The 144,179-nt window shown below is 38.2% G+C and overlaps 1 protein-coding gene across 1 annotated transcript; it reads left to right on the plus strand.

Moving 5' to 3' along the window:
* The first annotated feature begins 48,328 nt into the window (after nt 1-48,328).
* AHR (aryl hydrocarbon receptor) lies at nt 48,329-110,341 on the plus strand. The gene is made up of 11 exons (XM_088533496.1): nt 48,329-48,387; nt 55,355-55,542; nt 88,085-88,200; nt 91,372-91,461; nt 93,463-93,586; nt 96,666-96,796; nt 97,618-97,820; nt 99,460-99,569; nt 101,059-101,200; nt 102,037-103,309; nt 107,226-110,341. Exons 1-11 carry the CDS (start codon nt 48,332-48,334, stop codon nt 107,379-107,381), a joined length of 2,589 nt encoding a protein of 862 aa, XP_088389622.1. The 5' UTR covers nt 48,329-48,331; the 3' UTR covers nt 107,382-110,341.
* The last annotated feature ends 33,838 nt before the right edge of the window (nt 110,342-144,179 follow it).

Here is a 144,179-nt window from a genome sequence, read left to right on the forward strand (position 1 = left end):
TCAAAGGAAATGCTTAATTTCCACTGCAAAGAAGGAAATTGTTTCTTTGAAAATGAGTTTTCACATGAATGTTCATATACACACAATGGCTCTATAGACTTCTGCAGGGGAATGCAAACATCTCAGCCTTGCTGCTCTAGTGATCAAACCTTCTGCTCTAATACAAAAAAAAATTAAATCTGTCTTCTGATTCAAGGATTGATAGAAGTCTTCATCCTACTCATGGGAGCCACTGCCTCCTTTCTCCCATAAAGTATCATTTCTCCAATTTTTGTGTTTTGCCATACATAACACAGCACCTCAAAGACAGCTGAGCTCCCAGTGCTATCAAGGATGACAATATTCTTTGCCTCAGTGTAGGCAGTGTATATAATATAATTCAGGGAAACACTTAGCATAAAGAGTGGGTAATAAGCTTATTGAAACTGTATCAGGATAAAATCCTTTATTCTATAAAGACGTATGTCGGTATTGATATATTATGATGACATTTGAGAGTGTAAGTATTACCCATATTCTCTGATGTAAATGATATATGTATTGCCTAATACATTTTTTAAGATAATACACTATATATTGTGCATGTCTCGAGAATTATACTCATTTGTATTAGCAGAGACTAAAACAGAAACTGTTCCACTGTATTTTACAAATGCTATAATTTTTCTCTGTCTGATCCAGAATTATTAAGCATTAAAGGTATTAATTCAGCTACCTAAAATCAATTAACAGCATTAATAAATAATTGATTGATTCCTAGTATCTTAAAGCTGTTGGTGAACCTAATTCAGGGAAACAAACCCGAAAACAGATTTTAGAAACCAAACTTCTTTTGTTTTTGTCTTACACTGAGGCAGACTGATCAAATTCAAACCAAATCTGTTTTTTTCTTCCCTCAGCATCTGCTCTCAGTTTGCATGTCATACATGAATTTGAAATCAGTGGAATTACGTATGTGTAACTGAGAACAGAATTTGGACCTTCAGCTGTCTCTGCACCTCTCCTTTCTCATAAAATTTTATTTTTCTTAGCAAATGATTTAAATATGTTCAGTTATGTCCTTGTCCAACATAGATATCTGCTCATTAGGCATCTGCATTGTGGAGTTAGCTGTGGATCAGCAGTTAAACATGAGAGTTTAAACAGATCCCTGTAAACCACAGTTTGTTTTAAGTCCAGCACAGATGTAGAGCTGTTCATCTTCATTTAATAGCTAGTATATCCCTGAGGTTTTGGTATTTAAATGGCATCATTTTCCCTTCTATGCCTCATAATCTTCATCTTGCACCTCTTCATTAAATATTACTTCCAGGCCATGATACTCAGCTTACTGTTATTTAATTTTCCTTAAATATTTTCCCACTACAGAGCTCTCTTTGGAGCCAAAGTTGGAGTGTTCTTACAGGCTGAAATCTTGGTAAAACTCCCACTGAAACTTATGCAGCCAGAATTTGGCTCTCTGCTGTCGCTCAGACAAACTCCCCTTCGTGGTGGCTGGCGCACATTTAGGAAAGCTCAGTGCACGTTTGGACCCTGTGTTAGTCCAACTGATTAAGACTAAGAGAGAAACCCACACCATAGCCCTGTGTAAGCATTTGGAAATTAATCTTTTTGCTAAGTCCATTGCTCCTCATGAAAATCCTTCTGCAAATGTTACACTTGTTAGCGCTACATTCCGTATTGGTTCAGATCTGAAGGCTGTGTTGCTTTTCAAAGAACCTTGAGTACAATGTAAACATTGTTTACATCACATATTCATAAAACAAGAAAAAATTTCCACAGCATTTATGCACACTTATGGTCTAGCTTGTGTAAATTACACATTCCTTGAGCACCAAGCATGAACCTTGCTATGTTAGTAAAAATGGATCCAGCAGTTAAAAGGAAATAGTACTTATCCCAATGCAGTGCAAACATATAAGAAATCAAAATTAACAATAATGTTTAGATTCTGGGGATTTGGTAGTGGGAAAAAAAACAAAGATAAATATGAAAAAAAGAACAAGTTAACCTTAAATTCCCTGCTGGCATCCTGAGTTTGCACATGTGTTTGGCAAATATGCAATACTTGGAACATGAGACCTGGCAGTCATGGTGCCAGACATAGTGTGCATTAAAAATATTCTTCCAAATTATTAAAAGGTGCTCTGAAAATGCTGTAAAAACAAAGAGTTCCTAATGCCAAAATATCCCCTTTAGACTGACAGTATGCCTGTATTATTTTCTATTAACATTAAATGGAATTGAGATACATTTATGCACTCAGGAGAGAGTTGCAACTATGGATGTCTTCCAGGTTGCAAAATCACTGGCAATGTGACTTTAGAGAGCTTCTGATTCCCCCCACCACACCATCCTATAGACAACTGCTATAGGCTGTGGTGGCCAGCAAAGCCTTTCCGTCTTTGCACAAGTCCTCTGTTCTTCCTCTTGCCAGAATTTATTTTACATTGATCATAAGAAAGAAGTGAGTGGGGTCAGTGTTCATTCAATTTCTGTAATTGTATCAGGTTCCAAATTGGACTGATAAATAAGGTACATGTTTGATGTGATTAAAGTACTGTAATTCTTTTAACTTTATTTCAAGTGCAGTTGATGTCAGTTCATCTAGAATAAGCGTCTCCATCCAGAACGCAGTGATTGCATGAAATGCTGAAGGTCACTTAGAGGTAAACCTTCCTTTCTTTGTGCAGGACATAGACATTCCCATTTGACTTTTACTAGCATAGTATGGTTTAAGGGGAATAGATACTGAAGAAAAATCAACAGTCTGGAAAAGCGTCCTGATTTCAATGATTAATCTATGACCCAAGTCATGTATTTTGAATATGTCAAAAAAGCTTTTTTTTCCCTCACAATATTGGAAAGGATTTCTTTGACTATCTCTTAATGAAATGATACCTATTTTCCATTAAGACCTTTTTAACTTAAAAAAAATCAACCTTTTTAATATTGAAAATGGAAAAAAAAATAAACCATCCAAAACCGGAACCCTGCTTTATTTTTTTTTAAATAAATTATTTTAATTCTTTTTTTGCCATGGGCCATTTCGACACTTTGTTATGCACCTTTTTAGAAAGGAAAACAAATGAAATAGGCAAGCTGGTTCCCATCCAACTCAATTAAAATGCAAATAAATTTAGGTAAGCTAGGTGACTGCCTAGACTTTTCCTGTTGTTCTTCATGAATCCAAGGAATTTTACAGCTATAAACAGGTGTAAAGCATAAGAGATCCATCGCACACACATGGCACAAGACCCCTGGCATGTTCTACAAGAAGTTACTAACAATAACACCAAAATAACAAAAAGCTGTGTTAGACTAAACTAAACTAAACCGACCTAGTTTCAGCTGTTACAAGATTTACTGCAGTAAGAAATGCCATGAGTTTCTGTTATAAAGGCTGTTCAACGCAAAGTGGAGATATATTTATTTGGGGCTTCCCATAGCTGTAACCTGGTCCTCCTTTGGTGCATCCACTTTGCTTAGTCTGTGCTATTAATCCTCTCACGAGTTGAGCTCACAGACTTTCTCAGTTTGGTCATCTTCTGACAAATGACTGCAGTTGTCAGTCAGTTTGAGAGGCTGTCGACTGCGCTATTTAAAGTCACTGCAATGTGTATAGCTGCGCTTGCATAAATGTACAACGACACTGAAGTTTTGTATATTAGACTCTGAGCGTCCCTTGGAGATATAAGGATATAGAGAATAAATAAGTAAAACTTTACTTACTGAGGCCAATAGAGCAATAGAATTTAGTGAGTTTTATCTTACACTTAGAGTGCTGCAGGCATTTGGCCACAAGTCCAAACTGGGTGATTTTCTTGTACCTAGATATATGTGCTATATTCTGAAATTGCATTATTCTGCTTGTCTGTACAAGTTCCTTTAATGTTCCTATATAAAGGCAATATACAAATTTCTGAAAATATCTGCTTGTGCTTACAAGACATTTGGGCCTTCGGTTACCTTTAAATTTGCAAAAACAGGCTGAAGGGATACTCAATGCTTAAAGGTTTAAAACATCTTTTTAAAATATATTTTCAACAGAAGATGAGGGCCAAGAGCTATAGAAACTCATCATTTGTCTGGTATCCCTAAAGGAAAATAAACATACTCAAGAGAACAACAAAATTCTCTGTTTCAGTAACTGCCCTGGATGTAACCCAGCAAATTCTTCACTGCTTATAATTCTGCTTTCCTTTTACCAATAGCAAACATGGCAGAATGGCAGAATAATTTACCAGCCAAGATTGTATTTCTTACCTCATCTTAACTATAGATTAATAAGGGTCACCCATATCTGGATGCTGATTTTGGTCATTCTTCTTTTTCTCCTTCTTCTCTTCTTCCCTAGCTATTTCATGTTTAAAAGATCAGGTTGAGCTAGGCAGAGCAGGAGAAACTAGCACAGGCCGTGTAGGGTGGTGTACATGGAAAATTAAACATTGAGTTTAGTGATATAAATCTTTGGAGGATAGAGAAGAATGTAGCAGAGTGTGAAGCTTTAGATATCAAGAACTTTCTGGAAAGAGGGAGGCAGACTCGAGCCCCATTAACCTTATGCTATATCAATATTGCAGAGGTGTCGGTCCATTAATACACCCACACTCCTCACATAAACTTACTTGGCTTACCCACTTCTGTATACTCTTGCAGCTGTGGGAACCAGTGATAGATGTGGTCACTAATTGCCAGAACCAAGTATGGCCCAATTCTTACATATCTGTTAAGAAGAACTAGACTTCAAGACTTGTATGTGACAGGGAGATAGACTACTGTCAAACAGGATACAGGTTAAGGGAAGAGAAACAGTATCCATCACCACTGTATTTGTGCATTTAAGGTCAACAATCAGCAATTCTATTGAATTCTATTGAACGATTAACTGTAAAGAAAGAGCATCTATGAAGTCTATAAAAAGACATACAGAATAGTATCTGAAATGTGCTGTATTGAATGTTTTGCATTTGTAAATCTAAGACTGTTAAGTATCTGTTTTGTGAGTATCTAAAATGCCATTAATTTAACTGTCAAGGAGCCAGAACATAATCTGTGTAAAAGTAGTTGCTGGTCTCCTCAATTTACACTTTTTTTCACCTTCCCGGTAGTAGTTCTACCTGCTAGCCCTTTTTCATCTGCTCCCTCAGTGTTAGCTTTACCAGTCAAAACTTCCATTGAATCAGTCAGATTTACAGTGACTTGGCATAATGCATATGGTGAGAGGAAGGTATCATACTCTTTTAGGCTTACCTACGAACTTGTTTTAAGGGCAGGTCCTCAACGAAATGGTCATGAGATACGTATACTGCTTCCTCTTAACTCAGTGAAAGACTCTCAGGCTCTGTCGAAACTGTTAGCTTTTAAAGACCAATCTGCCTTTAATTATGCCAATAAACTCTGTACGTCTATCTGTCTATTAGGGAGGACATTGTTGGCATTGTTTTTAATACAATGTTTTTAATTTACTCTAAAGGATAGGAAAATAGAGTTAAAGGCATTGTCCTCCAAGCAGGGCTTACAGGAGGATGAAAGAGTGCAGTGTGTGCCAGTGGCTAAGAATGGATTTTCAGCAGCCTGACACAAAACTTTCCTTCTTTTCCTGCCAAAATAATGCAATGAAAAGTAGAAACATAAATGAAACACATGCTAAAAGTAACAGGTCATGGGACACATCCTAGAGTTACTATTAGTACCCAATAACGTCTTAAAACTGGGAACTTCTCTTGGGAAGAAACTAGCTGCAACCTACAAGAAGTTGCATGCAAGAGTTTGGTCTCTGGCGTGGGGAAAACAAGGACAAGGGGCCTAGTCACAAGGAGACAATAATCCAGGTCCCTTAAAGAAGGCAGGAAGAGTTTCTAGAGAGAAATGTGTCATGTTCATCCTTATTTTTAGTCACTTTTGGTCATTTATGTCCCATATTCTGAGTTTTTTCAGGGGATGACTTTGAGGGCTGGCTTGAGGTATTTGCAGTGTGTGTGTGTGCGTTGCAGCAAGGAGAGGAGGACAGGGCACTTGCCCTTCTCCAGGGTCCACTTTGCTACCCCGTGGATGGGGGGCACCCCATGCACAGTGCTTCTCTGCACTCTGTGCCTGGACCAACCACTTCTGATGCCCAACCTGGTGTAGGGCTGGGCTGGATCCTCAAGAAACAGGCATTTGTCTCCCAGGTCAGAGAGGTCTGTAAGCTGCCATGGCGAGGTGATCTCTAGCTGCTTGCAAGGTAGGATGGATAGAAGCTGTGTCTTCTGAGTGCTCGAGACCCAGGCCAGTTCAGGTGCAGTCTAGACTGGCTGTTTTTTCTTGCTCTTCAATTCACTATTTCTTTTTTTCATTATTCCAGTAAGCTATGACTATTCCTTGCTCTTCTTACGTTTCTGATTTAGTTACGACACTATAAATCTGCTACTTCATGACAGTTTCAGGATTTTGTCTGCTCAAAGCCGAGTTTATCATTCAGTAGTTAATTCTCAACAGTTTATAAATTTGTTGTAGCAGGCAGATAGTGTGCTGTATTAATCGGAAAAGGCATGGTTACTTAAAGGAGCTCCTTGAAAATTGAGTCTCTTGGAAACTTATTCTAACACTAATAAAATGCAAAAGTCCCAGTTAAAATAAAATGACAGCTGTTTATATAAGCAGATCCTAGTTACTTTAATTATTGCTTTTGGCAGGATCTTAGAAGTTTAATCTTTGCTAAATCCCACAGTAATGTCTGCTGGCTAAAGGGTTTAGTTACCACGAGAAGTCTTCAGTCAATACCTAAGCTAAATGCAACTATACACTGGGGCAGCCTTACCCCAGATAGTTTCACTTGGACGAAGAAGATGGTTGTTCTCATTTACTAACTCAATTAGAAGCCTGAGGAACATGAGATACATATAAATCTAATTTCTTCTGCAGTGTAATTTAAAGAGACTTTAGGTCTTTGAAGTTAAAAATGGTCATATTTACATTTCCCAATGTAAATCAGTTGTTGAAACACAAATTGCTCAGCCACCTTTTTTTGAGAAGCCAGTTTTATAACAAAACGGAATGTATTTATACTATGGTTAAAGTAATGAGAATGCTCTATTAGCTGGGCAGGGGCTACCCCTGTATGCGTCAATGGGGATTTTATTACATCTGTGATTCCATTCCAGCAACATGTTCTTGGGAACATGTTGGGAAACACCAGGCAGCTGCAAAGGGCCATGCTTCATGGAGTGAATTGAGTTGCTCAGGAGGTAGGGTCCGTCCCAACCTCCTCTGAAGTCAAAAAGTCTGCTTTAGTGGGTTTTCTTTAAAACTCTGTGAGATATCACCTTGAAAATTTATTTCAGCTATAGACTTAGGTGAAGTACCCAAATTGTTGACATTTCTTGTACTAGGGGTGATTTAGAGTGGTCACAGTTTCAGAGTACCCAACTCTAGATTAGCAATTACATATGGCCAACCCACATTCATGTGATTATTCAGTTACCAATGAGAGCACCTGGTCTGTAACCATGTCCATATACGGTATCAGAAATGGTGTCAGAGACAGTGCAGACAGCCTTTTGGTAACATAAGAAAGGAGGAGAATGGGTATGGAGATAAAATGCGAAAAATAAAATGGACTAAGATATTTCTTTCACTTTCAAAATTGAATCTAACTCTCCTGTAAATGCCTTTTGGGCTATTGGATATAGATCTCCCGACAGCTGCAGACATAGTCATAGCAGTATTAGAAAAACACACTTTTCTTTTTCCTAAGTTCAAGACCTGAGCACTGCCTAAAAAGGGAGACATGCCTTCAAGCCCTGAACTTTTGATCTTCTTCTGACTTTAATGCATACCAACACTTGGAGTTCAAAGCATGGATTTAGTAACCCAAGGAAAAAAAAAGAAAAAAAACCCATGAATTTCAACCACGGTTACATAACAATGTACAATACAATATAACTTCTAAACTTCTAGTTGAGAAACTTTGAGAATGCCTGACTCTCTTGTTTTTCTTTCTCTTTTGGGGTGAGAGCAGAGAAGAGGGCATTATGTATGGTTCTCTGAAATATTTCAAAGTGAGCAAACATTTCTGATATGTGTAAAAGTAGAGATTTGTAGCAGGTAGTAAAGTGAACGCCTTCAACAGCTGCAGTATGTGCTCCTGTGTTGCAATGCAAAGCTACCCATCCACACAGAGCCGTCAGATAGAATCCCGTCCACTTCTTTTGGGCCACGACAGTAGTGCTCTTAGCAAGGTTGCAGTCAGGGCGTATTGCCTGGGGCTGGTTGGGCAGAAGGCTGGTGGTCAGGCTATATTAGAAAATATTTGAAATGGCCCTAAATTGCAGCCAGCACCAACTGTTCTGATACTGCTTTGTAGAGCTACTTCAGCCACCAAGAATGCAGATTGGTGGGTCTGGTTTCTTTTTGCTTTCCCCAGGTCACTTTTCATGCAAAGCAGTCTAATGGACATTTTAAAATTCTCTGCACAGCCTGCTCACCAATGTTAGGCCTAGAAAAGTATACCACAAGCTAATGAGATGGCATCTTAATGCAAAATGTATATTTACACTCTCTTAAGAATATGAGTGACTTACAGTGTTGTGACAAATGTCACATCATTAATGTTGTCTGTAACCTGTTCTTAACACAGGCTAGAATTATGCAACAAGAAAAACATTTCTCTTGTATAAGTTGGGCTTATCATGCATGAAGCTTGGAAGGTGAAAAAAAACATAAGATATTCTTTCTAGCAGTAAATGAAAAAAAAAAAAAACTTCAAAAGAGGGATGTGCTATTCAGCTGTCCTTCTGGACAGGATGATTTTATAGAGAAGATTTGATAGAGGAATACCAGAGGAATACTGAATTGCAGACCCGATATTGTCCTTATTATACATATCCTTTCCTTGGGATGAAAACGATGAAAATAAATGATCAAGAGAGATCAAATACTAGTGTAAGAAATGTTCTCAAGCAGTGTTATCACCAAGCTGTGGTCTCACTGAACCCCTAAAAGTAGAAGCTTTATTGTTGATTTCAAATGAACTATTTAAAATATAAAATTAAAAAAAAAATCTGAAACTTAAAATTGTGTTAAGAGACCATACCACCTAAAATATGCTTAACATTTGATACAGTGGAGCTTCAAGGGAACTTGAAAATGAAGTAAACCGAGCGCAGCTTCCAGCTGCACCACGGACCCTGCTGGCCACATTTGCAGTTATAATTAGGTTTCTTTTGCTCGTTTGGCAATGAAATGGCTCTTTGAAGTCTATATTTGCTCCCCGCATTGCTCTCCAAGTCACTGAAGGCTCAGGGCTCTGCTCCAACCTCGCCTTCGGGCCCATGCTGCAAGGATGTCGCGGTGTGGGGCATCCTCCTTCCCAGCCTCCTAGCAGAGCCGCCAGGTCCCTGCACCCAAAAGGCCTCTGCCCTTTACATTGCCTCCTCTAAACCTACCTTGAGGGTGGGCAAGTACTCTGTCCTCTGCCTCGATTTCCTTGTGAGTTGTGGAGCATAGAAAGTGAAGCTTTAGGGAGCAAAATGTTCTTCAGCCAGTAGCCCTTCTGTAGCCAACTATGCAGTGCCATGGAAAAGGCAGTAAGAAAAACAAAAACAAAAACCCTATCTGATCTCAATAAGAGACCATATTATGCCCTGAAGAAAATAGTCTGCTGTGCATACAACTTTTTATCACACTGGAGAATGTAACTGCAAGTGCTAAGTGTAAAAGAAAAAAAATCCTATTTATTGCTTTTATCTCAAGCAGATTTACATTCCCGAAAGGGCTGGAGATTCAAATCAATAGGCATGGAAAGCTCATGCTGAGCTCTCTCACTACATATTTATGTGTACATGTCGATATATGATTGCAGGTATACATGTATAAAATTACAGTAAATTTTTATTCACACCTTTATGGGAAGACAGGAATAAATATCTTTGATTTTCAATTGGCAGTCATTTTTGAGCACTTAAAGGTAAAATGTGCACTACTTGTTATTCAAAACCATTTTTAAAAAAATTCCTGTATGTGGTATGTATGTTTACTTGTGTATATTGCATAGAGATATTATATAACATGACTTTTTAAAAGTACATGCACATCATGGGGTGATACTGCATCTCCATGCTTCTTGTGCTACAGAATTATTCTCTCCACAGTTAGCAGACTTTGATAGTAATTTAGGGACCTTTTAAGTCTTTACTTCTTGAGGAAAGAGATACAAAATAAACAGCAAGTTCCAAAAAATATTTTCCCAGTCATTTTCTAATTGTTTCTGATGAATTAAACCAAAACAGTGTAACCTTCATGAATTCCTGGAACATGTTACTCATGGTTGTTTTGAACCATAGCAGGTTGTTTGTCTCTGAACTTTTTCTTATTAGGTTCCCAGATAAATAAAAGAAAACCATGGTAAATAGGAAAGGGTTAGAGCAATTTATTACACGACTGATGTTAAGGGACACACAATACAATTTCAAGTAATTGGAAAAATGAGATCTATTTCTTTTTTTCTTAGAGCTAGGAATATAAGTGCTTTTCTGTATCAAAGCCACCATGTTCCACCATGCCACCATGCACTAAATCTGGCTTGCCAACATTTTTTTTTCTTCCTTTTTTCTTTCACTATGCAACTTAGTTGAATACAAAAAGTATTGATTTGTCAAAGAAAGAAAAAAAAAAGGTTGGGAATGAGTGGAATTTCTAGTGAAAGAATGACACAGAGTGGAGATTATCCTGGAGAATGAGGTTTAAATTATGTTTCTGATGGTCTTCAGACAAAGATTTTTGCCTCAGTTTACTCTCAGCTGGAAAAGGTATGGACTCTGAGCGTGGACATTCCAATGTCCTGGTTTGGAGTAAGTACCTTTCCCATCAGAATGTCAAGCTTTCTGACACTGCTCTCTCTTTCTTGTTTTTCTTGATTTCATTCAACATGAAACAAGAAGGATTTTTGAGACTCATTTTTTTGTGTGTGTATATAACATGGTATTGCTAAAATTTCTCCTAAAGCAGAACTAACCAGCAATTTGCAAAATCTCAGATCCCTGTGAGAACAGTAGCTCTGACAAAGTGAACCGCACAAGCAACCTCACAAAACTATGGCGCAGTGAATGCTTAAAATATTATGGTATGCAAAATAAACTTATTGTATTGGTTTATTAAGCAGCAGTTCTTCCACAAACTTTCTTTCCTTTTTACAGTGAAAGACCTGTCTGAATAAAGCAAAAGGGAATCACTAAGTGATTCAATAGGTCAGTCTAGGGTGTATGTGGGATTTTCTAATGAATTTTGAAATCATTGCACCTTATCAAAAAGCAAGGATAGGTCAGTCTGAAATAACTTTGTTAGAAGCAGACAGAAAATCTTAAGCAAGATACTTTCCTTGGAAATCAGCTTTCTGAGCCTAAAAAACTTCAATAAAAATACAGAGTGCCTCTTCAGACACACCTGGTGATGAGAAAGTCAGTGTCACTAACAGTGAATAAGAGAAGATTACAATTCACTGAAAATGTTCAAGAAGATTGATATAATCTAGCTTGGATGTAAACCGCATTAAAAATACAAAACCAAAAAAAACCCAAAGCAAACCAGAAAACCACTTTCCAACTATCTCCACTCATAGCCTATTTCTTGCTGAAATGGTTTCAGCGGCAAGAAAACAGCTCAAACCTGTCAAATCCCTTACACAATTCAAGATTCAGGGTGTACTATAGTTCAAATCGCTTAGTGGAACCTAGTGGAACCACCACGATCTTAACTTTTTAAAGAAGGTAGCTTGCAAGCTGCAGTTCATCTGGTTGTTTGACAGTGTGATTTCTAGATGGATGGATTCCATTCCATCCGAAATCATGGAATGTAATGATGATATGAAGAAAAGCAGTTTTATACAGCTATTTTGTACAAGAAGTTGGCATTTAGCAGCCATAAGCAGCAGCAAAGTGACTATATTGTGGCTTGACTGTTTTTGTTGCCGCGATGATGTGGTAGGAAGTGGGTGTCAAGTTCCTTTGGCAGCAAATGGAGAATAAATGACACACTCTGAATCACCAATGAATCATTAGGAGAGTTCTGCTTCTGATTTTTGGCTTTTATTTCTGGATTCTAAAATTACAATGGTTTTAATAAGATGAATGCAGGTAATCATTTCACAGCATTCCTGAGAATGTAGTAGTGTTGACAATGCTATTAGTTCTCCAAATGCTATTAAACTAGGAAGCTTTAAGAATGAATATTTACTATTTCTTTCAGCTTATGTCAGTTAGAGTTCAATAGTCTCTAGGTACTTTATAGGACAACACATAGCAGCAGCCAACAGCAGAACCATTGAGTTCACCCTAGTGCAGGGAGCTCTGGATTTTGCTCACAAGAACTCACACCCCACAAGCATGTGAAGTACTACATACTATGCAGGCGAGTGACTTGCAGTGTCTTTTACTGAGAATAAATGCATGGATTTTGGTAATCCAAACATTACAAGATAAAATACGCTAATTTGAACTACGGGGAGCCTTCTCAAGTTTGAGACATGATGACACAATCGAAGGTAAGAAATAGCAGTCTGTTAAAGGGAACAATAAGGTTATCTGCGTACAATAGTTAGGTGTATATATATATACACACACATATATACACACTTATATGCTCATTATGTGCGTGTATAGTTAGTTATCATCAATGGTGACTGTGTTAAAACAATTTTGTCAATAAGTTACAAAAGCAATATCACAGTTTGGGCTGACACTTTTTGATGTGTTGCATATATTAACTATTTACTCTAAAGCATTACATAAAGTTTATTCTGCACTGATTTCAGTGGAGCACTGGTTCTTAATTCCTGTTGATGTTCATTCAATTGTCCTGGACCAACTGAAGGTCTCGACTCTGTTGCTTTGACACTCAGGTTGCAATTAGATTGTGAATATTTACAGCCATTCTGGGATATTTATTGCAAAAATCTGTTTTGGCTTTTGTTCTGTTTTCTGTTATTAACTGATTGCATTGAATTAGCAATATAGTAGTAATAGTAACAAGCTAGCAACTAGTAATATATCCAGCCCTCTGTGAGGTGGTCATGTGCATTCTGCAACACTCCAGAACTTACAGAAAAATTGAGCTAAACTGAACAAAGTGATGCTGATTGTTAGAAAAATGTTTAAGGATTTTGCAGCATTATAACACAGAGACAATGTAATGAAAATAAAGTGTGCCTTTAGAGTCATAGCATTATACGCTCCATGTTAATAATTTCTACCAACAGAAGCTTCCACAGAAGAGAAGCACCATGGTACATGTAGGACTGATTTATCTTTTATCTTCTAAGCCTTCTAAACTCTAGTAACTCCTTTGTGAAATGTTTAACTCTGGTTAAAAGAACATTAATGAAGACAAAACTGGTTCTGGCTACCATCCCAGGGCACAATAAAGAGTAGGTTTTAATTAGTGTGTCGGCTATTATCTTGGGAACAACAACAATGCTGCTTCTCTTGACTTTTGACTTTTTTGGTGCATGTTTTAAATTATAGAAACACATTCAGCTGAGATAGATGTTACTGGGTTCTCCCATGCTCTTTCTTTCTGAGTTGAATTCAATCACAAAAGTTTGCTTCCAGCAAAAAAATACATATACATATTTCAAAGCAAGGACACATTGTTCTTAACTAATACTCTCTTTCTGTCTTATAAAATCATACATATATTCTGCCAACTTGGAACTCAAAGCTTCTAAGGAAAACAGAGATTATTGGTGTCCTTACTTGAGTTGAGTAGCTTCTTATTCCATAACTGTTACACTGAACAGTGGTGAATGTGTCTCACTGCAGATCCAGAGGTGAAAATTGAAGCCAAGAATTTCCTAAAGTTTCTCCCATTACACAAACTCTAAATGCATACTTGAATGTTGAAGTTATGCAGTCAAAAGTATAATGTAATCCACATCGTGTTTGTTTGTACTGTATTAGCAGAAGTTAGTGAATCTCAGATAGTGACCCAAAGAGATTAAGCCTGACTCTGACCTCAATTTGTTATAAGGCACTTGTTCACTCTGCTTAGTTTAGTATCAAACTTCAGAACAAAGCTTCCATAGCCATAAGGAAAATTTAAGTCCATAATACTCCACTGACCAAGCTCCAGACATTTCTGTGCTTGAAATTAGTGGCATAGATGGCCACTAGGTTGTGTTGACCTAAGGGCTGGGCAAGGAAGTCTATGTTTGGTGTTATATTTGCTTACTTCCATAAGTACCAGTGGCCTAGGTGCCAATTTTCCAAATATATTTAAGGGCCAAGAACAATTTCACAATGGCTGAATCACATTAGAAAAAAAGATTTAATCTTGTCTACATTTAATAAATATAATAAAATCCAATTAAGTCCCAGAGAGTAATTACATTCACCTAATTCCAAAGACTGTTTAATTTCTAATTCTTTATTGCTTAAATTCTCCTGGATGTAAAACTCTTGCTTTCCATGTATGTATCTCTTCTCAGGATCTCAAGAGACAGACACTGACTTCCCTGGACCTCAGCGTGATCTGGCATTGGATGAATGGATAGCTGAATCCTAATCCCGTCTATCAGATATGCCTGGAAAAGGAAATGTATCCAAACCACAGCTAATATTGTGCTTTGGACACCTGTGCTGCGGTTTACATAATAATCTAGTGATTGTCGCACTCCCCAAGAAGTGGCAGGGCCTTTATTTTTGCCTGAGATGGACTGAGCCTCTAAAGACTTAAAGACTATCAGACCCAAGGACAACTTCATCTCTCCAGTTTTTCCTTTGAAGTTGAGTCAGTCTAGCCAGAAGTGCTAGTGAGAAGTCATGGGAAACCAATTGATCAAGGCTTTCATCTAGGGGAAAGGCCAGGGAAAGATACTGGGATTTAGAAACTCTGATTCTGTTCCTCACTTTTCAAAGTATTATATTGGCCTAATTTAAAATGTATTGGAAAGAGCTAATTTAGGAGATCCAGTTCTGTCCTCCCCTTTTCCCCCTTCAGTGCAGGGTTTCTAATCCATGGGTGAGCTTCCCATCTATTATATCACCAGTAGGCAATCTCACAGTGCTTGCTTCAGACACTCGTCCTCTGGAGAAAACTAAGTGGGCTGGTCCATGAGTAGACCAATGTATCTAACATTTCTTATTAGTTCCTTGTACCCTCAGAGTAGCTAGATATCTGTATAAAACCAACTGGAGAAGTTAACTTTTAAATTGCCTGTGCATTAATTTTTAAATTACCTCTGCATCCAACAGAAGTGAAAAACACCTATTGTTAGATGTTCTGGATCTATCTGTCTGGGTCTCCAGAGATTCCCTTCAGAGTATCCTTCTTTCATTGATGTATAGGGAATGTGATGGGCCTGTGATGGTGCACTCCCCCTTCTTGGGGCAAGGTAATGAAAACGATGGCAAATCAGCCAGACCCTGAGTTAGACCCTGAGTTAGACCCTGAGTTAGATGACTAGTTTCACCCTGAAGATTTTTGCTGAAGCTACGCAAAAGGAAGTGCTGCCAGCATCTATCTCACTGCACAGGTAGCTCAGTTTTGTGTTAAACTGGGGAGCATGGGCTCGCCCCAAACTGGTTCAAAGTACAGTTTCATTAACATTTTCACTAACTCTGGATCAGTGGTAAGGAAAATTCCATATTTTTTTGTGTGTGTGAAAAAACCCTACTATATGTATTCAGCATTTACATGTTTTTAAATATAGTGAGTGCTTATACTGACATTTACATTTCACAATTGCAAAGTTTCTGCTTTTATAGACTAATCTTATCCATCTCTAAAGCCATGCTCTTTCCTTTGTGATATTGTGCAATATCTTGTCTCATTATTTTGCTTCAACTTCCTTAGTTAAGGAGCAAAATAAAATAATGATACCTTGGGAGTTTAGGAAGTTATTAAGAAAAGAAACTTGTGTGGAAAAGGAACTTCTTTTATTTTTTTTTTCCCTCTCATAGATGCTGAACTGAGACAGAATACTTTTTTTTTCCCCAAAAAATCAAACATAGCAGCACACTCTGGTTATTTGATTCATTATTTACCTCCACAGAAATTGTAACTGAAGGTTGTCCTTTTGTTCATTGTCTGCAAACAAAGTCCCATATCTGAATCTACAGCTATTTTTCAGGCAGGTGTTTTTATTTTACAGTTGCAGCCTCTACAGTTCCACCTGGCCAGCCTCAACCCAGTATTTCATCAGTGTCACGGGTGGAGATCATTTGCCATGACTTCAAGGTTATTATTCCTTCTCTTTGCAGATGAGAGATAACAGATAAGCTATTACAGTCCCTGAAGGGAAATTATTTTCTCTTGTACTAGCAGTGAGTCAGCAACATGTTATGATGTATGCGATCATTTCACTGCAGGAATTTTCATACAAATATACACAGGGTGTTAGCTTGTTTACTGTACAATGCCTATTTCCTTTTCAAATGTTCTTGCATTCAGGGAATCCTTCTGGATTGAGAAAATAATGCAAATAGTATGATGAAACAAAAGTAATGTTATTTAAACACACCTAGAAATAAGTGTAATTCATTTTGCCCAGACTCCGTCATATTTTTTCCTTCTATGTTTATTTGTTTGTAGAAGCGGAACACATCTGCTGTGCCTTACATGTCGCTACTTTGCTCTGCTCCTGATTCCCAGAGCTGTCTGTAGTGAGTAGGCTCCCACAGAGGCAAGTGCAGGGAATTGCCCACTAGCACCAGAGAGCAACTCCGTGCACATGAGGCTCCCTCCTGCTCAGGAGTCGCGTAGATCTAGGAGGTGCCTCTCCCTCCTCTGCCCAGCTCTCAAGGATGAGGATGAAATCAGGTATTTTCAGCCATTCTTAGGATTTCCCCGGATTTGACTATATTTACTCTGTCCCATGATGACTGGTTCTTCAGCATCCTGTTAGTTTTTTCTTCACCTTTATTTTACACTTCCTCCCTTACCCTTCCACATCCTGACATACTCCTTTAATTTAGTTTAGTGCTTTCTAGTTACTAACATGCAAATGCTTCACACAGTTCATATACAGCACTATTATACCATTTCCTTACCTGGAGTCTTTCCTCTCTGTTGGGGTGATAAGCTTTACAGGAAATCTCTTTCTTGGTGTTTGCATGGCAGTGAATACAGCAGGTCTTCAGTCTGCTGGCTCGCGGGCAGCATCTACAGTCAAATAAGAGCTGTGCTTTGGTGACTGAGAAACTCGCCTGCATGATGAGTTTCTTCTTTCTTTCTAGATCAACATGCAAGCTTTTAGACCGAGTTTCTCCCTCTGAAACCATGGAGTTGCATGGTTAAGAGAAGGCCTTTTTTCTAAGCCCTCACTTTGGGGCTGTTACATTTTGTCTGATTAATCACCAAAGGGGAGAGTCAGGCGGGCAGCATAACTACCCTCGCTTGTCAATGATGTGCTGCATGGCAACAGAAGCAAAGTGAGTCCTCACCAGAATGCTTTTAGCCTAGGACATACAACAGGGAAAACAGCTGGGTATAATTTTGCCAATTTTATTTTGGTACTTACTCCTGTCTTTTAAATGCTTGATGCTAGCAGATTCAAAAGACATTCTCAGATTTTTTGGGGGAAGGGTGTTTTAGATCATTCAGTTAATAAAACCAACCAGGTTTCCTCTGCCTTATATTCATTTTTTAGCCTTTTTTGTTGAAGAAAGAAGGCATATACTTTTGGCCAACACTTCCTGGAGCATGTTTATGCTTTGAAAAGTCAGGTTGTAATAAATCAACTCAGATGTCTGAGACAAGTGTATTTCACATACCTGCCATGGGACTTAATGGGAAAGCAGTGAACAAAGCTGAATTTCGTGTAGTGAAGGTAGCCCTTGATCTGTGTACCCTTACTACAGTACCATACTTTAAAGAATATAGGGCAGGTTGGCAGCAGTGGGAGGAAGGGGTTTGCAGAGAGGCTGGAAAAGGCATTGGGTTCCAGGATGGATGGGAGAAAATCTGTGAGATGTAACCTATGAGTCATGCTGCACTACTGCATATTGCCTGGTGTACTAAAGTTAAAAGTATTTACAGAAAACAGCAACAAAAAAGGAGGAGTGGCATTTTCTTTAAATAATGTGAAAGAGGGCAGGTACAGTTATTTAGGCCATGTCTGAATGTGAGTTATTTCAATGTGAATTGAAATAACTCCATTGACTAATTATGTCTGGAGTGAAAGAGTAGGAGGGCAAAGAAAAAGAGCAGCTGTGTCCCTAGCTGTTCACAGGAAGGGCCTCTGCTTTGTTAGGAGATTCATTCAGACTCTCGCACTGCTTTGCTGAGTGCAATGGTGACCTTTAAGTGCCTCAAATTTTCTCTTTACCTACCTGCTGAGTTGTACTCCAGGTATATTTGAGATGTGAAAGAAAAGGGAGCAAGTGGAAAGGTTTTTAAGTCAGGTTTGGGTGTTTTATTTATGTGGGAGAAAAGTATTTGTGGGTGTGGGGGATTTGGGGGTTCTTTTTGTTGAGTTTTTATTTTTCTAGTTAAGCAATGTCACTTCTTACTGAGAAAATGCCATGGGTGACAATTTAAAATGATCTGGAAACAATTTACTTTTCTTTTAATTTATTTTTCCCCTGGAGCACTGCTTCGTGCGTCTCTTGGGTACATTTGTAAAGCTTGTTGTTTTTTGTTATCAGTTCTCATTCTTTATATTTCCCCTTCAGGGAAGAAAACTTTTCTTCAAGGCAAGAGTCTGTCTTAAAATAACAGAAATGAGAAGGCGGTGGACTACTTATTCTAGATAAAAGCATATAGCCTTGAAAGTAACCTGCTTTGTCTGTTTCTGTTACTCATGTCAGACTTATTTACCTCACCTGCAGGAGTAATCTGATTTCAATTATTTCCACACTTTGGGCTGAAATTGTATCAGAAGACAAAAGCGCAGATGTGTCTACTACAGCTTGTACCTCAAGCTCTCTGAGGGGCTCACTAAAGCAGTGTTTGGACAGGTTCAGCATCCTGAAAGTAAAGACTTACCACTTTGAGGACAAACAAGTCAAATAGCAACAACTTTAGTAGAAGATAGTCATAAAATAAGTGATTAAAACAAAATATATGCACAAAAAAATATCTTAAGGATGCAGATTGTGTATTTCTATTCTATTAATTCAGGTAGTAATGACGTAGTTTTAATTTTGGGGTTATTTTTCCCAAGCAAATAAAAACATTTTCCTTTTTCTTTTTTTTACTTCCATTAGAGACTTTTTCCCTTAATGTAAAATATCAAGTTACTTTCTCATCACAATACCTTAAATATAAGATGTCCTGATCAATGAATTGCTCTAAATAGTATTCGGGCCATTTAGACACATTCCCCTTAGATGTCTTCTGTTGTACTACGTGCACCAAACTTTGCACTTGAATTATTTGCACTAAAAAAAATATTCCATAATGTTCTAAATGACTATATGGATGTCTCCCACTTCTTGCAGTTCTAGAGACTGCAGACAAATTACCAACCTTTCATCTTTCTGCTGGAGGGGGAAAAATTGCCGTAGGGAAGAAAAAAAATTAGTAAAAATATTTGAGTAATACAGCTGGAATGTGAGACAAAGAAGTTAACAATTTCAGAGAAAAAAAAAAGACAAAAGAATAAAAAGGAAAGATGAGAAGACAAGTTGCATCTTCACTTTACCTTTAAAATTTCTCTTACACTTTTAAAGTTCTATACTTTTTACTTTAATAGCATGTATTATTTATTTAAATACTTTTTACTTTGAAAAAGATGCTTCTGTTGGATGAGAAAAAATTAGGGAAGGTTTTAATTTGGCTCTTGCAGACAGAAGGGAACATGCTAATCTATTTTTCCTTTCTTTTGAAGCAGTGTTAGGAAGTAATGCTCAAATAAATTAGGGAAGTGTGAAAATATCACATAGGACCTACTTCCTCTTCCTTGAAACAAACAGGATTAACCTTATTAGACATGATTATAAAAGGAATTTTTTTAATAAAGTGGAGCAAAATCTGCCTGGATTTAGGAACTTTATTTCATCCATTTCAATGATTGCTGTATATTAAATACGACCTTCTTAACCCAAATGCTTAATGATACTTAACTCAGTTATCCACATTCAGGTTGCTAGTGCCTGTCCTGCTGATCCAGCATTTAGCAGGATTCATGTGAAGGTGAAAGCTGCTTCATCCAAGTCTTGCAAAACTCTCAAGAAATTAGGGACACGGTTAAATGATAGTGGCTGATACCACCCTGGGAAGCAGGTAATACTGGTCTTTTACCTCAAATCAAATTAATATTGTTGAACCCAAGATCTAATATATGGGTCCTAATTACAAGGCTTTGTAATAGTCTAAGACCACACTCCGTTGCTTGAAGTTGATTCTTCTGTGCTGCAGGAAAGCGAGAGTCATGGTACTAAAAGGAAAGCAGGTAGAGCACCCCGCTCAGGGACCCAGTGGAGGATCCCAATCCAGGAATTTGCATTAGATCAATCTATCTTGAATAAAATCAGAAATACACCTGAAAGTAAGAGCTACAATGCCACTGTTTTGTAACAGCTAAATCTAAAATAAGCATTTGAATCAATCAGATACAAAAGCCCTCAATACTGTCATTTTCTTAATGACTGTGTTATTGGAAACTTCCAAAAGTTTCCAACAGTTATAATATGTGTGCATGTACCTAGTCAAAATCTTATAAATAGTGTTATCCTTTTGAGCTTGAAATTCCTGTGACTCATCCAAAGTCTATTTTTGATGAAATGCTTACCAGATACCCCCTAGTTTGCTTATATCTTCGAACTACAGCACTAGTTAGATATATTTCACTGTGCTTCATTTTGCCTGTGAGTTACCAGATTCCATCCCTTCTATGACTCATTTTTATAGAAGAAATCACAAACCACCGAAATGTTACTTAAACTCATTTACCTAAAACATCAAAAAATCCAAATCTACAGTATTACAGAACTTCCCAAATTCTCTTTCTTCAAATACTGTGTCCTGAAGTTCCTTTAATGCTGTTCCCAGAAAGTGACTCACAACTCTTTATAAATTATGAAAGATGTTAGCTTAATGACTGCACTAAAAATGTGTTTTCCTCTTCCCTCCGTAGCTTGAAGGAAATAAGACTGCCAAGGCACTATCTTTAACACTAATCTAGTACTAGTAGTGTACTTGTAACCTTTTCATGAATGATTCTTTAAAGCTTGGCCAAATGGGGTTTTTACATGTTAATGCAGATCTAATTTCATTTTCAACAGTCTGCAACTTTAATTGGATGAATTGCACATACTTAAGGTTAAATATTAATTTCATTAAAATGAGGACAAAACTCTTTCTAGCTGTTGGATGGCCATGTTTTGCTCTACCGGTGCAGTGTTCTTGCTAATATTGCACACATTATTATTATTCTCTTTTTGTGCTATAATCATCAGAATGATACTAAACTGCAAGTAGCTGCCTTTGATCAGCTTGATGGATAAGTCATCCCAGCGCTGGGAGGTGATTTGGAATATTCTAGTGCTTGTTTCAAATATATCCTGCTGGTATCACCAAGGGTATGTCTGAAGAGAATTTTTCTGTTTGTGTAGTGCCGGTAAGTGGAGCAGTTCATACTCTGAGTTATGTTGTGCCCCGTGGCAAGCCTGCCAGCGGAGCGCTCGGCTTGTTCTGCGCGCAGAGCCTCCTCCACATTCCAGCTTGAGCATCTCTATTGTTTTCAGACACAAACAGATGTGTTCCTTACCTAAGGGAAGCTCTCAGAAATATGGAAGTAAAACAGAAGAAACTGATGTGAAACCACAACAGTATTTGACCTGTCTGTATGCATCACTAATCCCAACTTTAGCTCAAGGCAGAGGTCTGTTGCATTCAGTTTTATTTATTTGCTTGGGTTTTGCCCTGCAGTATTTCAGAGCAATAAATGGTACACATTTTAGCTTCATATTTTTACATTTAAATTAGGATTCATATTAAACGTGCATGTTTATTAACTCATTCCTAGTTGTTACTTGCGGAATAGTTCAGATTTGTTGAACAAGAGCTGGTGAAAGGAAGTTAAACATATATATTCTTTTTTTCTTTCTGCCAAGCCACCTTGTGTTTCACATGCCAGAATCTTGTAATGAAAACAAACTACAAACTCAGGGCAGAGCTTTTCCTAGGCTATGAGTGGCTTCAGTGCATCTTTGTTTGGATGCATCTTTGCTGAATGCTAACAAAAAAAAAATGTCTTCATCAACATTTGGTTTTATTTCTGTACCTTTTTCTTCTTGCACCGTGCTGATCTGTCTCATACTTTTAAATCAATGTTTGGAGAAGAAGGCAGAGCAGATGTCCATGTAGCTGCTGGCTTTGCACCTTCGCCGAGTGAGTGCTTTGTGTTTGTGTGTGTGTCTGCGTGTCTCCTCTTTCTCTTCACCCATCTGTACCACACTTCCAACACAGTTTGTCTGATGAAATCGTGAAATAGCAGCAATCATCAGAGAAGTGTTGAGTATTGGAGAAGGACAATGGGACAAGGACTCTGAGAGAGCTGAGTGCAGTGAGAGTGCACAGGAAGGGGGAAAAGATGGAGCGCACTGGAGCTCTGCTGGAGCTCCATGTGCTGGAGCAAACTCGAGGTGAACTAGTAAAGCAGCACAGCACTGGCAGACCAGCAGCTCTGCTCTACATCCTCGTGCCATGCTGGCCTCAACACTGCCTTTGGGGTCCGTGTTGTGCTGAGGGGCCTGAATTAGAAGTGTCCCTCCCTGCAAGGCTACATCCCTCCCCCAGACATTTGCAGAATTAGCAGCTTGGAAGTAACAAATTTCATCTAAAAGCAAAGCTGTCTTGGGTATAACAGAACTTCAAATTCTTGCAAATACAAACTTCTAAAGTGAAAGTTTTAACTTTAAGTTAATGTGCAAGTTAAACAGATGGCTACCAACAAAACCTGTTAGTGCTCAAAACTGATCAGCTGAGTATTGATCTTTAATAGAAAATAGTTATGAAGTTCTTTAATTCTAAAATTTATTTTTAAAAGTTGAATTACCTAAAGAAAAGACCTTGTGAACAGAAAAAAATCCCAGAAGAACAGCTTAAAGTAGCTATTGGCTTGATGTCTCCAGCGTTGTGGGCCTAGTTTTTAAAACTAGATTATCCTACGCATTTTCTGTGTGGTGATCAACTTTCTTGTTGTTATTAATGTGCTCTTGGGTTTATTTTCCTTCCTTGCTTGTAGCTAAACCCAGACCTACCAGTGCATGACAGGAAGGGACTCCACATTGGACCCCGATCTCTGGATGGTCCCTGCTTAAAATGAATAACGTAGGAAGGGGAAATGAGGAGCATCTGGCACATGAGGTTTAGCTTGAGAAGCCACCTCAGTGAGACTTCAAAATGAAAAAGGAATAACACTGTGTTAATGCTTTCTACTTGTGTTTTCCAAGTGACCCTGAGGAATACTTGTGTTGTGGCTCATACTATACTACACATCTTTGTTAAGATGACAGTTAACGCTAGTGTGAGGGAGCTCCCAAAATTCTCCATGCTACTTATGATGGACAAATATTGGCTAAAGAAAACATATTTAAAGAAGAATGCTGTCCTTTAAATATTTGCCTTCATGACAAAGACTCAGTCATAAGTCCTGTGCATAAATTACAGATATAAGACCATGTAGAACTTCAGAATTTTACTTTTTTTTTACTCTACAGACACAAAACCCTCATAATAGCAGCTTGTTTTTGACTCCTCAGTCTGGGAATAATGAAATCAGTGCTACAAGAAAAAAGACATGAAGCTAGAACATGGCACAGCAAAAGGTGTTGGAAGGATTCAAATGAATATATAATTAGAATGTAAATTAACATTGCTTATAAATCTTGTAAATTCCAAATAATGCATTTAAAAAAAAATAAATATGGTAAGTTCTCAGGGCCATAAAAGTCAAAGGGATATAGTGAGATTAACTATGGATTAGAACACCTGCAAATAAAATAATTAGAAATTCAAAGAGATGGAAAAATTGAATGTCTCATTCATAAATAAACTGCCAAGTTTTATTTGTTCATAGAGTAGCCAAGATTTCCTGTAGAAATTCTCAAGAATTAGTTATCATGATAGGTTGCTATCTTTGTTCTGTATTTGTTATTTCTGAATGTGCCTCATATTAAAACCTTGGTTTCCATGCTACTGCAGTGTGATTCATATCTTGTGGTTAAAAAGACTGGCTTTTGTTTCCAAAGTTTCTGCTGTGAGAAAACATCTGCTGAAATGCAGATAGTTTGTGGTGTGTGGATGAAATATGTATTCTTTAAAACATCCTCCAGTCATAACAGAGTCATCACAAAACATGTGACAACACTATTCACATAATTGCCATAGAGCTGGTACATGACTCACTGATTGTATGATCACAGACACCTTTTTTTTTCTATTTAGAAAGAAAGCACTCGTGATATTTGCATGTGCATATAGTTGGTGTAATTTCCAGATTATAGATGGATACATTATTCTTGTTGCAAGACAGACTATTTCTGTCACTTAAAAATATTTAATCATTTTTTCTGTTCCATAAAATAATTATTTCTATTACGTGGATAAGGTTTCTTACCTTAGTAGTAAGAAGTACTGTTATTCAAGTGAAAATTCAGCTTTAAGTCATTAAAAGCAGGGTGTTTTTCATATTTGGATGCAGTTTATTGGGCTTGAATAGGAACAGTCTAACAAGATTTAGTGGGAGCTACCTATTGCTGGTGGCATCTCCCACATATGCAAATTGTGTGCAAATATGCACACTATCTAAATGAGAAAACCAGTCTTTTACTTCCCATATGCTTCCCTATCCCTTTTCTCAACTGTGATAACTCCCAGAAAGAGCAGAAGCAGAAGGTCCCATACACTTCACAGTATCTATCAAGTCACCACCATACCCTCCTCAGTCCTTTATGGCTTTATGGCTTGGGGAATTTTGCTGAATACAACAAAGTGGACCTCCATGTCATATTTCTAACCTCAAAATTGCCCAGCCTTGCTCCAATGTCCCGGGTGAGAAGTGCAAGAATCCCCTGCAGATTTCCTGGAAGCGCACCCATGTTGAACGGAGAGGACCCAGGACTCTGTACAAATCTAAAATGGAATTGTTTCATTTGCTATTGGTAAAATAGCTACCCTGGTTCAGGACTACCTTTCTGGAGGAGTGCTGTTACTGTTTGTACTATTGAGAGGCGGATGCAGCTGGGCTTCCTGGAGTCTCTCTGTGGCTGATGATTGCAAGAATTGTGTTTTTGAGTGTGTGGATTTTCATGGGCAAAAATGAAAGTGTTGAGATGTTTTGACAGATAAACTTCTAATTTGCCATGATTTTCAAATCCAAACCGCCTTGGGCAGATCACTGTGTACTTAAAATATGCAGAAACTTCAAAATGTTTGTATTTAATGGAAACGTACCTTAAGCAGGTATTGATACACTGTTTTCTACCATTTTTATTGTTTATATAAGGAAGAATTCAAGTCAAATCTTGCATTTTTCTCATAGTAGTTCATCTCCACAAACAACTGCTGTTACTTGCTTAGTTAAGGGCTTTGTCAGGCTTTTAAATGAATCAGAACTACCTTCAAAATGTTCTTATTTTGCTTCAGACCTGATTTCTAGTTACCAGAAAAAATTGACCTGGTAATTGCTATCATACGAGAAATAGGTTATAGTCTACTCTTGTTTCCAGTCAGTAAGTGAGGCAGTGAACTGCTGATAAAATTAGTGATAAAAATATTCCTGCAATGGTTTTCTTAGCTGTCATATCAGCAGGCAAATGTGGAAGGGCGGGGAAGAAGGAGCTATATTTTCATCTACTAAATGTGCAAGCAGATGGCTCTGCAGGAGCTTGCATGGCTACTCTCTGCGTAACACCTGTTTTGCAGAAAAAGATAAGGCTCCAGTTTTCATCATTGCCAAGGCAGCACTGCTGGAGAATACTACAGTGCACTCAGATGCTCTTATAAAACACTGTTTGCAGTGGTGGGCCGAAGAGAGTTGTCAATCTTGGTAATGAACAAAATTAGCAACTTGTTATAGATTTAATCAATGTGAACATAATCCTTCATAACAAAAGGTTTCTTCTACGCACATATATGCATATATGGGGAAACACATTGTTTTTCTCTAAATTATTTGAAACTTCATTTTAATGGCATAAAGATGACATGAATTGGTTGTCTGGCTGTCATGTGGGAGAGTAGAGAGTGTAATGAATTGGTGTGAGATTGCCATTTGTTCCAGTGAAACTGGAGCGCTGTGGCTGTGACGACGAGTTTAACTGCAGTGGGGAAAGCACCGGGGACCCACGCTGGTAATGAAGAGAGGGGGGAGGTTTGCTTCACTGAAGCGGTTAAAGCCTGTGAAAATCTGACTCAGTTTTCTGGTACTATATACTTGCACTGCTTTTAGCTATGAAGCTGTATGGTCTATTTAGATTTTTTTTTTAATAAAAAGACATGTAACGAACATTAGTGTGCTTCTTTCATAGTGAAAGTGAAAAGAAAGCAGGGAGAAGAGGGAACAAAAAATTATGTTTAGAGACTATTATCTTCCTGCTGCAAATCCTTCATTAGAAAACCAGCTGACAGGTGCTTAACCATTTCCTAACCATTTCTAAAAGTTAAATATATCGTCTCTAGACCCTTGAGCAAAGATAATGACGACATGAGCTATTTACAGGAGACTCTGGTAATCCCAGAGAGTAGCAATAGCGGCTGTTTAAATCTATCCTGCTTCAGTGTCTAGGCATTTTCTAACTCTAAACAACACAAGGCAAGTCTCTATGCAATCCATCTTTATGTTTCAGATAGTCCACTTGAAAGTCTTTGTATCATCTAGCCTGAGTAAATTCTTATCTTAAAATACATTACTACTGCAACAGTTAGAATTTTCTCTGATTTTGAGTATTTCTACTCAAAAAGTATTTAAGTATTTCTGCTAGAATAGCTATTCTGTGAGGGGCCCAAGCAACAGTTTAAGTACTAATTCAGCTACTTTTTTTCCTGTTTCTTCACAAAGCCTCACGCCTTTAACAGAAAGGTCATGGGCCTTCTTTGCAAAATTATATATTTTTAATATATATTTATATATAAAATAAATATAAATAAATAAATATAAATATACTTATAAATAAAATCATTGGATGAACATACTCAGGCTGCTAAACATAATATGTAAAAATGCATTTGTAAGGTATAAATGTGCAAAAGAAATGTTGCCAAAAAAAGATAAAGTTTTGCAACAGATGATAAGAAAAAAAATCATTTCTTTCACAATAAAAAGATAAACAAATGACAGAAGAGAGATGGAAATGGCATTTTATTTACATGTAAATGTCTTTTTAATGCATAGTATACACAAAGACAACACATAGTGTGCAAGTTTGTCCACAGGAAAGCTCCATTTCATTTCTTAGTTCTTGAAAAATAACTGCAAACTGCATTCTAGACTTAGAAGAATATGGAAAACATAACGTATGCTGACACAGCCTGACCGGCTTTTTAAAATACTGATGTGAACAAGTAGTCCCACAGCTAAGTAGTTTATGTCTACATATGTCTTTAGTTCTTCTAGACTGATATTTTGTTTGGCTACTTCGTATCACTAAAAACGAAAAATGTGTATTCTGTTTGTTAAGCAACATAATATTTAAAGACTGAATAAGCCTCTGAGTATTTCATCATTGCTTTCAGCTTTCATCATTGCCCTCTGTCATGTTTTTCTATGCTTTCTTTGGACTTCTGTTTTTCTTTGCAATTTGAAATGGAGCTGAATTTCAGACAGTTTGCAGGACTCTCATACAGGTTTTCTTGACATTAGCTAAAGCAAGTTTTGATCTGAGAAGCATGAAAAAGGAGATGTTTCCCTATCCTCTAACATTTCAATGGGCTGAGCTAAACTTTACAATTGTATACACCTATTATCTCTCTGGGAATGCTCTTGTATGGAAGCGATCAGATGCTTTTAAGCGGGAACCTCCCTTGGAAGGGGAACCGGTGTTCTGATCAGTATAACATACATCGCCTCTATAGACAGCTGTGACCTCATTCAAAACCCTTTATGGAACTTATGACACTGGTGACATTTTGAAAAGTCATATTTCCTTGATTGTCTCTTTTATTCATTACGCACATGACTGCTAGCACTCTTTAGTTATTCAGTTTTCAAAGACTTTTATTTTTAATCTTGGTAGACACGGGGGAAGTCGCGGAGGAAAATGATTCATTTAGTTGCTCTGTGTGGGTGTGTGAGCCTATGGATTTAAAAAGCCGCAAGAGTACAGAGAGATATAGTGGGAGGAGAAATTGCACTGAACGTTTTGTCATCTTCAGAAGCAATGGGTGTAGTTTCACATCTATATTTCTCTATTTAGTTGTAGCAGTGGGAACGAAAACATGATTTTTTTATAGTCTTGGTTGGATTTCCGTTGTTTTATCTGATTAACAAGTATAGTAATATCTTGTCTATAAAGTCTTTGAAGACCTCTGTGGTATGAATGCCAAGAAAGAGCAGAAATTTCAGTTTTCACTTCTGAGCTGATTTGTCTGAATATTCACTCTGCCAAAAATGGTAAATATACCGTCTGTGTCTTAAACAGAGAGCTGAACAGATCAAGAGAGTAAGCCTTAAACCACTAGTAGGTTGTTTTGGCTTGAAATACATCCAGACAAATGCACACTGTGCAGCGGCAATGGTTGTGCAAAAATGCACATGCCATGGGGTAACAGTCACCACTCTAGAGCCAGCCTTCCCTTTTCCACGATACTTCATGTAAGACACATTTAAAGCCTCAGCATCTGGGTGGAGAATGGGCGGGATTAAGTGCAAGTCAAATACTTGGGTAAAACTTGCAGCTGGGATAAAACCAATAGTTGTGAGACAACCCTGGGAAGAACCCTCTGAGCTGTTGCAGAAAGATGAACATGCAGTGGCCAAGCAGGAGAAGGATGAGAACGAGAGTGGGACTTGAGGGCTTGCCTATGGACCAGCATCTGGAGGGGTGAGGCTGTAGAAACAGGAGGTAGATGGGGAGGCTGAAATATGGGAGCTAGTAGCATTTGAGCTCATTAGTTTTCTTACTAGTGGAAAGGTTTCAGGAAGGATAGGACTATAGATCTGGCACTGTTGGACCCAGACCTAATGGGAGGTCTGAGCAGGCATTCTGGAATATCTTCCATCCACAAACCTGACTGAATGCCAGAAAGAGCTCCTGGTGCAGATCCAGCTGGCAGGTAAAAACCTCAGCTGAAGTTTCTGGGAGCTTCAAGTGAGAAGGGAAATGGCCAACTTATGAGGCTGTGTTGCATCACGAGAGGACAGGCACTCAGGAAAGGCTCTCCAGAGCTCCCAGGGAGGAAGCTCTTTCTTCATCAATTCACAAGGGAGATTCTGTCCCCTTTTCTTTTAAACAGCCTACAGAGGATGCCAAAACACCAAAATGAGTAACATGCTCTGCTGAAGGTCAGCAGGACAGCACTGGCTCCAAATCAGCCTGGAAAGATCCATTTTTTTCAGCTCAGCGTACCAGTTGTATACATCTTCAACTAATAATAACTACTGTGCTTCCTCACCCACCCTCCCCGCAACAACAAAAAGCCTTGCAGCACATATTTTTTAAACAGAGCTTTAAAGAAGTACATTTTGGAGACAAATTTCTGTTGTTCCATGCCAAGCCTGGATAAATAGGAAGTTTTATTGGGGCTATTCTTAATCCCTGCCTCTACCAAGCGATGAGATAAGAAACCCCACAAGGGAAGACTAGCATACGGTTCTGGCTTACGCAACTTCTCTAAAGTTGTAAGACCCGGGAGCCTAAACTTCTCCCAGGCGAAGCATGAGGTTCCCAGCAGAAGGAGCCTGCCTGGGTGACAGGGGTGGCACTGTGAAGGATTCTGCCTGCAAGAAGCATCTCGCAAATGTTCTTTCTCTTAGGCAAGAACAGCCTCTTAACTTGCCCCCAGAGACCACAGTGTCTTTTGGCACAAACTAAATCTGAGAATCTGAAAGTAGCATAACACTTTCTGCGAGCCTCACACTGTGGTGTCCCAAGGAAAAATTCAATATCAGTATGTGCTCAGATGGTCATCAAAAGCTTACAGTGTTGAGGGTGGCTTGGGGTATCTTCACATCACAGAGATGTTGTGGATTAAAGACTGGCTGAAGCAGACTGTCTCAATACAGGTGCCTTTTGTGACAGTGTTGATGTTTCTGGTATATATGAAGCCACTTAGTCTGACAAAATAAAAACATTGCCTTATCCTTTTGGCCAGCAGGATAGACCTTTGAGAGGAACAACCAGCTGAGACCTATTTAGTATCCATCCACGTGCATGGGAACACCGGTGTGCTAACGAGCGGTGCCTGCTCATGAATGAACTAGAAGTTTCTACAAGAACTTTGTGAATTAAAGTAATCAGAGTGGTTTTTTGCTTAAAATTCAGCTAGAATCTGTGGCTAAACTGAAGGAAAAAATGGGAAGGCAAGATGGAAGAGACGTTGTCCTTGCCAAAGGCCAAATGAGCCTCACAGACTCATTTGGTGGGCCTTAGCTGCATATATATCACCCAGTAATGCATTTTTGGGGGAAAGAAATGCAACAACAGGATTTAGAAAAAGGAAATTGTGGACCTAATCTAGTCTACAGGGTCAAAGGTTCCCTAACACAGTTTTAGGAGCTCAAAATTAATAGCAGGTCAGGCTCTCTTAGTTTTCAGTGCCTGCAATTAAGGAAAACATAAGGTCATGTTTTCAATTTACAATTTGGTCCTTGCAGTTTGGCATTGCTGATGATCCTTAAGTAATTGTTCTTAGAATAATTTACTCATCATGCTCGGATTTGGCTCAAGACTTCCTCCGTATTTGTATACATTCAGAGTCGCCCATGTTTAGGGTTTGTTAATTAGATCTTTTGAATCTCTTTGCAGAGATCCTTTTATTTAAAATAATAGTAGGAACATAATAAACAAAGAGAGGAAAATAATCAAACTCAATTGCCTTTAATCCATATCATATTATGTTTTATGCCTCATCAAAATAAAAAATGGTTAGAAAAAGTGATGCTTTTATGGTAGTTAAAATCAAGTACATTCAACTTCTTATCAGGAAGATTAATCAAATTGCACCATGTTGCTGCCTTAATCCCATTACAATTTAAAGAACGTTAGTTTATTCACAGCCTTCTTTCATCTAACACTAGACAAAGTGGTATATTACAGGCTGCATTTAGAATCTCTTTTACCATGTAAATTCCAATTCCATGGTTCTCACCTGCAATATAAATTACTTATTTTAAGAATACTCTAGTTAACATATTCATATTTGTGACAAATTAATTTTTTCATACTTTTCATTTAGTTAAATCCTGAATTAATAATCTTTGTTGTTGCCTTTTCTAACTGAGATACTATTTTTTAGCTTATTTTCACAGTATGGTTTTGGAAGAAGATACTTAATTCTACTTTGTCATATTTCTAATGACTCCTCTTTTAAGAAGTCTCATATTTTAGCTTTTCCATATTGTTAGCAACCCAGGATTTTTTTCAGTCCCCAGAAGACCATTGGTTTCCAGTTTGCTTCAAATTTTTAGCCATAATTTCTTTGCATAAAGAGAAACTATTTGCCCAATGCACAAAATATTATTCACTTGGCTTCCTTCCTCAATATTATTAATTTCTATGGTAAATTTATTCCTAATTTTTGGACTGATAGCTGCTGATTGTAGTGTTTCCTCAGTGCAGTTGTTACTGGAAATAGTCCCAGAAGTCAGTGATCAGTGTCGCAAAACTTTTGAAAAAGAGTCTATTTCTCATCTATTTTTCTTGGAACTTTTATGGGGTAATCATGGGGTAATCGGACGAACCTTGGCATAAACAGGTAATTGTGTAACTCACAGTTTGCTGCAGAGCTGAAGTGTCACCTTCATAATCTGTTAGAGCTATATCTTAACAGCTGCCTTTACACTTTAAATAATGTTCTTCTAGCATTGTTTTAGTAGACATTATTTATGTGTGTATGACTGTATATATATTCTTTGGGAATTCATTTTGCTTATGTAATCTATTTAGGCCTTTTCTTTCTCTCTCCTTAGAAGAAGGTGAAAATACGCATGAAACTAGATCACAGTTGCAGAGTTGCTCCATAGGTGAAGTGTATTACAGCTGACAGCTTGAGGGCTATATCAAATTTTATGAGCTCCAGAAGATGGGACTGCTTATTGTAAAATGCTATACACTATCCAGTCTACAGTCAAGTTTTACAGTGAAGGTAAACTTCTGTTTATAGTTTACAGGAAAGATACCAGTGGTTTTATGCCCCATTGGTATATACTTATTATACAATACTGTATTTAATCACCTGATTATGTGTGGTCTTATTCCATAGCATACTAATTTATTCCTAACTCTCAAGAATTATATAAGAAGACAGATTTCTAAGACTATAGTATATCCTACAGTTTTGATGCCAGTAAGTTAATTTTATTATATTTTTGTATGCAGATCAGTGGTAGATCAGTGGGAGAGTTTACAGAAATACCTTTGGATGTTAATACTGATTATTCTTTTTTTTTTTTTTTTCCCCTAAGATTCCTCTTCTCTTCTATGCTTATTCAGGCCTATCAAAAGCCTCTTTTTCTAACTACCTCACATTCTACAACAGATGTTTTGCTGATCCTTTTCTCAGGGAAAGAAGAGAGTGCGCAAGCAACTGCTCCCCAGGAGCACAATCCTGATCCCTTTAAGGGCTTACTTTAAGCCTCCCATCTGAAGGATTTTATGGGAAAGCACCTGAATGGAGAAAACGCACCTGACTTGCAGGAAGCCCCTTTCTCTGGAGAAGCGATAACTGCAGGAATGCAGGTCAGCCCTCAAGCCTGTGTAACCCAAATTTGTCTGTCATCCCTCTCTATCCCTATAACAACACCACCACATAAGCACAGTTTATCAAATAAAAACATTGAGTACTTCCCTTTCTGTATTTTAAGTTATTTTTAAATAGATTATTAGCATATTTAAATATTGTACATATAGCCTAGACTATCTTAGATATCTTATCTGATACAACATCTGCCTGACGATGGTACCACATACTAGCATATGATTGGATTCTCTAATCCAGAATCATCTGTTTCTGTTTCTAAATACTATCATCAAATTCAGATCCTTTAATTTGTGTTGGCTACTCTGCTTAAGGGCCTAACTTTTTAGACATTAATGGCAATGTTACAAGTGCTTAGTCTTCTCATTCCTAGCCCTATGATATTAACTACAATCTGTCGTGGACATGCATGATGAGGAAGAGAGTTTAGTTTCCTCTTTTTTTTTTTCTTACCCAAAGACAGAAGATAATTTTGTATGCTGGGTAAAGAAATGATGCTTTTTTGCTTGGCCCATTTTCTGGCAAGATGGACGAGATTAATCAAGACACTGGATTCACTGATGAACCACCTGTGATTCTTCTGAAATCCATCCCTGTTTAGCAGAGTATGGGGCTGAACGTAAGATTTTTGAAAGTAAATGATCAGCCTTTCTGAGTGGAGTTGTGCTCCTGATCCAGAGCTTTAGAAGAGTCTCCTTCTAGTAATGTTATAGATTCTTGATAGTAATAACGTTATTAAATACATACAGGCCAGATGAGTATTTGTTTACAAAGCAGGCTTAGTAGAAATACAGAGATCTTCATATCTGGATTTGAATATGCACAGATACTGAGTATGTTTAACTAGTAAATTTGGATCTTATCCTTTTATCTTTCTCCTCTTTCTAAATAGTTTTCTGTTTCATATTTCTGCACACACACTAAAAAGCATTTTTGAACTAGTGGATTCTGAGTGAAAAAAAGTACAAAAATTCTGATAATAAAGAAGAAGAATCCAGGAAACAGTTTACTTCACTCTTTTTTTCTTTTCTTTTATCTTTCATTGTTTCCCTTGTTTCTGTAAAAAATGAGCAAACATATCAAGCTGAATGAAGGAGTGACTCACCAATAAAGATTCATATATCTGTATTTTTTTCACTCTCAATTACTAAGTAAAACATTAGGTAAATGCATTTGATGCAATAGGTGTTAATTTGACATTATAGGCTCTATCAGTGAAAAACAGAAGTTTTATGATAGATGCTGAGGTGAGACGGCAAAACCTGTCATTTTGAAGCAAAAGTCATTCTCCAACATGATGGAAGCCCTTGTTTCCCTTTGCTTTAAGCCTCAAGAGCTGACAGCCTTACACATTGCATTACACTTGTACCCTCACAGTAGCCGTCACACTGCACTGCTTCATGCATGCATTGAATATCTTTCCATCTGTCTTACACAAAGAAGTATGCATCTCTCTGCTCATCTATTTGGAACAAACTTTTAGCTCAATATTTCCCCTATATGTTGGATTTAGTATCCAGTTGCTACAAGGGCCGTAAGCACGGAGCTGGCCGGTGCCTCGGCTGGAGCTACACGACCTAGTCAACTCGCAAGGTCTTCTGCTTGTTAGGCTCAACATTCTTTCCTCCAAATAGGTGAGACTATGAGTCAAACATCTTCTTCGAATGTTACTTTATCATGTTGTGTAACCATAAACAGAGAGGATATTTGAAAATTATTAATCCAGTACCATACAAATATAAGGTTCCAGTACCATATAAATATAAGGTTCCTGTACCATATAAATATAGTTTTGTCTTTCTGCAGAGTAACTGTCTAACAAAAAAAGCTATACAATTGCATGAAGACAAAAAAAAAAGAAAGAAATGTTCAGTTCTATTCACAACTCTAATATTTTCTGTTGTGCATGATTTAAACAAAAAATCTTTAAGTAATCAAATACAGCAAAAGGTACCCTGAAATACAAAATATACCTTCTTTCTAACAATCCAAAGTACTCTGGCTAGCATAGAAAGCACATTTTATGATTAGCCTTTAGAATAGTTCTACTGTAACACACTGTCTTATAATTGAAGAAGAGACATGTCACACTCTCAGTTTAATTAAGTTTAGTAAAAAAAATTTAAGAAAAAATAAAGATTTTGAATATATATCTTAATGGAGTGACAGCACTTACACTCCAAAAATGCTAACATATAATTTAAATGTATAGTAATAGTGTAAATATTGATCATTAGGATTCTACCAGGATTTAAAAATACACACTTACAATCTTTCTATCTTATAAATAGAAGTTTGGGTGCTTATTCATAGTAGATTTGTCAACACATTTAGAAGTTACCATAGGTAAAAAAAAAGAAAGCTAAACAGACCTGCTGATTTCATCTTTTTATTTACTGCATAACAGTTACAAACATTGCCTTGGGCATAATAACCAAAATTATCTATGAGCTATCTTTTTTTTTTTTTTCCTTCAGAAAGCACTACAACTTTTACTGCCTATAAGCAATTTTTATAGATGGGAAGAATTTAAGAAAGGTTTTCTTATTTACAAGTCATTGATATGTAATTTTAATTGATATATTTTTGAACTGCCTCTGTGTTTTAAAGTCAGCATATATATAGTGTAGTACATACCGTGCTCTGCTGTAAACTTTCGCAAAGGGAAATATGTTTTGTAACCATGTTTTTAGTGCCTGGAAGCTCTCCTGGAAAAACAGTGGTTGTGTCATGCTGTATGCTGACTCCCTTGAAATCTACCTAAAATATAGATTTTTTAGTAGTTTTTTTGTAGATTGGGTAGTTTGCGCGTCATGTTTTGTATGATGATGATGACTTGCTCTTTACACAAACATGACTACGCACAGTTCTTAAGTTTAGCACTACTATATAAAGCATTAAGCTCATTATGCCCTAAAGAATTATACTATGCTGGGACAATTTGATTAGTTGTCTCCTAAGGAAGACAAAATTGTAATGAGCTAAAAGCTTGACTAATACAGCACAATAAAGAAAAATATTTGCTTAAGTAAGTATTTTCATTAAATCTGTTTTATTATTGGTTTGGCCCATTTGCTGCTCTCATACAGTGTTGTTTGAATCCTAGATGATTCAAAGCATGAAAGGTGATGAAGCTTTCTGACCTTAATTCACATTGTTTATACACACTATATAATGCCTCACCTGGTGTTCACATACTCTTTCAGAAAATCAGAATTCGTTGGTTTTCTTACAAAACGATAGGTTAAATTATAGGCATCTTAACTTCCTTTCTTTTTGTTGGAACATTCATGTCTACATCTGAATTATGATATGGAAAATAAATAGCATCTACTCATTTCAGCCTGACACAGAAGGTAGTTAATATTTAAAGCATTATTTTTACTCGGAGCAAATGGAAAGCCTAAGTGCCTCCTGGTGGTCTGCTAAATGCTGAAAATGAGTAACTTACTGAACCACTAAGCCAACATGGGGAAAATCAATAGATTCATGCAGAATTTGATTAATAAAAATCAACACTTAGTTTCCCAAAACAGAGGCAGTGATATCTCATGGGCAAACTTCACAGCACAGCTGTTTTCAGCACACTAAAGAAAAAGAAAGATTTGATAAGCATTTTCATTTCTACTCAATTTAGCCTACTTATTTTATCCTAAGTTTTAATACCTCCTAAGAGGAATGATCCTATGAGCATAAAGGCTCATAAAGGATTGCTGCATGATCAGATTAACCTCTCTTCTTTTCTACTCCATTGCCTCCAATCCTTGAATCAGTTCTGCTTAATTTTCAGAACACAGTTTCTAGGCTACATTTTCTTCTTTATTGTCATGATATTATACAAATTTATTTTTTATTTATTTATATTACTATTATTGGACCATTTGTACCCTATAGCCTGTGGACATTATGTATCTGTTCCATATGTCAGGAGATTTATTTCCTTTTTTTTTTTTTTTTTTTTTTTGTAGCAGTCCAGTTGCATAGTTCATAGACAGGGTTCTAATGATATTAATAATAATCTCCTTCCTTCTGTACAAACTGAGATCAGCAACCACCTGTTAATAATAGTGCTGTCTGCAGTATTTATATTAAAATCTCGAAGCCACCTAAATTTCACCTTAAGCTTAATGTCAGATGGATTATTGAATCTTAGCACACTGTTATAAAAGTTTTGAAATGTCTGCTATGTGAATGGTGAGAAAGATGTCTGAATTCTTTGTTTTATCTTGTTGCTTGTTTTTCCCATGACTTTGAAATATCTATAATTGTGTGTTTTCATGAATGTGTCTTTGTGCAGTAAACAGCTGCAGAAGAAACAAAACTCATTGTGATGAAAGGCTAAGTGCTTTCAATGACTGTTGTGTTTAGCTTTACGTTGTTGCCCGTCTGTCCAAAAGCAAGGACTTAGGGAAAAGAAAGCAAGAAAGGAAGAGTTAAAGAAGTGAAAATGAACCATAGCATAATGGTACTGGCAAGACAACCACTTTTAAGGCTGTAAAGAAAATTGTTTGTACACTGGCTTCATTGGGATAGTAATGCATGGGAAGACTACAATGAGTAAGTTACCATGTTGGGAGATGAAAGGAAACTTAAGATCTCACGAACCCTTAAAATAGAAGGAAAATTGGCCAAACAAAGGAAAAGCTTTCAAAAAAGCTTCACTGACATATGTTCATAGCACAAGGTGATTGCTTTTGCCTAGACAGTAATTTGCCTAGGATTTGCAGGTAGAGGGGAAGTTTGAACGTATGTAGTACAGGACTTTTTTTCCCCTAAAGGCAATTTACCTTGAAAAAAAAGAAAAAGATATTTATCACCTTATTTGTATGTCCTCCAGCAGGGCAAACCTGCCATAGCAAGTTCACAGAGGGAAAATCCTGTAGGATCCAAAGCACAGTGAAATTTCAGTGTGAGCCATGCTTAATATTTGCAACGAGTACCTGATTGCTGGTCTGCACGGCTGAATTGCAGAATGCTAACTCAGAAGATACATAGGCCTGAGGATACCTACAGGCAGCTGGTAGGACCAAACCAATATGCATTTTTCCACCTGAATCCTACCATTCAGTACTCAAAAATGTATGAGGAAATCACTGAAGTACTTGTTAACTGGTTAGCTTCTGCTAGCCTTGTATTCAATAATACCTCTTCCTTGATTGCATTTAGGCTATGGAACGGCAATACTCTGTAATTAATCCTGCTTTTCAGCTACCCGGCTGCACAGTGCATATTGCTTTCCTTCCTAGAAGAGAATTTGCTTTTTCTTCCAGTGGAAGCTTGAGTGTTGGGAGTAGGGGAAAGAGAAAAAGATGCTAAATTGCAGCTCATCTCATCCCGCTGCACAATACAGCCAGCAAGTGCACCCAGCCTTGGGAACTAACAGCTCCAGCAGTTTGGATGGACCATTAACTTCACCAGGATCCCTTGGAAAGCAGCATCCTGCTCACAGGTAATGAGGGCAGTCACTTCTAGTCTTAAATAGAAGTGATTCCTGGGAATGTGGTAGGCTGGAAATTTGGGAAGGTGAATGAAAACCATAGTTTTCTAGAAATGGATATGCCTTTTCTTTCCCCTATATCCCCTCTGCAATAGTTTCAGTCACAAGAGAAAACAGGAAGAGAAACACCAGCTTGGTGTCCTGATTATAATTTTCTTAAACAACAAGCTCAAAAGGGACTGATTTGTTTCCATCTGTGTGCCTCTGTACATCTGTTAAGCTAAACAGATTGAAAGGGTTGGGAAACACTACCAGACTAAACTTAAGTGAATTCTGAGCTGTTTATAGAGGGATATAACCTATCTACTCAAAAATAATGTTTTATTTCATAAAGGAGACAAAGAAGAGTTACAATAAGGAGTGCTTTTATCAAGTAGTTCTGAAAATATGGAATATGTGCATCTCTGCAGTTCTGATATGTGCAAATACACGGACTTTGTGAAAATGGTTCAATTTAAGGAGTACAATATATCAAATATTATTAATATTAGATGTTCTTTCAGCATATGAATGCCCCCCAAAATCCCTTAAATGCCTAGTGTTAGTAATAATTCAATAGAAATTAGTATGTTATATATATTTTTTTTTCTTCCTCAAAACTTTGTGGAATAAAGTAGAATAGAAGAAGTAGAATAGAAGTAGAAAGTTTGTGGAATAGAAGTACTTGCTCATTTGTGGAAAATGCTGCTGTGAGTCTGGATACAGTCTGTTGTTAGGTATTTTTTTTCTGAAACTGTTAGCATATAAAAATCTTTGTAGAATGGTTTGTTGCATCTATGTGATGTAGCTTACACTAATTATGGACAGCAGTTTTAATAAACACATTGAGGATCAGAATAGGTTTTCCTAGCTACCACCCTAAGCAATCTATAGGATCATCATCAAGATTAATGTCATTAATCATGTCTGTGTGAAATTGTTACTATAGCAACTATTCATGTTCTTATTGCTCAACTGTGCTTGGATGCTGAAGGAACAAACCCAGGAACCCACAGACAAACAAAGTAAGCATCAGTAACAGTGCCAGGAACACAATGGGGCAGACTCGCCTGAAATTCTTGGACTTAATATTATTCTTATCTAATAAAATCCACAGCCGTGATTTTAATGTAATGAATTTTCCAACCATCAGGAATAAGAACATTTTAGGATACAAGTCATGTAGTGACAGTTTTCTTTATTCTGCCCCATTTACAGTAGACAAGTTTGAGAATTACACACAGAGCTCAGCTACAAAGTATAACTACAATAGCTTCTGTCTATGTAGCTACAAAGAGAAGGAAAGTAAGGGTGAAGCACACACAAGGCAACCACCAAGCCAACTGCCTTATTGTATCCCTTATAAACGTTGTGAGGACCTTATGGCAAGTCTGGCCTTAAAAAATGGAGCCCATGAAACACGTGCTACCTCAGTCATATATACATTGAGTTTCCAGGTCTTGAGTTTTCTCTGCTAGTACTTAGCTACTAGACTAGGTGCAAAATGTAGACTAAGTACACAGGTACTAAATGCAAATGTAAAAATGCTTAAAGAATATTCTGAATTGGAAATGAACACTCTAGATACATTGCTCTACTTTTTTTGTCCATGTCTACAAATATTTACAAGATAGCTTTTGCATGGTTAAGAAAATCTTCCTTTTCAGGTAGTTCCTGAGACTGTGTGTTGAAACTGAAGCTACATAACTAGTGGTGAAAAGTAACAAGGAAATCACGGTAATCAAGGAGATTAATTGTTTTTATTTTATTTTATTTTATTTTATTTTATTTTATTTTATTTTATTTTATTTTATTTTGTTTTTTTTTGCATATAGAGCACATCATTGATTAGGTTTCCAGAGCAGTATTTACTAGTAAGTGTTAAATGCTGCAAGCTACTCCGTGGGCTAGACTGAATTCAGAGAACTGGAGATAAAGGAACTATAAAGATGATATGTAGTTAGCAACAGTTGTAGCTTGCTTAGGAATGCATGTAAACATAGTGTAGTTAGGATACTTAACAGGATAAACGTGAGGAAAAGACAACGGATAAAGCAAACAATATATCAAATGGCTTGTGGGCAGTTTTCTGTATATGCACGTTCTGCAGTGCTGAGGAGAAGGAAAAACACGTCCTGGCTGCTGTCTGTAGAGAGAGCAAAGATGGCTGCTCCTGTTACCCTTTTCCCGGTGTTCTTCTTGCTATAGAGCTATGTGGTAGCTCTCTGGATTCATCATGGTATTTTCTCTACATTCCTGCCCTAACAGAGAAAATGTCCTCTGCCATCATGTTTTTCTCTTGACTTGCTCAGTCACAGCTGAAATCAAAGAAAATTTGCTATAGGAGTAACCGAAAATCAGTGTTCTCTTGGACAACAAAGGATGTTATAGGTCTATACAAAAACAAAAAATCCCCACAATTTTTCATAGGAGGCACCTTCCGACAGTAAGCGCTGGAGCAGGCTCCCCAGGGAGGCCAAGGAAGCTCCATCTCAGAGGGCTTTTAGGGACAGGCTGGGCAATTAGCTCTCAGGTATGACACAGATAGAGCTCCTTATGCTTTTGAGAAACAGAGATTCAATGAACAACTGGTTTCCTATTGTGCCAGAAAAAAAATAGTTTGAAAGGAACTAACAAATACCATGTTTTTACTCTCAAGCAGGCTATTAAAATCACTACCTTTTAGCTTTCTTGTTCTTGTTCTCTTTTATAATTCATTACTCAGTATGTGCATGGAAATCTCTCTATGTGATTATAGAGAGAGCATATTGTTTTTAGCATTAGCCTTTGGCATTCAGACATCTGTGTATCTACTTTGATTTTTTTCCCCATATTCTTCTATACATAAGCCTATTAGATTTGATAGGAAGTCTCAGGAACAAGGGAAAGAATACAACAGCATTAATAGCTTGTATACAGCTGTCACAGCTGTGACTTGTGTTACTCTGTGTGATAGAAATGTTTTATAAAACTAAACTAAAATTCAGGACAACTAACTATATTTATTAATATTAGCTCAGGCAGGTTTGTTGGTACAGAAATTAAGCTCTGGCATGGCAACTGTATTGTCACTTCTAATTTAGATTGGTTTTTTTACCCATTAGTCTTACTTTGTGTATACTCTTTCCTCTTAATGAGAGCAGAAAGAGAATTTACAGCCTACTGAGTTAGACATCATAATCATAAGCTTGCTTCAGGCCTTCTCAGATCACAGGTTTTGTTAATATTATAAGCCAATTTAGCAACAAAGCCCTATTAATAAATATAGTTCAGCAGTCTTTTAAGGCATAAGTAAAAAGACTCTGTATAAAGGCATAAGTAAAAAGCTCTGTATATATCTGTTCTGTACAGTAGAGCTCTTGGTACAGCAATGTCTGGACCATCTGCTGCCCATATTTGCTGATTGTTATGGTGATTTGCTGCTGTGACAAAAACATTCCTGCTTCTGCATACTAATAATTGTAGGCTATTTGTTTCATTTATGGCCAAAACATTGGAAATAAACTCTAAGGTTGTATCTATACTGGTAAAGTTACCAGTGCCTGGGAACTTCCTAGACATGAAAACTCAATCACCTGTAGTGTTAAATTGTTAGAATGGTCTGTTACAGAGTTTTGGCACATTCCCACGTAACTCCCAGGCATAGGTCAGGGATCGCCACAGATCAGTGACCATCTGCAATTTGTACTTTGCATGTAACCACCTCAGTTTGGAAATTAAGAAAATACGATAGTATGAGTGTGATTCGTGGTGTGCCACTTAGCCCCAGTGACAAGCAACTACTCTGTGAACATAAGGCAAGCATAATCTTTCTGTATTCGTTGATCCCAACAGTGCTTGACTGTGACACAGATGAACACTGAACGTTTGCTGAAACAGTATTTTTTAGTGGGTTTGTAGTCATAGACACAACTCTCTGTATACTGGTGTAACAAATAGAAACTCCCCATGGAGCAAGAATTTATTTAAACAAGAAAATCAGGGAAAATTCTTTGCCACAACAGGTTCAGATTCTTGTACAGGCTTCTGTCTATTTTAGTATCTGCACAGTTTATTAAATGCCATGATTAATGCCTAATATATTGCAGGCTTTTCACTCAGATGAAAACTCTGTAAGAATTTTCTAATGTTGTTGTTAAATACCCTGCAGTACATTGGCAAAAACAACGCTGTATGAATATGCCTTGCATGTAAGATGTGAGAAGGTGACACTCATGATGGCTCAGATACTGTGTCACAGAACCCTTTCCTCCGCTCCTGAAAGGATTTAGTGGCAGATCCGTTGCTACAGCAGGCGTCATGCTTTGACATTTGTGCTTTGAGAAGACCTTCCTGTAGTTCAAGACAGTAACTGAAAACTATAATTTGAAGGTTAAAAAATGAAATGGGCATTTAAAAGAATTTTTGAGTGTTTTGAGAGAAAAGTAGAAGACTGAGGAGAGAAGGAGAAAGTAGCAATCAGGCAGGTACACGACTTGGATGTCTTAGTTAAGGGACTGAGCTCTATTAAGTGAATTGTCTTTTGGGAGAGATGAGCTGTTATCACTGATCATTATCTGGTCCCCTGTACTTGACTGGGAGTGAACAGAGCAGACTGAAATAATAAGGGGTAGCTGTTTACTTTTCAGGAAAAAAAAACATGGGATTCACTGGGTATGATATGAATATAAAAGCTCTTTTAGACAGGTAAAATTTATTTGTAGTGTTTGTGGAGAGAAAGAGCTGATGACTATTGTAGGCAGGCGAGTTTAAGTTGCTTGCTACTGCATAGCTCTTCAGGGTTTTTCCTTTTCTTTTTATGTATTAAAGAATATTTTCTTGAACTGAGCATGAACTGAGCGTCTATTTCTACATGCATTTGTTATAGCCTGTTCTCTTCTGTATCTGAAAAAAAAAGAGAGAACAATAAACAATGTACTATTTTTTACACTTCATATGCAGTGATAGGGTTTACAAGATTTATTTTACCCTTGACTTACAGGTGAAACCTGTAGGTTCTTATTTTATATTTTTTAGAAACTCAACGGAACTCTGATCCTGTCTTGCAGACGATGCTTATTCATTTTTTCAAATCTTCTTGAAGTGGAAAAGTTTTGAAGACTGTCCCCAAATGTGTTTTTCATCTACTCAGGATTTTTCTGGCCTCTATCTTAGCAGACACTTAGCAGACATTAAACAGAGATTTTAAATTTCATTGGATTAGGACTAGTTCAATGAAATTAAAATAATCAGAATACCTTAAGATTTTCAAGCATTAACTATGTTTCAAGTCTACTTTCCCAAACCTTAATTATGTTTCATCACTTGGATGCTTTATGCTACATGCTCCCTAACCTAAACACTAGATGGAAAGCTGGGTGTTATTTTAAGCACTGACATATCAGAAATTCCCACAGGGTAAGTGGGAATGGGAGCCTGGGAGGGAGAAGAATAAGAGAAAAAAAGAATGAGCTGTTTCTGCCCTATATTGATGACAATAAAAATAGCAGAAAAAAAGTTCATTGACAATCTAATTCATTTTAAAATCATACATAGTTCAACTAATAAATGCAAATAAGGCTTCTGTACTTCTGGTTATGACTAAGTAGTCATAAAGCAACATGTGATTAGTCCCATCTGGGAGCTTCTTTTTTTTTCTAGATAAAATAGTTTTCAAGTGCTTGTAAAAAAAGATGATGCATATTTTTCCTTCCATATTCAAAGATTTTTCAATGTGCTTATGTTTCTAGTTATTACGTCTTTTACTATATTTACTCATATTTGTGACTATAAATCATCTGGGACTATAGAATTGCTATATATTTATGGCTGTAGTCACTACAGGCACTAATTCACAGGCTATTCATTGGCAATCTTCCAATTTTCCTAGATGTTTAGCTCACTGAATTGAGTTTGAAGAGAGTCGTTTGAGTTGAGACATTTGTCTAGCAGGACAAAGATGCCATGTAAAAAAAAAAAAAAAAAAAAAAAGACCTAAGTCACTGGTAGTTCAGTATATTCCCCAAAATTGAGAAGAACAAATCACATTTTTAATTCACAATTGTCCTTCCTCGTCTCTGGGGAGACAGAAAAGAAACCACAGATAACCAAACCACATTTCTTCTGTGATCTTTGCATTGCAAACAGCCAGAATAAGTCAGCACAGAGGATTAATCTAAGAAAAGTAAAGTTTTGGCCCTAGACATAAAAAGGAGGATAAAGGATAGAAATGAGTCAGAGATGACCCTAAGATAACAAGCAATGTTTATAATTCTTATAAATTCCTCCCAAATGACAAGATTTTTGTTGGTCTCGTGGTGACCCTGTGAAATTCCAGCCCACTCAAGAGTTTCTGTCTGTCTCATAAACACCCCTCCTCCAAATCATTGCCCACCTTTTGAAGGCGGTGAGGGTGCAGGAGGCAGAACGGAGGGAGGACTGTCAGGGCAGAGAGCTGCTCCTGAGCACGAAAGTGGCGTCACTCCGGAGTCAGCGCCGCAGGTTTGGCCGCGGATGAACAGAAGCTCTGCAAGCTTCAGGGGATCGCAAGAGGCTGAGCATAAGGAAAAGCAGGATTCGCAGGATGGACAAATATACACATTGCAATTTCTCTAAACAGATCTCATTACTGGATGAACGCTAGGGGAAAAAAAAACAAAACCCAAAAATCCTAAATAACAACAAAAGAATAAATATGCAAAATGCTAATGGAAACAATGGGTTCAGAATAAATCTTAAAGGAATGAAGCGAGATTTTAGGCCACATGGGTTGTGGCCTAGATGTAAATAAGAAAAGACTACTTAAAACTGTGGAAAGCACTTGAAAGTTTGTTCTTTCTATGTATTGCAGATGCATAAAAGTTAAATCTTTTTAATTGTCTAAGCGACATCACCCTAAACTATCTTTTTCAAGACCAAACATGTTGTTAAATCTGACCGAATGTTACCTTTAAAATAATAGTAATAGTAATAGTAATAGTAATAGTAATAGTAATAGTAATAGTAATAGTAATAATAATAATAAATTTGTCTGCTATAAAGGAGGCTGAAAGATTACTGAATCAGTTATACATTTTTTGCCTATTTTACATTGAATATGAGGTAAGAATTCTGCTGCACCCAAACAAATTGAACAGAAAATACAGAAAGAGATAATGGATTAGGCAAAGAGACAGAAAAAATACACTAGGAAAAGAAACTATGGATAATATTATTGAGAGACTTTTAGGTAATTGTGCCACTATGGCCTAGACAAATAGACATTCTCTCTGCATTCCGTGATTCCCTCTCTTCCGACGATCTGAAATAACTTATCTGTTACATGTAACGTGGATGATCCATAGGAGTGAGTTTCCAATGGCAGGCAGTGAAAGGGCTTGCAAATGGAAGGAAGATGTGTTTTTTGCTAAGCAGCACAAGTTCTTGTCGGAGAGTAACCACTGGACTCCACTGGGATCACGTGTGTTCCCAGTGCCACGTCAGGGATTTGGGAGAAGACATCCGCCATGGGAGGCTGAAGTAGCCCCCAGTAAGTCTGGAGCTGGCAGATGAGGCAACAGACAGGTCGTTGCAGATGACATTTGAGCAGAAAGAAAAAAGTCAAGAAATACTTGAGATTCAGAGAAGAAGTCATTGCTATGGACTTCGTTCAGTCTGAGTGAGGAAGTGAAAGACTGGGAAGACTGAGACCAACTTGAGTTGGAGGAAATTGGGTAGATGGAATGGATTGAGGAGAACAAAAAGGAAAAAAACATTTTCAGTTGAAAGGGGAAAGAAGCTGGAAAAGAGGAGGAAATAAAATGTGCTGCTCTTTATTGTCCTTCTTTTCTTCCATAACTTTGGCAAGAGAGAGGAGAGAGAATGAAGAGGAAAGGGTTTGGAGGAGACAAAGAAGTGAGTGAGTTGTGGACATCCTCTGCAAAGGTGTTTGGCCAGGGGTGTTTCAGGAACATGGCTACATGGCACTTAACTTGTAAGCCATACAATTCCTCCACTGCATTTTCAACAGATTCCAGCAAAGTTAATTTGCTGAAGGTACAATTTTCAGAACATGGTTTAATCAGCACCATGCATACTAGCAAGCACATTAGCATTTTAAAAGTTCAGTTAAATTATTTTTATTTGAATACTGTGGCTTCGGCGGGCACTGCGCCTGGGATAGCTTCCCAGGCAATTAAACTCGAGCAATTAAGCCGGTAAACAAGCGTGCAGTTCGCTGCTAATCCGAGCTGCGCGGTGCGCGGCCGGGGCTGCTGCGGCGCGGCGCCCCGGGAGCCGTTGGGCGCCGTTTCCCGGCCGCGGCGCCTCGGCAATACCTGGGCCGCGGCTAACAAGCCCCGTCAGCAAAAGGGAGCGGGGATCCTTGCGTAACCCCGGCGCTGGTGTCAGGACGGGAGGGGATGCCAGCGTTCCTGGCTGCTGTTTGAGGTCCTGCGCCAGCACCAAGGACACTGCCTCAGCCTCCTGTCAGCCGGGCATGGAACGCGGCAGGGAGAAACGAGCGTTTCTGCCCATTCAAACGGGCTTCTGAGCTGCGGAAAGGACGGCACCGCCGTTGCCTTCCCTCGGCGGGGCCCGGCGCTCCCCCGGTGAAAAGCGCCGGGGTTTTGTGGGTGTCAGTGGGAGCAGGACTGGGCTCTTCCTGGTTCTCAGCCTGGGTCAGCCAGGCTCTTGTCTCCCTAATGACTGTGTATAATTTGTGTTTACACAGGGCGACTCCCAGTCTCCCGAGTTTAGTGTTAAGACAAAATTTATTGTAGTCATTCCGGAGGAAAAAGCTCTGCTGTTGTGAAAGGAAACAGAGGAAGAAGACGGGAGGGAGAAGCTACAGAGGGTCAGAAATGCATTAGGAGCTCTCTTAAATGGTTTTATTTGTCAGCATTTTGGCAGCACCTTGTGCTTTTGGTGATGTTGCTTCTTGCCTTTAAAATAAGTGTTTAGTTTAAAATGTCAGTGCAATAACTCACGGATGCAGCCCTTTAATGAGACGCTAACCACATCCTACGCTAATAAACTCCCTCTTCCCTGACGGTGCTCGGTGCGTAGCATCGTCCCCCGGAGTGACCGCTTCAGCCCGCGTGACGTCCCCGTCCCCATCCCCATCCCACGCGAGGGCACCGCGGGCCCCGCCGCCTCCCCGCAGCGCATCGTCCTGTGCAGCGCGTTATTTCTGGTTTATTTTTTAGGTCAACTGCGGCCTGGGCGTTTTTTTCAGCCCGGGGGCAGACGAGAAGAGGAGATGGCGGCAGTTCTTAGCGGCGAGGGGCAGGGGGGATGATAGACAGGGGTTTCACCTGACAACTGAGGAACTACCATTTTCCTTCCAAAGCGGCGCGCTCCGGCCCTTTCTGGGGCGGGCTGTGCGGGGACGTGTGTTGTGTGCACTACATGTCCGCGCCGCCGCGCGCGCGCTCGGCGCTCCCCTCCTCTCCGCCTGCCGGGGGCCGCCCCCAGACGGGCGGGAGCAGCCGGGGGTCCCCCCTCGCCGCCCGCCCGCCCCTCGCCGCGGCCTCAGGGCGGCCGCCGCGCCGCTGCCCTCCCCCCGCCGGCGCGACCTCCCCAACATGGCGGCGGGCCGCGCCGGGGGCCTCGGCGGCGAGGGGGCGGCGGCCGCTGTCAGCGCCGGGGCGGGCCGGGGCGGCGGCGGGCGGGGAGGGAGGCGCGGCCCGTCCTGGCCCGGCTCGGCTCGGCCCGGCGCGCACTGACAGGCGTCCGGCCAGCAGACGGGCTGCAGGAGCCGCCGCGCAGCCTCCTGCAGCTGCGGAGGGAGCCGCGCGCGGGACACGGTGGTGGCGGCGCGGGAGAGGCGGCGCCGGAAAACCCCGGCCGCCCCCGCACCTGCGTCCCCGGGGGCGGCGAAGGGGAGTAGCCGCCGCCGATCACCTGGGCTGCCCGTCCCGCCCCGCGCCGCCTCCGCCTCCCGTCCTCGCCTGGCGGGGGAAGGCGCCGCCGCCGCTGCTGCGAGCGGGCGAGCTCGGCGCTTCCCTGCGCGGCGGGCAGGGCTGCGGCGCCCCTGCGGCGCGGGGCTGGAGCCGCGGCAGGATGAACCCCAATGTCACCTACGCGAGTCGCAAGCGGCGGAAACCCGTGCAGAAAATGTAAGCGGCGGGGGCGCGCGGCGGCGGGTGGGGGGCGCCGTGCCCGTCCCGGCCCGTCCTGCCGCCGCCTGGCGCGGGCAGCCTCCGGGCGCCGCCGCGCTCACCTGAGGGGCCATCGCGGCTGCCGCCTCGGCGCGGGGATGCCGGGCACGGTGGGAGCGCTGGTGCTGCGGGACGCCGTCTCGCTTTATTTATTGCTTTATTATTATTACTAAGATACAAGCGAGCGGCGCTAGCGCGGAGGGCAGGGCGGGCGGCGCGGCTGGGTCGGCTGACCTAGATTAGGAGGCACCTGAGGCGCCGGCTCCCCGGCGGCGCCGCGGCGGGCGCGCACTGCGCAGCGGGACGGCGGCCGCGCGGGGACAGCGCGCGGCGCCGCCTGCGAGATGGCGGCCGCGGGGGGCCCGGCGGCCGCGCGCGCCCGCCGAGCGCGGCTATTCTTAGCCCCTGCGCAGGGCTGAGCCCCGCTTAATCCCCCGCCGTTGCGTTAAACGGCCTCATTCGTCCAGCCGCAGCGCTGCGGCTCCGCTGATCTGCGCGAGAAAAATAAAATAAAAATTACTTCTCGCGTTTTTCGCCGCCTTTTCCTTAATAGAAAATCCCCGGGTGCAGCGGGGTAGAGTTATTCCGCCTCGCGCACCTGTTGTAGGTCTGAGCCCTGAGCTCGGCGTGCGTCCCCAAAAGGCTGGTGTTCCTCCTCGGCGCGGCGGAGATGGTTGACTCGCGCGTTCAGCTGGGAGTCAGGAGTCTGCAGGTCGTGAGGAGCAGCCGAGCCGAGCTGCAGAACCGCAGGAAAACATAAGCACACCGTGATGTGTACATTGGGGGGGGAAAAAAAAAAAAAAACCTATGCGGTTCCGAAATGCGATTTTGTAGGAGTAACGTAGCTGCCAAGGCTGCAAAAACATTAAAGAAGCAAATGACAAATATATAATTATCATGTAAATGATATAGGTTTGCACTTACAGCAGTCAACTTCCAGCAGAGAGGATGGGAATTATCCTGAGTACTTGTTTCTTTGCAGTTGGAGTTGTTGAAGTCTGTGTGCGTATTTGGGTTCTGTGTTTATTTATGTGCTTAAAAAGCCTAAAAATCCATTCCTTTTCAATATAGTTGCTAGAAAGTGCAGCTTTTCTGAATGTGGCAACATTGAGTTTTGATCATTCAGCTTAAAACAAATACATAGAGGTACTTAATTAGATTCATGTTATAGATCTGTGCTTTAAGAATTCAATTAGTGTTGCTTTTTTGTGAGGAAATAAAAAGGAATTGGCAAAATCTGCATGCTAATAGTTCTTAAAGGCAAAAAACTTCTCAGTTCTGTTTGCAAAACAGTGAGAGATTCAGCCCTTCTGGTAAGATGGTTTGTATCTGGTCCTGTATCAGTCTTGCTAGTAAATTCTGGTTAGTCTTGGTTAGAGGATGTGAAACTTTCTCTTTTACATTACCATAATAATCATGTAAATAGTCTTATTTCCATATGTCTATTCTTTCTATATGTTGGCCGAGCTTCTCTTGTTTGTTGAACTTGAAGACTTTTTTTTTGTAACCAATGGAAACTGTTTATCTTTTGAGGGGCTTGGGACTAGAAGAAGAAACAATTACTTCTTGAAATAAGAGTGTTCATATTATAATACTCTGAATGAAAGCAGTCAGCCTCTATCTTATTTGGGTTACTCAAAACTATTGCTATGCAAGATTAATTTCTCTCTCACTTCTCTGCTTCTTTTCATCTTGCTATGTCCATGCTTTTTGGTTGCTTGCGCACTTAGACCAGTCTTACAGAACATTAATAACGGGTCAGAGGGGTCTGATTTCTCACAAAACTAATTATGCTTCATACCTTTAGACCAAAAGAAGCAATAAGCTATTGTAATTGAAGTGGGGAGGGATGTATGCCTTATCGGTTAATGAAGGTTTGGGGTCGTTCCGTTTCCTTACCCTATGGTTTGAAACTACAGTGACTTTAATCCTTTTGATATCCCCTACCCAGTAAAATGCAGACCTCTTCAAAAGGCAGTTTTAAAATGGAAGAGGTGGTATATTGTTGTGGCCAGTATCATATATTATATAGAAGAGGTTGTTTCTGTGAATAGTTCTTTTAGTGTTCAATTTACCGTATACGTAATTCTGAATGGAGAATGATAATTTTCAACCTCTCACAATGGGCAGCGAGTTTTTAGCAGAGGAAGAAGCTGTTCACATACTGTTAGTGGAAAAAAATGAAATGGAAGAAATATTTTGATTTCAGATATAAAATAACTTATTGAAGTCATGCTAGTAACTCAAAACCAATTTCGGTAACTTCTCTCCCCCTCACCACCCCACGTACTATTTTTGTTATATGTCCTATATAGGGCTGAACTTGACAAGGGACTGACAAGCTATTGCCCTGTCAGTGCTGCTGAAATGTACCTTTTTGATGGAGCAGAGAACTGCAGTAGCTTAAGTTGAAGAGAGATCATGGGGAAACTTGCTAGGAACTCTTCCTGTGTTTCATCTTGTTAACTGGAAAAAAAAAAGGGAGCGAGAGGGGGCCGCAGTAAACACCGGGCACTCCAGTAATGCGCAATGTGCTACAGAAGTTGCTTTCCTAGAACCTCGCAGCCTTTAAAGTGCTTCCTCTCCCTCAGTGTTTGGGCAATGTGGAGTCCCCCTAGTGGCCGCATTTTTCTGGGTGTGTTTAAGCTTCGGGACTAATTGATTCCCCACACTTTTTTTTTTTTTTTTTTTTTTTTTTTTTGATCTTGAATTCCTTCTCTCAAGTGATTATTAGCTTGACTTCGGAAGTTAGTTGTTAGTATTGCCATAGGAAGGACAAATGGCAGCTGCTATGGAAGCAGGATTTACTGTAGACACATTATAAACCTCAGCTGAAGAACACTATGTATGTGCAGTCCTACCTTGTAGTTTTTATGTTCTTTTGTCTGGTATGACCTTAACTAACTCTGATTTCTCTTGTTTTTATCCTATTGAGCATTTGGAAAGGAATTGTTTTCAACAAATGAATAAATATAGTAGACGAGAAAAGGGGTGGGGGGATGTTAATATTTCATGCTGTTTCATACATGAAAAGTTTAGACAGCATGTTTCTTGGGAAAAAAGCAACCTGGCTAAGAAGTTTTGAATTGGTTTTGTTCAGCGTCAGCTTAAATGTGCTTATGGTATTAAATTGTCTATGGAAAAATGTTTGGTCAATCCTTAATTAAGAGTACAGATGAAGACAATGATTTCAGAAAGCATTGCAGGCACATTTTTAAAGATTACCCTTTATTAATGAATTTTTTAAAGATTACTGATGAATCTCCATTTTAGAGGCTTGTTCTGGCACTTTTTGTTTATTTACTTTGAAAGAATACTTGATGAGGAGACATTAAAGCTGTTTTTAGAGGAAAGTCTTTATTTGTCTTATATAGAACAAATGTGTGTTATAGAAATTATAATCTGGCCAATATTTTGGTTCCCATGTAGTATATGTTGTCTATAACTTAAAACTTGCTACCTTTTTAAGGGGTAGTTTTTGGCCAACGCTTCTTGCAAAAGTACATTTTTGAAAGAAAACCTGTAACAAATTAAGTTAGCCAAATATTGTGCTCAGTAGCTAGGAAAATGTTTTTTTCCCTTTCCGAATAGGCTTGTCTCCTGATCTTGAACAGCACTGAAATATGTTCAACTGGATGTGAAGCTTTCACACTTAGTTAGTGTTCCGGCTGCTGCCGTTCTTAGTCATCAGGCCGTCTAGACCAAGGCAGACGAGGGGGCTGAAGCACAGTTTGCTCTAAAGGACAAAGAATTGCACAGCATCGTGCTGGGAGTGCACCTCTCATTGAGTTTTGTTAGTTATAAAAATCCCAATCCCTCAATTGCCCAAATCCTTGCTCGTCTCTCTGGTCTCTGAGGGAACCATCGGAAATTCTCTTACCTGTTCAAAATAGGTCTACCACAAACCTGGATCAAAGGGATCCAAAGTCTGGGTCGTATTTGTTCCAAAATAAATTACTGGTTGAATTGTTGTTAATGATAAATTCAGTGTGAGAAATAGGAATAAATAGTTTAGGTTTATTTATTTACTTTTTTAATATTGAAGGAAATAGGAGACATCCTCAAAAATGAAGCACTTTCATAGTGGTAGCTGATACATTTCACATACCCAAACTATATTTTAATTAAATAATATACCTAAGAATAACATTTTTCTTTTTTTTTTTGCACGTGGTATTAAAGATGATCAAGTCAGTATTCATAATGTCTGTGAGTACACACATGGTAAGCATATGTAATTAAAGCCTCTGCTAAACAGACTGTAACAGACCTGTGAAAGTAGTCAAATATTATGATGGCAAATCCTTAGAGTGTTAAACGTAGATCTAAAAGTAGATCTAACAGCGCTTGCCTCTCTTGAAGCTGTTGTATGATAAGGATTACAGTTATGAGAGATACAGAGTGTTCAGAGACCTCTGGCCTTTGATTAGGGAATTCAGATTTCCTGTGAATAAGGTAAACAATCAAGAACTGAAAACTCAGCTTAAAGTCAATTCCTTTCTTCAGTCTTTTATTTTCTTTTTCCTTTTTGAATAAAATATGTATGGATGTAATCTTGATATAGCTTTTAGTTTTCCTTGAAGATATTTTCAACAATGGGCTAGGGCTGTCCTTTGCATCAAAATTTCATATAAGTTCATTTCTGAATATTAAATTGCAGATATATGCTACATTTAGAAAATCAGAATGCCTTAGCCTACTTAATGGTAAGGAAGTTAATTTGTAAGTAAAGAAAAAAATAGCTAAGTCTAAACAAACAAATTGACACATTAATTGCACAACTGCATATGGTTTCAGGGTAACTTGTCAAACTGCTTATAGAAGTTTTAGGTGAAGCAGGGGGGCATGAAAATAAATTCTACTATTGTGGATTTATTTGGCGGAAGATTATATGTTGGGAGCTGTTTGATTTGGTAGTAGTGAGCTATTCACAGGCTGTTATACAGCTATTATCCTGTTCAAAATCACAATTTATTATTCTGTCTCTATATTTTTGTCAGTAGAATATAGAGACCATATTCATGAAGTACCTTTTAATGTTACTGGTAATTATTGGTGATCTTGAATTTAATTTACTTGGTCAGGCTTATATTTCAGTTGTGTTAGTCATATGGCTTGAATAAGTGCCTATCCTGTCAAGATAATGAATGTGAAGAAAGCTTTGCTAAATTATTTTAAGATTAATATTCATTTTGGGACTGTGGTAAGCTACAGGTCTCAAAGTTTGGACTTGTAACTGAAGCCGACTTCTAACCAAATATTTAGTTTGTCGTGCATTGCAGTTGATGATGAACTGACATAGTGCTCTCTCTTGAAAGAGAGCCAATTTTTGTATTTCTTGGTTCATTTGTTTCTCCAAATTTTATATCAGAACTGTGTCCTAGACAACCTCTACTCTGCAGCAAGCTCAGCTTTATCTGGCTGCGGAGTAAGCTGTTGGTGCTGACCTCTTGCATATGTGTTGCTAACAATTCTTTGTGCTGTAACGTCCTCAAGTTTCCAGGCTCTGGATAAAAAAGGGAGAACCTGCCTCCTTTAATGAATAAAAGGAAAGTTACAGTGTTAGCGAATAGGCCGTCAGGCTTAAGTACAAGTTTTTGACAAGCGTCGCTTGAATAAACAATGCTTGTAAAAGAGGGATTGAATTTAAACTAACAAGAGTATATTTGAAACAAAGAATGAGCTAAAAATGCACATGTCAATTCTATCACTACTTATTTAATTGAAAATTTAAGATGAAAATACTTCAGAGTATGATTCACTTTGAGCAGTGGTGAAAATAACTATTGGAGCTCTTACAAGTTCTAATTATTTTAAAACTGGTTGAAAGATGAAGCTTAGAAGCAGACTAAATGAAATACTAAAGCAAATAACTGCTCAAACTATTTGCATTCAGTCTTTTGGGGAAAGATATGTCTTACAGAATCAGCAGAATGCGGCGCAAATAATAGCAAGCTAAACTATAGACCTCTCAAAACTACAGTAGTGGAGAAGTGAGAATTGACTTTTTGTTACTTAAAATGTATGATAAATATTTTAATGCATATTATAGCTTGTACAGATAAGATGAGTTTCAGTGTTGGTTTGTATTGACTGAATATAATTTGAGTGAGTAGGTGTTTAAACCTGTTCATAGACTTTTATGTATGTAGGAAGAAAGGATTATCCAACAATTTGGAATGAGGCTAAGGGGAGTATGAATGGAAAATACAATTTTTCAAAATTGCTATCTAATTCATAGCAGGTAACTTTTAATTCTACTTTGAATAGTGTATATAAGTACATTTGTCATGCTGTACTTGCATTAAATGCTCTTACCTAAGGTGATTTAGAGGATGGGCTTAGTGCAGTGTTAGCCAGGAAGATGTTACTTGCCGACGGAGCTGTGTCTTTTGTTTCCTTGTGCCATTTTAATGCCCATTGTCCGCTTTTGTCATGTTGCACCAACAATAAGTCCATTCAACATTTTGATTAAGAATTAAGGACACCTGTGAGAATTTTCAATTGAATAACAAAAAGTATAGCCATCAAGAATATTGGCACAAATATTTGTAAACATGGTTGCCTTATCTGTAATACAAACATTTGGAAGATTTCTTTAAGTGAAATTTGAGTTAAAAAAATGAAAGCTTGTTGTAAACACTGGTCCTCTAAGGTTTCAGATGTCAGTTAAGTGTGCAGATAGCCAGAGTAACTCTTGCTCTGTTTAACAGTGAGTGTGTGTTGTAGTGGGGTTTTAAACTGTTTTAGATTGTCTTTCTTCTTCCTCCTTTTCCCCCCCTCCTGAAAAAATGTAGTAGCAAGTTGCTTGGAAAAATCATTCTGCATGTTAAATTTTAAACAGCTAAGTGAAATGTTAGAGTTGGCAAATAGTTGCCTTTCATTTTTGAAGGGAGCGTGCACTTACTTTTTGTTTTTGCCACAGAGTAAAGCCGTCCCCAGCTGAAGGAGTCAAGTCCAACCCATCCAAGAGACACAGGGACCGTCTGAACGCGGAGCTGGACCGCTTGGCCAGCCTTCTGCCTTTCCCTCAAGATGTTATCGCCAAACTGGATAAGCTCTCTGTGCTTAGGCTTAGCGTCAGTTACCTACGAGCCAAAAGTTTCTTTGACGGTAAGAGTTGAGAATTTATTTGTATTTGGACTACTTGTAAAATTGTGCTCATAATGTATGTTTGTTTCAGTTGTTTAAGTACTTAAAATCATTAAATTTATCTATATTTTCATGGAACCTCTAGTTGCATGGTTATTTGCAGTGTAAGTATATGAAGTAATCTTTTTGGTTTCTTGAAAAACAGATATATCTGCTTGCTTTTCACTTAAATCGTGAGTCTTTCAAAGCTTTACATTTGGAAGAAATATTACCCTTAGTGAGTCTTCCAGTTCTTTTCTTTAGCCTTTCAGAGATATTGAAGAAATGAGGACTTTTTTCCCTTCATAAACCTACTGTTGTTCAATACATTTCATCTGAGTTTCTTATCAGTTGGACTGCTTGCCTGCTGATGCCCCACAAGTGAATTCATTTTAATCTAAAGTAATTGTTAGTGCCCCTTCCTATCGTTTATTGCGAATGTGACCTGTAAAGGAAAAGTGACTAAGTCTTTCCTGTGTCAGACACTGCTCTCTGCAGATCATGAAGGATCAGGAAGACAGAGCTATGGTTCTCTGATTGCGTGGGCAGGTTTTCCTTGACCTCAGGCCTGGCAAGGGTAGTAAAAGTAGCACCGAGTGCTAATGGGGATGAAAACATATGTTCTCTTACACCATCTCAAGGTTGGCAGAGGAATTCTGTCCCTCTCCTTCATTATCTGAATTGTTCTTTAGGGTGGAATGGAGTGATTGACTGGATGCCAGTTCCTTCAAAGGGAAAAATAATAAATGAATGAATAGAACAGGAAGGTTGTATTCAAAATAAATGTCCTAATTTTTATCAATCAGGGAAATTTTACAATATTATAATGAAGATGGAATTATATTGATCAGCTGCAGATACTAAGGAATCTCATTTAGACTGCTGTTAATATTAAATTGTAAGCTTTCTTTCAGTAGAGCTGTTTGAACCTACATCCTCACCAGCTACCACTTTAATGTTTTGGCATCTTCATAGCGTTTCAGTGGTAGTAGGTAATTACTCTCATGGGTATGAGGTTAAGATAGTTTCACTTTTTCCTACAGGACCAAAAAGCATTTCTCCTCACTTATGGTGACTAGTGACTTCAGTTTGGTAGTGCTAGTAAAACTGTATACCATGTTTTATATCTTGACTGTAGGTACAATGCTGAAAATAGAAAGATCATCTTTTACATTATTTTTAACGTGCTTAATTAACGTTGTATAAAATCTGTTTCAGTGAAAACTTGGTCCACCGAAGGAGAAATAAATGCTTTAACGTACATAATGTAGAGCAAAAACTAGGTCAGTACAGAGTTTCATAATATGTCTGCAGAAGGCCTCCTGCAGGTCTACATTTTTGTTGGAATGTTTTGTGTAGCTAAGTAATGTGCCTCATATACATGTAGAGTAAATCTGCTGGATGCAAGAATGAGCACTGATAGTCACCTTGAGGGCCTAGCCTGAGCCAGCAGGTCCACGTTATTAACGCAGCATGCTGCAGTAAAGGGAAACGCTAAATGAATAACAGGATGCAAACGGGGGGTGTGTAAATTCCTGCGGAAAGTAAAATATAAACGCGTAATCATATGATCTTGTTTGAAAGGAAACCCAAGTTTTTGCTGTAACAATAGATATTTTTTCAAAGAAAACACTTGCATTTTTCCAAGTTTAAATAATCCAGAGTGGATGTCTGTCTTCTGAAGGCGGAAGTCTGTGAAAGAAAGAATTGTTTTGTAAATGACATTGCAAATAGATTTTGTATCAGTTCGAATAGATGTATCTTGCTTAAATGTCTAAAAAACACATATAGTTGGTACTTTAAAGGCTAAGTATAAAAGAAGGGTTTTGCTTGTGACTTTTCATCTCCTCTCAGCCCCATCCCTAAGTCTTTAAGGTGCTGCAGAATCATTTTCAGAGGTGAAGTGGGATGAGTTATTCTGCAGCCTCAGGATTAAGGTGCAACAAAACTCTGCACTTCTACCTGCACAGGGTGGCGTCGAGGCAGGTTTTGAAGATCTCCAGAAAAGGAGTGTGTATTTTTTTTTATTTTCTATGACCTTTAAAATAATCTTCCTTTCTTCTGGTGATTATATACTACTCAGCTGTTGCTTTAGGTCGATACACTTTGTTGTTAAACTAAAGCTATATTATATATCGTATGTTAAAGTGGCTGTTGTTGAATAATTATTCTGCTCTGTTGAATAATTATACCGCTCCTTTAAGCTAGTTCAGTGACACTTGTAGCTGCCTGTGTGGTTAGTTTAGTCCTAAGTCAGCATTAATATCAGAAGACTTGCTGTATCCACATGTCAAGTACTCTGGTATACTTGTGTGTACACTAGACTTAGGCCTTAAAGATCTGTAATCAAGAGAAAAAAAGGTGGCTTAAAAGATGTTATTTTAAGCCACCATTATTTTAGGTCTGTTTCATCATAAAGACAAAGTTTTTTGAGTCACAGCTAAGAAGTTATCTAAGGGTATTGCTGCTTTTCAGCTATGATGCAGTACTGCCTATACTGTAATAGATCAGCCATCCACAGCGTCAAGAAGGTTGGCTCCAATCACTGGTGAGGGATTTGCTTTGTGCGTATGGGTTTGTAAGAGACTAGGATAAAGCAGGCAGGTATTTGCTAAAGGGCAGTAATGGCTTTATAGGTTGTCCTGGTATTATTTCATCCTGTTTTGATGGTAAGTGCCAATGCATGTGTGCATTCAATGGTGAAAAATACAGAGAAGTGGAATATGGGGCATTTCCTTGTGTGTGCGCAGGTCAGTGTGAGTTCAGCGGCTGGGGCGCAACTGGATCGTTTAGGCATAGCCTGTGTTCACGGTGCACACAAAATGAAAAAGCCCTTTTGCTTTTAGCTTTGTCCTTGCAGGAGCAGTTGATAACCATTTAAATTCCATACTGCAGTAAGAAGCAACACGTACAATGAGTCTTCCTAAGCTTTTGGATAAGTTACAGTTTGGAGCAGGGATAAAAGTGTTAGTGTTACTGATTGCCGTTTTTAAGTGTTTGGGCACTGTTAATATTTTTTTTGAGTACCTGAAAGTTTAAGGACAAACAGAAGTAATATGTATGTGTATCAATACATCAGAAACAAAATTTGACGTGTTATTAATTATTCTTTTATTCATTTTGCTAATAATTCTTGTGGTTTATAGTGCGTGTGCTTTTTTTCTCCCCCTGCCCTCTCCCCTCCCAGCTCCCCCCTTGCTTGCTGGACAGTAATTCTGCAATTACAGAAGAAAGTTTCTGTTCAAAATTAGTTCAAAATTGGTTTCTTATGTTTTATGCAAGTGATTCTGGAAAAGACAGAAATAACAAAATAATTAAGCTTTTTTTTCAGTAAATGTGCATTACTTTATTTTGTGATATAACTAACACATTCTTTGGCATAACATGACTTAAATTTGCAGTGCACCCGTTCTCATGACATAAACATCTTTTATATAATGCATTTTTTCCTGTGATGCCTGCTCTTCTATCGTACTGTGTATTTTGGAGAACATGACTGCGTGTGATTTCTGTTCTGAAGAATATATCCTAAGATGAAACACGCAGATGGAGAGATGTGTGAAGTGGGAGATAAAGGATCTATTCTGTCTCGGTGAGAATACCTGTCTAGTTGATGTAGTCTGAGTGATACAGAAAACCCTTTTGCCAGGCGTTTACGAAACAGATACCCTCAATTACAAGATAATTGATTAAAACAAGGGTAATGCAACAGATCTAGTTGCTTCTGTTTCAGGCAATTATATTTACCTGGTGTTCTTGCCTAATGCAACATTGCTCCTATATTCTTTGAAAGTGCAGCCTTCCTTTCATGTTTATCATTGTTCCTCCTTTTTCCTACTGTATGCATAAATGCTTCTGATTCCCAAGTTGGGAAAAGCTAATCCTCCCTAGAATTGATCCATGAAATCTGGCTGCAGTTACTACTTGCAAATATTTATGTTGATGCCATCTAGGCATTCACTGTTGCTAATGATTTCTTATGGCCCTGAGTGTCATTTGAGACATGGCTTGTTCCCTTTTAGACCTTGTTTTTTACTCCCAAAGTGAAAGACACCGAGTGCCACCTGCTTTTTATGAAAAAAAAAAAAAAAAAAAAAGAAAAAGAAAAAAAATAGATGAAAAGGTCACACATCTTGGTGGTTCTTCTAGCAATTACATGCAGATGATAAACAGTTATGCAGACTTTTTTTTTTTTTTTTTTTTTCCTCCTTCCTTCCTCCAGAATCATTTCAATGGCCCCAGGACTGTAGGGTTATTTCACTATCATACTATCCAGTCTCATACAATCAATGTCATTTCCCAAACCCTGCTATTCGGTTCTACCCTGAGATTAATGCTAAGTATTTGTTGCTGCTTTGGTGCAGGCAAAAATATATAACAGAACGTAAGTAGGGATTTGGGCTATGCAGTTCTACATTTTAAGACTCGGAAATGATTAGAGCCTTGTAGCTCTTAGATCTCAAAATGTATATGTTTGCATTGTGGTAATGTTATTCTTGGCTTGATCAGAAGCATTTTGTGCTGTGTCACGAGGCATCTAACTTCCTTCTTTGGGTAGTGCTATACCTGTATAGATTATTTATTACACTTAGTAAGCCCCGTATATTCATCTAAAGTTTAAACTCTGAGTTAATAAGTGTGTAGTATGTCAATATAATTGTAGGATGAAGAGGAGAAATTAAGTGCAAATACTGGTAGTTAATGTGTTCTTTGGGATTTCTTTTCCTGGGTTGTTACACTGTTTTCTCAGTAGTAATGTTGTTAATCATTGCTGGAACTCCCTTTGCAAGGAAGAGAAATAAAAGGTTATCTCTTTTTCTGTATGAATTACTTGATCAAAAGCACTGGAATGTCAATGCAGGGACCTCTTACATGCCACAAAGCTTTTGTAATGTTTCTCAAAAAAAAACAGTCCGTGTATGAATAGTATTTTTGTTTCCTGTAGCCCTTGTTAGTGCAGATGTGTGATAATTTTATGAGTATAGTTGTCGGCTTTGTTCTGGATACTTGTTGCCACGAATAGTGTCACTTGCAAGACACTATTTAGTGTCTAAAATCCAAGTTAGCTGAAGTTAACTGTAAAAGTGCCCCTGGAATTGATGTTGTTACGGTAAGTATGATGCCCAAACCAGAATTGGTATGAATATGAAGGACAGGCCTCAGGAAATACTATTTTTCTCCCACTGTATATTCCAAATCCGGTGATCTTTGATGTGTTTATTGCTGTACTGTCGCACTTGAAAATAAGAGGTTGGGCTCTCATTGTTTCTGTTATGGAAATGACAGTAACCTGGTGATCCTTCCCCCAAAGACATTTGGGAGTTAAAAACTGTAGTTCACTTTGAGGTGGCCCCAGGCTTTCAATGGCTGTTCCGTGGACTTCATAATTCAGCCACTTCCATTTTGCTCAACTATAGTCTTAAAAATACATCCTGGTAATTTAAAACACGAGTGTGAATTCTCTTTAAGAATGTGTACAAATACTCCGTAAATACTGAAATGCCATTTTTTTTTTTTTTTTGCCATGCTAAGTGCCCTTGTGAGTCAGCAATATTGCTCCTGTGTGCACTTGGTAGTATCAGAAATGCCTTAGCTTTTCCTGTTTCACTTTATCTGTATTCTGATAAAGAATTAAGACTTGCTTGTATGAGCTCTGTAGATGTTTACAATTCTAGTCAATTATAGCATAGTTTATTTTTCCTGTGTAAACAAAAACTTCAACACTGTTAAAACAGTTTCTACTGTGTAAATGCTGTGCTAGAGCAGTGCTGGTTAAAGAGTGATTGTTTTGTGAATCATTTGGGAAATCTATCCAGATAACTAGAAGTTAATTCTAGTTACCAGAGCTGCGTTATGATGCAATGGGCTAATTTATAACTAACTTTTTCTTGTATTCTCCTAAAAAAAAAAGTGCTCTCCCGAGTTTCAGGTGGTGTTATCGACAACTGTTTCTTGGGGCAAAACTCCAGTCTTGCATTTCAGTGCAGTGATGGACTGTCAAAGCTGTATGTTTTAACACAACATTAAGTAATTATTCTAGAAATTCAAAATAACTCCCTTCTGTTTCTTACAGTTTATTTGAAACTGCTTTAAGAAAATATAATTTTCCTGTGTGCTGGTTATGGACAGCCAAAGGGATGCACAAATCAAAATTAGTTGCTATCAGTGATGTATGCTAAGCCTTCTTTAATTGAATAAAGAGATACTTTTTTTTTCAGCTGAAAAACTGGCTCTTGAAATTCAATCCATGTGTCTTTTGCATTGGCTGGTATTCTACACTTTATGTGTGGCATCATGATGTACTTCTAATAAACCAAAAGACACTGGAAAAACTTTAAATGATTGCATAAAGCAGGAATTTACTGAAGCAAGTCTGCTTTTTCTGGTCAGACAAACCTACCCTGTCAGACTCCATCGTCCCCTCTTCCCAATGCCCGTTCCTGTGGGCCTGCACAAGATATTCTGAAGGTATGAACTGTTTAGCTTCTTCACTGTTTTTCTTTTCTTCAAGTTTAGTAAATTCATTTTTGCCTGGTTGTGTGTACATTTGAGATGCCAACTGAAAGATAATTTCTTTAATGATTTTGAATATCTCGTGCATCTTGATTTACATATTTTCTGTGTTTGGAGGAAAGGTTAATAGCAGCTCCCTGGCCATTTCTTACTGTGCCATTTGGTGGCCTGGGTACTTTTCTCCTTACTACTGTCTGATAAACATATTCAAGGCAATCCCAGTCTTTTCTCTTGGTTTTGCTAACAGCTGCCCTTAATTTTTGTTTTGATGCTGTCATGCTCTGTGTGGTGCTGTAAGCAGTGTCTTACCTGGGGCCAAGGATTTGATCGCATTAAGATGCTGAAACACATCTGGTATCATGCTGGTGCACACTGGCAATTAAGGCTTCTGTTGTTACTCCTTCTTGACCTATTTAATGGGAAACTTCGTGGGCAGGTGGAGCGTGATATATATAATTTTGGGTTCTGTAGCTGATCCTTAGAAAGGATAAAAATGCAAATCCAGTGTCCTGGCCTGTGTGTTGCTCAGATAGCTTAAATGCCGAACAACTTATACCTGCTGGTGTAGAAGAGAAAGAATTGCCCCTGTTTGTGCAACCCATCAGAATCCGAAGGCAGAACGCAGTGACTGTGCCCTTCTGTAGGACATTCAACATCAGTGGCACTTAGCACCTGAGCCCTGTAAGAGTTTTTGGGAATGCATCAGACTGAACATTGCTGAAGTATCCTCCTTTATCAGCTCCATGCAGTGTCAGGCTGCACTAGCTGACTGTGGGCCCTTTGCTGGGACACCTGCAACTGCCTCCTGCCTTTAGGAGGGTCAGATACCCTTGTCCCATGTGAATATACTCTTCTGAACAGTTAGTCAAGTGAAGAAGTGTTTTTCTTCAGCTTTTATCCTATGAAAATGCTATTCTCATCAATCTGTGAACCAAGGGAAAATCTTGTCTGACCAACTCAGTTGCCTTTGTGATGGTCGCCTGGTTCTGTGGATGAGGGGAGAGTAGTGATTTTCCTTGACTTCAGCAAGGCCTTCAACACAGCGTCTTGCTATTTTGTTATTGTCAAACTGATGAGTTATAGTTTGGATAGATGGACTCAGAGGAGAGGGAGGATGTGACAGGGAAGGCTGGGAAAACGCTCAGGAGCACTGGGCTCAAAGAATCATGATCAGGAGGCCTGCTGCTGGCCTGTTACTTGCGGTAGCCTTCAGGCCTTAATAGCAGGGTCAGTACTGCAGCCTGGACGGAGTGTTCCCTCAGCAAGTTCTTGGGTGATACTAAATGCAGGAGAGTGACTGATGTGCTGGATTTTTTTTCAGAGTTGGTATGAATTTCAGCAAAGGCAGAGCCCTGCATCATGCAATTGCCCCATGCAACGGTGTGAATTTAGGACTGACTAGCTGGAAAGTGGCTTTGCTGCCCTAGTGGGCAGCAGTTTGAGCATATGTGAGCAATGGCTCCTTGTAATGAAGAATCCCAACTGTATCCTGGGCTGTACTAGCAAGAGGTAGCCAGTAGGTCCAGGGAAGTGACTGGCATTAGGGACTGCATTAGAACAATGTCCAGTGTTCGTCTTCCAAGTGTAGGATACATTAATTGAAGCAAGACCAGTGGAGATCTGTCAGTATAATTAGGGAGGTGAAATTAAAAGCATATGAGAAAATGCTGAGAGATCTGGTCTTGTTCAGCCTTCAGAAGAGAAGGCCAAGTGGACATTGTGTTGCAGTATTTAACTGCTTCATAGGAACATAAAGAGAAGATGGTTTCTTCTCAGAGTGCACAGCAATAGGACAAGAGGTAGTGGACACCAATGACAACATGGGAAGTTCCAACTGGGTATTAGGAAGTAGATAATCTGTTTTGGCGCTGCCTTGAGCAGGAGTTATAGAAAGGGACCTTTGGAGGTCATCTGCTAACCTAAACCATTAAATTCCTGAGATAACTGGCTCAATCTGGCACAAGGCCATTTTGATTGTAGGAGTTGGGAATTGGCTGTTCTTGCTGCATGGGCTCATTCTTATTTACTATTTAATCCTCTGCTTCTCTGGTCACAGCTGAAGAGTTGGGATGTTGGTTAGTGACTCCTGCTGTAACACCTTCCAGCAGGAGCTGTGGCGGCTCTTGCTGCCTCTGGCAGTGCTGGGAACAGGCAGCCCGCTCTGCAGCGTGTCTGCGCTGAGCCGTCCCCTCCACTGCTCCCACCATGTAATAAAATTGAGCCCCAACCTCTGAAGTGCAGAGGGGTCCTAGAGATTTCTGTAAAGAACGAGAGGACACATCTCAAACTGAGGATGCTTGCACAGCTTTGACAGGAGAGGTCAGTGAGTCTTAACACACAAGATGGAATTGAGTCTCCTAACCCAAAGGGAGAGAAGGTGATATTGGGCAGGAAGGGAAGCAGATCTCCGGAAGTCCACTTGACGTCTGTGTAATGCTTTATCAAACATTCAGAAAACTCTCCTGTTGTATTGTTCAGCTTGGTCTTTTCTATAGTAAAGTTCAGAGTTTACATAGAAAAGCAACTGCATCTGTTTTCCTGCTGTATGTGTTTTTTCCCCCTCAATTCAAGCAAGAGATGTGTCTATTAGAAATCAGTTAATCACTAATACCCATATAAGCAAGGGTTAGACTTGAATGATCTTGAGAGAGAGAGGAGGGAAAAAAAAAAAAAAAAAAAAAAAAAAACAACCTTCCACACCCCCTCCCACACCATTTTTAATGCTACTGTGGCAAAATACATTGCACATTAATAGTAGAATAACTAAACTGTCTTGCTCCAGTCTATGATACTTTCCTGCTGTTGGTTGAAAGTATACAGGAATTCACCAGCCAAAAGACCTATGGGGCTTTCATCAATTGAGTGAAGCCAAATATAAGGTCTTGTTTCCAAACTCCATAGAGGAAAAAAGATGGATTTCAGTTAAACATTGAGCACAAGGTCCAAGTATGAGAGAGAAAAAATCCTTATGGAAACCATTTGAAGCTTTTTAAAAAGGCAATAAAGCAACTGTGAACTGTAAAGGGAATTTGAAAATCACTTTAGGTTCCTAGACTTAGTAATAAAAGTGACTGTTTGTATACAAAACTGAGAACAACTTTTTCAAGAAGGCTTTTGGGGAGGTTTTAGTATCTTTTGGGTGGGGAGAGGAATGGTTTGTGTATAAATTTCCAAGAGTTTAACTTTTTTCCCCCCCCTCAGAACCAGCAATTTAATTTTAAAAATGTCTGTGGTATTAACTGCCATTTTCTACTTGGAAGTGCCAAGTAGAAAGCATAACAAACGGATGATGATTTTTAAGTAAAATAGAAAGTCTGAATAGCTTTATGCATGTAGACTCCTTGCCTTGTTCTAAAGTACAGAAAAATAAGTGATAGGAAAAAGAAAACCCTTCTGTTTTATAAACTAGCGATGCAATGCAAAAAGCACAGTAAGCAGGAGCCTGGGATGCGAGGCTCAACTTACCATCAGTTTTGCTCTGTAAGGATATAAATCATCTCCTTTTCTTTGATTCTTTCGTTCCTCAACCCAAATAACTTGGCAAGTCTCTTCCATTCTCCTTCCTTCCCTCCTCCTTTCTGTTTTTCTCATGTGTGTAGGTGTGTGGTTGAGGCCATGTAGATAGGTCTGATGGCGAGTTAAACCTTACAGGCATGCATTTCACCTGTCGACTGAGGAAGATATAGGCAGCCAATTAATTGAATGGCAAATATCTCAAAAGAAATGTGGGTTTACCAGGAAATGGTTTGGATGATTCAGCAGGTGACTGTGTTCTTTGTGATAGTTTGGGAGCAAGATTTCATTGCCTTTAAATCTTGAAAACCACAAGCAGCGCACAGTTCGGTATGTGGTTGTAAGCTTCAAAGCTCAAGTGGGACTTGATGAATTTGAGTGGTTGCATGTTTTCTGAGGTTTATTTTTCTGCTTCAAAGTAAATGCAAAAAGCTAAAAAGTTGATTCCACTCTGTGCATGTGTGTGTGTTACAGAGAAGAAGAAGAAGAAGAAAAAAAAACTGACAGTACATTTGGGTAGCCATAAAAGCACTGCTCACTAATTGCTGTTTAATAGAAACTTAATGTATAGTCATTCTTCAGGGTTATTTTCACACACACATCACTGTCCCCAGCTCTCATTTGCTCTACTTCTAGTTGAAAAGATTAACTACGGTTTTGTGAGATATTCACAAATTCCTAGGAAGCATATAGGTAACCACAGATCTTCTCAGACAACAACCCAAATAATCCATCTTTACTCCTACAGTTTGCAGCATCCTAACCTGTCTACCTTCTTACTGCTGCTCAAAAGTAAGTGGGACTGCGTCACGTTCTTGACTTTCAACTGCCATGTAAATATTTGGTCTCTCAGAAACGTGAGAGACCAAATGTGTTTCATTGTCCCCAACGGGACCACTAGGTAGGTACGTGCTCTGGGTGGAGGTGTCCCAAGCCAGAAGCACAGACGTGCTCTTAGGCTTTAACGGGGTGAACTTTTCTTAGGTGGTGGTTGCAGCAGCTTCTGATCTTCGCCTGGCTGAAGAGCTGTGGCTGCTGATGGGATGGCTTTGAAGTGGCTTGCATACCACAGTCTGGGTACGGCTGATTTAGGTAGTGCAGGCATCTCCACGAGCTAAGACTGAGTCTTCCAAATGCAATTTCTGATCTGTTTTTGGAGGTAGGCACGTGTTGACTTAGTGTGGTGTTTCTGGAGTAACTAACTAGCACATTGTGAACTGTAAGCTGAGCACCACTCAGCCATAATCACTTAAGAAAAAAACCCACCCAATGCAATTGTTTTTTCCATTTACTTAAGAAAACATAGTGTGTTAAGTACTACTTTGTGGCAAAAGAAGGTATTTTCTTGTTTTATGAGAGACAACTGCATAAACATTTAACATTCCACACTGTTACTCTTTCCTTTTTCTGTAATAAAAAGAAAAAAAAAATAAGAAAACAAAGGGAAAAAGGGGGAGAGGGACATAAAAAAAAAATGTGCAAAACCCGTTTAGCCTTCAGCTTTCCAGTATGGCAGGTCCAGAGTAGCATTCGATTTGCTGCATAGTTTTAAAACCAGGAAGAGGTTTTAACTTCAACCGTGTTTAAGAATGTCACAGCTACTGATAGCACCTTTAGAAGGAAGATTGACTCTTATATGTTGTGATTTCTATGAAAAATAATTCAATTATTCTGCAACTGCTGCTTTGTAAAGACTTTTTCTTTAAAGACCCAGCAGGCATTTCTGCATAAGCCAGCCGGGTCGATTAACATCATCTGTAGAGTACAATAACAAAGACCAATTCAATAAACTGTCTCTCAATTTATGTCTCATTTCTGTAATTTTTCTTTTAAAGTGGAAGAATGGGATATTATTCAAGATATTAGTTCTAAAAATGTAGGTTGAAAAAAAAACATTACTTTTGATCATAATTTTTCTTTAGTTGCCAATACAATTTTACTAGTCGTAAATTTTATAGAACATAACAGCTGTGATTTCAGGAGTAGGATTTAGTCAACAGTTTGTATATTTTTGGGGGTGGAGAGAAAGCTTAGGCACTAAACTGTTGATGTTCATGCTAGTGTTCATTTTTAGTGGCTTTATCACTATAAGGGTTTTCTCAAGCTTGTGGCATGCATGGTATGTTGTATCCCTTGATTTTTGAGGATAAACCTCTGATCTTATGAGAATTGTATAGCTGAACTCAATTATGAAAGGTTTAACAGGGCTCATACATGTATTTTCTAATTTCACCTAGTGAAAATGTTTTAAAAACAGCACTAAAATGATTTAACTGCTTTCAGAACTCAAGAAAAAAAAATAGACATTAGCTTTTCTCAAACCGTGTCAGAAAAAATGGCAGTTTAGGTTTATGTTAAATTATGGTCTTTCTGTTGCTGTTTTAATGCTTTGTACAGGTGATACAGAAAGAAACGCTAATCTAGAAACTGTTAAAACATTGTGGCTAGTTGTCTGGACTTTTGAGTACTTTGTTGAGCAAGGTGGTTTCCTTGTCAGACACTGAATTTCTGCTTGCATAATTGCAAGCAATCACAGTAGTAGAAGGCCTCAGACTTTCAAAAAGTGAAAAAGAAACAACCCAGGCTTGTTTTTCAGTGCAGGCCAAGTAAGGGATATATTTTGTAACCAACAAACAAATAAACCTTGATAGTGAAGAAAAAAAAGAAAAACTCTTGGCAGAGGGAGCTTGTATGTGCAACCAGATAACGCTTCATCAGACAGACCTGAGCTGACCACTCATGATACATGATGTAGGGCAGGTTCAGCATTAAAAGTTGGAAAAAATTTCAAGAGCTGATGAATGTAGGAAGGGAATCAATTAGTCTGTTACTGACCTCTTTAGCAGATGCTTGTCCAGTAAAATAGTCTGTGAACAACTGAGCTAGGCCCAAGATGCGATGAAAACAGAGGATGTTTCTACAAAATCATTAGGATGTTTGATTAGAGAATGATATGACAAATAACTGGTAAAAGAGAGAAAGTTATGAAATCTGTGTATACCTATGAGAAGTTTAAAAACATAGACTAAATAATAGAGAGGAATATATTATATTAAGCAGTAGGGAAGCCTGGAAAAGACAGAGTGGTGGAATACTGCAAACTATTAGAAGCTATATAGGAAAACTAAATTAAAATAGGTTTGTATTGGTAACACTGACAGAAGTATAGCAAGCCTTACATCTGCCTTTTCTGGTTTAAAGAGAAGAAATTGCTGGCAGATGCCAATGACAGACCAGAAAATATTTGAGCAGGCAAACTTTTAGAAGAGGGATGACATCAGGCATGTCATCATACCTGACACCTCATGTGTATGCAAGAATACTGGGAGAATCTGGTAGTTTTTCTAGCATGGTTGGAATTCCTTTGAATTATCCAAACAGAAGAGTCCATCAAAGAATTTGCATAAAGCAAGGTAATACAGGTCTATTTGAGAAGAAGGCTAGAGCCTGTTTCTATTCCATGCTGTTTGTTTCTATCACTGTCCACCGGATCAAGGAGCGGTGCTGAGGAGTTGCCCGTGCTGTGAAACACCCCTGTCTCTGGAGCAGTGTGGCCCAAGTGAGTCTCGGCTACCTCTACATTACGTAGAGGAGTTTTTGTTTCTAATTGAGATCTTTCTGAGGTGCAAGGACAGAAGCAGATTATCTGATGTCTTCAGCTTTGTGTCTTTGAACGTCTGTTGTGGCAGACTCTTGGCAACTGTATGGTTGGGCATTGGGACCAGCTGGGTGATAACACAGCTAACACTTTTCCAGGGTTTTAGGCTTTACCTTATTTTCTCTGTTTAAGCTCTTCAACTGTCTGAGGAAGAAGTATAGCTATGCTGATATTTGCCTCTTACCTTCCTATGAGCACATATACAGAAGGGGGTTTATTCATAGAATCATAGAATGCTCAAGGTTGGAAGGGTCATCTAGTCCAACCCCCCTGCACACGCAGGGTCACCTACAGCACGTGGCACAGGACTGCTGCTTTATGATTTTTCAGAAAGCACTCATCTGAGTGAGGATTGTAAATGAAAATGAGGAGGGAGGGAAAGCTGTACCAGGTGAAACTAACAACTAGCTAGCAACTATCTATGTCGTTAGATAGTTTCAAGAGAGATGCAGTTAGTTCTTTTGATTGTTCAGAAAACATTTTACTTCAAATTTTTACTAAATTTACTAAATTTTACTAAAAACTTTAAACTTGTCTCAGTGAAAATGAGACAAAACCCTTGGCAGGGTCTCCCAGTGCGCTTCAGAATCTTGCCCTACGTGAAACTTCATGGGATCTTATCTGTGTGAAGCCATTTAGGAAAGTATCTGTGTATCCCTTCTAATTCTGCAAAGGCTCCCAAGCCTCCAGTTGCTCTCTTTCCTAAAGTGGGTCACATTCCTTTCAAGATGAAAATAAAACATGAGAATTTACATTGTATATAAATATCATCATGATTGAGGTATCTTTCAAGAATCCTGAAGAAGATTCTTTGCCTGCATTAGTCAACTTCATACCCACAGCCATATTAAAGTAAACTTTAATTATAACCATATTAAACTAAATGGAAGGTCCACGAGAATTTTGGAGGAATTGTCTTATGCATAGCTGTGCAAAAACATAGCGCTTATTACTACTGTACTTCATGACCTCCTGGAATTGCAAGCTATGTCAGGGAGAATATTTAGTTGTGTTTCAGAGAGTTTTTCTAACTTGAGTTTTGGAAATTAGCCACAGTTGTGTTTTGTCCTTACTAATCAAAGACCTACTTGGTAGAATTCGTTTCTTACAGACTGGTCTTATTTTAGCTGCAAATCAGTAGTACCCATCTAACCACACAAAGCTTTCTTAAACAAAGCCTAGGATCATCTAAGCAATTGCAAACAGCCAAGTGCCAGTTTAAGGGTTTTCTTGGCATAAGAAGTAAAAATTAGTCTCCTAAATAAAAATAAAGTCTCCTAATAGCTCTATCTCTGCAGCTTTGCAGTTATTCCTCCAGGGCTTTGTGATTTTCTTGCAGCACTACTTCTTTCTCTTTTGTAGAGAGATGTCCACTGGCTTTGTGTCATGACCAGGTTCTCTCATTTTTGTTCCTCTTCTTTTCTAACAGAAGTTTGTAAGGCCTATTATTGTGAACCCTCAAGAGAATGAACTCCAGATTTGAGAGGCTTCTAAAATGCAGATTATACCAATAAATGTTTGAAGGTATACTTCAAAGCTATATGTATGTGAGTGTTTCTCTTGGAAGATAAATAAATCAAAACTATCACTTTCAGCATTATTATCACCTTTCAATGTTATGTTGATATAGGAGAATTACGTCTGCCTTAGAAGCTTAACCAAAAGTGTAGACCATCTGTAAGACATCTAGAGAGTCTTGCTCTATGTTTTAATTGCTTTTATTTTATTTGTCGTTTCTTCATTTTAATCAATAGTAGCCAAAGCACTGTAATTACATTCATTAATGGAGCTTTCTATCAGAAATCATTCCAGGAAATTAAATTCGTTATTATCATTATTTTCTAAATTTAGATGTATATTAAGGCCACAAAACTAACCTCTTCAGTCTCAAGATACAGTTTATGGTCATAACAGATTTACACTTAACTATGCTTTCATACTTTCCAGTAATTCAAAAATGAATCTCAAATTCTGCAAGATCAGCAAGTGCAGAGAATTTCAATGTAACATTACTACAGCATCACATTCTTTCCATATATTTCTCTGACAATAAATATTGATATCTCCTCTCAAAAATAGGATAATGGACTGAATATGTATATATTTTTAATAATAGAATTGAAGGGTGAAATGTCACTCCACTCAGAGCTTCTGTGGAGTGAAAATACATGCAAAATATAAAATGGAAGTACTATACAAATAATAAAAATAATTTTAAAGCTGATTGTTTTTGCAGTTTTTGTCCTGATAAAATAATAAGTGTGATCAGATGTGGTCCCCCTATTTGGGCTTTTGTTTTATAAGCAAATTGAATTTTTTTTTTTAGGAGAAGCTTTTGCTATGTTACTTGCAGGGGACAGATTGGTCTTCAAGTACTTTGTCACTTGAATTTGTTCTACAAATCTGGCAGCTGTACACATACTTGGCCTCCTGTACCTAAATGGTTGGAATGAAATAGTAGACTTTCTGGCACTAGGATCTAAGGCTGGAAATGCCATTTGGTACATAAAAGCATAAAGTTGTAAATTACTATGGTACTTACTAGACTAAACACCCATAGTTCCTTTTTGAGTCTTAAGAAATGTGTTATTGAACTCTCAAGTTTATTTATAATGCACCCTAAATTATGCCAGTAAAATAGTGTTACATTTTAGGAGAGAGGCAGATATGGTCAGTTTTCACAACCTCACATGTGCAAATAGTAGGAAAACATACCTGATACTGAATACACTGCTATTAAATAACTTTTCTTTGTAGCTAAAGGTAGGCCAGAAGACTTCATAGCAATATAATATATATATATATATATTTTTTTTCTGTACTAGAAACCTAAGCTTTCTTGAAGGAGGAATGTCTGAAAAGTCTTTCTCTTATGGAACTATGAAAGATCATTTCTGCCCCAGAGGTTCTGGAGATGCTTTGTATCTGTCTCTCCTGTTGTTTTGATGGCTTCAGCATTGTGCAGATCAACACCTTCCTCTGCACACACATTAGTTAAGTCATCATCAGAAATATGCTTTTTAATTCCCTTTCTCACTTGCCCTTGAACAGCATACCTGAGGAAGCAGTCAGAAGTCATGCCTTTCTGTAGGGTGAAATAAATTCCTTTAAGCTGAATGCGTAGCTTATACACATATGTATCACAAAACTCAGACTAATATAGATTCATTTTCATTTGTCTAGAATTGGTAAAGTAACACACATTATCATGATTTCTGTCAGATGGCTTTTCTTTCCTTCTTTTTTTTTTTCTTTTAATTATGGAAAAATTTGTGCATCGCAGAAGGTGAAAGATGGAGCAGTTGATGGAATGTTAAACATTTATAGAGAAAAGATAGTAGCAGTAGTCATCTTCCATTCTCTCTGATAAATTTAATGGTGGATTCAGGAATATTTACTCTTTGACTAGGGCATTTGCAAATGTCATTTAATGTACACAGAGGGGACTTGAAAAACTGGGAGGTTACAGTTGACATTGCTAAATATGTTCTACCCAACTTTATTACCCAACTTTATTCAGTGTTCTGGCTTGCTTTAGCAGCTGGACTTTGCAGAAATGGGTTATCCTGTGTAGGTGGAGGTAGCTGATGAGTTGCAGCATTTTACTCCTTCGAATATTGTTTGCTGCTACTATTTTAATTCTACATGAACATGTTACTGCAGCTTAAAGGCAAATATGTAGCTGCCTATAGCTCCTTGGGCTGCAGAGCTAGTAACTTCCAGGAGAAGGTTGGTAAAGGCAGCTGGAGTGTGTTCAGGAGCCTCCTAGGTCCAACCCTTAAGTTCTTTGAGTCACTGCATTTGTTTCCTCCTTAGTGCCCGTGTTTACTCAAAGTGTGAGGGTAATTTGACCTTTCGTACTAGTTTTCAGTGCAGGTAGATGAGACTTACCTGTGGTAACATAGAGAATTTAATTAGGCTGTAATTCTAAGTGTATTTCTGAGACTCATTTGTTGCTTTGTAATATTGTATTCTCCAGTAGCCATGAAAATTTGAATTATGAAATAATTCATTCCTTTGACAAACAAGTTTTTCCTATTTTAAGGAAAATAATGTAGTATGAACAGAATAAATGAATTGGAACATGCAAAAAGAATTTATATGTTAAAAAAGACAAAAAAGCCTTATAATCACAGCAAGCCAACTGAATTATATCCAAAATTTATTTATACATAAATGCATAAATGTTGCCAAGCTTTTAAACTTATCATTGTTATTGGAAAAATGGAGAACTTCTACTGTGTCCTTTTGTAAACTTGCTTGATATATTATCTGCAAAGGTAAAATATATTGTTGATTCTTGTTTCAAAGTTAGGGTTTTTTTTTTTTTTTTTTTTTTTTTTTTTTTTTTTTTTTTACAAAAATAGTGATATGAGGGTCACTAGTGGAAGTACACAGAGCTTTTCCATAAAATTTTCATGTCACTGTTTCTTTCAATAGTACTGTAATGTAAAGGCAGTAATTTCTACAAGATGTTTCATAATGGCAGTATATTTGGGGAAAAAAAAATTCAGATTATGGTGTAATTTGCAAACTGATTAGAACAATCTTGGTGAGTTTAAAATCTGACAGGACAAAGGCCTGGAATGCAGGAAGTAGCATTCCTACTATTAACACCCACTACCCGAGTTCCTCATCCTTACTCTGTCTTCTTGTACTCTGTCATCTTAGTACTTCCCTTACTAACATATTAAAATTAATTCCAGTCATTGTGTTATATCAAAACAAGCTTTTGATTTCATGGATTGTGTTCTAGAACACGAGGGAATGTCTCAAATTGTAAATATGAGACTGAAACTTAGTTCTTATTTTCTGATTAAACAGATACTGTAAATAACTTATTTCTTTTGACAGATTATTTTATATAAAATATGTTTTTTCATTAATCACATTAGGCATAAAAGTCATTGATAATAGTTTAAAGAGCTGATAAAGTCAATGAAGGCAGTAAAGTGAAATTGTCAATAGATAATTTTTAAATATTTTTGCAAATTTTTCTATTACAATATTTTAAACCATTAAAGGCAAACATATGCATTTCTGGAATTAACTTTTTTTTTTTCTTTCTTTCTTTCACTGCTAAAATAGTGAATTGAAATAGCTAATATAAATCTTTTTTACCTAAGGAACAACTTTGCAAAGATAACTTGATACATACTTTGGGGAGGAATTGCTCAACTAACAGAGGTGCTTTTGCTTTTCTTCCTGGCTGAATCCCAAGTATTCTAAGCATATGGAACAATTTAGTAAAAAATACATAATTATCAAACAGATCTGTCTTTGCCACCTTGAACATTATTTCTTGTGGCAGGGTAAGTAAAACCTCATGTTTAGATTTTATTTTATTTGATCTTCCGCTGTGTTGGCAAAAGATTACAAAAAATATGACAGATGGCACCATTAGAATATGAGTTGATTTGTGCTTACTCTAATAAGAATCTGGTTATACTTGATACGGTCATGGGACAAATTTTTAACTGAAATTTTAAACCAAAGCAACAAAAATAAATTTTTCTTGGTAAGATCTTGAACAGGCTATTGAATGTAACTTTAAAAATAAGCATAATAACATGCAGGTGTTCACAAACAAATGCTCACAAACGTATGTCCTTTACTACATTTGTTATTAAAAAAAGTTCTCATGAAGCTTTGGCTCTATAGTTATTTCTATTTTTCTTCTCTACATGGAGGTGAAACTGAGCGAATGCTAATTTTTCTTTATAGTGTGCACTGTGTAGATGTTATATCCTTATCTGTAGGGAACACTTCCAACAGTATAAGAAATGGACTGTCAAGAGGAATTTAATGTGCTTCTGTTTCTTCTTAATTAGCTTGCTTAATCTGAAGTCCCTTCAAAGTTGAGTTTTTGGACTAGTTTATGCATTTCACATGAACCAGGCTTTCCTTAAAATCGCCGAATGGCTCTTTCAGCAGGGTATGAAGCTGGGACCAGCCCTGTCACTTTGCAATCAGTGCCCCATCTGTGAATTTGATTTATTTTCCTCTCAAAATTAGGCTTATTTTTTAATTATCTTCTGTGTAATAGAAAACTCTCAACAGAAAGAATATGTATTACCTGTACCCATAGCTTTGTGAGTCATTTCCAGTGCAGTGAAGGAAAGAGGTGGTTGTCACCTGTAGCAGAGGAGCGAGTAGAACCTGGGTTTGACATATCCTGATACTGCTAAAAATGGGCTATGCCGTCATATTTGAGCGTATATAAAATAAATGGCTACCGCTGCCAGAAAATCTTGGATTTTTGCCATACAGGAGAGAGTCAGGAGAATACCCAATTTCTGGATCCTGCTTAGGGTCTGGATGAAGTGGGTGCCAAGCCATTTTTTCCCATTTGGAGGAAGCTCTAGTTATAAGTGCTGGGGCATTAGGAACTATGGGAAACAAAAGTACATACGTTGTTTAGCTTATGAGGCTTCAGAGTTGTGTTTTGGATGTAGGAAGCCAAAGGCCATGTGGTCCTTTATGGATCTGGCCCTCTGGAGTTGAGCTGCACAGTGCTCTGGCCTGTAGCCATATCAATCTCTATTATAATTGCCCATGTTAAAATACTGTTTCCTATTATGTAATTGCTTTCTGAAATCTGAGAGCCAGACAATATCTGTGTTCAAACTGCCGGTTAAAATGTTAAGAATGTTTTCCATTTCAGTAGTTACAGGTAATAAATATTGATGAAAAACATTTTTATAACTTGTAGTTGTTTTGCTTCAACTTTTTCATAGGATTGTTATCCCCTACACTGAAGGGGTTGAGTGCTCATGAAGATGGATAATTTTCTTTCTTTTTTATTTTTTATTTTTGGCCTTCTGATGTTTTTTTGGTGGACTCTCATCAAGAGCTGTGTTGACACAGTGTTGAATAGTTCATTCCCACCTTGTATGGTGGGAATGTGTGGAAGGTTAAGCATGTGATTTGGAAGATCTTCCTTAGTAGTTCCAAGACAGATAGCATTCAGTGTAAAAATCAAGTTGGGGCTTACAAATATGATTGGAAAAAGTGCAGAGAAGGCCTAGATGGCAATACAGGAGATGACTCAGTTTCTCTTGTTTTGTTTGGCAAGGTGAAGGCTAGGGGATATATGGTTGCTGTCTATGAACATATCAGGTTAGTGTTGAGAAGGAAAAAGAGTCATTTGAATTAACAGGCAGTATTGTCACAGGAAGACATGGGAATAAGCTGGGTGTGATTAAAATTTAGACTGGCAATTAGAAGATTCTTAATTACAAGAGAAGCCTTATGATTACAATAGAATCTTAAAGAAATGAAGAGGGAAGAAACAAGATTCCAAACAAGAATGGAATATGCGTGAAAGAACAGTCTGTGAAATTGTCCGTTCTTTCCATCTAGCAAATTCTCCTTTCCATCTAGCAAATTCTCTTATTTTCTGTAAAACTGTGGAACAAGGTTCTGCGGAAACAGATGGAAATCCTTCCAGATTGTGGCATGGAGTTATTAGCTCTATATAATAGACTGTGATAGTACATTGTGGGCACCTTACCAGCTCCACAGCTAGGTAACACAACAGACCCTCCAGAAAGGTCTGTTGTGCCATCAGATTTTCCCAATAAGTTGCATTTCTATTTTTTTTTCCAAAAAATCTGCAAGTCCACACAAGCTAAATACTTTGTATCAGGAAGCATAAAACTAAAACTAGAAACTGAAAACTTGTTTAAGAAGTCTCAGATACAATCTCTCATCTTTTGTGTTTGCGTGGTTGTCCCTCAGGGCAATCAGGGCAAGGCAGTAACTTGCTTTGTTTATGTGAAGTAGCGGCTCAATTAAATGGTGAAACTTAATGAACACTGCTTAAGTGAGTGTCTATCTTGACTCCTGAGGCAGCTTATTAACAAGAGCTTGATGTTGTGGCACAGAAAAGTATTGCTTAAATTTGACATGAAAATAGAGAAAGCACCGACACTGCAATTTTGTGTAGATTTTGGTATGTTGAAAAGGTTATGGTAGAGAAGGGTAGTTTTATTTCTTTGTTTAGAATTATTGAAGGTAGAGCCTTAATAGATTTTTTATTTAAATAAGAAAAACTATAGATGGAATTTTGAGTCTTGGGAACACAAAATGTTTTAAAAAATATATTTAAGGCCAAAAATGTTTCGCCTATGAGAAGTGGTAGTTTTGTCTGAAGTCGCAGTAATCAAACTGTCATTTTGCTTTATTTTACTATGGCTGTCTTCATGTATTTCACACTCAATTGACTCAATTTCTGAAAGGCTAGTGAGTGACTTAAAATAAATGTGTGTTAATGCTCAGAATGTAAGTTACTTAAGGTATATCTTAATCCTTGGTGTAAACACCTGTATAATGTTAGAATTTATGGAATAAGTTTTACAGAGTTTAGTGGCCTGTCTGTGTATTTGCTTCCATGAGCACACCTCTCTGAAAGTGAAGGCACTTAAAGATTTGCTCTTTGGCAAATTATAACAGGCCTTCTATGGCATGCACGGAGATGCAGGGAAGGGAAGAGCAGATGGAAGCAGGCAGCAGTTTCTCTCGTTGTCTTCATCTGCTCTCCTGTGGTTGAGTCTACTTGCTCTACGTCTTTCTTCAGAGGGCCCCTTGCCTTTTTCTCTTCTTCTGCCTCTTAGGATTGTAATGAATGGGATGTTATTTCTGTTGTCTCGCAGGCTAAGCATTCAAAACATAGCTTATTAAATTCCTGTTGTAGCTAATGCTACTTTCCTTTTCTTCATCAGAAACTACAGACTTCAATCCCATGAGACCTCTAAAGCAGAGTCTTCAGTTAAATTGCCTGGGTTATGGTTCAGTCTAACCTCTTCTTTTTTTTGCTCTGACTGTAGAAAGTTATTGAAGTTCTTACGGGTTTGTTGTATTAGATTTCATGTACTGTTAGATCTTCAGTTCTTAAACTTTGCTATTTCAGTGTAACCAATTGAATTCATTAGGTAAGATGATACTTAAATACCATGCAACCATAAGCTTTAATCTGTGTATTTTTTTAATATAATTTTCATATAAGGCATTAAAATCTCTCTCCAAGGTCCTCAATTATAGAATCAGACCCTCCGAATCTTTGTTGTACTTGTCCTTGCAGTACTGCTGAAGCCAATATTCCTGTTTCATGGATAAAAAAACCAAAGTAGACAGTGCCAACGTGATTTCCACCTCATCACACAGGAAACTGTGGCAGAACCACAAAACCATCTATCCCCTCCTCATTTTTATGCGTATTTCTGGTGACTTCCTTGTTCAATTGACATTCTTTCTCCCCCTTGCTCTGTCCCCCACCACAAACCTACCCATAAATGCACTGCAGTTAATTTCATAATCTTGTATTTCCTTTAAAAATACAGGTGTCTGCTGTCAAGTGAAAATATACCTTAGACAACCGATTCTCTTCTACTTAGTTCCTTCCTGCACTGTTGGGTTAGGAAATTATGCTGCCTTAAAGCACTGTCAGAAGCTGACAAAGTTGGAAAAGGCAGCTCTCTGTTTTGGTAAGAGAACGCTTCTGTTGCCGTTAGAACATCATTCTTGAAGGACACGTAGCTCCAGAATCTGTGATACTTCTACAGCCTCTCAGTGGAAATCCAGTGTCGTGTCAAAAACCCTGTTTAGGAAGATGCTGTACCTGCAGCCCATTTCCGAGTAAACTCACTGGGCAAGGTTAGCTGTTCGTCCTGGTCATCTGCTCTTATATATGTTGAGGTTCCTTTCTTCTAATAAGAGTTTCTGCTGGTCAAAAGCAGAATGCCTTTGGGGGCAGAAGCTTATTGGTAGAGGCCTTCAGGTATTTCAGGTGTTAGAAAGAAGGTGCTTTGTTGTTATTTTCGTGTTTAGTATTCACTTGTAGAGCTGCATGCTTAGCAGAGCTGTGAATGGTCAGTACAACAAATTATTAAAATATATCTCCTATTATGTATTTGCTTTAGACCGAATTTACTGCATTTCAGTGAACATGTACATTGGCCTGTGATATTGACTTTCATTGGCTCATCTTGTGTTGGTTCATCTTATGTTACTTCCTGCTTAAACAAAACTTTTTAGAAACTTGCTGAGATGCATTTATATTAATATTTTTCTACAGATATGCCATGTAGTAAACTTATTTAGATGGCCAAAATGACAAATAAAGTGAAAATCTTCATGTACAGAAAATAGATTGCAATATATACCATGTTCAATATAACATACCAAAACTAGACTAAAAAGGGAAATTAAAAAATGAATGCTGCAGTATTCCAGGATAGACATGCTATTCAGCAAAGGGTGAGAAGCATATTGAAACTTTTCAAAAAGATATTTTGCCTTTTTCCTTTTTTTTGATACTTATGTTTTTGTAGATTTTTAGACTGAAAGTGGAAAAACCTTTTGCAGTACAATGGCAAGCTTATTTACTCTCATAAATTTTAACCTACTGTAGTTATTCTTATGATCCAGAAATATAATTTCTGGGAAATTCTGGACTAATGTTGAATTTTGGCCAGTGAAATTTGACAGAAGTTGAGAGGAGGTGGGGAGAGAAAAAAAAAAAAGCTGTCCTCTTGCCAAGTTTTTGTCTCTATTATGATTTATAGCACAGAACATTAGTAACTTACCCCTGTCATAGACCTGGAAACCTAGCAGCACTGGTTTGAGCTAACAAACATGCAAATTTTGAAAGGGCAAGCAACAGATTTCCTTGTGCCAAAAATAGCTTTTGTACTGTATTATTTAAGTGTAATATTTGATCTTAGATAAATGGAAAATAAGACCTTTTTTGTAGAGTGGGGAAATCCAAGGTCATTTTAAAATTAGATAGATATTGTTAGGTGAGTCAGAAATATAACACATTTTTTAAAAGAGCACTTTAATAAAAATGTTAGGTATTGCTTTTATTCCCCTTGTATATTGGCTATATATTGATTATAAGGAAGAGGATATCTGTAGACTCATGCAGCAATTCAAATAGTGTTTATAGCTTTTTCACTTCCCTGTTGTTTGTTATAAAATATGTATGAAGACATTCTTGAAGTGTAAATACTGAGAACCTTTGGGAAGGTCTGCAGCTCTATACTGAACAATTTCAGTAAAATACTGTCAAAATATTTAGTGTTTTATTTTTGCTTTAGAAGTTTGATTTGTCTGTTTTCTCTGATACATTCAAGGACAGTTATTAATAACACCTTAATATTGTCAGTTCTTTTTCCTGATTATACCAAAAGTATATGTAGTTCTTTTTATGTTAGAAAGAAAGAAAAACACCGCTTTATTCAAGTAATAGCTTTGGTAACAACCCATGCATGCAATTCAAGAGGCTGAAACCTTTTGTATTCATGCATTTTTAACTCTCTTGAATGACAATTTCACTTATTTGTTTTCTCTCCAGTTTAAGTGTTTTGGGGTAAATCCTACATTTACTCCTCCCCTGAAGAAAGCTTCTTGTTGCCTTGAATCTTCTCACAGATGGGTAGGCTTGTATTCTCTCTGGCGTGTCTGAATGCATAGCTGATGGGTATGTGTTTTGCTGAGTTTGGATTTGGGGTAAACAAGGAACTTATGGATGACTGAAGATTTAGGAGTGCTCATATGTAGAACTTTTATCATTTTAAATACTAGCCTCTAAGTGAGGAATTCTGATTTGAGTCGCTGGCACAAAAAAACGAATGTCAAGCTAGATGTACCCTTGGAAATTCTTGAATACTGCCAATCTGTACACACCAGTTGGCGATCTGTAACTGTGCAACATTTAACTTTACAGCTTTTAAAAGTCAAAAAAAAAAAAGGAAATTCCCAAGGCCTGGAAACTTACTTTTTAATTTCATTCTTTTTTTCCATTTATATTCATAGAAATATTTGTAATGGCTTTTTATTTATTTGTTTATTTTTAACTTCTGTTGTTAAACTTGTTCTGGTAAAAATCTTTGATTTTATTGCTTTTCAGTCTCTCTTTTTCTTCATTAGTCATGTCCTAGTAATTCTTCCTTAAAATTGTTCATGCCGGTATCGTGAGCTTATCCTCTTGTGATACCTGCCTCTTCATTTTTTTCCTTCTTCAACCAGTAATGATTTTCTGAAGACCAAATCAAGAAACATCTGTCTCTGGTGACTGCTAGATTATTTCAGTGGTTAATCTTAAATATACAGACATCTTTATAAGTTTTTACATTAGCTGAAAACACATCTGTGAATTAAAGCATTATGTCCTTTGCGGTTGAAGGTTGCCTGATACTAATTTTTTCATCTTTAGTTGGCCTTTTTAATAGAAATATGAAAATTTGTGCAGCTCCTGCATATATTGTATGGACCTTTTTTCTGCATTTAAAAGTAAAATATAGTCTTTAGAGGTGAGTCCAGTAATGTCATAATTTGCCATATTCAGTGCTTCTCATGCTTGCTTCCAAAGGTACAATTTCACCCCGATTCTGCTAATGCTTACAAAACTTGGTAATTTAACTTCCATGGCTAGTATTTTTAAGGTGCAAAATATTTCAGATAGTTTTAAGTAGTGAAAATTGCTAAGATTGCATATATAGGCTAATATTAGATATAGTGATATGTGGATATATAATATTTTTGCTAGTGTAAACAATTTAGTTTATGTTAATGATTTAGGCAAGAGTTTAATATTAAACTCAGCTTTCTCAATAATGTCCTCCTTGCCTTTTGCAGTAAGTCTTGTTTTGATTGATGAACTTTTTGTGGAGTTTAGTGGTTGAAACTCAAGCAAGGAAGACCATCCCCTCATGAAAACTGTTGCTGTTTTTTACAGTAATCTAGAACAGACTAGTTGAATTTATAATTCTACTGGAAGGGTTATGAAACAGTCTAAATGGGCTCTGACTGCAAACTTTGACCTGTTCGGCTGAATTGTGGGAACGATGCCAAAATTTGATATAAAGCAGTTCTGGGAAGCTCTTTAAGATTAAATTCCAGGGCTGTGTGACTGATGTGCTAACAATCTAGTTGTGATATTGACATGCCACTTGTCTAATGCAGTTTTAGGCTTGAACAGATCATTTGCCGAAAAGTAAAAGTATCTCAACTCTGATATAAGTAATTTGATGTGTTCAGTGTGATTCTTAAAAGGCCTGGTTAAAAACTGGAAACTTGATATTTCTTCCCTTACACATTACTGCAGTGAGCCAGCTGGGCTCCTCAGAAGTTCTTGCCTTTTCATCATAAAGGAAAAGGTAGCAAAGAGGAAGCACTAACAGAGTAGCTTTATGTGGTTTCCATGAAGCTTTTCATGCAGCAGTGACTGAATCGGCTTGTGCTGGGGACTCTTCAAACACATGGCTGACTTCTGAGAATTTAGAGATAGGGCGTCTGCTTAATCATACATTTATTCACTGACTGAGTAATAAGAAGAGACATTTGATGTGGGAATGTTCGGGTTTCGCTTTGGAATATACTCTCGAGACTCCAACACCAAGCACTAGCGAATTTGGTGCATTTTCTTCATTTATGTCAGATAAACTTGCACATCTGTTCAACACAAAAATAATTGCCTTTATCTATTACTGTTTACTTAGGTTGTTGTGATCCTTTGCGAAAAGAAAACTCACATTTTTCAATTTTAGTATTTTCTCAATTTGAGGAAAATAGTGAATTATAGAGAGCATGGTTGTACTAGTTTAATATTACTAATGTAATTATATATTCCTAGGGGAGCCCCTATCTTGTTCTATGGCAGGCAACCCAGTATTCCGTAAGGCAATAGTCATACAAAAATGCTTTTAATCTTCCCCAAAGTTATTTTTTTACTGGTGTTCTTTTTGCATCTCATATAGACATGTCGTTCTTTTTTCTTAAAAAGCGGGACTAGACCTGTTTTTCCATGTTTCGCTATTCAAAAGTTTAACCACCTATATAATATATTCTCAATGTAATGGTAAACTAGGTAAGCATTTGTGGTAAATATACCCTTCAGTTGGCTAGGTAGGTGCTGACATACTTTACTCTGAATTCTCTGTTTCTTCAGTTATTTTATTAACTTTGAAAGAATTGGTCCACATATTGCCATCTTAAGTATGTCAGAGTGTATTTGCACTTCCTCTGTGACAATGTTTTGATTCTCTGCTGCTGTAACTTGTGAAGAGGGAAAGGAATCTCCATTTACAGGATTCCTGCTGACGGTGCTCGGGAATGGGGACAGTAGCTTCAGATTACTGCATGGTCTTTGATTTTTTGCAAACTCAATAAAATACAGAAGATGGGACTTGAAAGCAGCTATTTCTCAAGTGAGGAAATGATGAGAAAGGTCCTTTTTGAGAACAGGAGTGACAGCCTGGAAGGAACAGGATAAGAGTTATTGCGGGTTGTGGATGGGAAGCATTTCTACCAGGCAGAAACCCCAGAGATCGAGTTTCTGAAGATGAAAAACACTGGCCTGGGGTCTCTGTTGAAAAATTGAGAGGATCAAAGCAAAGTGAGATGATGGATACACTTTTTATTTTTCTTTAATCGTTCTTATTATATTATTCTTTGCTGTGTTCAAATTGCTAGGGATTAAGTTTGTTACTTAATAAAACCTTCTGTTGATTTACTCATCACTGCTTACAGCTAATGAGGGAAGAGCCTGAAAGCACTGTTTCCAGCAGGGTTATTTGAGTAATTGCAGTTAAGGTGAAATGTGTCTTAGTTCCCCCATGAAAGGTGAAAGCAGTAAGTCCTGTACTGAGGGAAATGCATTCAGAAAGACACATCAGGACCTAGCTGTATCCTTAGTCCTACCATTCCAGCGGCTTCAAAGGAGTTTACTGCATCAGAACAGGGAGATTTATTTCTGAATAACTCGCCAGAGTTAATGAAATGCATCTTTCTATCATGTATTATTGGTGGATTCAGCGCATTACTCATGCAGTTTAGCACATATCTTCAAGCATATCTTCTCATACTGAATGCTATATTCTGTGGAAAGAAAGACTTTCTTCTAGACAAGCCTCTTCATACTAAAAAATCATTTTTCAGTAAGCAGTTATTTTTCTGTCTTTAAAGCAAGAGACATCTTTTGTCTGCAGTTGGAACTGAGTTGCTAAAATTTTGCTTTTTTGCTTTTTTTTCAGAAAACTTTTTTCCCCCCAGATATATACAGAGAGGTGTATTACCTCTCTGTACAAATCTTCTGTTATACAAGTTTAATAGAGAAAAGCTAGTAAACACCATCATTATTTAATTTGTCATCTCAGATACAATGTAAAACTGAGTTGGTATCTTCTCCATTTGCTGGGACAGGCACTAGCTGATTGATTTTCACAACTGTAAACCTAATGTACCAGAAACTATAAAGCTGTTCTGTGCTTACAAAACTTATTAAAGATCGCTACCTCATTTTGTTGTCACTGGCATTTAGTTTTTACTAAATCAGGAAAATCCTGACAATATAAAAGGTGCATGTTGCTGAACATAGGATTAAGTGACAATCATTAACTTGAAATGCTTATGCATATAACTGCTGCTAAAAACATGTAGCAGAAAATCACTTGTTTTTACAAAGAAAACAATTGTGTCTCTTATTTTTATTTCCTTAAAGTTATTACAGGAAAATGCAAAGAAGCAACTTGATTGCATCTCACATGTCTTCTAGGGCAGAAAATGTTTCTGGTTATTAAATCTATACATATTTACTCTATTGGGTTATTCATGTTTTCACAGCCTGTCACCAAAAGTCAGAGTGATAGGCTGAAATGCGTTCTGTACGAAATTGAGAGACTCACAGATTTAAGAGCAGTGAGCTGTTGTGGTTATTTCATCTGACTATATGAGTTAGAGGCATTGAGAGGTCCCCAATTACATTTCTGATTTTGCACTAGGCTGTGATAACTGAGGTAATATTTGGATAAGTTGCCCACATGTTTGTCATGCTACCTTGCAAGTACTGTTTACTGAACTAGGAATCATCTTAGACTTTTGCCTGTTGAAAGCACTTGTAGAAATGTATGAACAAATTCTGTTGTTCGTATTCCTTTTGTTCCAACTACTCGAAAGCTGTTTCCTATGATCCTTGTGGTTGGACACAGATTTCTTCTATGCGCTTTGGCATAGACTGATGAGTCTTCCTCCCTCCTTCCTTCCCCCATTTTACCCATTTCCTATCTACTGAAGTATATTAATTTATTTAAACTATTCTTATTAATAAAATTATCCATCAGCAAGTAATTCTATTTAAAATACACATCCTTTTCTAGCACAGAAGAATTATGGAAAAGGGATTGCTAAAGGATATAGCTCTTGCAGCATTGCTCTTGAGAGAGAAATGAGCTCAGTTAACGTTATCTGTTTGGTTAATACTTGTGAGTTCCTACTAACAATGATAGGGTTAACCTGTTAACCTGGCCCTGACTACTTTCTTTCTCTCTCTCGCTCTCTTTATTTATTTTATTTTATTTTTTCTAATCAGGACTCTTTTTTCTAAGTTTAGAATGTTAGAGCTTTTGAAAATTATTGAAAAATCCTCAATTCTCTGCTTGTCATTCAGACTTTTCTGTTTCTTCTGGGTGATTTGACTTTTAATTTTTGGTGAAATTGGCTTTTTTTTTCCATAATAGCAGCTAAAGAGGATTTAATTTTTATTCTCTAAATGGGGTTTAGCTTTCATTCTGTGGGCATCAAATTAATGAAATCAAGTGAAGGGCGCACCTACTTAAGCAACATCTGGACTTTGATTCTGACCTATACCTTTTGATGAATTGAAATTGAGAAGAGGCCTGATATAAGGAAACCTTACTTTTTGGTAGATAAAACAGTAAATTGATAACCTTTCCTCTAATGTAGTCTTTGAAAGCATGAGAGTGTTTCAGGGTTGTCACTTACTGACACATGTCCAAAGACTCAGAATGCCACGTCGCCTGTGACGCCATCTCTTCCCCCTGCCTGCAGGAGTTTGGGAAGCAAGTCCCAGAAACCTGTTACTGGGGGCCTTGTAGCAGGCACGACCAGGCATGGGATTTATTTGGCAGAACAAAGCCCCTGGGAGGTTATCGTATTTTTCATCCCAGTTTGTCAGCAATCTTTCCATCTGTGTTAGGCTACAACAGCTTGTGCTCATTCATACTCCAATCTCTGCAGAATGCTTAGTTCCCAATTGGCAAAACACTGATGTTCATATGTACCTATGTGCAGGCTTTTAAAACTATGTGTAATATAGCCATACTGGAGTGTAGGCTGTGTTTGAGCTCCGTAGCAAGCTATGAGTTGGTGGGCGAAGAGATGATTCAGTAGAGAGCCTTGCATGATTCCTTGCATCATTTATTATTAGCATATTATAAAAGAAAAAATGCTACAAATAGCGGTATATGCTATTTTTTGGAACATCAGGCATGAAAAAAGCAATTTTTCTTCTATTGCTAGGGAGCTCTAGGGTTTTTTAATAAATATTGTGGTTGTCTTTTAAGATAATTAAGATGTTTTAAGATAATTTGTAGGTAGAATATTGTTATATCTTCCAAAGACTTGATTAAAAATGAATTTATTGTTGCCACTCTGTGTGGCCTAGTGCAGAAGCTTTTGCATATTGGGCAAGAAAAAGAGCATTAAGGTTTTTATTTCAAAGAAGTCTCACAACAGATAAATTCCTGACTGATTAATCAGTTAATGTCTTTAGAACATACTTCTCTGTGGTGCCTTTGAGGGGTATTTTAATGAAAACTGTCTGACTTAAAAGTTGTGATAGCTGTAGTGAAAGCTTAAAAAGAAAAAACCTGAAAAGTGTCATTTATCTCTCAGTTAATATTCCTAGCGTAAAATATCATTTAACCTCGTTGAAGAGTGACTGAACAGAAATTCTTTCAGATCATTGACTAAAGTTCTAGGAAGCTGAAAATGAAGGGGTTAAGCAGGATTGAAAAATCATTTGGATTTAGGGTAAAAATCTAATCTCTAGCAAATAAAGCTCTTGCTACAGTATTTTACAGCAGTGTGGTTGCTTTTAGAAATTTCTTGTAATTTGGGCGGGGGGAGGTTGTAGCTTTAAGGTATAGATTTACTGTACAATTACTCAAGTAATTCTAGGTTGTCTAGACATTGCAGATCCAGATAAAATGATTAATTTTAACATGGGAACTCTTTTTTGCACCCTGTGCAACATAGATAAACTCTGAGTTACAGAGAATGTTTGAGGATCTAGTTTTACTTAACAAGGTCCTGCCTGCTACAACATACAGGGCATATTCCGTATGCTTTGAGTAATTTTTTTCAAATCAGTTAAGTTTGCGGCATGAATAATGTTTATGGTTATGGTTAATGGTCATAGTTATAGTGGTTTACCTGAAATTGGAAAGTTTGCTTAATGGTTTAAATAGTTAAATTTTAACTATGGCAGAATAAAGCCCTTTTGTTTAAAATGGTTCCTTACTTCATGTTTTTTTGAATGTATAATATGCATTTAAAGTTCCTGTGTTCTCCCCTTTACTGAGCTCAATAGTAGGCTCATATCTGAGACACCGTAGTTAGATGTCTGCAGTTAGGTGAGATACACAGAGCCTGAGTGTTCTCGTGCTGTACAGCAGTGTATGTTGTTACCAGGCTGTATGAGTTTGTTTTCTGAAAACAAAAATGCCCTTTAAAAAGAAGAGGGACAAACGAAAGGCACGCCTCAGGAGAGAGAGAAGTTAAAACGCGGGGCGGCGGGACACAAAATACAAGAGCATTATTGTGTTAAGTAGGTTTGGATTGTTTTCAATAATACTGATTCTGTTGTGAAAGTATTACAGTTGAGAAGGAAAATAACTGCAAGGTTGGGAGGGTATCTTTAAAGGTAGGGGAGAAAAGCCTGGTATTGAGACAAATAATTCTTTTTAGATTGACTTTAAAAACATCTTAAAATTTTATTTTTTCTTCACAAAATAGCTTTTCTGTTCTTTTGTTTTGTAGTTGCATTAAGGTCTTCTAACTCTGCAAAACCAGAAAGAAATGGTATCCAGGAAAACAGTAGACCAACAAAAAATGGAGAAGAGATGCAGATCCTGGAAGGAGAGCTCTTGCTGCAGGTGTGTTTTGCTGTCTTCTATAAGAAGATTTAAATAATAAAAGTAGTGTTTTATTTGATGTGCTAGTTGCCTCAGTGATGAAATTGAAAGTTTTCCTATTGTCAAACTATTGCCTCATTTTCTTTAGGTCATTATTATGCAGGTCTTTCACCTTCCTCTGGAGGTACTAGTGACTTTGAAGAGTTAGTTTTAGACTACAGGGACCTGTTAAAAACTCTTATTTGCTCAGCGCTCTGTTTTTTCTTTTCCCCACCTCTTTCCATTTATTGTTAATATAGGTGATATAAACAAAGACAGTCTTATTAATAAGTTCTGATAGGTTAATCATCATGTCTAGTTGTCATAATTTTGCTAGATATCTAAAATAAACTATTTCCCTTTGGAAGGCCTTGGTCTTGCTGGAGGATCTTGCTTTCTGTGGTTTGAAAGTACAGATTTTTAAATGCCTTCAATAACTTCTAGGAAAATAATAGTAAAAAAATAGATTATTTAAATTTTTAATGTCATAGTGTCAAAGCGCATAAAATATAATGATACATTAGTGTGCCCCAATTAAAATATAAGAAATGATTAATATAAACATCTCAAAGTTCTAAATGGTTTCACAGAATGAGTTTTTACTACTTCCTCCAGCTCCATTTGATATATGTTCATAATCTGTCTTGTACACACATTTTTCACACTGACTTATCTGAAGTGTCAGATTATTAGGTCAGCCAGAGTTGATGATTTTCTTAAATAGAACAAAAAAAGAGCTACAGATCAAAAGGCAGAGCTAAAAACAGTTCAAAAGAATCCTACAAAACAATTACTGTAGATTAATGCTAGTGGAAAATAGTTTCCTGACTAAAAAAATAGGATGCATGTACTTTCCTATCCTAACATTAATCAAGTAAGTAGGTTAGTGGTAACTGTTACAGGGTTTTTAGAAGTGAACAGTTTTCATTCAAATAGAAAATGTCGGAGAAAAGGGGCAGATTATATTTATGCTAGAGACATGTATATGTTTGCTGTAAAACAGTTATTTTTGTGATTTTCAAATGTAAATTACATAATGAAGCTGTTTTATCGCACTGCTTTCCAATATGAAAGTGAAATAGATTATATATTGACTAATGTAAATTCTGCTTCCTTGGGAAGTAAGCAAATTAACTGTATTTCATAAATTTATTTGTTAATATTTTGTATTAAAAATAATTGCCACGAATGAGTAAAATGGTAGACTTTGCTCTAGGAATGTAAAAAATGCTGTGTGGTAAAATTGGAATTTTATGGAAGGTATTTAAAATTCAATATCAGTAGTGGCCACAACCTTTTCTTATACCTAAGCTCAAAAGTCTCTTTTGCCACTCAGGTTTCTGTAAACTAAAAATGACAATGAACAGTTTCTTACTCTTCTATTTGTATTGTTTGCAAACTTCGTATGAATATCTCAGTTGTTTATGCGTGTTTCTATTTGCCCATCTGCTTCATAACAAATAGAAAAATTGTAATGTCATTAGTTGTCAAAACAGCAACTTCTCCTTACCAGTTCAGTGCATTGTGGGAGTGGAGATCAAATACATAGTTCAAAATTAAGCTGCATCTCCCTTAAAAGTATTTATTTATGTCAAGATGTCTATATAGATACATGATCTAGTGTAATCTAAGCTTATGAAATGACATGCAAATGAAATTTTTTGGCTTCTAAGAGGTTTTTAAAACATCTTAACTCTCCCCAGTAATGAATGGTTTTGTATATATTGCCTTTCCATCTGTATTGAGAACCTGACCTCAACCATAGGAAGTGAAATACGCTGAGAAACACCTGCCATCCCGCTGGTATAAGCTTTAGCAAAATGAAGGATTTTACAACTACAATGTGACACTGCTCTAAAATCGCAGATTTTTTTGGTTTAACACTTTAATTCCAAATATTTTAAACTCCTGCTGTGAGAGTTAGACCTTCTTGTTTTCAGATATAATGTACTAAATTTATGGAAGGATGTTTTAAAGGGCTGTGAATTGCATGGATTAAGAAATGTTTGCAGATTAAATAGGAGCACTTCGAAGAACTTAAAAACCAGTCATTTGATCAGATATTTAACTTATTTAGAGCCTAGTAATAAAAGAATAAGAAATGGTAATATTGATATGGAAATATGGAAAAGCAAATGTGGGGTATACCACAATTTGGGACTGTGAGTTAATGTTTGTGAAGGAAAGATCCTGTTTCGTAATCGAACTATATTATCATGATTTGTGTTAAGAAATAGGATATCCTTGACTTATGTTTTCGAACAATTGTAATAACTTTGCATCCTAAAGAGATTTAAAAGTAGGTTTTTGAGTACACTGGCGAAGTTTGAATGCAGCTGAGGAAGTGAAGTGGCACAATAGACTTAGTTGAGTCCCTGGAGATAGGCTTTTGTTAAATCTTGACTGAAGCCCATAGAAGTAGATCAGCACCTTTCAGATGAGCTGCCAAGTCCCAAATGTTGTGTTTGCTATCACAACAATTGCCATGACCATATTGATTGGGAGTTCAGATAAATGCCCTTTGCGTGACTTTGAATGAGGAGCCACTTAGTCTAGCTCCTCATGAAGGGGGAAATCTCTTCAAAAACATTGTTTGCTTGCAGCACTCAAAGATCTTCTATTTTAAGTAAGCTATTAAATGTCTTCTGGACCATATAGAGGATCTTGATCACTTGATTTCCTGTCCACTTAGGCCTGTCTGGACTATGAATAGAACAGATTTTGGGAATCCGTTGGTGACATGCCTTGGTTTTATACTGCAGAGTTAATTATATTGAAGTCTTGAGCTGTGCAAGCATTGCAAACTGGTTGTTAGTTACCTTTAGGTAAATCTGTAGTTGTTTGAATTACTGCCCCTTATCTCCAGCAATCATCAGTAAATAGAAGTTATCCATGGGCTTTGTCCTCTCCCTTGACCTCATTTTTGGAATTTTCTAAAAAATATTTTTCCTTATTAGAAGCACAGCTTGCTTTATTGTGTCATGTACATTGTAGAGATTTGCAATGGAAAAAATCCTTCTATTCAGGCTGCTAGATAATGATATGTTCTGTATGCTTTAAATTTTATTGTAAGACTAAGATAGAGTTACAGCTGCAATAATTTAGCTGAAGTTTTGTCTTTGAAGCTGACAGATTGGTGTGTTTCCTCCCCAGGCATTAAATGGTTTTGTATTAGTTGTTACGGCAGATGCTCTGGTTTTTTACGTCTCTTCTACTATCCAGGACTACCTGGGGTTCCAACAAGTAAGTTTATGTTTTTTTCTTTTTCTTTTTTTTTGGGGGGGAGGGGGGAAAGGGTAGGTTTTTGGTTAATTTCTGAAGGCATCGGTGTTCATACTTACGGTCTGATATTTTGTGTAATAAAATACTTCGTTAGATACTTTACACTGGCTTACTTTGAACCTATATTACTTTTCTGTCAGCTTATATAGTGGAAATGGGATCTCAGGCCAAACACAACAGGAATATCATTTCCAATGCTGAGTTAGGCAGGAACTTTCACACTTAATTAGTCTTTCCTGGAACAACTGTTTGAAATTTATACTGCGGTGTTACCCAGTTTATGGTGCTGAACAAAACATAATTCAATGGGAAGGTAATTATTTTAATAGAAACCTTTCATACAAAATAAACTCCATATGCTTTTGGGTTTAAGTATCTGCAGAATTAGTTTACTAATTTTAGCTCTCCCCTGTTTTCTTTTTGTAAAAGTCTAGTACATACGTAACTTGACATTCATGGTGCAGATTAGGTAGGGCTTTCTTGACCCTGCAAGTCATGTACCGAAATGGTGAAGATCCAGAAGACCGAGATCCAGAAGGCATTAATGCATTTCTCAGAGAACTCCCAGAATTAGCTTGTATTAAGACAACACAAACTGTTGTGATTCTTACTTCTGTGGTTCAGATAGGGCAAATTTGGATCAATTGATATTTGAATAATTTGTCCTTTGATATCTGATTTTTTTTTTTTTTAATACTCTGAATTATAAGTGACCTGTCAGGGCAACCATGGACACAGCCTCTGTCAAATATATTTGTACTTGCTTCACTTCCATGGTAAAATATTCCACACCTACAGTTATCAATAAATATCAGTGCTGTTGGGTACTGGATAATGACAGATGAAGTTGCTGTCTAAAAACAGGGAGAAACAATGCTTGTATTTTTAGCCAGTTGATGAGAGTTTGGGGAATGTTGTCTTAAGTGATTTTTTTTCCAAACAAAACATTACTATTCTTTAGGTTACCAATTTTTCACTTGTCGGGGATTGAAGAGAAAATACAGGGAGACAAATTGGCATGGTGTTTATATAGAAATGCCAATAGAGTGTGTGATATAAAAACAAAGTCTTGAAATCACCAAAATAATATTTTTTTTTTTCTGAAAATACATGAAAGCAAGATTTGAGCCGGGCTCCTGCTTTTGCCATATCATCATAATTTCCATAGATCTATGTTTTAGGTATTTTGTGTTTTATGTATAATTGATTTTTTTTTTGATTCATGCAGAAAACAAATAATTAAATTCTTCTCGATTTCATCAGAATTAATTATTTTCTTGAGTTTTTTTGTTTTTTTTTCCTCCCTCCTAATTTCTTTCATCTGCTGGGTCTGAATGTTGTAACTTTGTCACTCAGATCTCAGATAACATACATAAGCACATAAGCGGTTGGGATATGAGAGCTTAATAAGTACAGATTTTAATATGTCCTTAAGGAGTAACCAAACTTTGAGCCAAACAAAACCAACATGCATAATTTTCTTGTCTTAGAGTGAGAAGTTCTTTGGTTCAGGGTGTTTGGCTTCTTTTGTATTCCCAGAGCGCCTGGAGAATGGGTCAGGGCCAAGTTCCAGCTGGCAAATACTTTGTTTACTAGCATGCAAAATGAAATAATTAAACATCAATAACAACAACAAAACTCTCAGCATAGCACTTCTGAGTTTAAGATAAAGATAAGATAAAAACGTGATAAAACAGGGGAAGAAGAGCTTACCGTTATTTTTGTAAGTTAATATTTGCAGTATTATTTTTCATGTTTGCAGACATTGGCATGACTGAGTATTTCTCTGGGTTGTTAGAAATTGCTTCAGAAAGCTTCTCCGTGTGCGTGCAAATAGATGTTTTTATCCCTTGAGCAAAAAGGATTTTGCTATGCCATTAGAAATGGTGTCAACATGATAACTTCCATGATACTGTCAGATATGTTTTATATACTAGTCTCCTTTTTCCTTTCTGTACATAGTCAGATATTATACACCAGAGCGTATTTGAATTGATTCACACAGAGGACAGACCTGAGTTTCAACGTCAGCTACATTGGGCACTAAATCCTGCACAGTCTGCAGATTCGGGACCAAGCCTGCAAGGTGAGAATGCAGCAAGCCTACACGGTTCCCTTTTAAAGCAGGTGTATGTGATATCTTAAATTAGTTCTTTTGTATAAACAAAAAAAGTAAGTAGCACCTTTTAAGTTTATTTGAATATTATGGATATGTTTAGCCAACAATGGAAAACTCTGTTTCCTTTAAGTTTGAATAAGCACAGCATCATTAAAAATACTAATTTTGTTTTAAATAAAACATGAATTGGAAGAGTTTAATTTGGAGCGTGGGTAATGGAATTTCTCTCTTGAGTTTGACTGGGAGTACTGTGGTCCTGCATGTCTTTTTGCAAACAAGAGACTACAAAGTGGGCAATGTTTTTTGCCTACATCAGATATAAAGAGGCTCTATTTTTTCTGTATTCATCCTCAGTTCTACCACGCCTTAATCATTCTTTGAATGACAGAGTAATTCCTCTAAAGTAATGATCTCTTTTATGTTTACTCGTGCTTACTGATCTTGGTACCAAATTTATTAGCACGGAAATTCAGCTTCTTATGACTTTTATTTTTTTTAAGCTTTTCAGGCTTGCAGAACCATTCCATGACTAATAATGTATTAGAATATTTTCTTAATATAGAATAGTGCATTCCTGACTGTGGAAGAGTTTTGCTGCTCTGCTGTGGCTGTTATGTCTAGTCTGCTGTGTAGACCAGCAAACTATCATTAGTGATAATTTTATTTGAGAATTAAAAGGGGAAGCCTTATAGAAGATGCTACAGATGAATCTTTTAGACTAAATATTCTGATTAGCACTTCTGAATGGCACATTGTTGACTAATGCTTATGTGATGTGCTGAATTAAGAAGCAATTAAGGAGAAACACATTGCTTGCATGTGGAGACAAGGAAGAGGGGATTTGTTGTTGCATAGTTATAATAAAGATGAAAAAAAAACTGCTGAGTGTGATGCTTCATTTTGCAGAGCAATTCCTTAAACATTTAGGTGAAACTCTTATTATAAATTACTTTTCTAATACAGAAAAAAGTCTGTTTTTAAAATTTATCATTCATAAAGTAACCAGATTTAACTCTTAAAATTTTGGATTTAATATTTTATAGCTATGATTTGATAACAGAAAACAAAAGTAGCAGCAAAGCAAACTTTATTTATTTTTGGCTCACCTAAATCTCCATATATAGAAGTTTCTCATTTTAGTGCCTTAATGTTGTCATACCATGTATGGAACCATTTACACAATCCTGTTGAAATTGGTTAATTAGTTAATATCAGTTATTATAGAAAACAGCTGCCCGCAGTCAGAAACTGTGTTTTTATGGGTTGGCTTACTGCTTACTTAAGAGTGAAACAGTGTGCTGTAGCACTCCAAGATTACACAAGTGTGTATGAAGCTATGAATGAGAGTGATATCAGGTTGATTTGGCATCAGATTTTACTGGATGGTGGAAGTTTTGCAAGTGCTGAGCAGGTTTACAAACAGTTTATTTTATACCCTGTATTTCTAGCTTAGTAAAAGCTGCAAAATTATTTTCAGGCTACCAGTAGTGTAATGTATAGAGAATTTTTAAACTAATTTCAGATTTATAGTAAAGGATAATGTTATGATCATAAAAATCCCCTCATTTCTGTTGAATTTCTTATTTATGAATACATTCAGCTAGAATTATATAGATATTGATATATGTATACTGTAAGTGTGCTCAGGATTAATCACGCATTGAAATCTCTTCTCTCAGAGAAGTTTGCAAGATTTTACTACTTCAGTCCCAAATGTCAGCTTTGGAGTTTGTACCATCTTTTAAAATGTACCTGTTGAGCAGCAATGTAAGGTCTTGAGGTCAAAACAATGAAAAGATCTAAATACACAGAGCTTTCATGCACATCTTTCCGTAGGGTTGATGAGCTCTCGTGTAAGGTTCCTTGTGAATATAGGTTTTTATCTCCCGTGGTGTTAGTTGCTGATTTTGCACCAGGATTTGCAGGGTCTCTCTGAGACTCTTTGCACTCTTAAAATTACTGTGGAGTCGGTCATTCAAGGTTCGTCAAGTCGTTCCATAAGGAATTTTTTTTACTTTCTAATATCAAAATCAGATGACAGCCATCCTGGACCAGCTTCTTGTTTCTGTCCATACATGGCAGTTAGTTCCCTCACAACCTATGGGATATTTTACTATGCTTCTTGTGTTGGGTTTCTGGCAGAATAAATGCATAAGCAAATGTGTCTAATTTTCTTTTAGTCAAAACTGAATGTTTAGTACTTTAAAATAGTATTTCACACTGTTGTAGTTTTCTTATTTTTCTATGTATATGAATTACTAGGGAAAGACTACTTCAAGGTTTATATATATATTGCAAATGATCACTTTGCTGAATTTGCTTCGAAAAGACATGGCATGGTAAACAACAGCATCCTAGTTGTTCATGTTTTTGGGTAGGTTGTTTTGATTTGGTTGTTTTTTAAATAATACATGTTTCAAATTCCTCTGAAGAGGTAACTATAGTATTTTCTTCATCAACACAATGATGGAATAGTCTTCATTATTTTGTGGCCTTTTTTCTCTTTTTCTTTCTTTTTTTTCCATCCATTAGAGAAAGTAATTGCATCCATTCTCTCAAAGGGAGAGAGTTTTATTTAGTGCTGCAGACAGCTTTTGTCTGGGTGTTTGAAGAGTGACCATGTCTCAGTCTTCAGCCTGATACTCTCTACTGAGCTATTGAGTACCTGGTTCATATAGTTACTAGGACTGGGTGCTTAATTCCATTTTGAAGATCCTACCCTTTCAGTAATGGTGATATCTTGTCTGTAGAGCATTCTCTGTTTTCTGTGATTGATTCAAAGTCTAGCCTGTTGACTAAAATAATGAATTAAGTCATTAGTCAGTAAAATGACAGTAAATTTTTTTTTTTTTAATCCCATCAGAAGAACTGATGCTTAGCATAGTGCTGTAATCAGTAAAGGTTCTGAGGATGTTTCTATTTTACATTGTTCTTGTTCAGGACATGACCTGAGGTTTTGTTTATGAGACGGAAGACGATTTGTTATAGATAGCCTTTACTAGGTGTTCTTCTAAAAATAATCCTTATAAATAATCCTTTCCTGTAGGAGATAATGGCTTTTCACAGCCAGCAACCTATTATAACCCAGACCAACTTCCTCCAGAAAATTCTTCCTTTATGGAAAGGAATTTCATCTGCAGGTTACGATGCCTCCTGGATAATTCATCTGGGTTCCTGGTGAGTACAGACTGAGGTAAAATCTTCTGGACATGGATAAAAGTTGCCAATTTACAGCATCCCTTACAATATGTGGAGCAACTTGCTTTATTTGTTGAGTCTCTGAAGATATCTGAGCTGCTTGAACCAGTTTATGGTCGCTAATGGCATTAAATGACAAGTTCTATTCCTGGGTTGCCTCAGGAAAATGCATCATGTTGTTAGAATCGTGGCTCAGGTTCTGCTGTGAAATAAAACTAAGTATCTACTTCTGTGAAGTACAATATGGTTTATGAATTAAAAAGCCTTATTTTCCGTTGGGTATCTTGAAATTATTTAAAGTTAATAATCAACAGAAGCAATTTTTTTCCTTATTTAGAAAAATATTTGTTTTAGATACACTTGTTGATTGTCGGTTCTATGGTTTCTAAAACAAATAATGTGGGTTTATCTTCCTCTGCATGACTGCTTACCAATAGACTTGTTTATATAAGGTTTTGTAATTGTATGCTCTATGCTAATGATTGACAGAAATGCAAGAGCATAAGTAAATGCTCAATTAATTAAATAAGGTTCATTTGCTATTAGATGCATTTTTTGCCTTTTTTAACAAAAGAGCCTTGTGTTAGTTCTTTTTCAAGTTTATTTCTTGGTAGATTTCCAAGTGAAATGAAGGTATCAGTAGTGCTCTGAACTTGTTTACTAAACTTCATGTATATCATGCTAAAAAGATTAAATGTAATAGATTTGAAAGAAAAGAAAGGTATATTTTACTCCATGATGGCCTATCTGACTCTTAAATATCTCCAGTATGTAACAATTACTTCTTTTCTCTTCCAAAGGCCATGAATTTTCAAGGACGATTAAAGTTTCTCCATGGACAAAATAAGAAAGGGAAGGATGGCGCTACTTTGTCTCCTCAGCTTGCTCTATTTGCAGTAGCTACTCCTCTGCAGCCACCATCTATCCTTGAGATACGAACCAAAAACTTCATCTTCAGAACTAAACACAAACTGGACTTCACACCTACTGGCTGTGATGCAAAGTAGGTACAAATTCTTCTACACAGAACTCTACTCAATTGCTAATGATAGGCTTCAAATATGTATTTGAAATAGAAAGGTGGTTAGTGTTTCAGTCAATACGGATGATGGTCTAGTATCTGTTATGATTTTTCTCTTTATCTGCTAGGAAATAAATGAAAATAAGAAATATTTTAGAGTATTTCCTTGAAAATTTGTGCTGCTTTCTGTCTCTGGATCTTTAAAAACATAAAAAGACAAACCTCAGACTTGTTATCCTACAGTAACAGAATGCTAATTAATTTTACTAATGAAGTCTAATGTTTTGATCTGGCTTAAATTCCGTCTTTAGAACTGACAGAACAAGTTCTACATGCCTGTTTTCCAGTCGAAATAAGTGTAAGATACAATGGAAATGAAATTTATTACAAATTAAACAAAGTTCTCTTTTATGCTGTGACTTTGACCCGTTTCCAAACCATTCTTTTCCTTTATAAAAACTGGAAGCACTACCATGTTACTAGATCAGCATCACACAACTGTGCATCAACATGGCAAGAAGCCCATTGAGATGCTTCCTTATGTAAAAGTCTTTGGCCTCCTTCCTTCCTTCTTCCCTCCCTCCCTATTTTTGACTGACAATCAGTTTTCAGTGTGTGTGTTTTTGTTTTGTTCCCCCTCGAATATCTCATGGTGGATTTCCATACCTATGCCTTACCTGAAACCTTCAATTTTTGTCTTGTTTTAAACTTTTCCATGTATTGTTCTCTTTTTGTCTTTGGATCTTCATCTCTTTCTTCCAAGTCTGTTTTGATCTCTTTTTTACTATTTCTTTCTTTCCATCATATATCTCATAGTTCTCACTCTATGAGAACTCATATCATTGATCTGCCTGACCTCTAGTAAAACACACGTTTAGTCATATTGCAAGTAATCCTCTTAGAATGAATGAAATTCATTTCTGTTGGAACTTTGAGGAGCTCAGGCGAAGAGTGGCTGGCATAAAGTGGATGAGATGGCTCGTACCTTTTAAGTTGCAGAATGAGATCTAAAATACCTATCGCTTATTTAGAGGAGCAAATGTGAGCTTTTATGCAGCAGAAAGAAAAGTGAGTTGCAGCCCGATTGGCACAACTGAATTTCTATCTCACACTTTGAGGGAAGGTGAGACAGTTCTTTGGCAATCGTGCGAACCCGATAGCCCAAACCACTTGATAGCAAAAGATATATAACTCTAGTTTTAAATTACAAAATAAATTAGCCAAGAAAGTTTAGATAACTAAAGTTAGACTGCTACTTAATTCTTCATACAAGCATTTACAGGTAAATGCTATGAAATAGGGCCAGGAGAATAGTATCTTTTATTGCACCTGCTGGGGGCTGCCTGCTGTAACTGAGCAAGTGGTCAATAATACAGTAATTAGCTTTAAAATATGAAATTAGTGGGCTACCTTAGCTGTAAATATACTTTTTTGCAAACCTGTTTTGAGTCATTGAAGCCAGCTTGGGGAGCTAGTTAAAGTTTCATGATTTGTTCACTACCTTTTTATTAGACCTTTCATACTTCTGCATTCAATTGATGTTTCAAGAAAACGTTGTTAGCATTTATATCTGCAAAGTTTTAGCATAATTGATTTGAATGTTTCTTCTTTAACCTTTCAGAGGAAAGATTGTTCTGGGATACACTGAAGCAGAGCTGTGTATGAGAGGAACAGGATACCAGTTTGTTCATGCAGCTGATATGCTTTATTGTGCAGAAAATCATGTCCGAAGTAAGTTCCTTTCCCTAAGAAAGGCTGAAAAAGCAAAGCATGACTTATATTCATAACGAAAATATCATGAAGCGCTTTAAAAATTAATCTTTCCCTTATCAAAAGAATACCCATGATTTTTATGTGACCTTGCCCTCCTTAAAAGAGTGTGCACTGGATGAAGAAATATTTAAGAAGTCTATCTAGATCCTTTTAGTTTAAATATCCCAGTTTGTCAGTCACATCTTGCTCTTCTCACTTCCTTCTGTGCACAACCCAACTTCTGCTATTTCAACAACTTCCTTCTGGGAGGAGAAACTATTTTTAATATAGCTTTCCTGTTGGGAAATAAATAAAGCATTTTCTTTTGATCTCAGTGTAAGCTTTTTTTAACAAAAGTAAACCACTGAATTGGGATGCTAGTGTCATATAAATTCCTATTATTAAGTCCTAGCAGCTTAATTTGTTTTAAGTAACAGTTTAAGAAGAAAATTCTCATTTTTCAAGCTAGTAAAGAAATAAATATCAGTTATTTGATATGTAACCTTTTGATAGACTTCTTTCTTTTTTTTTCAGCATATTTTGGTGATGCTTCTCGTTTATTGAATTATCTTGAAAAAACGTTCTTGTTCTTTTCTTCCTTTATGTATAACTAAACAAATCCTGCTAGCAGCTTAGATCTTAACCTATATTAAGCAGCTACTCTGTTTCAAGGACAGCTCAATCACTTTTGTCCCATATAATAGACCAGGACTTGAAGCAATGGTGGCAGATGAAGCTTAAAAAAAAAATCAGATTTGGGATTTATTCCAAAGCTAAATAAATAAAAGTGAAAAAGGTTTGCAGAGCAGCACCTATTGAACATTCACTCTGTTTTAAAATTCTTCTTCTGTAGTTTGTGGTGCTAAATTAAAGAAAGAAGTCTCCTTTTAGTTCAGATTATTCTGTTAGGATTCTTAAACTTCTATATTTTTTATTTCTTTTTTTGTCTAGAAATACAGCAGATTCAGCAGTGTAGAATTAAGCATTGCCAGTGAAGTTGAGAGAAAGTCAGAATGGAAAATGTGTTTTGAAATAGCACTGCATTAATTATCAAAGTGTGAAAGACCTTTGATTAATAATTAATGTATGTTCTAATTGTCTAAACTGTGGCCACTTTTCAACAGTAAAAGAGATTTTGGCTTTTTTATTTACATCCTCTAATATTTAACATTCTCTGCTACTACAGAAATAACAGATAAGGCAGTATAGATTAAACATTGCCGTTCTGTAGTGGATCGTACAATGAGTTGTAATTTTTGGCTTTTATATTTGACAGTAATGAGACATGCTTAAAAGTGATCCATCATCCTGTTTTGCTAGGAATAAATCAGAGCTGCATCAAAATGAAATAATTGAGGACATGAGATTGTGAAATTGCCCCATAAATGGGATTACCCTCATGACATGCCAGGTTTTCCTGTTTATGTTCAGTGGACACTAAGCAGTATGTTTGCCCTTTATTAACTAGTGATGAAGACTGGAGAGAGTGGAATGACTGTGTTTAGGCTTCTAACCAAAGAAAATCGATGGGCTTGGGTTCAAGCAAATGCACGCCTTGTCTACAAAAATGGAAGACCAGATTACATCATTGCCACGCAGAGACCTCTTACGTAAGTCATCATTGCCTAAGGAAGTGTACTTCAACCAGCAGAGTTCAGTTTTTGACCTTGTTGATGTTCAGAAGTGATTGGTTTATTTTTAAATAAACCATCTTTGAATGTTGAAAGTTTGAAGAGATTTTCATTTGCTAGCCAATATTAAAAAGAGATTTTACCTTTTCAGTGTTTATGTATGTGTCATAGCCCTCCCTTTAATGTTGATATTTTTTATCAAAAGTTTGATATCTTAATTTTTATAAAGAGTAAGAGAAGTGGTACAAACACCGAGTTATTCCAGTCAAGATATTTTTAATTCAGTACCCCAGTAAGCAAAAATTAAGAAAATCCAACTGCAGATGTGTAGAGAAAAAAAATGTCTAACATGCAGCAATTAAGATCTTTATGGTCCTGATTCCAAATAATATAGAATTAAGTGTTATTATACAAATGAAACATTTTTGATGGTGAGTTTGTAAAAGAGAAAAAAGTAAATACTACAATACCAAAGTATTCATTTACCTCCCATGTCAAGAAAAGTATAGTGCATGGAACAAAGGCCATTTATGTTCATGTGAGCTCATAATACACAGAAAACGGTGTATGCTATCCAGGTTTAATTACAACTGTAATACGTAAGGGTGGTGTTACAGCCATAAGCTCCTTATATCATAAGCTGCCTCTTGGTTTTACTCAGCCAAGTTGAGCTGGAATAGCTAGGAATTTGAAAAATGCCTAGAGATAGCATAAGGGTTTGGGGATTTTGTTTTTTATATTAATTCCAAAGGACAAAAAACACTGTTGTAGTTATAGTATTGCAGTATTGTGCCATATTTTTTATTTATTTTCAGAGATGAAGAGGGGGCAGAACATCTACGGAAGCGTAACATGAAGTTGCCCTTCATGTTCGCCACTGGTGAGGCTGTGTTATATGAGGTAACTTTCCCTATGTCGAGCCTTATGGATCCTTCCCAGCCGAAGAACAAAAGTACCATGGGAAAAGGAGCTGCTGCCAAAGCTACGCTACTCAAAGATTCCGTGGATCCAAACTCCCTTCTCGGTGCCATGTTAAGGCAAGATGAGTCTGTGTATCTCTGCCCTCCAGCATCAAATAAATTCTCCTTTGAGCGGAGCCTCTTTACAGACACCAAGGATGAATTGGCCAATGTTATTAGCAGTGACTGGCCAGACACTCTCCTACCCTCTGGAAACCACAACATTCTGAAACAGGAGCTAATGGAGTGTTCCCAAGACACTGATATGCTACTTCCTGAAGACAGTGCAGCACTCTTTCAAGATAATAAAACCAGTGAGTTGTACAGCATCATGAAAAATCTGGGTATTGACTTTGAAGATCTAAAATGTATTCAGCAAGATGAGGAGTTTTTTAAAACTGAGTTATCTGGTGTGGATGATATTGGAGACATTGATATAACTGATGAAATTCTGACTTATGTTCAGGATTCCTTAAATAATAAGTCTGACTTCCTGTATTCAGGTTGCGAACAGCAACAGCCTCTGGTCCAGAATGCTGGTTGCTTGGTACAGCAAGAATTTGATCAGCATCAACTTCATCAGCACCAGAAACAGCTTGTGGAGCAACAGCAGCAGCAGCAGCAGCAGCTGTGTCAAAAGATGAAGCATATGCAAGTCAACGGGATGTTCACGAACTGGGGCTCCGGCAGCAGCATGCCCCTGAGCTGCTCCCAGCAGCAGCCCGAGCAATACGCGTTTCCCGGCATGCATGCCGCTGCTCCAGAGTTCTACAAATCGGAAGTAAACACTGCACCTTATGCATGTAGGCAGGAGTTCATTCCTTACAAACAGCCCACACCTATGATGCCACAGCTCTCTAACTTTACCCAAATGGATTTCCCTGTAGCAGATTTTGACCGATCGAACTATTCTGCTTCTTCCAACTTTGAGGATTTTCTCAGTTGTTTGCAGCAAGTCCCTGAAAATCAGGAGTGTGGGATAAACTCTGAACCAGTTATGGTAACTCCTCAAACGTGCTATGCAGGTGCTGTGTCTATGTACCAGTGCACACAAGAAGCACAGCCCAGCTGTGTAGAACAAATGCAGTATGATCCAGTGGTGACAGGTCAACAAGTGTTGTTGAACAAGGTATGGTAACGTGTTGTTATGATGCTTTCATTTGGAATCCATTTTTTGGTTGACTTAACGGCATGCCGAGTTTGTTATAACTGAATGACTGAGTTTAAAATTGTTATCTTAGCACTTTGCTATATTGAACAAAGTTGCATTCGGTCACATCTTTCTGTCCGCATAGCCGCGTCCTGGGTGCTTTCAAGACTGTCACCTGGCTTTGGCAGCATTATACTCAAACAACACAGTGGGACAACTAGTTTACTGTACGAAATAGAACTTTTCCCAGTACAAGACCGGAGCAAAGGGAAAGGAGATTGGTCGGAATATTAGAATTTGACTATGTGAATTTTGTGGAGGGATGAAATGATATCAGTGCTGTCATATGGCAGATACATTTGCCATATATGTTTTAAGGTTCCAGAAAAATCTCTAGTTTTAAAAATTTTACGGTAGTCTATAGCTACTCAGATTCTTAGAAGATTTTAGGATTAAGTATGAGATTGTAGCATTGCGTAATTTGTGTGAATATTATGAACTGTTGCATTTATACACATGACAATACTACAGAAAGATTTTCATAACATGCTGTAAACAAAGGTCAGTTTGTTCCTCAAGCTTCTGCTTAAATTACGTCTTCTGCAAACAAGAGAGGGAAAGAACTTATCCACAGGAGAAAAGCGGAGCTTTTTTCACACTGTGCTAAGAAAAGTACACAACAGAAGCAGTAGAAAATAGAGAAGCGTGGCTTTATCACAAGTTGCAGTTTTACTGCAGTTCTTCATAGGTAGAATTAACTTAGAAATAAAAACTTTAATTACTAGGGGAATTCCTAATTTAGAATGAAGTGTGCTGAAGTACCATACCAAATCATACCATTTACTTTTATTAATGCTGTTCAAGTACAGAGATGCAATTCTTTCCCCCCCGCCAAGAGTTTATATTCCAAAGCACTGATCCTACAAATGCTTATGCACATGCATAAGCATTTACAGAATTAAAGTATTAATTGGCATTTAACCTACACAAGACAGAGGTGAGGAATGCGAGCAGAACATGCACAGTTTTCTTGGTATGTATGATTGCAAATACAAACCAAACCCTTTTGTAAAACTGCTTTACCAGTGGAAAAAATAAAATTGCACAATTACTAAAGTTCAATGTAGCACAGTTCAACAAGATGACTAGCTGCTGCCCGAGTTTTCAAGGACTGAAATAGCATGAAGTTACTTTGGCAAAGTTCAGTGAGGAAGCTTGCACACACTTGGCTGTGCCGTGCCTGGCTGTGGTCAGTGCTATTAATCCTTTGTAGCCCTCGATAATAGGGTTGAAAAGCGATTCCGGGGTGAGCGACATTCATCCCTGTTACAACACAGAGCTGTTCCTTGCACAAGATCTGTAGGGGTGCAGCTCATCAGTCTTGAACTACAAGCATCTGAGCTATTGCATTTTCTACTTTGTTGCCTGTACTTGACTACTTTTACTTCTCATATATCCGTAAAAAGGCTTACTAACCAAAACAGCAGCTCTACATGCAGTTGCAGTAAATGAATAAATTTACTTTATTTTTGCTAGGATGTTTTGCTGCAGTACTAGTGTTGCCTTTAACTTGACTGTCAGAAAATAATCCTTCCTTAAGCCATTTGGAGGCATGTTCAATCCCTTCTGCTCTGGGGTGCCCATGCAGAATGCATCTGCAGGGTGTTGCATGAGGAGAAGCCTGGCGCAGAACTGAGGTTACAGTTGTCCATCTTGGCTCTCATGTGCCCCCGAAGAGACCTGGAGAATCCTTGTGCAAAGGCCCTTAAATGAGCAGCTCTGTTCTTCATGAGTAATCATGAATAGCTGATTGCTGTCTTAATGTCCTTGGAGCTCCAAAACCTATTTATGCAAAATGGGAAGAGCACTGGGAAAAGAAGAGGCTACTTGTGCAGATAGCACTGCCTTTTGCGTCCCATGTTGCTACATACTGTTCACATGACTTTAAAAGAAGTCACTTGTATCAGACGGTACCCAGTTTTGAACTGTAGTAGGATCTGCCAGCCAACATTTATATAGATTCAGGGCAAAGTGCAGCATCAATGTCAACCGGTAGAAATAATATTGTATATAAAAATCTTTTAGTCTAGAGAGAAGTGGCAATGCTCCAAGGGAAAGTAACCCTATGTTTCTGTATCCTTTTAGTAGCAAGATTAAATACAGTCTTGTATCAGAGGAGTAGGAGAAAATTAAAGTATGTGAATCCTAAGGAACTAGTAAGTCAAAAGTAGACTGCTGCACTTAAAATTGTAAAGTACTTTCTATGCCAAAGCCAAAGTGGTAAACGGCATTACATTTGTTTATTGTAAATGGAGCGAATTTACCACTACTTATGGTAATAAAATTATCAAGATTTGATTTCTATTAAAGATGTAACTAAGTAAATCTGATATCACTATCCTGAGCCTCCATTCAGACAGCGAAACCAAATCGGAGCATTCTTCAACAGGATTTAGCATCCTGACATCCCAGCGGGCTAGAGGTTAGAGTCTGGTTAGAGTCTCATGTCTGTAACGTGAGTCATAATTCCTGTCCTTTCATCGTCCTTCCAACCGCAGTTGGTTTCTATGTGAAAAGATGCAGAGATTGGAAAGCCACAAGGGCCCATTGTGATTATCAGCCTTGACCTTCTGCCTAACGTGCAACTCGTCTGTCCCACCTAAACCCGTTCCTGTTGAACTGGTGCATCTGTGGTAGGACAACAGCCAACACTGGCTAAATAGATTTTCAGAGCTGGAAGGGGTAGAATGGCCTTTGGTAAATTGGTTGCTTTTTTAAGGTCAGTATTGCTTTGATAAACAGGAGAAAACACTCGCCATTTACTAGAGCCTACTCAGAGAATCTTGTTATAAATTTTAATGAGTGTGCTTATCTTATTAGTGAAGAATACTAAAATCTAATTCTGAAGGAGGAGTTGCCAGAAGTTACCCTGGCTTGTGTTATCCTATCTACCTTAAAAATAGACATCCTTAGATTAAAGCATGCAATTCACATAGCTATAGTCTAGTTATTGAAAATTTGGAAGAAAAATAACTGTACTCAGTTTCAAAGTCAGATTTCAACGATCTGGCTAGCAGGGGAAAAAAGAGTTTCCAACAGCCAACATAATTTGGCAGATAGATGGATGGATAAATATTTGATACATATTTTAAGGAAGAATCTTGAATGAATGAGGGGATACTTCCGATAAGAGTTACTCCCAAAGAAATGATGGAGATGTTTAAAATATTTTGTTTTAGTTTCTTTGCATGACTGAGCGAAGTATTTGGTAGATAATGCAAGCTTTCCGTAGCATGACAGGCAGCATTGCAGCAGTTGATTAAAATAATCCTACGAACAGTTATGTCAAGACTGATGAAAGCCATTCGTTGCTCTTTCTTGGCTTTGTCAATATGAAGATCATTTGTCAAAAGAGCCCACCCTAAGACAGCTCAGCCGGTAGAGACTGCTCAGTCACTTCAGTGTACAAAGAGGGCTGAACGTGCCCGTGTGGGAGAACTGTGAAGTCTGGATGCCATTGCAGACATTAAAGTATGCAAATAGGTGGCTTTTAAAATGTAACAGCTGGAAGAGGAAATTAGAAGTACTCAGGCTGTACTTTCTACAAATAACTGCACTATGCTTTAGATTCTGGCTACATGTTTCTTTCGTTAGCCGTAAGTAGAATTACCAACAACTGTAGCAAGGATAGGTTTCAGTAATGATTCAGACATCACTTTAAATCAATTAGCTTTGTAACATTCATCTTCAAAAAACAGCTTTAAAGCAGCTTTGAAGCTGTTCATTATGTTTGAAGATGATCTCATCCAATCTGTGTATTTAAGAGGATTTTTTTAAAACTTCTAAGTTAATCGGTTGCTCATGCTAACCTTTTATATTGTCTTTTCTCCCCCAGTTCCAGAACGGTTTCAATGGAGGAAATGTAAATGAAGCATATCCCTCTCAGTTAGATGTGATCAGTAATACACAGACTGCCACACATCTTCAGCCTCTTCACCATCCAGCAGAACCCAGATCCTTCTCAGATTTGGCATCTAGTGGATTTATGTAACTCCGATCCAGATTTGCATCTGTGATTTTTGTCTGGGCATCGGGCTGCTCTGAGGAAAAGCTTGATAAGTCCACCTCTGAACATTGGGCTTTAATGGCTAAATTACCTGTTGAGAAGTTGAGGTTGGTTGCACTATATATACTGATAGGATATGTAATCCAAGACCTAATTTTTTAGGGTGACAGGTGGGAATGAAAACTTTTTGACTAAAAGTATGCATGTGCTGTTTTCCATCAGACTGTGTCATTGCAGTATGGATTGCATATGTACTACATACTATGTCATGCTACACAACATAAGATAAGGCAAATGGTTTTGTTGTTTAGAAAAATAATTGGGCACTTTACAAATAGCATCAATGGCACAAGGAAGATGATTTCACACATGGATTAATTATTTCCAGACTTTATTTTAAAAAAACTATATTAAAAAGTTCTGAAATAATGAAAATCAAAAGCACTTAATTTTACTGTGTACTAAGCTCTTTAATCACTTATATTTAAATCCTTTTGTTTTAAGTCTCCATTTCTAGCACTTTAATAGAAGGCTTAACACAAGGATATGATATGCAACTTCAGGTTTTCTATGAAACAGATCCCTTGCATTCCTCCTTATATTGTCAACCTTAAGTGCCTCACAATTTAGCCACCTTCATTCTGAAGGGAGCTTATTTTAGAAAACTCACCATTAATGTCATCCATATTATGTGAACTTTTATCTAACATCTACAGTGCTACTGGCGGTATCTTTTCTTTTCCTGAAGACAATTTGTTAGTGCTCATCCTTATCTGTGGATTTGTTACACTATTATCTGGAGTTTGTAGTGTTCTGAATTTAGTTCAGCTGAGGAGTTTTAGTTTATTCTCTACTGCTTTTCTGCTTTCTTCAGGTAATACAGGGTATATTGAGAAAAAAAAAAAGGCAGATTTTGCTGAGGAGGAACAGTTCCTCAGGATTAGTTTTAGGTTGTTAATGCTAAAAAACATGTGCCTTATCTTGTGTTAAAACACTCATAATGTTCTCTAGAAATAATACAAGGCTGCTCTATGCAAATACTTTCCTGAAGATGGATATTGAAAAGGATTGCATTTTAAATAAGGAGAAAAGGAGTCTCAATGGCAAGTAGTATTGAGGTTTACTTTTGTACAAAAAAAAATGACACTGAGTCACATTTTCTTTGGCTGCAGTTTTTAATGGTCGTGATAAGGAAAGAGTCCGTTGTTGTTAAATATTATCCCTAGCAAATTGCACTGCAAAGGACAGAGAGGCTATTCTTTTTATGTATGTGGATCCACTTCAAAGGCTTTATGCAAAATATGAAACTAAAAAACATAGTTCATTAGAGAAATTCTCTGTGTAATAAGATGAATTTTCAGGAAAATCCCATCTGCAAAGCATCATTCTGTTTTGTGTGTTTTATCTGAGAGGATTGTTAGAATTGTAGACACCAATGTTTGGTGCAAAATAATAGTCTACATGAAAAATATAGAAATGTGTATATGTTCAAAATATTTCATACTCATGTGCTGTATAGTACATATAAAATGTCTTTGTAAAATATTTTAAACCAGTTAATTCTAAAGTGTTACATCATTATATGTTAAGAACAATTTTATTGCATTTGTTATATATAATATAAAATGGCAATGTAGACAGTTTGTTTAAAACAGAGGAAAAAGTAAATCAACGCCTTCCAAGACAGTTGTTAATATTTTTTTTAATACATGGACAATCACTTAAACTTGGAATTCTTATTTGAAAAATGCTTTCTGTGAGGAAGAATGCGTCTTCTTCCACTTAGTGTTACAATATGCTAGGCCAAATTTCTAATTCTATTAAGACTTTTGGATGAATGATTTCAGCAGTTCTTTTGAGTGAAATTACCATATGTGAAAGGGACGTTAAGGAAGCAATTACTGTTCAGGAAAGCCCATAAAAAAATGTGGGTTGTAATACAAGCTTACTTTCCTCAACTTTTCAGATTTTGTTTTCAGTACAAGACATCGCTGAAATATTTAATTAGATCATTTAAATTAATTGGTCATGCTAGCACGTTCTAGTTAAGGTCTTGTTGTAAAGCACTATCTGAAACATCTTCCATATCTAGTTAGTGTACCATGTATGAATTTTAACTTGAAAATTAGAAAAATGCTGTAAAACTGAAAGGTTCAAAGGGATAATGTATGTTTTACATCTCACAAACCAGTGTATACCCTTTTTATGAGTTTAGTTAAACCAAATACGTGTTGTTCTCTCACTAAGTGCCAAGGATGCAGTACTGTAACGGTGCTGCCCTACTTACTGTAAACAAGTTAGTTGTTTATATGCATAATATCAGCTTATTTTGTGCATTATCTTATCTGTACAACATTGACTGTATTAGTGCACTCTTAATCTGCACCAAATTGTACCTAAAGTGCACAGATGTTTCTAAATTGGATCTCTATTAGCCCTCCAGGTCTCTTATAAGTAAGATATAACCCAGTGTTAATCAGTATTACTGTCCATTTTTGTACAAGTTTTCATAGCTTGTTTTTCTTTTCAGTTGTTTAATTTGCTATGCCTGCACATACCATGCAATACATTTATTGTGTTAAGGTATGGTTTTGTAGTGCTCTTGCTGATCTTCAATAAAGTTTGTAAGATGTAATATATGGTAATAAAATAATCACTTGAATGTAGCTGAAATGTATGTTCTCTTACTGCATAAATGTGTGATTTCAGCAGTGTACAAAGAGATCCATTATCATACAGTTGCTAATGTCTTTCCAGAGCTCATCGTCTAATAGTTTACAAAACTGCTGTTACTTACATTGCTGTAGACTTTGCACTTCTCTTAATTCTAGATGCAGATACAATGTATATAATTTAGAGTGTGAATGTGTATTTGTCCATGGACTGAGTATTTTCCTTTTATACTTGCATGAAAATGAGTTATTAATAAACATTGTAAATAGTAATCCGCAAGTAGCAGTTGGATTCAGTAAACAACTTGCTCTCAAGAAGCTTGAGTTTAGTGAGCCTGAAATTTGTTATGGATAATGAATTTCTTTGAATAAGGATACCTTTCCAAATAGAAAATAGATTTCATAAAGTATTTTCATTAAAGTAATTTCATAAAGTATTTGTTCTTGGAGGAGTATAGGAATTAGCATTTCTCCTGAATTAGTATTTCCCCTGCAAATATATGCTCAATGCTCATTTAAAAATAGGAGAAGAGTCATTGGAAAGCTAAATGCTGAGTAAGTGAACTCTTGGTGTTCTACTTACTTGACAGCATACATTTTTCAGATTTTCTTTCACTTACTTTCCACATCTTTGCTTAGAATTGGAAGACCTGACCCTGCTGTGTGTGTTGTGTATTCGTCTTGCTTTTAAATGGCATCTCCCTTTTTCATACGTATAGAGGAAACCTTGAATGATACATAAGAACAAAATGTATACCATCTGTTTATATTAGGAAATATGCTACGTTAGTAGATGACAGTGTGTTCTGCTCTGCAGTACAACCAATTAAATGTGAGATTTGGGTTCCCTAATATTTATACTGTGTGCCTTAATACCGTGCATTTGATTCATCAGCATTTTGAAAGCTTCGTTTGTCATAAATTATTTGCCTAAAAGTCTCCCTAAAGCTTCCTGCTGCGCTGCCTCTGGCATGCAGGACAGCTACTGAAATTAGTTTTCAAAGGCAGCCAGCTTTAACTTGAAGTAAAGTAACGGTGATTCATGCTCATCGGGTCTACATGCCAGGCTTCCCCAGGTGGGTTCAAGGCGATGCCTCGCGACTTCTTCTGTAGCCCTTTCTCCCCTTGCATGTCCTTGCATCTTGTCCCCCGCAATTCAGCTCGTTTTCTTTGCTACCAGTCTTTATGCAGTCTTGTATGTGCCGTGCAAAACGTTCATTTCAAAGCTTTACAGTTTGAAAAGTGGTTACCTAAAATGATCTTTTCAGGTCTAAACTTAATTTTTGGTGCCTAGTTTTGCAGCTTTACATTTAGTTGTATAAATATATGTTTCAGTGTTGCCCAATCGCTGTGCAACACAAGTTTGTGAATACCTGCATTTCTGCTTATGCACCATTTCTCCCGTGCCTAACACATTTTACCAGAAAATTATATATTTTTATCCTTTCGTATTCATTGCCTAGTGAAAAAGAAGTTCCCAGTTGAATAGTATTGAGGCTGGAATAGATTTCTTCAGGCCTATGAAAAATATGCACAGAGATGAGTATTTTCTATTTTGAGATCTGTAGCCATCCATCAGTAATCTATTTTCTGTGTTTATTACTTTCTGCATTTATAAATAGTGATTTCAGTAAGTTTTTTTAAATCTAATTGCAGATACTACTGTTTATTGTTTGCTATATTAACTTGACATGATGTTACTCTCTTAAAGTCAGTTACAAGGCTAAACCAAATGCTTCATTGTAATCTCTTATGCAGTTTACTAAACTTACGAGAGTTCTTTGGTTTAGTGACATGATGGACCAGATAGCAGATAGCAGATATGTTATTATCTTGTAATATATTAAGACATGTCAGTATTAACCAAAATTGATCCTAGGCTATCAACTTGGTATCTAAGTCCCTGTGTTTGTCGTCCAGTTTATCCTCCTTGCATAGCATAAAAGACAAGCTAAGACACAAGAGTAATAATTCAGCAAGGCTGCAAATCTATTAAGTAGCATCTGGAATTAATCAGGCAATTACATATGTAACACAAGCCAACCTTTTAATAGTATATTACATTCCTTAAAGGGATGCATTAAGGTCATACAACAACCTGCTCCAAGAAACAAAGACCTCACTGTCTAATTTTGTATGCAGGAGGGAGATACTTTATAGCAAACCATTTCCTTGTGGAATTAACTTCTAATTCAACAGGAATATTAACTACCCTGCTGAATCCTAACATGCATTAATCTCCTGCATCATAAGCTCAGGCAATGTACTGATAGAAGTCATCACTTTGCCTCATGCTCTGCAGCCTTTCCCAAATTGCTCTTTTGTAGATGCGTTTTCTTAGTGACAAACCCTGTTTCCCACTCATTTTAACCATGAGCCAAATTGCTCTTGTGTGAGTTTTGTCTACCTGTGTTAGGTTTCTTCTGGCTTTTAGGCTAGCTTAATGTTGCTATCTGGGTTAAGAACCTAATTTCGCCTTTAAAATTTTATTCTTTCCTTGGATTAGGCCCACAAGATACTTACCACTGCCTTCTCTCTGTCTAAATTCACATGCATAAAAGTCTTTCCTTTCAAGCTGATAGTTCTAGTGCTAAAGAGGTAACACTACATCAAAACAGCTTTACACTCCAAAATACAAGTTGGCTTCTTGAACTACTCATGAAAGTCCATCATATCCTTCACAGAATCCGAACATTCAATGATTTCCAACATGGATCATGTTTTCCCCTTTGTTTCTGTTCCATGTGCTTTGACTGGTCACCCGGGCATCTGAGCCAGCTCTCCAGATAAGCCAGTATCTGTTCTTCCCCCCAAGGAAGTTCTGGTGTGCTCATTTGGTGGTGGGCCTAGATTTTATAAATCCTCTAATGCTTGAATTTGGCCCTTGTAATGATTAGGACAGTGTTATCAGGCATCTGCAACCAACTGCAAAAGATGCAACCAGACATGTTAACTTAATGGTGTGATCAGTCTGTTGGATAATGACAAGGATTCTTCTTCAATAACCTAACCTTCCCAGTCACGTTTCAGCAGGCTTTTTTTCTTCTTCTTTTTTCTTTTAATCATTAAATAAAGCTATTTTCCAAACTAGCCAGCCTCGGAGGAAGGGAGAAGTTCGTCAACATTAAAGTCACTGCATTTATCCTAACTTAAGATAGGCCTAACAGGGCCTTTTCTTCTCTTGAATGAAAATAAAAGTGCAAGCAATATCTCTAAACGACCAGCTTCACTCAGTTTTACACACAAATGTAGAGGCTGTGCACGCATGACTATCCGAGTGTCTAAAGCCCGTATGGATAAGTGTGTGAGATGAATTTTGTTACAAGAATCAGAAGAGGAATACTAAATGTAGCTCGAATCCCTCACACTGTATATAACAACTCCACCTGTACTTAGAGCAAGAAAAGGAAGACAGGAGAAATCTTTGTTCAAATTTTCCCATGCTCACTGACTGTGAGCGTGAAGACTCCCCACTTAACACAGAATAGTGGGTAAATAAAATGAGCCAGAGAAATTGGCTCCTTGCTAGTAAGAATCTAAATGAGCAATAACTGCACTAAATTGACTTTGTAGCACTATTCATTGAAGCTTAGTGAAGTAGGGAAATGCAGAAAAAATAGTCTCACCCATAATGTACTTGAAATATGCCTTGGGACACTTGTATTTTTTTCCTGCTTCTAACTCATGTGGTGAAATCCCCTGCCCCCCCTTTTTTTTTTTCTATTTTTTATAGCCAAAATTTAAATCTTCAATGTCTCTACTCAGTTGTCAACTACCTTAATTTTTCTACAACCGCTTAGCTCCTGGCAGCATGTCTACTAAGCATGTCTACTGGCAGCTTGTCTACTAAGTCCTTGAGAAATCACATACCAGGTGTTTCCTGCATCTCTGTGGGACCCAAATCAGTAAGTGGTTTTAAAACATACTGAACAGATTTATCCAACAGTAAACAGCCTAGTAAGACAGTCTCCTCTCAAAATGAACTAATTGACAAGCAAAAGGCACAAGTTCAGCTCCTTCCTCTACCTTGGTTGGAGTTGGCATGCAAAATTAAGATATCCAGATTGCTTTATAGGATATTCTGAAATGAAGGAGCCTCTCCTTTTGAAATTGTACCACTTTGAACAAATAGTACATGAATAACAAGAGTAATGACAGAGAGATGTACCCTGTAGCCTGGTGGCTAGCACATTCCCTTGGAAGGAGGTGCCAGGTGCCCAGGGCAGTCTGTGGTGCATCAATTAGGTGCTCGTTCAGCTCTTAGCGTCCCTTCCACGCCTGAGTGAGAAGTCATCAGTTCTGGATGGAGGCTTTAATGTTAAAATAGGACCTGACCTTCACACTTAGTTTCATGTCTATAGCAGATGAAGGATTTTGGAAGCTAAAGATATGCTTTAGGTTGATCCTATCATAGAGGTTATTCCATTTGATTTTAGCTATCCATACTATCCATATGTTTCAACATCATAATCACCAGCGTGCCTGAGACCTGTTTCTACAAAAGCTGCAAATTACTGTTTCAAGGTGTAAAGGGAACTGTAGGAGAATGATTAGCAGAGCTTCAAAGGCTGTTCTAAGAGCTGGTTCGGGCATCACAGCAACACCAGTCTACGAAGCACAGAGCAGACCGTTGCTTGCAGAAGTTGCTTACGCTCTAGTGTTACCAAACAACATAGTACAGTGTTGGTGAGTCCATGATCGGTGGTGGTAATGTTGGGTTACACAGGCACAGAACACCCCGTCCTTGAAAAGCTAGTAAGAGCCCGTGACACCCCATTCAATATACAAGCATTATCCAAAGAGTCAGCACATAAATACCTATGTACTTAGTTTATGGCTCAAGCCTACTTGCAGCCCCTCAATCCTTCTTAAAAAAATAAATAAACGAAAATTCTCGGGTAAAAAAAAATTTTGCTAACTTAATTTTTAATATCACTAGGTAAAATAACAATGGCAGAAACTACAGAACAAGGGTATTATATTTAAGCAGCAAAAATATGGAAATGATCAGTTAAAAGAATGTAGATAAAGCTCATCAACATGCTTCTAAAGTCATGTTTTCCCCTCAAATGTAGGGAACGGAGAGTCCATTCAGCAAGTCGATTCCATTCCCTCTGAGTTTTGCAAGCATCTAAAAATAGCATTTAAAATGTATCTTGCTAGAGATAAGAAAAAAACAGATCTTCTGATTCAGCTGTGACATCAAAATCTGTAGGAGTTCAAAGTGGTTTGAAGTCAGCATGTCAGATCCTCTCTGGTGATAGGAGTGAAACATGTGGCTAAAGATCAAGATCTGAGTGGATGCCCTCCTGGAACATTTTTCAATGCTTTTATTTATTTTTAAGAGTAGGGTGTTTGTACCTTAATGGACACATTTTCCTGACTATCAAGGGAGGCACCCAAGGATATAGGACCTATTCTAACAGATGCTACCAGAATAAGTTCAATTTAAGCTTAGATGCTGTAAATGGTGTTTGCAGCCTCTGTTGCTTCCTGAAGAGCTGAAGACCTTCTGCAGAAAAGGCCAAATTACAGTACAAAGCAGATTTCATCTGTTCAGATGCCCTTGGCAGGTAGCTTCCACATAGCAGAGGCGTGCAGGGACTTTCGATAGCCTGGGGAGGCTGTGGAGCAAGAATAGTTACTTCATGGTAGAAGCAATAGTTTGTTTCCCCAGGGAACAAGGTAGCCTGGCTCCTGCCGTGGCATTTCCCACCGATGAAGTTGCTGACAGTAAATGCTAAGGCCTAACATGTCTCAGAAGTGCTGCCAAGCCTTTTAACCCTTCAGAGACACCGCAGGGGATCCTTATCGTGTGATAGGTCTCCCATTACAGAGGCCGGAGCTGCCTGTAAGGTCTTAGACCGGTCTTGTCTGAGAGAACTGCGGAAAAAACTGGTGACTCCTCTTTACACAACAGCCTGGCGGCTGTGGTACAACCTGTCTGCCAGGACTTGGCTGGCAACAAGAAGGACTGCATTCAAATGTAAAGCATCACCACAAACACGCTGGCCACAAACACTCCCACCCAGAAACTCAGAATAGCTCATCTGAAGTTCTTGGTGCCTGGGAGGAGCTGATGTCCCCATTTGTAAACACATATCATGTTGGCTTAGCTTTTGTCTTTTTTTTTTTTTTTGGGGGGAGAAAAAAAACCACAAAATTCCACCTAGGTAAGTAAATAGGATGATTTATAATACTTAATGCCTAATCCAAACACAAAACTATTTTGGAGATTGTTTTCCTCTGATAAGGCAACTGCTGGGTCAGCCCTTATCCCCTTTGCAATACCACTTAATTAGCGACCTTGAGTTGGTAAAACCTGCTGGGTAACAGGACGCAGTGTGAGTGGCTGTTTCGTTGTGTGTGTGATGTGCTTGCAGTGTGAGTGGCTGTTTCGTTGTGTGCGTGATGTGCTCTTCGCTTTGCTGCGTGTTACTGCTCACTGCTCCTTGCTGCTGCTTGCTCTGCCGTCCCCATCTTGCTTTGCAGACACTTTCTTTGCCGCAGTGGTTTGGTGAGTGCTGCTGCCACTGCAATTCAAAGCAAGAGTGCAGGTAGCACTGGGGATGAGCAGAGACATCTAACATCCAGGCTCATGCATGCTTCCTTAAACAGCTTTTCCTACTTTGCAGCGTACAGGGAATTTTTATGTAATAGTTCAGGGAATTTTTATGTAATAGTTCTTTATTCATTTATTTCATGCAACCTTGAGCAGATTCTCCTGCCCTGGAGGGACCCAGCCACTACTAGCAGTGAGTGCTAGGTAGCAATTCCCTGGCTAAGATAAACAGACCCAAGCAGGTATTACAGCCCACTCATGTTCCCTCCCATTTCTCCACTTTACAAGACTAGAGTTTCTACACGCTGCTTCCACCCACCATCTCTTTGAAACCTTTTATAACTTCCTCGTTGTAACCCAGAATTTGAGAAACGCTACCTTCAAAATAGCCTGCAACAAATAACCAAGAGCCTCCTTCCCTCCCTCGTGAGCCAGCAGCTGACCTTCCATTCATCACCATGCTATATCAAGTCATATACTTTCAGCTACAATTACCTACACTCAAGTTCTTAAATCATGCATGAAATGCTTTTTCAGAGCCACATTAACAACCAGCTACTCAGCTTGCTGAAATTAGAAACCAGATATGTTGTTTTATTTACAATATAAAATCAGATTGTGGTTTTGGTGTAGATTGTTATAAAAAAGAGGCAGGTCCCTTCGGTGTTCTTTAATTTATGACACACTGTAAAATATCCAGGCACATTTTGCCTAGTAGCAGAAGGAGGAAAAATAGAAACTCTTGGCTAAGGTTAAAAATGTCTCACCCACTGTTAATGTATTTTGAGTTCCTGCACATTTGGGAGCAAATCAGCTAGTTATCACCTTCTGGGATCATGCTCATTTGTAACCACATAGCCAGCTCTGTGGCTTGTAGGATTTTTAGAATTGTTCATTTCTGCCTGAGTAAAATCATTCATATCAGACGGATGTCAGCACAGTGCCACTGAGATCACACTAAAGAAATCTTTAGGGCAGCTTTTTGACCTTATAGGATAAATTGCATCCTGTTCTGATTTTTGTGATTCTTTAGGTCTCAAAGCCTATTTCTTAGACACACTAAAAGCTAAAAATAGTCAAGCACCGTGAATTGCAAATACATTGTGCTCATTACCCAGATCATGTAAAGCCTTGTCATTGTCCTTCCAAGTGTTTCCTGGTGAGCTGCATAAACAAGCTCTGACCTATGGCTTCCCATAGCTTGCGATCAGACTGGTTAATCTCTACTTATCACTCAGGAACCTTTGCAATTACTGTTTCACATAAAGCCTTTACTAGAGGCACATCACCTGATTAATTTTAATCCACTGTATCAGTAAACAGAAATACTACTAGGGAATCAATGAATACAGCAAAAACCTCTCGCATGTCAGCTTCCTGACACTGTAGGATTCCTCGCTGCCGTACAAAGCTGTGTCTGTCTGGCCATGGTGGTAAATCCTCACATACCCAAGACAGCAGTCAAGATGAACAAGGTCTCCCTGGAAAAATGACTTCTTAATTCACTCTGGCGTTTCCTCCTCTTCTTTTCTTCCTGCTAGCCTCTTTATTTAGCTGTCTAGTGACATTGTCTCCTGGATAGCTGCGCAACAAAATATTCATTGACTTTTCTCCTTAGTCATTTTACAGTAGGTATTCAGTGGCTAGCATGTCCATGCTATTTGTCAGTAAAATCATTATTATGAAGAAACAAGTGAAAAAAAAAGGACTAAAACAAATAGAGCAACCCAGGAGAGAGAGCACATGGCCAGCTAAGGTTTTCTCTCAGAAAGAAGGCAAGTTCTTCACCAAATACCTCAGCCCTTACAGCACAAATCCATTTTTTATTGTTCCTTCCAAAATCCTTTCATTTTAGCAAGCTTTGCTGCTGGAACTGAACACAGTCCAACCCTTCAGTGTACAACAAAGAGACATTAGCTGAATCAATTGCTCATAGTATTAGAGTCATACACATATGGGAAAATCTCTTGCCTTTCTCCATATGAGGAAATTTCTTATGCATGCCAGATTTGCAGCGGTTTGGTTGTGCTGAAAATTATGTTGCAAACTCATATCACATTTCCCATGCAGTGTCTCTTTCTCCATTACCATCTAAGAAATTATTGTTTTCTTCCCACTTTGGCAATAACAAAGCGTGTTCAGAGAAACCTAGCTAAGCACTAGCTGGGAGGGCGGTGCTCTGCGTTTGACAAATAATCCAAATACAAAGTCAAGGGAGAATTGTTCTTATAGAAGAGGGTGCAGTGGGGAAATTTTATATGAAATTGTGAAAGAAGCATAGATGAAAATATTAATGAAGTCTGGGGGAATACCCAGTGATGTGCCCTTTGGGATTAGTTAGTTAGTTAGTGGTACCACTCTGCAGTGCACTCAGACCAAGCCCAGCAAGCCTGTACTATGGGAGCAAACTATACAATCTAATGGATTTCCCCCATCTTTAATTCATGACTCTGCTTAGCCCATGATTGGGGCCTTTCAATCTATGGGAAAAACATGTGTGTGCAGACCACGAGTGGATGCTTGCCTGTATATTTTTTGCCTAGTTGCCTGCCAAATCTCTTTTCTTTTTGGTCTTACATACATTTTTCTATAGTCCTACAAAACCTTTGGAAGTGACTGACCCAAAGGTTAGAAAAGCAATCCAAAAAAATTGGAAGGGGAAGGTGTTTACTCTCTAGCTGACAGCCTTTGTGTGTCGTCCCAGCCAGCAGTGGGTGTTTACAGCTATCATTGGCTGCTCCCAGAGCAGCTGAACATATTTCTTCCTTTGTGCATAATACTGCTCTATCTCATAGAACTTGACAAACTGCAGCATAAGTAATCTGAGATCCTTCACAACACTTGACTGCAAATCTTATTCTCGCTGCTTCTAAATATTTCGGGCAGTGTTGTGTGGAGTTCTTTTGGTCTACGAGAGGAAAGAAATTGCATGGCGCCAATCTACCCCCTTTGTTCCTGCCCTCCCCTCCCCTCTTGCCTGTGTCCTCACCCTGACTGCTCTTCCATAGCTGGAGGCCCAGTCGCAATGGATTTAGTTCAGTCTGCAAAGTAGGAAAATTAGCTTGTCAAAAGGTGACAGGTGAGTTTAAAAGTGGCCTACCTTACTTAAAGCCTGTGTGCCTCAGGAAAGAGATCGCTCCTGCCTATCCATGTAGAAAAATACAGACCATGTTTGTAAAAATAACTGTACTCTCTGCATACACCTAAAACATTTCTGGCAGTCTCTGGCTCTGGGTCTCCTGAGTTCACTCCCATTCCAGAGGTAATGGTTATATCATCTGAAGGTGGAGACATTTGTCATTCACATCAAACAGAGAAAAGCTCTTATGCTCATTTTAAAAATGAGTATGGAATAAGCTTGGAATACACAGATTTATTTTTTTAATTTTATTTTTAACTTTAGTTTTCTGATCTGTGTTAAATCATTTCTGGCACTGAAGTAGAGAAGATAGAAAAATATTACAATAGAACTAGAATAGGGGCATTTTTTCCACTTTTCAATCCTGCTCAGCCTGTTAGACATTAGGCCTATACATATTTCATAGATGATGATATCCAGTTTGAAGTGGTAGAGGCACAAAGAACTTTGTACTCTCTCTTCTAGAACCTTTAAAAGGTTATCTTTTCTAGAGGTAAGGAAATTAACTTCTTTTTTCCCCCTTTTTTTTCCACTATCCTTTTTCATAATGCAGCTATTCAGCCTTTCTTCAGGATCTGTATGGCTTCAAAAAATGTAATCGCTGCACTTCACTGAGAAATTGAAACCTCTGCTGTATTAGCAGTCTACTGACACAGTCTTGCTGGTATGCAGCTTTTCCTTCTTGCTCAGCGATAATGTCATCATCTATTTTACTCTTAACTCCAAGGAATGAAGAGCGACTATTTGAAATACTTCCCTGTTGCAAAGGGAAAGGATCCGTTACCAGATGTAATGCTAGATGTAGCTTTCTTCTGTGTTTTAGAAAACATAAAGAGCATAACTATGGTATAAGATCAAGATCAGCCAATTCATGACTCAGGGTATACATAGTTAGTTTTACACAAATAAATCTTGAAATTCACAACTCATAAATCCAATCCTCCTACCCACATCAATGAATAACATACTGGAAGATATTCAGGGACCTAAGTATGGTATCTGGTGCCATTCTAGATGCTTTAAACTAGCCGCAACATCTGCATAAGCAGTATCACATCCTTTTGTGGCAGCAGATGTGGCTGGAACAGAGAGCCCATCTGTGGCATCTCAAATGGCACAAGGTACTTCCATCAGGCACACGAATCACTGCCACATTCTGGTGCCTTCACGTTGCTCAAGAACACTTAGGAGGAAGAAAAAGTAGCCAAGAACTGCAACCTGTTCCTGTTCTGGCATGATCAAGTCCTAGAATTGCTTAGAAAGGCAAACAGTTTGAATTACCAGCCATCCCATAGACTTGGACATTAGAAAATTAGAGACCTGGAAACTGCAAACATAGTACCAACATATTTTTCTAATTATCTATTTCTATGTCATAGTCATTTTCTGCTCATATCCAGTTAACACTGTAGTTCTGCTGACAAAACTTTAAAATTTTAATTTGCCCAAGTTATTGAATCATCAAAGTAACTGGAATGCAGAAGCAATTTGCACTTTTCCATTCAAGTGTAAATAGTGTGGTGCTCATCTCATGAGGAAATCTGGGAATCTCACTGGGAAAGAGCATACAACACACCTGACCAAATGCAACCACTCGACAGTACCTGAATTCTGATCACTGATGCTCAACTTTCCAGATAAAACCATTCTGGTTGATTATCTTATGCATTCAGCGGGGTTGCATTCTGCTTGTTTAGAGTTTCAAAGCATCTTTTCATCTGCAGTGGGGGTAAGGGACTGAAGATCAATTTGCTGACCCGGCCAAACTCCAGTGGATGGTTCTGCACCTTCATACGCACTAGCTCATCTGTGCTTGCAAAACTCGGACAACTGTGTGAAAAGATTCACCTGAGGCATGTATACAATGTTAGCTCTCATATAAGCTGTTGTGGGAAATTAAATCATGCAGGATATCTCATCCAAGGGAGAATTTCACGCTCTCTCTCTATATATGTATAGGTGCGGAGAGGTTTTGGGAAGTATACTAAGAATCTGCAGCTCCTCCATGAAGTGAATAGAGCTTTGGCACTCCTAGCAGTCACTGAGGTATGGTTCAGAGGTGGATCAGGTGATTTCATATATTTTTATTATATATTTATAATATTTATTTTATTATATACTTATACATATTTACATATATAAAAATAATATGCATATATAAAATGTGCATACCTATGCATATTATAGACATACACATATATATACACAACACCTATATATGTGTATGTGAGTGTGTGTGTATAATACACATGTACAAAGGAAGAAAATTCCCACTGAAATCAGCTTGCCAGAATAGATACAGTCACAATCACAAATAAAAGCACTGTCTTTTACAGAGCCCTGATCTTTAGAAAAATGTCCTGTCACTTCTGCCAATAAATCTGCTCCTTTTATAGATCTCCTCCTGGCCAAATATGGTGAATAAATGAGGTATTTTATTTTTAAAACATATGCAATTTACCTGAAGCTTTAAAGTGACTGTGAAAATCTTTTACTTCAAAGGAGTACATAATAATTATCCCACACCCATCAATAATAACTTCACTCATTCTCTGAAAAGCAGTGGCACAGCATTTTTCTTTGGCTTTATGCCAAATACAGGCATTCATTAAGGCTTCACCAGCTTTTCTTTTAAACACAGTTTGATTTACTTGAAAAAAAAAAACAACAACATAACGTATAACAGGAAAGTCTTTTTTGTCTTTATTTGGTCTTTTTTGTACCCTCATTTTTCTTGGGGTCACACACACAGAGTTTTGCAGCTCAGTGCAGTCACCAATCATGTGTGTCTTACTCTCAGCACAGCAGATCTCTTCTGACATCTGGGTCTCGACAGATGCTAGGTAGGATAGGGCCTGCAGGTTCTTACCTTAAGATAGCAATGATATAAAATGTTCATTGTACACCATACACTGCACATAGCAATTTGCTTTCATCCCCTGCTCATCTGAGAAGTCTTTCTCTATTCTGTTATTGTTGCAAAAGGAAGCCCCCACTTCTATTCAAATCTAGGTTTGTTGCTGTTTGTCACATCTATCTGGATTCTTCTATCTGCTAAGAGCCACTGACTTAGGCTGAGAAAGAAATGTGTAAGTAGGATGTCACATCTGACAAAAGGTTAACATAGTTTCAGAAAACCCTTCTTGTGTGTACCAAGAAGGGAATGAGAAATGCATGGCCAACTTCCCCTACTTACTGCAATGGAAGCAGTGTGCACTGTCCACAGGATGGAACAGGCAAGGATGAGGGCATTAACAACTCTCTCATCAAACCCATTTTCAGTCCCAGGACAAATAAAACACAAAGTGGGACAAGTTATGAATCCCCATATACTTCTATTTTACTAGACATTTCCTATGTTTTAATCATCTCCTCAGAAATATGTCATAGATCATAGATCATAGAATCATTATACTTGGAAAAGACCTTTGAGATCATCGAGTCTAACCATAAGGCAATAGTTCAACACTGTATCTGTTAAACCATGTCCCTAAGTGCCTCAAAATAGATTCAGAGAAATGGAGCTCATTTTGACGTTCTCTGAAGTATTTTGAAGACAGAAGGGCCTTTCTGTCCTGGCAAAGCCAGGCTGGCTTGGACAAAGGAGCCACCAGGCAGTGACGGACAGGCACAGTCTGGCATGTGTGAGGCCAGGACACATGGGACTGCAGGAGGAGTCCCAAAAATTTGTAGAAATGGAATTGCCGAGTGGTTGTGAAGGCTTTGAGCAGCAAGACTGGGGTGAGGGGTGCTGGGGTGCTTGCACAAGCGATGATTTTGAATAGTTGCCATGAGGGAGCTCTGGGAGGATGGTGGGACTCTGCAGATGTGGCTGCAGGCTGCAAGGGAAAAAACCCTGGGGCTGGTGGGACAATGTCCTCCCATCTTTACGTTTCTTCCTGCCTGTGCTCAGGCATGTCGGTGTCCTCCAGCATTGCCCACACTAGTCACCCTTTCCTTCTTGGGAAAAGTCAGCATAGACCTAGTACAAACTGCTTCATGTTATTGCTAACCTTACTCTTTTTGAAGGACTGTGTAGGGAGTTCTGAAATGTCTTTCCAATGAAATTTGTAACACTAGCTCATTTCTGCAATAATCCATTTATAATGCCACTTAATGAGAAAGGGGCCTGGAGGCACACAAAAAGCCTGGAATGACACCAGGTAGCCCAATACAAGTAGGGAAGGCAAGCGAAGAGGCGCTGGGGACACTGCTGTTCTCCCCATGCTGCTCTAGAGCGATATCTGCGGCTGCAAGGCGCGCTTCCCCTCATGCTCATGACTCATCTCCACGAACACGAGGAACCTGCAGTCCTGGTTGCTCTCTTGCGAAGCCCTGAGTCACGTAATAGGCTGACCCAAAGCATGGGATGATAAAAATGCAGCTCCCTTAGCTCCCCACTTAAGCACTAGGCTCTTTCTTTTAATTAAAGTTAAGTCAGGAGATTGTTTTCATATTCCCCACATGCAGATCTCAGCATCTGAGACTATTTTATTCAGTGTTCGAAAATGCTTTTGATTTACAGATTCACAGATGAATCAGAGTGATCCATGCCAGCGACTCTGCATGGTCATAACTTAGTTGCCCTGACTCACGCTGGCAAAAAAAGTACAAGAAAAACAAGAGCAGACAGCAGAGGTGGGGGCCAGAACCAGAATAAGACTCCTGATTTTAGATGCCTACATGGGAGCTTGGTTTCTGTACACCCATTATAACAACAATAGGTAGGGCTAGACCTACGATCAGAGCAGTCTGCAGTGATTCAGATATCAGTGCAAACAGAACAGCTCTTCAGTACCATCTTTGCTATTAAAAGAACCTGGTCATATCATCCTTTGCATAAAATTATCAAGAACCACCTAATTTTTCTTAAGACCAGGGAACAATCTCTAATTTCTGGCCTGATCATGATCTTTCAACAGTCATTTGACCCTCAGAGCACTGAGTATTGTAACAGTGCCGCCTTGTCCTGCCTGGAGCCACCATGCATTCCCCATCCACGCCATGGAAAGCTGTGATATTGGCTGTATTTACTTTCACTGCTGTACTTCATACTTTGACCTCTCTTTATGCTGGCTAGTGACCACAATAACCGTGTGTGTCACTGTGTGTGTAGATAGTGTTTTCACAGTGATATGACTTGTGTAACTTCATCCTTACTATCATGTCTGTTCTGTCTTTTCTGGAAGTCCCAGCAAATAAGAGAAAACCTTGCTCCTGTGTCAAAACACAGTACTAACTTCTCTTGCAAAACGTTTGCAAGTTCTGTACTTTGGGCTTTTTGTTGTTATATTTTTCTCTGGAAGGTCTGTTTTGAAGGAACTTGACATCCTCATTTTTAAACCCAGTTATTTCTAAAACCTAGCAAAAGCTTTTTCATCTGTTCTTGAAAACACGAAGTTCTGCTAAGTTTTTCCTCAATGTTTTAAGTAAACAACTTATAAGAAAAAAAGCACAGGACATATCCTACAGTATAGATGTTGCAGATCAATCTCTCCCCAGTATGATACAGTATCTCTAACGTATGAACAAAGTGAAAGGTTCCAGTCATTTTTTTTCAGTGACCGCTGTAGATAAACAGTGGTCAAATGGAGATTAAAATAAATGGAAGATGACTGAAGTAGTTCTGAAACATGAGCTCTTTTATTTTTTTACAGTTCTGTCTAACTATCCTTTTGTTTTCATACCTTGAAATATTAGACCAGTTGTTATATTCCTAAAGAAGTTATTTGAAGAATGGTTCACAGTCCATTTATTGTTATTCTGTAGAGATGTGATGAAATCAATGTACCCTGCACTGCAGGCATAATATAAAGCAGATGTTTTTTCCTGAAGCAATGAGTACATTAAAATCCAAACTATAATACAATGTATATAGTGCTTCTAGATTAAAGCTCTTGCATGCCAGATTTGTAGCTTTGATTCTGCCTGATTTTAGCGCTTAGTAGGATTTATTTTTGTGATTCAGCCCTTGGGCCAAAATGAATCAGCTTTTATCTAGGAGGATCATATATTGGCTAAGCCCTGTAGCATTTCTTTTAATAAACATGTAACTTTAACCTACCATTACATATATATGAAACATTACAAATCAAGCTTGCACACAACACTACGGCCAAAGCAAAATCCATTAAAGTTCAAAATGGCATTCATTTGCAGAATGAATGTTTCTTGTGTGTGTCCTTTTCATTTCCCTGATTGCCTTCCAGTCAGCTTTCTCATAACCGGCTTCAGTTTTGCCCAAGGTTAAACTTATCCACTGGCACCAAAGAAGAGCATCTTCAAGCTCCTGTCCTCAGAGTGAAAAGTCATCATGCAATTGTGATTTCAAGCTAGGATTTCACATGGTCATGTGTACAATGTGACTCTGATATTTTTCTTCATTTTTGGCAGCATGTTCAGCAAATTTCAAAAACGTTTATATATGTATTTGGCTTAATTTCTTAAACTTTTTTGGTTTTTAAAGACTTTGGGGGTTTTGCTTGTATTCGGAAAAAAAATCCTGAATCTTGAACTATGATTATTCATTTCTCAACTTGCCAAAAATATGTTGTGGAGCTCTTGAAAACAGGCAAGCAGCTCCTCTGGTCCAGCAAATTCTTTTTGATGGTGTTTGAGGAATGTGAATTCTGTCTCTCTGGTTCCAGCTTGAGACCTCAGCAGCACCTTCACAGGCTCCTCCTTTCAGCCTCCGTGCATGCAATGCAACAGGGACATAGGAGCAAGGAGACAGGTCGCTGCTAGGACATTGCTGGTTTTCCACAGCACATGTGAAATTCCTGCAGGCCTGTATCCAGCCTTTGGGGTAGGAGAACCAGCCTTTCTGCTCAACCAGTCCTTGCTGCCGACCTTTTTTCCAGTGATCCTTTGAAAGCAGTCCGTGATCTTTGAGAATATGGTCTGGTTTTGAATGGGAATATAGCTACAGAATATGAAGCTAGAGGAGATGAAAGAAGGCGCATTCTGCTGTCCAAAAATGTAACTTATTAGCTCTAGGACAACTAGAAGACGATTTGCTCTCACTCAAAATTGCTCTTACTTATCTGACTTGACTCAGAGAGATAAAGGAAGTCTGAACTGATGTATTCCTTCCAACATCAGTCATGTGCTCCAGGTTCACACGGTTCTGTCACTAACTCGGATCTAACCTGAGTAGCCCCACAGAGTTCTCGGCAGCAGACACAACATGTTGAGCATTTCCAGGCAAAAGCATAGAGGGGAAAAAATGTTCTAGATAGCCTGTTGACTGTGTTGAGGACTACACCTTACTTAGGCAACATGCATGACTTTCCATGGACCGTTCCTCACTTCCTCCCCCTACTTCTGTAAGTCTATCCAGATTCACCAAGGATGTGATTTCCTGATCTCGAATATCAGCTGCTCAACAAGACAACTCAAGCACAGTACAACATGGTAAAGAGAAATGCTACAGCTCATAAAAATAAATCAGCTGGGTTTTCCCTCCCTCCTTTTTCTCCTACATGCAAAGCAGACGCCTATCATTTCCCAAAAGTCTTGTAGCTCTGAGGTTTATATTGACTCATAGCACAATTATTTATACTAATAAGGAAAGAAGGCAAAGTTTTCTCTCTAAATGTAATGCTGGATTTTTTTTTTCTCTGACTGGTACAAATTCAGAAGCAAGCAGTTTAAGTTGCTCATTGGCTTTAACTCAATTAATTATAACAACCAACAGAAATATTGCAGAAGGTTAAGATAAAGCAAAGAGCCATCCTACATTTTCCAGTTTCACATTAAGATCATTTGTCACCATGTGACATAAAACACATTTTCTGTAATTGGTGAAGATTCCCAGCAGATCTGTAACAGGTCTTTAGCAGGTCTCAACAGGTCAAAACAAATATATATATTTGAAACAACTTGTATGTTTACAAATTAATTTAGCATTGCTGAATGTAATTTTGCCAGATCTCAGGCTGAATAAATTCAGACATTACCACAGCAAATTTTCTCATATCTGTCCTCCAGTGCAGTGTTTTGAGGGGTGAGACATAAGTGTATAGTGCTGAGCGTGCTGAGGCAGTCGGCAAAGGCTCTGCTGACAGTGAGAGATTTACTGCTCTGTGGATCTGAAACTGCTCATTCTCTCAGTCAGAAGACAGACTTCAGAAGATCTTTATCAAGGACAATAAAATCTCTTTGGGTACTACTGACCTGGGCTACTCTAAACCAGCTACAGAAAGATGAAAGACGCTGTCTCGCAGCATTTATCTACTGAAACCTTCCAGTCTTTTTCAGTTCTGGATTGAAATATGATCATTTTTAATCACTGTATTGTTAGAACTTGTTCACCCTGCTGCAATTAATGCAGTGAGAATACATCTGCACAGTGACTTGTTTGATCATTATTACATTTTAAGTGGGAGAGATAAAATTACTGCATTGCAGAAACTCCCATTTTTTTATTGAAGAACTCATTGTTCTCCACGAGATTAACTATGATTCTCCCATATTTTTGCCAGCATTTTTCTCTTCAATTGGAACAGTGTTTTTTGTTTTGTTTTGTTTTGTTTTTTTGTATGATTAACCTTATTAACCTCCATTGAGCATTTTGCTTCAGTAAGGTGCTAACTAATGGACTGAATGACTGACATCTGCCCTCAGCAATGATCTTATATCTAAAAGCTATTTTAAATAGAAAAGTATAAAGCAGCAGAAATATCACTGTGTGATAAAGTTATCTCTCCAGGGTAAGCACCTTTTTGTTGCTACCTAGATAGTGAGAAAAAAATAAAAGGTTTTTTCTACCTTTAGAAATTCCAGAAACTATTCAATTCAGTTAATTATTGCTTTCTACAGCCATAAAGGAATACTTTTTAAAAGATAAAAAAGAAATAAAGATAAATCAAAAGTAGAAAGCTTGATATGAAGAGAAAGAGAAGTCATGGAAAACATGGGCTACAGGGATGACTTTTGAGAATGTGATTGCACTATTGCTAATAAGTGATACGTCATGATCTTTCTCTCATTTGTAATGAAATAAATCAGAGGGAACAGCTGTATAATCAAGGGTAAAAAAATCCAAGTGATGTTATCCAATGTTATGAGACAGATATAGATACATCATCTCCATTATGATTTTGTTGAAAAATGCTCATGAAGTTCTCATTTTATCCTACCATGTAGGAAATGTAATGATTCTGTGGGATAGTAATGGTTTCATTTGGAAATATGCTGTGGTTTAGTGGTGAGTTCACTTTTGTTTTTTGTTTAAATTTGTTTTTTTTTTGCTGTTTTATTGTGTAGTTAAAATGTGTATTAGCATTACAGTACAGCTTAGTTATTTTGGCTTCTATATTCACGGAGAACAAGAGTGAATAAAAATTAAAATAAAATAAAACTGTACGCCAAATACGAATGCTTTGGACCTTTTCTACAATGTAGGAAGTGAAATGTGAATACTTTGCTGGGAAAGCATTTGGGGAAAGTACCAGATCTGGAAACTGGTGACATGCTACACTGTGTTCATTTACCAGAACAAATACATAATCACATGAAGTTATGTAATACAGTTTGGAGCATTACCTGGGATCCTTTGACAAATAAAAGCTGTCAGGTGAGAAACACCTAATAGAAAACCAATGAAAAAATTTGCAGCTCGATATAAATATCAGCTATTTCCTCTGGAAACTAGTGCTTCCCCCAGAGCTCTAGAGTCATGACTGTAAAATCACATGGGAATTGAAACCTTAGAGAAAAATGGGAAATATTTGAGGAATAAGTTGAGGTAGTGCAGCCATGGTGTGTGGGGCACAGCGTAGGTCAAGCACGGCTGTGGGAAGGGAGACAAGGAGGAAAGGCCAGGTTTGGAGAAGGTCATTTCAGGAAGACCTCTGAGGGTCAGAAGAGGCCTGAGAGTCAGGAGGACAGATTTAGGGACCAAAGGATGGCGTTAACAAGAGGTTGGGTAAAGGAATGTAAGTAGTTGTAGACAAGAAGATGTGTTTTAATGGGGGAAGGAGTGACTTAGTGCATCAGCTACTTGACTACTAATTGCCCGAAATCAGCTCTGGGATTCAAGCTAGGGGACACAAGCAGAATTTGAGGGGTGAATATAAAATTAAGATATTGAATACCACTCCACAGCTGACACGTAACCCTGCAGGCACCTAAACACCAGAGATGCTTTCCTCTTGAGCTGCAAAGCTTCCCCAGCACCAGGGCTCACATCTCGCCGCATTCTCCAAACTGGGCTGTTTCTGACAGGCTCAAACAGCTGAGTACTGAGCTCACATGGTGGCCTCATTGGGCTCCAGACGCTAAGCATGCTTTGCCTAAATCCCCCAAGGAGCGTGCTGAACTCACAGCGCTGAGCTCCTCGCTAAAGGCACTTGCAATATTCCCTTTGCAATATTTGCACCACTAAAGCCCTGGCCTCAGCTGCACAAGACCACCTTAATTTCCCTAGTGGCTTTCGCTAGGATCTGGAGACTGAGACTCCTGCTCTTGTGTGATTCGGCCAAAAATCTATGGTCCCTGGAACAAGTGGCTGCAGCAGTGTAAGAGAGGAGGGAGACCCTTGGACAGGGTGTTTGGTCGGTCAGGGGCAGACCTTGGCAGTGAAGGTAAAGGTGTGGGTAGGAGTCCTAACCCTATTAGGAGCCCTATTATATCCCATCCAAGCCAATTCCTATTGCTTTTTGTTTTTACTGTAAAAGCACCAAAAAAACTGCCTGGCACTTAACACACCTTTGATTTATAGCTTCACCTTCTCAGGCCCGTTTCCCTTCTTCTGTATTGATTTCAGTCTCCTTGCTGGCATTCTATGGGTGAGAACACCCTGATACTTATTACACCCACATGTCATTATCGTACGTCAATGCATAGCTACAGCAGCAGAAAGCAATAACAAAGCAATGGTGTTATAACAACCACCATGTGCAGTCATCACAATAGCTGCTTCATTATATTATTAAGTACACTCTACTTAATCACACTGAAAGACCGCAGTCTATTTTCCCCATGTGCCTTTAAAACCCATTTCCCTGTTTGTACTTGTGTACTTGGAGCAGGATCCCTTTAAGGCTGGCCACCTTCGCCAGTGTGGCACAGCCGGAGCCCTGGTTTAGGAAGCGAGGGAATACCGTGAGGAGCATGGACCGGGACACTGCCAGGCACCTCCAGAGCTATCCCGGAGACATGACTTTTCCGCAAGAAAAACATTTACCTACTTCATTTTGGCTCGTGCATTGCCCTGCGCAGAACGGCAGCCCCTTCCCTTGGACAAGCGCTTTAATAAGTTAGTCATTCATTTCCTTGTTGTACTTTCACCAGCTCTTCCGAGCTGAGATAAAAGGGACCAAAACAAAGAACTCTTTTTTCTTCTTTTTATTCCTTTCAAAAGCCGTCAGCTATTTCTTGCTTAAGCTATCATTCCCCTGGTGGTGATAAATATATATAAAAACCCTAGGATAATAAAGGTATTGAGATGGCATAAGTGGCAGTTAGCCACTTCTTTTTTATTTGTTTGTTTGTTTTCTGTAAAGAGGAGGAAACACAGAAATCTGGGAAATAGTCCTCAGGCTGAATGTATGTGTCGCAAATTGGGCCTTACCCCTGGGACCACACTGGGAAACGAGGAGGAGGTCTGGTCCGTGCTGAGCAGATGGTGTTTGTGCCACTACAGCAAACACCCCTTGGAATCTACAATCATATTTTTCCCCTTTGGAATCTCAGAATCTCAGAAGGCTGAAATACAATTTGAGGATCCCCCCCCATCACCACCCAGCCACGCTGAGTACAAGTTACATAGTGATTTAAGGGCAGTAAGAGGGTAAATGGAATACAATTGTAAAAGCTGAAGGTGCTGTACATATGTGAGTACAACGTATGCAACTCACCTACATCTCAGTGCTAACCCCACTACTCTACTACAACTCCAGGCAAAGCAGGGCTCTGGTGCATCTTGAACTCTGATGGCCCCAGTGTCCATAGATGCAGGGAACCAAAGGAAATCCCTTCCCAGCTCCAAATAACCATGCTAACTATGTAGCTCTCCATTATGCAGGGTCCTGCAAAGTAACCCATGTGCCATGCACATTATGACCCTTCCTCACCATAAAACCAGGACTTCTTGCTGCTGCACTTAGAATCATCCTTTGTTGATGTGCTGGGGTGTTTTGAAAAGTTACATAAAAGTCTAACTATATAAAAAAAAGATCCAGTGAAAGTGTATGCCTGTGAGAAATGTTGCACATACTCTGTAGATGGCTTCCAAACCACAATATCTTAGCAGCTTTCATTTTCCAAAACAAAAAGCAGTAAACTGTATAATGAACTGTTACATTGCCAAAATAGTTTTAGATAAGCACAAACACATCCAAAATGAATAAACCTTTTTTTTTTTTATGTATATGGTTTAACACAATGAAATTCATTTTTGTTTTATCCACAGGGTAGAAGAATTACTAACACAATAGAAAATGAGAAGGGTCTATAGCCAAAACTTTGGCTATTGTGTTGCAACTGAGCTAGTTCTGTTTTGGCTATTAAGTAAGTTTTGTTTTGTGAATTGTTTTTTTTAAGTTTCATCTTAAGAAAAATAGTCAAGATAGCCAGCTGGTCATCTGTGGCATGTCAATGATTTATTACCCGTTTTGAAACTAAATGCAAAGAGAGAAGTGTCAGTTCAATCTGAAACATAATCTGAAGTGAGGGTGTGTATGCTAACGGGGTTTTTATATATATATATACATAAAATGTAATCTGAATGTGTCTAAAATATTGGCCCTCCTGATTGTTTCTTTCAGTCAGCAGTGTGGAGCAGTAGTCTGAACTGGAAGAAAATGCACCGTGATATCTGGCATAGCAACTGGGACTGAGCTGATGCATATAACCAGAGTTAACACGAGTGGCATTTAATCCCACTTATCCCTTTGCATCTTGGACAGAATGATCCTGATATGTCCGAGGATTTCTGACTCTCGCCTGTGATAACTTGCTGAGCAGATTTGCTCTTCCTGGCTAGCTAGAATTCTTGGCAGCCCTGAAGGAGCCATTTAGTACTTTTTATCCTGTTCACCCATGTGCACAGCTAACATTTACATGCACCTAGTGACCTGACAACTGGTACTGGCTCTCCACAAGCAGGATGCAGACACTAGCACTGCAGAGCTGTGGGTGCTGCCATCAAAGGGTGTGCAGGACCCTGCTGCACAGCTTGGCATACAAGACAGAAACAGCCCAGCCTGACTTGCCAAAGCTGGCTGAAATCTGTATTAAGAAGCAAACCCCTTTTCTAAGACCAATATATAGGATTGCCTAATGCCACATTTTCAAGTAAAAGCAGCCTTTTAAGGAGAAATGTGAAGATTTAATAAGGGCAAATGTCAAATGAAAAGGGAAGATTGAAGACCTTTCTACGGGGCACCTCTTCATGTTTAAACTATTTCTTATTCCCTGCATCCCTCCCCTACTAATTATGTTGAGGTTTTGTTGAGGAAGTACTTCATGGATGGAAAGATCATCTGTAGTATTTCCTGGTAGCTGAGACTGTTACACAGTTACTGGCGTGCTAGAGGATGACATTTGCACTTGAATTTGCATCCTCTCCTTTGTCTCTGGACAGATACTCATGACTTATTAAGACAGGAGGATGAGAAACAACAAACATTCCCTGTCAGAGGTTGGTGCATCATGCTGCCAAGTTTGGCACTCTTGTTAATGGGATAAAGCTGAAGATCCTGGAGAGGTGGTGCTGCATATGGGTCAAACATTTTTCATGCCTTTGGTAGAGGTTTCTGGTCAAAATTTAACTAATATTTAGTATGAGGAGTTTCTGGAAGGAGATATTTCTTTGTAACAAAACATCCTTTAGTCATAATGTAAGTAGGCTTTAGGAGCTTTACATGTCTATATTCTACCACAAACTGAGTCTTCAATTCCCCTGAGTTCCTCAAAAATCCCAGTGTTTGTTCATACAGTAATCAACATTATCCCTCTGCTTCAAAAATTTTGCAACTAATTAAGCCCTGCAATTCTTGAATTAGCTCTCAGGAATGCAAATGAAGGCACTAGGGAGCCTGATCAAATTTGAATCTGGGCCATGTGATAAATTCACAACTGATCTTTAACTATTTGTCAGGAGATGATAGTTTCTTACTAGTGTAATTTCTTAGAAATTAAATCCAGCTATTATCAGGCATTAATTTCCCATGAAAATTATCTGGATTTATAAGCCAAAATGATGGTTTTTAAACACAAATTAAACGTGGTTCCAATAAATTGTGTGTTCTTTTAAACTGCCTGATCTTGCAAGTGCTAGAAATAACTGAATATTTAAAGATCTTTCTTCAATTACTAAAACATGGGGAGAATCAAAATATATTTATTTGTACTTACTTATACATAATCCTTTCTTCTGATTTCATAAAAGCAAGAAATTGTGTCCATGGCTCCAAAGAAACTCATGCACACTGAGCACCGAGCACCTACATTAATGTGGTCTAAATTAATGTGTTTTGATTTTCTAGTGTAGACAAGGAAGTCTAAATATTGACATTTGCCAGCTGGACAAGCTGAGACCTGGCTTTTCATTATCTTGCCATTGAACCAGCAAGCACATGCTCACAATGTGGAGCTGAATCTAAGATTTCAGAGTGTGCTAACTGACATATTCTGACAACATAGTTGGTTTTGTCCAGGCAAATCCTTAGGTTTCTTGGGAAAATATCTGGCCAAATATCCCAAGCTAGCTCCTGTTGCATTTAGAGCGGAGCTCTGAATTATGTGGAAATAAACAGTTGCAGTCCTGTGATCAGGCACACAGTCTCAGTGTGCTGTGGCTACAAATCACACTACAGTGGCCACCTCCTAGGTATCAAGCGCTTTGTTCACGTGAAAAGGGCATACCTCTCTGGACATGACAGTCTCTTGTATCTTTGGCAGACGAGGCAGATTTTATAATTCTGGAACTGCAGAGATCAGAGAAGTGATTTGAGCAGAAGAATGGAGAACTGCTGACAAGAGGATGGGATAGTTAAGAAAAGATCTGTTGTGTTTGTACATGCTGCCATATGATAGCACTTCAAAGAAAAAGGGAAAAACAGTGATCAAGGTATCATAGTGCCCTTTCTGATGAGGAACATGGTGATCTGGATCTGCTGAGGGATGCCAGCTTCCTGGATGGCAGGGAGAATAGTCCAGTTTTCTGAAGCACAGAAAAATTAATGTTGATTCCACATATATACCCATAATTCTCTTTTTGCTAGTGAATGATGTACTATATTCAAATAAAACCAACCAAACATAAAGATCTTGAAATAACACAAATGAATATAGACAAGATGATAGTCTTATTCTTAAGTTATCCTCAGGCTCCAGGTAAAATAAAGGCAGAGAAACATTTGTTTCAAGAGGATGCAAATTATAATGAATCCTGCTCAGGCATCATCCTGTATTGTGTCTATACCAAAAGGAGAACGAAGTCAGAGAGAGGTCACAGTCACTTTTTATTTATTTACTCATATATTTTTGGAGTTAAGAAGGACATTGGGAAGAGGATTGTGAAAAAAGCAGCAACAAATGACACAAAGGGATACCTAGTTTGCCATTAGCAGGAGCAGAGATTAGAGTTAGACTGGAACAACATGGGCTAGAGGCATTTTTTTCTTTTCCTGAAATTTGTGAGTTTTCCCGTTGGAGCTCTGCATTTCTCTGTGAGTTGCTGTCGGTGAGTTTTCCATGGTGAGTTTTGTTCCTCTTTCCATCTGATGCTGTTTCCAGTTCCCGATTGGGAGTGCTGAGGCTTGCAGCCTTCCTGAAGGGTCAGGGCTGCATCTCCTCTGCACTGTGCGTGAACAAGGCCTTCAGAGAGCCATGGGCTATCGCGGAGCGCAGCTGGGGCAAGGAGACCGAGGGATGTGTAGCAGACTCCGAGGGAGACTTCTGCACACACCTAAGTTCTCACAAGTAGCATCACTAACTCCCAATTACTATGGGCTTTTGGTATAAAAGAAATGTATATAAGAAATAGGTTTTAAGTAAGTACGTGAGGCACTGTTTTGCAAAACATTGAAGTGTATGTTTAACTATCAAAGCTTAAATCCCACCTGGATCAATAGGCCTTAAGAGTGTGTTTTGGCACAGGAGTTCTGCTGTGTGATGCAAATATTTTGCAAATTTTGTTGGTTCTGCATATAGAAAGGTTAGCAAGGAAAAAACATAGTCCAAGTATGGTATACACAGGTGTTCTTACAAGTTTCTCATTTGAGATTTGTTTTCACAGAAAGACTGAACGTACAAATAAATGTACAAAAAAAAGATCAAACTCATCAATTCTGACTGAAACAAAACTGTTTTCTGATAAATGGCATGCTTTTGGAGTAGGCTTTTATATGGCATGGGAAATACCACATACTGCATTTATATGTCTCTGCAAACCATTCATTTTTGAGAGGCTGTCTCTCACTGAAAGTCTGTAGAGAATAGTTGATTTTCTTTCTTTCTGTGCTCTCAAAGTCATGGAGAATTTGCTTTCTCAAAAAAACTTCTAGGCACCAAAATATTTTCAGAAATGTTTCTTAAAAAATACTTTCCACTGAGCTATCCAACCTCCCCAGCTTCTCCCATCTTCCATCCCCACACGTCCCTCATCCTTAACCCCTTGCGTCCGTGCATTCTCTCCAGCCTTCTCACTGTTTATACCCCTACTGTGTCCAGTTCTGGGCATCACAGTACAAGAGGGATGTGGAGCTGCTGGAGAGAGTCCAGCGCAGGGCTACAAGGATGATCAGGGGCCTGGAACATCTGCCCTATGAGGAGAGGCTGAGGGAGCTGGGCCTGTTCAGCCTGGAGAAGAGAAGGCTGAGAGGGGACCTGATCAGCATCTATAAGTACCTCAAGGGAGGCAGTGAGGAGGATGGTGCTGGCCTCTTTTCACTGGTGGCCACTGACAGAACTAGGGGAAACAGCCAGAAACTGAAGCACCAAAAGTTCCACATGAACTTAAAGAACAATTTTTTAACAGTGAGGGTGACAGAGCACTGGAACAGGCTGCCCAGAGAGGTTGTGGAGTCTCCTTCTCTGGAGATCTTCAAAACCCACTTGGATGCAGTCCTGTGCCATGAGCTCTATGTGACCCTGCGTGTGCAGGCGGGTTGGACTAGATGATCTCCAAAGGTCCCATCCAACCTTAAACATTCTATGATTCTATGGTTCTATTAGCTATGCCCTACTAAAATCTCTAAGTACTTTTTGTGAAGTCCTGGTGTAAGAACTGCCTCAAAGGCTGCTTGCATGGGCAGGCTGGGGCAGAGGAACTTGCTGGGAGGAGAACTAGCTGGGACAGACTAAATAATCCTGGAGCACCCAAACACATGGGGCCTCATGCAGCCATTTATGCTCCTCATGCTTTAATGCTTCAGGCCAGCTTTGTGTCAGCATTTCATTTTTCTTCGCTGAACAGATGCTTGTTTTATGTTGTATCTTCCATATTCTCTCAATAGTGAGCGTTTTGCAATTAACTCCATCCATGACAAATAAAAACTGACAGAGTTTGGTGCATGGGAGGCAGATGTAAGTGGGCAACCTTACTCTGACCAGCAGTATCTGGCTGGACCTCAGCAGCAAGCTGTCTGTCAGATTCTGACGGTAGTAAATAAGTAAATAAATAAATAAACCCCCCAACCCTCCACATCTTGTGACCTGGTGTGTGTATGCGATGCAGGGCCTGTAAAGAAGGGCAATCATCCTAAATGGAAAGGAGGGAGCTGAGGATGGAGCAGCTGCTACAAGTCAGCTCGGCTTCGTTTAGCTTCCCCCCCTGCTCCCACAGCAAATGCTAAATCTACCCTGCTAAAAAGGAGTTCAATGCATGAAGATATCCCATGGAGAAGAGGATTATGGAGGCCTGTGATGAGCCTGGAATGAAATTAAAAATAGCCTGTGAAATGAATGTGCTTTTTTTAGCCATCTCTAAGAGGTTTCGTGAAGCTTTCGGCTCTTAAAGCAGCGTTTGTAATCTCCCGTGGACAGAGCCCAGGGCGCCTGCGCTAGCGGTGCGGCAAACGCAGATGCCCGATCCCAGGGACGTGCTCCCCACGGCAAGGGCCGTTTCTGGTGGTGCCGGGAGAGGGGCGCGTGCACGTGCACGCAGGAAAAGGGGGGCTCGCTCAGCTCCTCAGATTTCATTAGATTTCTGACTGCCAGCTTTAGGCTAGCGGTTTGGGAATGTTCCTTGGGATCATTTCAAGTATTTTCAGCTTTGAAAAGTGAGTTGTTGTAGTTCCTAATTAAAAGGGAGGGGGGGAAAAAGGGCCTCTTTGTCAGTTCATAAATAATGGTCATTGACGCGTCATTTCCAAAAAACAGGAAACTCTGAAGCTTTCCTTTCTCCCATCTTAGCAAAAAAAAAAAAAAAAAAAAAAAAAAAAAAAACTGGCAGGAGGAGGTGTCCCCAGCAGGGACCACCTGCAGCCCAGAGGTAGCCAAGTTCTTGGGCTGCAATAGAGGACTTTTACACATGACCACAATGTCGACTTCCACTCCAGGCCACCTTGAAACCAGATGAGCCTCAACTTTCAAGATACAGAAGTGGAGGATGCCAGATTTACAGTATAAAACACCTTCTTTCAGCATTACTCAGCCTGTGGGATCCCAGGCTGCTTATTTTATCCCACATTATATCAGAAAAGGGATCCTGCCAAGTTTAGCAGCTCCATGTAATGCATTGACAAATGACCTTAGATGGTAAGTTCCCTGGGAGCTCTTGCGTGCCTGCAAAGTACCCAGTACACTTCTGCTGAAGTGGGTATAAAGTATAGCTTCAAGGAGAGGAAGAAGATATACTTACAATTTCTTTCATTTCTTGCCTCATTCATGTCACATATTCCACCGCATTGTGAATGATGTTATCTCTCCATTCATGCCATCAAAAAAGACAGGTTTTCAAGCATGTCTAAGCACAGGCATCTTTGCATTTTGGCAAGCTTTGTCAGTATAGGTACACTTTTAAGGGTGCCTGCAGTATTTTTTACACCAAAACTGCAGCAGTGGTGTAGGTCCATATTAGGTTTTTGAGGATTATTAACTCAAAAGGTACATTGCTCTGCGGACCTATAGATGTTCCCATCTATTTTTATTGTCCACTATGATCGTCCAGTACAGGACAGCCTAGAGAAGCAGCTTAAACTCAGTGCCAAAAGTTTACATGCCTAAAGTTATATGAGATCAATCCAGCACCCACTCCCTGAATCACTTTTCAAAATTCTTCTCCATGTTTAACTGCATCAAAATTATTCTGTGTCACTATTTCAGCATCTTCATAAAATCTGGAAAAAAAACCCTCCTTCACACCTTCTCCAGATACACTGAGTTTGAGGTCTTATATATCTATCAAACTTAAATGAAATTACTGATAAGAAATTGTTCTCTGTTTAATCAGGGAAAGAAGAAGGTAATAGGACTTGTATCTCATATTCTAGCGCGATATATTGTCTCATTACATGTAGGCGCCTGGAAAACTTGTATGTAAGGAGATCTGCATAGACAATGTAACATAAGTGAAATTCAAACCTAACACTAAATTTAACCATTACTAGAGAGGCCATCATATCAGCTGTTTTTTTTCTGTGGCTCAACTTTTATGAAACGTGAATCCAAGCTTTGCACCTCAATATGAAAGAGGTGGGTTAATAAAAATTTATCTGGCCTTTTAGCTACTTTTGTTCTCTCATTCTAGTCCTGTGATAAAGGTCCAAAAATTTTTGGAAGGGTCCTTTCCTAGAAGTTTTACATGACATCAGCTTTTCCTGTGACCAAATCAAAAAACAATTGTAATAAGTATATATGGAAACAATAAAGACCTACTGTTTTTTATGGAAGAATAATGCCATCCAAATAAAATCCACCATCTATGGAAACTTTCATTAAAAACATAACTCTAAAACACTCAGTACTAGTAATTCAATAAAAAGAATCCTTGTTTTCTAATGTAAGTGAGAGTCCTGTAACGGTAGGGCTGTCATGGAGAAAAGAGCTATTCAAATACACATCAGAGAGAAGCCTGAATGAGAAGATAATGAAGGACAGGTGTTATCTTAAGGAAGATGCTGAGTTTAAGGAATTTTTTTTTGCAATGAAGACTCAAAAATGGGTGTTTTACACATCCTATGCCATTGTAATGATACACATACATACATTATTTTCGGTAATAAAACTGGTGTTTTACAGTGAATAGTGAACTTACTGACCAAGAACAAGCTCTGCTTCAGGTGGTAGCAACATGATAAACTCTTCCTCGACCATCTTCTTCAAAAGTAGCACAAGTTTGTTTTCTCCTTCTCTGTTTCCCCCTTCCGAATATTTTTCAGCTCCCTGTGCCAAATGCTGCTCCAGTTTCAGGGAATGTCAATAGGATTAAGGAGTTGGGGCAGCAAGTCTGTAGGTCTGTAAGTGTGGATTGGGGAAAAAAGATTGGGGACGCTCACTCTTGTCAGCTGAGCATCAGCTGAGGTGGAGCTTGCTCAACACAACTGCGAGGGTGATCACAGGCTTACCTCAGGGGAGAAACAAAATAAAAAGGAAGGAATTTGGTCCTGCCTCCAAAAGGTGACAAGTATGATTGGAAGAGGCCCTAGCAATTCCTAGAAGATCTGAAAATTTCCTGATAGTGCAAACCCTCATACAAACCTGCTGTCTCTCCATTGGGTTTAAACTTGACTTTGTATCTTCCCTGCAGGGAAAATTAAGTCCAATTTATCAGAACCATCTCGGTGTTTCTGAGAACAACTGTTCAGTGATTGCTGAAGAAGCAGCCAGCAGAAAGCTTTGATTTGCCTACAAAGAGTAAAATGCCCTTTGAAAAATATACTTATTATTAAGGTAATAAGGTAATATTAATTGAAAAGAAGGGTAACAGTATAAATGGTAAAGTTCTGTCGTGGCTAAGGATTTGTGAATGAAGCAAGAAGAAAAGGTCAGTTTTCGATACAAGAAGTAATTATTAATGTCTATTTCTTAATGATCTGAAAAAAAAAATCAATGAAAATAGATGTCCCAAAGTAATTTAGGTCAGAACAGAATGTACTCGTGGAACTGTCAAGCTGAGGATCCAAGAGAGTTTGTATTCATTTTGAATGACCTCTATGTTTATTTTTCTGAGGTTTTCACTCATATTATTGAAGCAAAGTTTTTTTGTTTTAGTTCCATTGAGTCCACTGTGCCCAAGTGGAGAATTAGGATGCGACTCACAAACTATCATCTTTGGTGCTTTTCAGTGCCCAGACCCGCTGAGAACAAAACTGTCAAATATCATCTGCTGTGATTTTTTTTATGATACTGATGGGAAACGCTATGAAAGAGTCTTTAAAACATTTAGCAGGGTTTTAGATAACTAAGTTACAGAGCACGGCTATCATGTAAGCACTCACTGCTTACACGATAAGTACACTGGGTTGGATAGGTAATACCTTGTATGTACTGTAATTGCTTGTTCTTGCACATTACCGAGTAATCCAGAAAGAATTCTATAGTCGTTTGGCATTAACAGAAAACAGGAGAGGTTGCAGTGTGTACATTCCTTCTCTGATAACACAGGCGCAACTCAAAAATTAAGTAGGTGTGCCACGGGCCTGTTTATTCCCCACAATACAGGGTGGTTTTTGCAAAGCAAAGAGGTAAGGCATACTAGTGTTGAGAGCAGCCCTGGAGTAACACAGCACGTTGGGACAGGCACAGATAATAGCAAAACATACTTACTGCATTTCAGGTGCACTGCCTGAAAGCTTAATGTTGACAAGACGCAGTCCTTTTCAGGACTGTTACAGAACAAGGTTGAAATCTCTTTTGGCTTGAGCAGAGTATTTTGATTTTAATAAATTTGTTTCTTTATCTGTTCTTTTTTTAAAAAACATATGTTCTTTTATCAGTTCATTTGTTTAAAATGTGTGTGGTAGTTTATCAAGCACTAATCTTTTTTGCATAAATAATTCCTCTTTTTTTCTGGCTATATAAGCAAAATTCTTAAATTTTCTTATGGAGGAGAAAAATAACTCATTTGAAGAGAATGACTCATTTATAGTGCTGTCCACTCGCATTTGTATGTTTTGGAGAATGACTGAAAGTAGTACATGAAAAAAAAAGATACTTCTTTGACTGCGTTTCTTTAGAGTGTACACCCAAAACAGAACAGTTAGGGACACTTGCTGTGGCTGTGCTCCTGCCGTGCTGTGGACATCATGCAGGGCACCTCTGCCAGCTCCTGTCTTGCAGGTGGAGCCAGGGAAGGATGCGAGGCACGTTGCCATACCTGCTGGGTTAGCAGAGTGCTTGGAGAAGAGCTAGCTACACTGGTCCAAAAAGCAACAACTACCAGTCCCCTGGCTTTTTTTCAAATAAGGGGAACGAAAAATAGCAGGGGGAAGAGGCATGTAATGCCCTCAGAGAGTTTGTCAGGGGTACCCTGGAGCTTCTCGCTGGTAGATAGCCTATGCTATTACACTTTTTTTTTAATATAAATGTGAAGGGATAGAAACAGGAGAAAAAAAAAAGGTGAATAATGGCTGCGAGAACCAGACCCTATTTTTATTAATATTTTTCAAGTACAAGAAGTACTTCACCCATTTCTTAAAATTAGGCCTTCAAAAATGAAAAGTGTGCTGATCTGATATTGGTTAGCTGTAATATTGCTGGCAAGCACCTCATATCTCAATCCTTTGCGCTTGGCCACGGGTGTCTATTTGCAAAGAAAAAGACTGGCAGTACCCACAGCTTTTGCTTTGGGCTACGCCGCTCCGCTAGCTCTCCCCGTGTTTCATCTTTGGAAGCAGAGTCCTTTTATTAGGCTCTCCAGTTCGATTCTTTCCATATGCCTTCTATTCTTCTTTCCATTTCTCAATTCTTTCCATATGCCACGGCCTCCCGTGCTGCGGTGCTGCCAGGGCTGGTGGGCTATGCGGTGCCCACGCTCCCTCTGTCCCTGCCAGCAGAGCTGCCGCAAGGGCTCAGGGAATTCTGCCTCTCAACATCTGAGGCCCAGGAGGCTTGAAAAAAAAGGGCAGAAAAATGCACGTGAGGTGACATAATCTTGCCAACAGGAATTCCCAGGCAAAAGCAGGACTTTGCTTTTTCCTAAAAGGTGGTTCGTTACCACATTTTTAAAGAGAGGGACATAGGACTCATTTCACATATGCTTTGCAGCCATGAGCCATCTTCAATTGTAGGGTGTTTAAGTGCCATTAAAAATAAAAGGCCAAGAAAAAAAGCTATCACCATAGCTGAAGTAAAAATACCTCATCCTTACATTCAGGTCCTCCCAACAACTGATTCTGAACAAGGCTTTGAAATAAAGTTACTTTCCTGCCTCCCCTACACTTAGACTTGCAGAATAAGCTGAGCAAGGTCTTATTCAGTCTGATTGTTGAAGCTCACCCACTTTTTACACATTAGTAGCTGTATGAACAAAGACTGGAGTCTAAATATAGTCATTTTCACACTCTGTTCAAGTTCAATGAATATTTAAGCATATTTTACACAGTAGAAGAAGAGAGACTAAGGGGATGTCAGCATTTAACAGCCTCTAGCCTTACAGCAGTTAGAGGATCTGAGGTTAAATGATATATACAAATCAGATAGAGGAGAGATCTGAATGTGGGTTTCCCCATTCTGCCTCAGCACTCTCAGCGCTGACTGCTGAACACTGCCGAGAAGAGAGAGGAAAACCTGAGCTTTATCTCAGTCAGCATCACAGATGCCCAGAAAAGAGCCAAAAGGGGAGAAAAACTAACATGTTTCAGAAACATGCTGGAGCTTAGTCAAGAGGTACAAACATACATGTCTGATGACATCAGGATTTGGACATCACCGCATCACACACAAGAATTTAAGCCAGGAAGGTTTTAAGCACTCAGTTGCATCCCGGATGGACAGAAAAGTAAACTCAACCAATCTCTCTAAATTTCACTAGCTTGTCTTTGGTCAAAATAAAAGTTTAATTTTCATGCTAACATAAACATTAGTGGAGGATTTAGAAGAAAAGGAAAAGGATATACATGAAACTTGGCTGCTTTCTGTTAGCCACAGTCTAGGTCTGAACATTCCCCTCATGCCAAACTGGTCACATTTTCCCTGTTGCTTCTGAATGGACTCCTTAGAGTTGTATCATAGGGGATTGCCTGGAGAATTAACTTCCTTGCCTGAAGAAAACAACAATTTGGTGCCAACCAGACAAAAAGGACCTTGCTTACCAATACTGCTAAAACCCTACATAAGCATGCAGATAATTACTTCAGTGTAAGGAGGCCACCGAGCTGAGGTATGGATTGAGATGTGAACTTTTAAGAGGCACGGAGAAGATAAGTAGAATTACATTGCTCAGTTTAAGCAATAGGGTACCGTCATAAACTTACCAGGTGGCAGGTTTGAACAGGCAGAAGGATGTGCCTCTGTATCCA

This window comes from Tinamus guttatus, unplaced genomic scaffold (genome assembly GCF_059628265.1).
Source record: "Tinamus guttatus ecotype Peru unplaced genomic scaffold, ASM5962826v1 Tinamus_guttatus_pri_ptg000503l, whole genome shotgun sequence".
Lineage (NCBI taxonomy): Eukaryota > Metazoa > Chordata > Aves > Tinamiformes > Tinamidae > Tinamus > Tinamus guttatus.

Bases quoted from the DNA above. Each gene is read 5' to 3' on its own strand.
- AHR (XM_088533496.1), top strand. From the start codon at position 48,332: ATGAACCCCAATGTCACCTACGCGAGTCGCAAGCGGCGGAAACCCGTG. The intron at 88,201-91,371 runs GTGTGTTTTGCT...TTTCCTCCCCAG, and splicing joins AAGGAGAGCTCTTGCTGCAG to GCATTAAATGGTTTTGTATT. The intron at 101,201-102,036 runs GTAAGTCATCAT...ATTTATTTTCAG, and splicing joins GCCACGCAGAGACCTCTTAC to AGATGAAGAGGGGGCAGAAC.